The 121896-nt window shown below is 43.4% G+C and overlaps 2 protein-coding genes, 1 long non-coding RNA gene and 1 pseudogene across 4 annotated transcripts; 1 reads left to right on the forward strand and 3 right to left on the reverse strand.

Moving 5' to 3' along the window:
• Positions 1-34663: 34663 nt before the first annotated feature.
• On the reverse strand, positions 34664-87603 carry DHX35 (DEAH-box helicase 35). Of its 2 annotated transcripts, none has more exons than XM_074969699.1 (22): positions 87525-87603; positions 85259-85392; positions 84755-84847; positions 81066-81143; positions 69980-70084; positions 68195-68256; positions 66299-66368; positions 65656-65715; positions 64196-64308; positions 62380-62476; positions 60375-60533; positions 58784-58994; positions 55120-55244; positions 53591-53645; positions 49448-49543; positions 47797-47891; positions 47069-47146; positions 45616-45745; positions 44807-44888; positions 43958-44029; positions 42079-42190; positions 34664-36442 (listed from the first exon to the last, which is right to left on the reverse strand). In XM_074969699.1, the coding sequence occupies exons 1-22, from the start codon at positions 87562-87564 to the stop codon at positions 36398-36400; spliced, it is 2112 nt and encodes a 703-aa protein (XP_074825800.1). In that variant the 5' UTR covers positions 87565-87603; the 3' UTR covers positions 34664-36397. The 2 variants fall into 2 exon arrangements, with proteins under 2 accessions (XP_074825800.1, XP_074825799.1); XM_074969698.1 differs by having other exon boundaries at positions 42052-42190.
• Positions 87604-92006: 4403 nt separating this feature from the next.
• Positions 92007-101149, reverse strand: LOC141997792 (protein FAM83D-like; annotated as a pseudogene).
• Positions 100648-106762, forward strand: LOC141997793 (uncharacterized). The gene is made up of 3 exons (XR_012641766.1): positions 100648-100865; positions 101920-102054; positions 105599-106762. It is a non-coding gene; the product is annotated as an uncharacterized LOC141997793 (long non-coding RNA).
• Positions 105117-121129, reverse strand: LOC141997791 (protein FAM83D-like). The gene is made up of 4 exons (XM_074970218.1): positions 120617-121129; positions 109274-109441; positions 107793-107917; positions 105117-106480 (listed from the first exon to the last, which is right to left on the reverse strand). The coding sequence occupies exons 1-4, from the start codon at positions 121076-121078 to the stop codon at positions 105526-105528; spliced, it is 1710 nt and encodes a 569-aa protein (XP_074826319.1). The 5' UTR covers positions 121079-121129; the 3' UTR covers positions 105117-105525.
• Positions 121130-121896: the final 767 nt, after the last annotated feature.

The following is a 121896-nucleotide window of genomic DNA, read 5'->3' on the forward strand; positions in this document are numbered from 1 at the left end:
GAACAGTTTTGTGATTGATCAGATAAGTAACATAGTGTTTGTCTGGTTAAGCCCAGACATTTTTTGTATGAAAACTTGCACATGACAACTATTAATTTGGTACATGCAATTTTCCTGAATGTGACTTTGAACTCTGCTTTCTGTAAACTTTTATGCCAGCAAAATGTTGTAGTCCAAATGTTCATGGAAAGTGCTTGACAAAAAGACTTGCACATAGCTGAAGCAAATTCATTTAAAATACTAAGCCTTCTCAACCAAGCACTTAAGCATGTCCTTGAAGTTACACCTGTGCTTAAATACTCTGAACTGGAGCCCCAATGAATATTCACGGGAATTGTTGTATTATTCACTCAACGCTTGTTTTAACAATTTTATTCCATACCCACACAGGAACAATGTTACAGTATGGCTCTGCCATAGCTGAGTTAACAACCCTTGTTAAGACATTAGAGTTTATCGACACAGCCAAAACCAAAGTCCTGCGCTTTTAAACTAGTACCTCAGTAAGAATGTCTTGATACTTAGTCTTCCAACATCAGCTTCCAGATTAAACTTGGGAATCAGGCAAGGGCTTTTCTTATTGTCTGGGCTGTATACTCACAATGGCTTCCAGAAATCAAGTTCTGTTTTTTCTATTCTGCTAATCTCTAGAGCTGGGAGAATAACTCACGTGAACCATTCATTAGATACATGTAGCCTTTTTCCTGGTTTGTGAATTGTCTAAAAACTCACTATGAATAGATAAAAATGCAGTAATACACAGCATCCATAAATACCATGTTGTGATCAAACAAAAGCCTGCCTATAGATTGCTTTGTGAATGGTTCACTTCAAAAATTCAAGTATTTAGTATTTGTGGTTCGATATCTGAGCAGTGATTGGTTACCTATATTGCTTGGTTCTGTTCCCTGACTACAGGAGCTAGCCTACTTAAAGAATGTTAAGATTCCCACATTAGCACTGGGGCACATACTTACACAAATACAAATTTGACACACACTTGTGAAAAGCAAATTCAAAGGTTATGGATACCATTGAAGGAAATTTGGAAAAAATATTGGCTGTATTCTGCCAGGTCTAACCTTCAAGAATGGATTCTGAATTTGAGCTAGTTAGCAATTCTGATCCATGGATGTAGCTCACTTCTTAATACTGTAGCTGTATTGGACTAAATTCCAACTGTAGAAGCCCAATAGCCAACTCTGGGTTGTTCTCAAGGTGGAAATAAATTCACCATTTAACGGCAGCTTCCAAGACCCCTGGTGCTGCTACCATAGGAGGTCCTGATTTCAGAGATAGCATAGAAACACAAAGAGGGTGGAAAATGAGGACTTTCTAACACCATTAACAAACAGTTGTACTTCTTGGCCACTTCATTCCTTGGAGCCGAGTTTCCATTATTGCCAACCGCAAATGTTCAAAAAACATGATTCTGGACCCCAAAAACTACAAGTGGGTTAAAAATCATGAGGCTTTTTTGTCACCATTAGGTTTTTATTTGCCATCTGGCTTTTGAGCCTTTAGGGTGGATTTAGATAGCATTTTCAAGTTATTCTCCGCAATCAAAAAGGCTGGAAGCTTTTTAAAACGAAAGCAAAACTTCTCCTGCAATCACTTGCCTTCAGCAGCTGGGATTATAAATACATCACCAAATATTTCAAAGCTCTTCTTAAAAATCACGAGAGCTGGCAACATTGTTGAAAGCTCTGCTCACAAGAGGACATACACTAAATATTAAGGAGTTGTGACTAGGAAACCTATGACACAAATTGATTTGCCCAGCTCTAATTTTACAGTTAAAGCTCTATAGGTAAATATGCCTGGTAAAATACTATTCTCCAACTCGCCTTGGGGAAGTAATCTTTCTGTTGATGGGGAAGAGTGTAGTGGTGTATAGCCTGGCTCTTGTGCATGGGATGAATTTCACTCCCACTAAACGAGTCTCTGTAGCTGTAGAAGCCAAGACAGACTTTTGGTTTGGCTGTAACATCCAGCTCTCTCCAGGTCTGTTTAGGCAGGTCTGTTTCCTTTCCTTCTAGCTGCTGATGTCCTTAATGGAGAGAGAGAGCGGAGAACCTGGGTATCTGGAAAGGGTTTAAAAGCTTCAGTTAAATACAGTGGGAGTTGGTGCACTCAGGTTTTATTGTCAATTTTACATTCACATAAAATTTTACAGTGGCAGGCGACCCTGCGTGTGTGTCTGTGCCGCAGCACTGCTCACACACCAGCCATGTTCGCAGTGACCCGCTGCCCTAGCTTGGCTCACACATCTCCCTGCCTCTCTCCGTAATTGATTATTTATCTAACGCAAGGCTGAAATTAAATCCTCATGTCAGTTTACTGTAAGAGGAGAGAAAGGGGCGGAGAGGACTGGAACACATCTAATAAAGAATGGATTTCACCATTGGATGTATGGTCTTATAGACCTAATCTCTGAACACTGAAATGATGGCTAATGGCCCCTAGCATATTGCTGATCAATTCCAATAGAGCAAGCAGAGCTGCATGCAGGTATCAGTGCTGACTGCCAACCTGCAAGGACCAGCAACACAGCCCAGCCCAGTGCAAGCCAGTTACACAGCATCAAAGGACTGCCTCCTCATTCACTAGACCAGCTGTTCAAAGACCAGTTACTGTAGAACTAAGCAGAAGAATTTGCAGCAGGTGCTGAATGTTATGCATGCAGGCATTGAACGTTATATGACCTACACACTGATTGCAGTCACCAGAACTTCCCACAATTTGGGAGGGGTAAGGACTCCAGATCAGGGGAAGAAAGTGAGGGTGGACGCTGTGGGGCAAGCAAAATGCAGCAGAGGACGGAATGCTAGTGGAATAGTCTTATCCCCATGTACCAGATGTGCCCAGCTGTTAGTTGGCACCACTGCTCTCCCAAGCCTGCAATGTGCCAGGTGGCATATTTGGAGTGAGTTGAGATGAGATTGAAAATAGGGGACTCTGCTGCACAACTACAAAGACTTTTCTTATCTGTCAGTATTCTCCTTTCCTCTAATCTCCTTCTGTATTTAAAGGATTTACCACTTTTATTTGTCTTGTAAAAGCAGAGCAACAAAACAGGCAGTCAAGGAATTGTACAGGAACAGATGCTCTTATCACAGAGGAGTATGGAACAAAAAAAAGTCCTTTGATCTTAACATATCCCAGGTTGGCCCATCTTGGTATCTTGTCTCTGGCCTTTCTCAAAGGAATGCAATCCCCCTTCCTACACCTGGTTTAATAGTTCTTATCCTTACATGTATAAATAGCAATACTACTGTTGCTCTGAATTTTTATATCAATACTAGTGATAATACTGTTAACAAAATTACCCTGTCCTGTTATGAATCCTGCCACAATATTTGACTTTCTGTGGCAGTAAGAACGTGAAAAATGCTTAAACAGACATGCCTCCAGTTCAAAACAGATTGGAGTTGCCTACAAACTTTCTAAACAGTAACTCTGACATTTCTTGGCTCACAAGGACAAAAGGAGGTTGCAGATGAACTAATCCAATTAAAACACCCTTAAACTGAATTAAAGATGGGAAAGATTGGGTCATATTAGCTAACGTACTCTACATATAGGCTCTAATGGGGAGCAGGCAGAAGAGTAATTTATGTGGTGGCTGCGTTAGGCAGGCAGTTTTGTCCTCATAACTAGATTGATGGGCCTGATGATTTGGACCAATCAATTATGGAACAGAGAGAAATGAATGAATGTTTCCAGTATGCCACTATTCTGATTCTGCCTCCAAGTATCAAGAACTGGAGCAGTGAGTGAATCAGCTGTTGAGAAGTCACTATGTCTAATAAAATCTTAATTGGCTTTTCTTCCACTGATATTAGACTCAATAGGACTAATCACTCTCCCATGAATGAATGACTTACAAGCCCCATGAAGGATCACAAAGCACTATGGAAACAATGAATTAAGCCTTATATCTCCATTTTTCAGTTGGTGAATCTGAGGCAGATAGAGGCTAACTCAATGTGTTGCACAATCTCTGCAAGAGAGGGGAAGCGAACACAGGAGTCCTAACTCCCAGACCTGTACAGTCAGTTAGCATTTCTAAAACTCAGCAAGCAGTGTGGAAATAAAAAGCAAACTATCCAGCCTGGGTTATCCCATGTACACGCTCACAGCTCTAAAAATAAATAAGCAGAATAAAAGCTCCCCGCCTGGTGCACCAAAACACAATGGGCATCAAATTGCATTAGAATGTTTATACTGAGGAAAATTGCATCCTGCAAACTTAAATTATCTCTCTCTTCCCTCTCCCCTCCCACCTGCCACGGCCCATTTCCTATTATATTTTTCTAACAAACCAATAGATGCTTGAAATCACGGAAAGCCATAAAGAATTGGAATCAAATTAAGTCTACATTCTAACTGCATTAGGTGCTGTCAAGCATAGTTTACTCACTTTTCACAGTTCTATCTAGAGGCTAAACAATTTTGTACCCTTTCTCTACTAATCAAAACTGATTACTCTGATAATGGACCCCTGACGCTGAACACTTTATGAAGGTAAATTATGCCATATCGAACAGGAAGGGAATGGAGAAATCATCCAGAGATAAATAGGTCTAAAGATGCATATATTGATCTTGCCCTCTTTCTTTTCCTCTCTTTCAATGTCTGCAACAGCCAAAGGTTCAATCAATACTTTCAGTGCTGTAATGCCATCTTTTATAATACCGCCATAATTGGCCGTTATCACAGTTTGCCCTCTGATTGGCTTGTTCTAGGGGTCTTTTTATCTGAGATCTTTTGTTTTTCCCCCTGTTGAGTTTCGCAACCCAAGGGGTAGGCACAGCATGGCCTTTGGAATTCTAAGATGCAGGTCCCCTCTATGCATCAGTGCAAGGGGAGGACAAAAATGATCAGCTATGACTTGTAATTGCTCGCAAATTCAGTCAACAAGCAAGTTCTAATTCATTTACCAAGGAACATACAAGTACAAGCAGATATTATGGTCGAGTGCATTGATTTTTGACTGCAATAGACAATATAGCTTTACAGTCGTGGAGCTTTAAAACTCCTCCTGTCCCTGCAGGAAGGGAGGGTTTCATATTGCAGGAACTCTGTCAGTCAATGCAATTGACCCTACAGCCAAGGAAAACCCCTGTAGGTGCATCCTGAAGGTGAATTTTTAAGACTCCAAGCCAATATATAAAAATTCAGAGCATGCTTTAGGTTCCAGGCAAGCTGCCAATGTGGCCCTCAGTGCTGTGAATTTGGGCACCTGAGTTGCAGTGGAATCTGAGACGTGTTGGAAATACAATGCATAAATTCAGAGCTTGGGGTTTTCACATTTGTAACTTCCTTTAGCATTGTTGTCTCCGTTTTAGCTGATAATACATTGGTTTCCTCTGCTCTAATTGCAGCAGTGGCTTATTTTGATTTTCACTTACAATGGCTGCCAAGTACCCTCCGATGCTTCTGCATGAAATACTGTAAATACAGACAGTACACATTAATCTTCTGGACATGCAAGTCGAGTGTCAGATCAGGTACTGCATTTACTTGCTCTCTGATGTCAAACACTGGAGATCTCCCTTAATCCTTAACATTTTATATTATACACACACACACACCCCCAAGAGAGAGAGACAGAGAGTTGTTTTTCTGCTCTTTATTAACTCCAAGTAAAGATCCTTCTGACATAAAGGAGTTAATTCAGAGTATTGAAAACCCTCACTTCAGTAAAAAAATGTAAACAGATCTTTGCAACCAAGTGAGAGAACTTCAAGGCCCAGCACAATGGGGATGGTGGAGTTCACTGATAATTGAATATCAAGTCAAATGCAAAGCAGATTTTAGATATTGATAAAAGATTGGTGCAGGCCACAAGCAAGAGTAGGGTGGATCCCCAAAAAAGAACACAGACCAGCACCATAGCCCAATTCCAATGCAGCAACAATGTGGGGACAGTATCGTCCCCTTTCAACCAGCATGTCCCTGTGGCTCACGCTGCTTCCCGTAGCTCCCATTGGCCAGGAACGGCGAACTGCGGCTACTGGGATAAGAAAATAATAGCAAGTGCTAAATAGTACTCACCCGTTCCTAATATTTGTTGCTCACAATCGGTGCGATCTTCTGGTATCAGAGACAATGTCCCAGCTGTGCATTGGAGAGAACTGGTTCATCGCTGTGACAACACAGGCCTAACCAGCCAATCAACATGGGGCTTTGGACTATCTGTGTCACCCAGATAGATTCTACTTGTTGCAACAGCTTGCAGTGTTACGTGGTACCATTGATGACTAGTGCATGATCAAACATTGCATGCTCAGTACAGCTGACAGCCTGGTGGCTTCCTTCTGACATGCACAGCATTATGCTTATTTATTCTTTCCCTTTGTGTAATAGGAAATAATGGTTTCCAAAATCTGTCAGGTGTCAAACTACCCTGCAGTCTGTTCCTCATGGCATATAAAGGAAGGCAAAAGTACCATTCATCCATCTATCATTATACCTGCACAGAAGGAGAAAACAGTGAGATACCTTCACACAACTTTAGGAGAAAGGGTGGTAGGTGATTGGTTATGCTGTAGTGGGCATGATGACATACTTGACTTCACCAAGACTGGTAAAAAAACTACTTCTACTGTCCCAATTAACACCAGAGTACTGCCTTGAATAATCTCGAAGTTTTTTTTTATTATTATGAAAAGGTCTCCTAACAAATTAAAAATAAAACACTTGGAAGGAAGAGGCTTGAAACTACAATTTGGTTAAGGATCAGAACATCCCATACAGTTAGCAACTGTTTGGATCTTGATGGAAGGTGGTGGTTTACTTTCCGAACTAAAGCTGTACATATAAACAGATTTTTTAAATGTTTCATTTCAACAAAATCAAGTGTTTTTCACTTAGACCTGGACCATTTTTTAAACATTTTTCAATTTTCTATATAAAATTAAAGGAAGTTTTTAAATGAAAAGTCATTTAAAAAAAAAAGAATCGAATAGCTTTGTCCCAAAAATGTCAAACTGAAATGTTTCCGTTAATTCAGAAGTGGTTTTGATTTGTTTTGCTACCTGAACAATTCAGTGAAACTACAAGAACTCATAAAACTTTTTGATGTTTCCAAATTTTCATTTTTCTGCTGAAAAAATATTTCAGCCAAAAAATGTCATCCCACTCTGTTCAGAACATCTCCTCGGTTCTATGTAAATGAATATGAACTTTAGGAAACAGAATGTGAATGAATATTGTCTGTTGCCTCATGCTATGAAATAATCGTAAATAAAACAGTTCCCCCGCACTGTCACTCACCAGGGGGCTGACGTGTACATATGTACATACACAAACAAACTCACACACACTCACACACACACACACACACACACACTGGTGTTCCCGGACTGTCCTGCCTGTAGCTGAAGCTCAGCAAGATAAATGCTCTCCTCTCAGAGACGAGATACCTATCCCACAAATCACCGCTCTCTTCCCTCTGCACCTTCCCTTCCCTCTAACCCTCCTCCATTACTCATCCACTGGAAGAAAATGCAAAGAGTAATAATAATTAGACAAGTACAAATAGCCAGATGGTGATATGGATGGCGTGTTCCACTAAATAAGGGGCCGTTACCATACCAACAAGCGGGCAGAGTGCTGATCTAACAGAGCTCACAGGCGCTCAGGCAGTGTCACATCATCCGTTATCCAACAACTTGGTCTGGCCTCTCGGAGACACGAGACGCTGCCCAGGGCTGGGTGCCCCATCAGTTTACGTCAAGAGGAACTATTGTTTCTTATTATGGAGAGTCGTGAAAGCCTTTGTAGTAGCAGCAAATTAGGGAGAAGTTCAGCACTGCGCTGGGAGGGAGGGAGAATAAGCATCTTGGGCTGTTCCCAGGCAGTTAGCAAGCAATAATGCCAGTGCCCTGTTAAATTGGAGGGCTGACAAGGCAGGAGTTGGCCAGGGCTCAGGTGGTTAACCACAGGCTCAGCCTGCTGGGTTGGACTGCTGAAGTCTATTGTGCATAATGGAGGGGGAATGCAAATGTAACCCACGCTCATTCAGTGTGGTGCTCTGTCCCCTTCTAGTGGCTGGGCCACGCTAGGCGTTTGAGTATGCTACAGCCTTGGAGCTAACAGATTGAGGTCGCTTAGCTCAGGCAATAGAAGCTCATTCTTCTAGATCCAGAGATCCTGGGACTGATTCTCATGGCCAGTGACACACCCAGGGGCTTTGTGTTAAACAAGCCTTGGCCACCTTGCAGTTGGCACCCCCAGCAGAATTCTGAATGGCTTAGGGGTTTTCTGAACTTGGTTTCTGCACTGGTGAAATCCCTGAGGACGAACTTCCTGCACTACACCAGTGTAGCTTAACCCAGTTGGAACTCCCCGCGAACAACTGCTAAAACCCAATCAAGAGAAGCCCGTGGCCAAAATTCCACCCAAGTTCTAGGGTGTCCAGCTGGAGGGGTAGATCTGCCCCTGCTTTGGAAGGTCCAGCGTAGTCTAAAAATGTGGGGGCGGAAGGAGCCCAGTCTCTGAGTGCCGATGTCTCTGCATTTCAAGGATATTCACTGTGCTGTGGCCTCAGCAATGCTCCCTGGGAACATGATGCAGCTGAAGTAACAGTGCCATGGCAAGTCTTTGGAACCCTTATTACTGGGCTGCCTACCCTCTGCCCAGTGCATAGCCTTGGTCTTCCCAACATGACATTCTCCCGCCTCCCTGCCAGGCTCATGTACATCCCTGGCCTCCCCCACTGCCCCCAGTATTACCACTCAGTCCCCTGCATGCCACTCCATCCCTTCTCACACCCTGACCAGCTCCTCCCCTGACATCAATGCTACTCAGTTACAGCCTTGCTCTCCCCACCACCTGCCTCTCTGCTGCCCAGCCAGTGGCCAGATTTCTATAGATAACCCCGTCAAAAAGAAACGGATATTCCCTTTAGCTATGACAGATGAGTTCCAGTTTCATGTTCTGGATGTTTACTTGTATATTTAAGATAATTAAATATTAAAAAATGTACTCTGCATCTCAGATAACTAAGCTACTAAGTCAATAGCAAATTAAGAGATAGATTAATTACTACACTTGCTGACATGCACTGTTCTGGTGGCAATGCAAAGCAGCTGTAAACTCAGATTCACTGACCAATGTGGCCAGGCAGGTTCGTGCTATTCCTTTAAAGATGGTGCTAGGGGTGATCTGGGAAATAGACCAGCAACTCTTCCTTGTGTATTTAGTTAACTGGTGGAATTGTAAGACCTCTAGATGACGTCATAGGGACAAGCCACCGTTACTTCAGTAAAGTAGAATTGTGTCTCTTGATATGGTTGGTACAGACCCTTTGGGACCCCAAAGGGGTCTGTGTGGTCTTTGTTCCCCCGTACCTTACTTCTCCTAACAAAATGCAATGCTCAAGATTGAAGACTTGTGATTTTTGGGTGCCCAACTTCACACATCGCGGAAAAGGCCTGATTAATAGAATGTGCTGAGCCCCCACCCTCTGAAAATCGGGCCCCTTCAAGATGTTTCAAGTCAGGTAATGAAAAATGGAAACCCCTGAGATCACTTTTGAAAAATCTCACTCCCAATCAGATATTAACCAAGAAGTTTGGACAAACAAGCTTGCTTTGGAAGCATAGGTGGAAGAAGGCAGGACAGCTGCAACTAACCTACAACACAGGCAGCCTGCTACTGATCTGCAATGAACATTGATCCGCTTCTAGGAAGGTTTTTCCAAAAAGGTATTTAACTGATTTGTGGCAAACTTTGATTAAACAGCTCAATGAGCTGGAGATCCTAGAGAAAGATTATGTTGTCTTGGCTGTCTTAAAATAAAGGGTTCTCTCCCCCAATCCCCCTTCCCCACTTTAAAGCATCTGAATCTAAATACTTTGCAGACTTTATACTGAATACAGAAGTGTTCCTTTCCTTGTGGACTTTTCTCTGGCACCCCTCACCATAGTATCTGAATGGTCCACTTTTGCAAATCAGGCCCCAAGCTGTTTCATGCAAGTTCGGCATCCAGAAAATGAGGCGCATAGTGGCCACCTGTGAAAATTTTGGTTTAAGTTGTTTGCCCGGCATCATATAGGAATCCTTTGGGAGATGCAAAGATAGAACCCAGTTCTCTAGGGAGGCATTCAACATCCTTAACCATGGCACCTTCCTTTCTCTTCCTACAGTGCCCTGCTTCATTCATTAGACACCTTCCAACTCCTGCAACAACTGAACAAGGGGTTGTACATAATGTCATTTTCAGTACTCAAGTGCACACACCCCTCTAGTGGGTAAATCCAAAATTGTAGCATCTTGCACAGGGAACTGTACAATCCTATAAGTGCACAGGAGCTGTATGTGTGAATGGAGCATGCTCAGTGCCACTGAAATCTTAGAGAATAATGCTGCTAACCTCTAATGAGCATGTGCTAAGTGCTATTTTTGGAGGCTTGTAATTTGGCCAAATTTAGGCACATTTTCACAGCAACAGCAAGAGACACATCTCTGACTGCAGGACAACCTCCCCCTGCCAAATGTTTAATCCCCACTCCAGGGAATGGAGGCACTAAAGCTTTTAAATTAAACTGTTGTGAGAATTTAACATGCACAAGGTATATTTTTCCAACCTGATTCTAGAAAACAGCTGAGCAGGATTTTTCTGAAAGTTTTTTTTTTTTTTTAAATGTATCAGCCCGATGCAAACCCCCAGCATGGAAAATTTCAGCCTGGAGGGTTAAAGTTTGGCAAACTTGTAGGTAACAGAAAATAGTCTTAAAATGAGAATTGTCAGACAATCCCCTAACTATAGGCATGGTTACCAGTGCTGCCTCTAGTCCTGAGTGTGTCCACATAACATCAGCCGGAAGAAAAGCAGCTGAATAATTGAGACAGGTAGAGAGATTCCCATGTGACGAGACTAGAGTACTCATTTAAAAAAAATCTAAACAAAAGATTTTGTTTGGGGTTGAATGGAACATTTTATTCAACTCAAATCTAAATTTTTTCTTTAATTTTTTGGAACTTCCAGCAAACTGAAACAAGTCAGTTATTCACACAGCTCTAGTAGACATGGCCTTATTTACATGCAATTGTTTCTTGTTACCCCAATTTAATTTGACAATTGGGAGAAAAGCTCTGAGGATTTGGTACCCCTCCCCCTTTAATTAGGAACAGAGACCTCTCAATACATATCTGAGTCAGCCAAGGTGTCCTCCAGAGGGAGATTAGATACTCTTGAATTTTCTAAAACCAAGAAAGCAGGAGGAAAACCCATCCAGGTCTCTTTATATGCATCAGAAAATGGACCCTGGGATGGGTTCCCCCCAGGGTGCCACTTGGAACTGGGGTACAACTGAGCCCACCTGACTTACCAGCCTGGGCTCCCTTTCACACTGTGGTGCAGTGATAAGTTGCCAAGCTCTCCAAACTTGCTCTTTCACCAGCATACACACAGATAGAGACACACCCAGCTGCAGCAATACACACAGATGCTGAGATCAGCTCTGCATGGGAAGGCTCAGCCAAGGATTGCCCAGTATTCAAATGCATACACCCCAGTATAGGGTAAACCCAAAATTGTAGCATCTTGCACTGCAAAGGGAACTGTACAGTGTAAGCTCATAAAATTTGCCCCCTCCCTCAATGTGGAGAGAGATATGCAACAGTTTCTGCCCCATGTTATAATTTCCACACACCGGTTTCAGACAAAACAAAAACAAGGTTATTAATTACAAAAGATAGATTTTAAGTGATTATAAGTGATAGCAAACAGATCAAAGCAGATTATCTTTGTAAATAAACAAAACCGTAAACTAGATAGATATGAATTAGCAAACTCTCACCCTGAGTGATAAATACACTGGCAGATTCTTAAGGCACAAGTTGCCTTGGCTTTCCCAGGTTTTCATACACAGGATAAAAATCCCTGTAGCCTGGGGCCATTACTTCCCACAGTTCAGTCCTTGGCCCTCAGTGTGTTGTTGTAGGGAGACTGAGGTCCCATCATGATGTGGTTTTCCCCCTTTTATACCTTCTTCCCACTTGCTGGAAAGCTCTTTTGCTGTGACCTGGGTGAGACAGTTCCATTGTGTAGTGCTATCTCTGAGAGGTTTCAATTGCACACAGTTCCTGGGGTAATCGTTGTGCTTGTGTGTGTTTCCTCAATAAGCCATTAACATTGTTTGGCCTTTTTACTGTTGTACCCGAAAGGCTGCTTGTGGATGTTTTCAACCTCACAACATGTTTCAGTAACACATACATAGCCGAACTTCACAACGTCACATACGACAGTAGCACATACAATCCAATCAGATATTAACGTCTAGCAGATCAAGACTTTTAGAATGATACCTCACAAGGCATACTTTGTACAAAACATATCCTAATTACATGACAGTGGTGAATATTGGGGTGCCAGGGTGTCACAGACCCGTCCCCGTTTCATTTTGCACCTTTCACTACAGAGCCATTTTCCATACCTGATTCTACCTTCCCCTCGCTGGCTCCCAGCACATCCCTACTCCCTCTTCAGCCTACCTCTTTTCTCTACCTGTTCCTCCTTAAGAAAAATCAATGTCAGAGCAAAATGGATGCTAGTTCAGATGGACACATGGGGCTTTGCAGGGAAAAAAAAAAAGATTGCTCTGTGGCCGCTACATAAATTGCGAGTAGCATTCAGATGCCAGACCCAGGCTTCAAAGATCCAAAGGAGCATTCTCCCAGCACAGAGCTGCCAAAAGTACCCTATGCGGGCTCCCTGGCAAGCCCCAGAACTGGGGATGGTAAGGGACATGTTGAAAAGGAGTAATTTCACATGAATTTATGGGATATTCCGGGCTGCTCTAGACAGTCCAGCATCCAATATGCAGCCATCAGGACATTGTCATAAATTAGAGCAGCCCCAAGGCTTCTCTAACTTATACTGGGGGCTATTCAAGTCCCTAGAAAGCCTAGAAACCCAAAGATGCTAAGGTGGCTTACAGCCACTTCTGTCCCATCCATCCCCTTCTGTGCTGCAGCTTCTATAGGTACTCCTAATTGCTGCTTAATTAGTCTCTTCAAAGGCAGCCCTATCAAAAAGATAATGGAAGGAATGAATTGGGTCACTTGCTAGAATCATCTGAGCAGAGCTCACTAAATCAATTCCCCGCCATTTCAGGGATCTCAGGCCCTGGTGCACCTCGGTCCTTCCTGTTTTCTGCCTGTGGCACATAGCAGTTTTGTCTTCAATTTAATTCTGGTTGTTGCACTTGTGGCTGTGATACACAGGAAGCATACACCATAAGATCATACAGTCCTTTCTGGCCTTAAATGCTATGACTCTAGATCCAGTCATCCAAGGACACTTACAAGAGATTTGTACCTACGTTAGCTGATTCATTGGCCCCATTGGAAGTTGTACCCATTTTCTATGGCAGACCTATCATTACACACATGATCACTGTCACAAGTGGAGCTGGATAGTCTTAAGAAGACTGTAAGAAGAAATGGTTTGAGAAATTTAAATAAATCTTTCAATCACCATAAGATTAGTTACTCTTAGGAAACTAAAAATACTGGCATATGCCCAACTACTTACATGACAGCTCGTAACTGAATGACAAGCCCACTAACCAAGGGCCTGATTCAAAGCCCATTGATCCCCAACCTTTAAGGTAGTCATCACCTGATGCTCTCCAAAGTTAGCCCTGTGTGGGTCATGCTCCCATTCTTAGAGAGGGGCAAAAATGGGAGGAAGGGTTTTAGCTTTACAAAGTCAAGTGTGGACTGGAACTTCCAAAAGGAGTTGCAGGCACTCACAAAGGTGCTTCACTCTCCCTGTTCCTCGGGTTGGGAAAGTGAGAGAGAGGTGTAGTGACAAATCCAAAATCCAAGGGCATGGCCTTCAGGAAAAGAACCCTGAGCGCAAGACAGGAAGTCCCCAAACTAGTCCCATTAGACAACATAGAATGGCTCTGTCCAGGACACTTGTCTAAAGTTATCCACACTGGGCTGGTACAAGTGAGCTGCGACTGTTAGTCTACCCTGAGTTTCCATGACAATCATAGGGCTCCTGTCTGTGGGTATGTCCCCAGCTGTGTATGGGACACCAGCCTAACCATTTCCATGTGAAAGCCCCAATGTCCATGCCACAACTTTGACCAACACCGGTTTTAAATGGGCAAGAGTAATTAGGATGGGGGGACTTCAGTCTGAAAGGCTCCGTAAACAAAATTGGACAAAATGGCTTAGCTCTGCTCAGACAGGTGCTTTGCAGGAGAAGCTGGCACAGTGCCTGACTCTAGACATTGCTATTAGCTCCTCTGTTTCACAAACATTAGATCCACCCAATTTGCAGAGGGTTTTATTAATATATTGAAATCTGGGGGAGGAGGATTAAACCCACTGACTGAGCCTCTCCACCAGGCTCTGTTTCTTCCCTTTGCACTTAACAAGACGAACAAGGTGGTTAACAAGAACTTTCACAAGCTAAGCTTTTTCTATGGTTTTATTTTTTTATTTTATTTTTATGATCTTCACAAGCCAACTCATCTGCTCTGATGGGCTCCTTGCTGATACGTCTCACTTTATTAGTGAGTTTGGCCTTGAGCGTCTCAGCTCTTTGATCAATACTGCGGGGGTCAGTGATATTTTCTCACTTTTAGTGTCTGGCTGCCTTTAACTTTGTCACCTGATGAACAGCACTACCCCTGGAACGCTTATCTTGTATCGATTTTCTCTGGGCTCCTACTGCGTTTCCAGCTGTCCCACCATTTCCTCCCTTGTCACTGGATGCCCATTTAATGTTAACTTATCCCCTTTCTCCCAGGTGCCTCGTTCTTACAGGGATTTCCCCCCCCCCCCCACTCACACAATAGCAGATTGTCAGAAAAACAATTTCCTTTTTTCGCCTGACTCATTGTTATCCTTCAGCCGTTTATTCTTTGTCATCTGGGCTCCTGCTTTCTCCCCGACCCCACCCCCGCACACTTGAAATGGGGAGACTGGTAGGCTGGAACCTTTGTTAGAAATTCATCCAGGCATTCCCCCACATAACTCTAATCCTCAGTTCTCCGTGCTGGGGTGCAAAACCTTCTGCCACCACAGAACCCTACTCTGGAGGACTCTGTTCTTCACATTCGTCCCTTAGATCTCTCTGCCACACTTTCAGACTTCCCCCCACCAGCAGCTCCTTCAGACTCTACAGTAATGGCTCACAATGCAGCAGTTAGCATAAGAGTCACTGTTCAGGACTCTTCCTTCAAAAAATGGCAGTGTTTACCATAGCCACATTTTTTGCTCTCAGCACCCACACAAACACTGCCTCACTGACACTGGGAGTAAACCAGGGGTGGTGAACTCTTCTGCCGTGTTAGGCTATGGGCTCGCCATAATACCATGAACTACCCACTTACAACAGAGTCCAAAAGTCACTCAGCCTGCTGGCGCCTGCTCATTCCTAAAGAGTGAATACAAAAGTGTTTCTGTAACACTATCAGTGAAGAACTACCTCCGGGGGGGGCCGGGAGAGATTAGCATGGGCAGGATTTGCCCTGTTATATGCTCTATTGTGAGAAAAAATACATGATTCAGATGCTTCTGGGTCCCTCGTTACCTAGAATTAATATGCTAAGATTTGCTATTAATTTCGGTGTAATGGTAACAGCTGGGTCAGGCCAAGTAGTGACTATAGAACCCATCACCCCCAGTTGGATGCCAGCCCAGCTTTGTAGCAAGCACAAGCTGTTAGGTGTAAGCTCTTTGCGGCAGGGACTGCCTCTTGCCATACATTACACCACTGCCATGTAAATGTGAAATGTAAATGATAGAAATCCCTCTTGGGGGAATCTGTGTCAAATGGACTGATAGTTTCAATCTTGGAAATATCCTGTCTCAAGCAGACACCTTTGTTAGCAGTCTCAGTAGAGAGGCTAAACACCAAACGGGCCTGCAAACTGAACTGCCATCTCATGCCTAGAGATTGTGCCTTTTTATGATGATGATGAATTATTATTATTATTTGTATTGTAGTAGCGCCTAAGAGACTCACTCGTGGACCAGCACCCCACTGTGCCAGGTGCTGTACAAACCCAGAACAAAAGACGTCCCTGCAGCCAAAGAGTTTACAATTCCTTATAAGACAAGAGACAACAGTTGGGGAAAACAACGAGACAGAACTGGTCAGCCTGGCAGACAGTGGTCTCCGCACACCAGCAGCCTAACCCTTGTTTTGTTTTTTGTAGGCATCGCAGCAAAGGAGAGTTTTGAAGGAGGAGGATGAAGGAGATTTGTGGATGTTTATGAGAGGGGAGAAAGCGTGAAGGTGCTTGTTTGAAAATTTAATAATGGAGGCAGGCATCAAGGGCCCGTCGGAGGTGGGAGTCAATCTTTTGATACTGAATGTGAGAAGGTAGGATGGGGATAGGCCACAAATGTCCTTGAAAGCAAAGACAAGCAGCTTATCTTTAACGCGATAGAGAAGGGGGAGCCAGTGGAGGGATGCAAAGAGAGGGGCAAGGTGGTCAGAGTGATGGAATAGGAGAATGATCTTTGCAGCAGCACTCCGTACAGATCTGAGCAGGACAAGGTTGCATTTGTCAAGGCCAGAGAGAGAGATGTTGCAATAATTGAGACTTGAGAGGATGAGAGTTGACTCTCTTGGTCAGGGTTCACTCTGCACCACGTTGCTGTGGTAGGGCGTGGGAGAAGCTTGCACTTCCATTGCTAGTGTTGTACCACAAAATGACTTGATTCACAAGGACTGTAATTTACACTAGCTCTAAAACCACATACTCAAATCAAAAAAATAAAAGATCCACTAATGTCATTTGACACATTGATCTGTCTAGTACTGGCAGAGGTGGCCAGTTGCAGATACTGCATAGGATTAAACACCATCTAGCTAATTAATCAAAGATGAACAGTGGGGGAATTACCTTCCTAGCCCAGAGGGGAATTCTTACATTCACCTTTCTCCTGCAACATTATTTGCAACATTATATGCAAAATAAAGTGCACTTCATGTTCCATGAAAAACATTGAACCTCCTGGCAAATTGTTCCCAAGCTTCTCTCTCTACTTTAAAGTAATCTAAGCTTAAACCAACTATGAAGGATCTCCTGGGAAACTCACAAAGCACAGATCTTCCCACAGGACTTTCCGAGCCCCAATCTGTTTAAATCGCACTGTATATTGTCCTGAGACAGTTGGAGCATGGCAGAACTTTTACCTATCACGCTACATCATCAATTTTAAATAGTTGGTTCTAAAACTAATAAGGTGCTGGCCCATGGAAAATCAAATCAGTATTTCTCATGAAATATGTCTGGTTGAGAAATATCCCAGGGCAGAAATGTCACCGCCCACAAATGCTCCTGCTTCCCAGAACTTTGGGATCTTTAATTGCAGATTCCCCTCCCCGCATTTGGCACCTGCAGAAAGAGTCTCACACATCCTTCATTTAGAAGAGTTTGTTATTAGAAAAAACAACACCCACATTAAATGCACCTCTATTCATGTGAATTTCCAAAGCAGTGGTGGGCAATATGTGGCCCGTCAGGGTAATCTGCTGGCGGGCCACAATACAGTGTTTACTTTAACTGTCTGCAGGCACGGCTGCCCACAGGAAGTGGCACTGGCTGCAGGGACATGCTGGCCACCGCATCCCGCAGCTCCCATTGGCCGGGAATGGCAAACCGAGGCCACTGGGAGCTGTGGGCGGCCAGGCCTGCGGACGGTCAATGTAAACACTGTCTCGTGGCCCACCAGTGGATTACACTGACGGGCCACATGCAGCCCGCTGGCCACAGGTTGCCCACCATTGCCATATAGGATGGATTACCTATCTAGCATGCTAGTGGTAGTAGCAAGCATTACAATCACTAGCAAACATTTCCTGGATCAGTCCCTGTATTTGTGAGCAAAGACTTGATACACAGCACTGTAGGAAAATCCCATTAAACTTACAAATCACAACCTATTTCTTTTAACAGGCCTGTTCCTTTAGGTAAGGCAGGTCTGAGATGCTGCTTGGAAATACCTTGTGTCTTGGGGCTCAGAGAAGATCAGTTACCTTAGGTCAACTTTCTATTGTATTTCACTGATTGGTGCCCTGAGAGTTTACTCCTGTATGAGAGTACCCATTTGCACTAACCTTATCGTGTTTCAGCATATAGCGATTTGTTTATGCTACTAAAAACTAGATAAACAGATAGTTGTTTAATGGGGAAGGGGTATGTGGAGCACTTTCTTGGGACCGGGACCAGATCATCTCATCTCCCATGGGAACACCTGAAGGAGAGCTTCAGGGGATGAACTTTATAGGTCATCTAGCTGAGTCTTCACCAGGCAGGCTGGAGGAAGGGGGCAGAGAAGGGACAATTAGGGGATAGTGTTTTCCACTGTAGAATGACTCATTCTCTGTGCCCTCTTTTACCCTTCTCTAAAGCATTCCTAGAACCAGACCTACCACACAGAGATCCTCTGGGGCTAGAAAAGCGCTAAGTGCTCACCCTCAAACAGGCCTCTGCAGAGAGTTCTCCGTTCACTATGGGCATGGCACCGGGGCGAGGGGGCTGCCAGCTACCCCGGCTTGGAGAGGAAGATTTCCATCCCATGTAGCACATCCACAGGAAACACTTGGTGTTTCCCTTGAACGGCTTCACTGGGTTTAATATTTCTTGGCCAGGGGTGGCACTCATGTTGCAGAGCCTGCACCTTGTGGCCCTGTATCTTTGGCATGGCATTGCACTCTCTGATTTAATGTAGATGTGCCCTTTTATTCCCCGAACAAGTTTATTCCTTTGTCAGGGGCAGCCTCCTCTTAAAGGGCTTTGGTGAGACGGGTGTGCAGAGAATTTATTGCTCCAACAAGTTTATTCGTACACCAGCTATTCATTTATGCAGACTCCCCTTCATTGGGCATCTTTGTGCACAAATGGGCTAAGGCAGGGCTCTTGTCTCTACAGAAGTGCACAAAGTGAACCTTCACCGCCCCCTAGTGGTCAGCTCATGCACCTGGCGTCCTGAACATTAATCATAGCAGCAGGAGTGTAAAATTCAATTTTACCTCTCCATTCATTCTGAGATGAGTTGAAGGCCGGCCTTGTACATATGAACCACACTTTACTTCATCAGAGCCATGGTAACAAATGGAGTGTCTTCTTCGGGGAGTTTAACCATCAGAAAACACTGCGCCAGTTAATTCCACTTGTGCCTAGGGTCAAAGGAGGAGCTCTTGGCATCAGCAAATGCCTCAGCCCTCAACTGCGCAGTAAACTACATTTTAGAGATTGTTCCTCAATATGAAATGATCAGTCCATTTATCTACTAAAGAAGCCTGTCTCTTTGTTCAGCCTCCCAATATATTTTCTGCTGACCTGATCTGGACAATAAACCAGAGTCGTCTTAAGATATTCAATTTGTTCAATTTGTTACTTGAGTGCCTCCGAGCCTGGCTGTCTCTGCTGTCAGCATCCCAGACTCTCTGTAGCTTTCACTTTTGCCCAGAGTGCCTGGGTTTAACTCCCCAAGTCTAAGGGGATCAGAGCCAGCACAAAAAGTGGTGAGAGCCAGTGATTCCAGGAAAGCGTCCTAGCACCCAGTAAGACTGGATCACACAAAGGGAGGCAAATTATCTATCTTAGGTACTTCTGTGGCCCCATCACCATAGTATCACAATATCCCTAATGAACTAGAGAGGTGCTATTAGCCCCCTATTCAAAATAGGAACTGAGCACAGAGAAGCTCAGTGACTTGCCCAAGTTCACACAGTCTGTGGTGGTGGAGGAAGGGCTTGAATCTAGGTCCACCAAGTCCCTGGTGCACTAACCCCTGGACCACTCTTCCTCTCATAGCCAAGGGACTGAGCTTCACAAACAAGCTGGCCCTTTAACAAAAACTCCTACGGCCATTACTGTAATCCTGATACACTGGCCACTTTCATTAGTTATATTTTCCATAGTATGGCAGTATTCCTCCTTTAGGAACATAGGGAATGCATCATGATAAAGATGTACACCAGGGGATGATAAACATCAAGGTTTTATAGAAGCTAGTTAATAAAAAGGAGTTTCTCAGCACCTCCTGCCTAGGCCCCTTCACAGGACAAATTTGGACCAATCCAGCCAAACCAATGCAGAATCAGTGAATGAGAAATTCCCACAGCCTAGAATCTCATTTCCTTCTAAATAGCTGGAGGGCTGTCGCACCATGTGTGGGTGTGAAGAATGTTGCTGTGGAGAGCTGAAGCCGGAAGGGCTGTAGCCAGTAGGACTGTGGAGCGGGTGACTGTGGAGAGTTGGTTATGTGGGGCTGCAGAGAAAACCTGCAGAGCTGAAGCCTGTGGCCCTTGATCAGAATAGGTGATTAGATGCCTGGCTAGTATTTCTAACTGCTAGTACCCTGATTTTCTGTAGATAATCAGCAGAGCAATTCAACAGGTCATACGTGGATCTGCTCGTATTGCTTCACTGTAATAGTACAGCTGCTTACAATCTCAGCAATCTGAATGCCTTATACAATGCCTTCAGTCACTAGAACTAGAGCTGGCTCATGAAAGCTTTTCATTCAAAATGGTGAGGTCTTAAGCAGGAAAATTTTATGCTGTGCCTAATTAAAATGGTCATTGTTCTCCCTGTTTCTATCACTTTTTTCCAGTGGGAAGAGGAAGGGGTGAGCAGTAGAGAAACCTCACAGTCTCTCACTGTAACTCTTTCCATACTTTTCCAATGGAAAAAAAATCTTTGCACCCATTTTTCTATCACTTGAGCAAAATGACGGTGGAGGGGCACAAGGGAGTGTTTTTTTTTCTCTTTCCCTCCCTTTCTATAATGGGAAAGGGGGGGAGTAAAAACAAATTCAACCTCCCCACAAAAAAATAAAAAAATCTCAAACAACAAACAAACAAAAACTTTTTAAAAACAAACAAAAAGTGCAACTCAAAACAAAACCATTCATTCCATTTTTCTGTCAAAATCAAAACATTTCATCCCATGACACTTTCCCACAAAATTTAGTTTTCAACAAAACCCCATTTTCAGCTGGAAAAATCTTCACTTGAACGATATCAACTAGCTCTAAATAGAACCATAGTTAATTCAGGCCAACTTGTCAAAAAACCTTTGCTCTTCCGTAAGGCATCTTATCCACAGATCTCAAAGTACTTTACAAACATTAAAGTCCCCCAGTCCCTTAGGAGATAAATATTGCACCCATTTTTACAGCTGAGTAACATAAGGTACAGCAGGCAAATGAATGGCCCACTAAGTAACAGACCCAGGGTGAGAACCCAGAATTTCTAATGAGGTCCCAGCCTCTATGATAAAGGAGGTGGAAGAAGGACCCCATGTAATCAAAGCTTCCACATGGCTGTGTATATATGAAACGGCAAGAAGCGAGGCATGCTCTATAGAAATCAATACCTCACAGCTCTCTAAGGCTGTAGCACTGCCTGCCAGTTCAGGGCCAGCCTTGGGGATGGCAGACCAGTGGGGCATCCATAGTTGTTTTTATGGAAGCTGTCCTGGAGTTCTCTATGTAACTATCTCCAGTTGCAGTATTTGCCTGGAAATGGACAAATTTTGTCCTGTCCAGGACACTGTGACTCACAATGCACCTGAGGCAGGGACTCTAGTTCAGCCTGAAACACCTGCCTTGGCAGGAATTATTGCTCACTTTAGGTACAAGGTCTCCTGGAAGAATTCCAAGCCTTAATGGAAACTTCATTCAAATGACCAAGAACTGAGTAGTAGTTTCCCATATATTTCAGTCTACTGTATTTCCCAGTCTACTGGCTCTCCTCCTGGCCCATACAATACATCTTTCCCCTCTAGAGCACTCTTCGTGCAAACGGTAACCTCTGTTAAATGGAGTTAAGAGCAAACTGTGGCAGCGGGACAGGTACTAAAAGGTAACAGACTTTCAGAGGGAGAATGTGTGAAGAGGAAAAACAGGGGGCAGGAGCTACAGAGAAGGGTTTCACTAACTGTAGTATTCCCAGCACCAATTTGGACCACTTGGGGTCTTTCCCAGCAGTCTGGGTAACATGTTGAAACATGAAAGGTTTACAATATAACCTTCTACAGCTGGCCTTCAGAATTCAAGTGTGCGTGGACGACCGTCCCCAGACTTGTTACAGAAGCACTGACATTAAGGCAGCTGGGAAACAACCCCAACTCAAAACTGAGAATAGAATCTGGGTACAAACCTACCTTTATCCCTGCTCTTTGCTCTTCGGTGTAAGAACGGATGAAGACTCCACCAGAAGAAGACTCACTGCACAGGGTCAGCAGCATTTTCCAAGCAGGGGGCTCCAAAGCACCAATTGTCTTGACAAGCCATGATGCAGGGCCCGCCCAAGAGATCTTCTCCAAAGGGCCTGTCAACTGAAAAGCACAACTAAGGTCAGTGATAGAGCCATAGCTGCTCCCTAGTGGCAGTGTCTCCATGATAATCTGTGTGGTGTGTAAAATGCAAATAACCTCGTGTTACTAGATCTAACCCAGGGCAGCCAATGAGAACTGTAAGTACAATTAATGGTAAATAGACTTATCCAGAAAGCATCCTGCTGCTGGAAACCACACTTGTCTGTAAGAACTAATCAACCCCCTGATTTTCCAGGGTGTGTGTTGGCAGGATACCTCTAGGATAGGAGTCTGAATCCAACCCAAGTCAGAAGAGCCTGAAAACTGTCCTGGTCTAGTCGCCTTGATTGACTTCCTAGTATACAGGTCCCCATACTGCTCAGACTAGCTGTGCCAACTGCAAAGGTAGATTTTGTGAAGAGGCCAAGGACACCATGCTCTGTAAATAATGGGCTGGATTCATTGTTGCACTACAGCCCTTTTGACAACCATAAAACAGGTGGGACTGGGGAGGTAGAAAGGGAGGGTGAGAGAAAATCTTACTGATTAGAATGAGGAAAACAAGGGAGTGAATCACATGGAGTCAACAATATCTTAGCACTAGAAATAAATTAGAAATGTGGTGTCAGTATCTCTGCCATGTGTAACCTGGAGCTATTTGTGCTTTATGGAAAGGCAAGGTGGGAGGAAGACAGAGCCAGGAGGTGGAAACGCTATAAGGGGTGGGGTAAGACCGGCATTTCTAACTTTCATAATTTTAGGAGTCTGACGATATTTGTGTTTCTCAAAAGGTCCAGCTCCTGGGATCCTGGGAAAATAAGCTTCTAGCCTTCATGGGTATGGAGAAAAGCTTGAAAATATGACATGATTGTACCCTAAAGGCTCAGAAACCAGAACACAAAGAAACCAAATATTATTATTTTAAGCCAATCTCACGATTTTGTGGGGACTGATTCACAACTTCAGAAAGCCTGGGGTTGGCAATACTGGTAAATACCCCAGAGAATACCCCGGGGTGCAGAGAGCTAGTGTGCCAGATGCCAAGCCAGCTCTGAGTTCTCCATAAGGCATGGAGAGCTTGTAGTTAACAGCTACATCTTTTGTATTTAAACATTACAGAACCCAGCGATGGGAAGAGGAGGTTACTCACTTTGTGCTGTAACTGCAATTCTTTCAGATATGTCTCTCCATGGGTGCCCCACGCCAGATGCACATGCGCTGCTCAAGCACTTGATTGGAGATTTTCAGCTAGCAGTGCCCATTCATCCCATACATGCACCCTATGCCTGCTTGTGCCAGATACCAAGTCAATATGGGGTGTGCAGGTGAACCGTCCTCAGTTCCTTCTCCACCCAAACATCCCCGAAGGAACAGTCCGAAGCAGAAGGTGCATAGTGGAGTACCCATAGGGACACACATCTCAAAGAACTACTGTTACTGCACAAAGTGAGTAACATCTTCTTCTTCTTTAAGTGGCGTCCCTATGGCTGTATCCCCAGCTGGAGGAGGGAGCTTCGGAATAGAGTCCAGAACTGAAGATAGTACTGCAGAACCAAGTGCCTCATCAGATCTGACAGCATGGATCAGGGCATAATGTTTTGAAAATGTATGTATTGAAACCCATGTAGTGGCCCTACATATTTCAGATACTGGTACATTCTTCAGTAATGCCGCAGATGTTGCCTATGATCTGGATGAATGTGCTATTACTCTTTTGGGTGGTGGACACATATCTGCAGCATCATAACAAATGATAATACATCCAGATATCCATCTTGAAAGAGATCGGGGACCCCATGGATATATCCTCAAAGGAAATGAAGAGCCTAGGTGACTTCCTAACTTGGTTGGTAGAAGACCAATGCCCTTCTAACATCCAGGGTATGTAAAGAAGTTTCCTGTAGAGAACTGTGTGGCTTTGGGGGAAAACACTGGTAGGTGAATGGATTGATTAAGGTGGAACTCTGATAGAACATAAGGTAGGAATTTAGGGTATGGCTGTAAAGAGACCTTGTCCTTAAAGAACACCATAAAAGGGGAATCTGTCATCAAGGCTCCAATCTCTACAACCCTATGGGCCAATGTGATGGCTACTGATGGCTTCATAGATAAATGAAACAGAGAACAGGCTGGCATTTGTTCAAATGGAGGTCTCATAAGGTAAATGAGTACAAGGCTGGGGCCTCAGGTCGGGGTAGGGTTTCTAATCTGTGGATAGAGATTCCGCAACCCTTAATAAGCATAGACAATACTGGACGAGCAAATATGGAGAATCCTTCTACCAGAGAATGAAAGGCCAGTATTGCGGCCAAATGGACCTTAACTGAACTAACTGATAACCCTGATTTCTTTATATCCAGCAGATAATCCAGGATGACTGAAAGTGGAACTGAATCAGGCAGGAGGCAGTGACACCACCACCAGTGAATCTCTTCCAACTCGGCAGGTAAGTAGTGCGGGTTGCCCTCTTTACTATTTACACCCATTGTATTTCTATAGTGCAGGAGGATTCTAACACCATGAACCATTGAGGAGCCATGCCCTGAGGCAGAGAACTGCTAGGTTGGGATGAAGCACACTACTCGCATCCTGTGACAGGAGATGAGGAATGGTTGGAGGTTTGAACAATGGTTGGACACATAGGTGAAACAGGTAAGGGTACCAAGCTTGTCTTGGCCCGGTCAGGACTGTAAGGATAAGTCTGGCTCTGTCCTGTCTGATTTTGTTTGTCACGCTTACTATAAGCAGTGTTGGAGGAAATGCATAGAAAAGACCCTCTTCCAAGACAGAAGAAAGGCACCTCCCAGGGAATGATGGCCCAGACCCCCTAGAGTAGAGCCAGAGCCCTCAGATCCCAGTCCTAAATGTCTCTGCTTGCCTTCCTTGCTGGTAGAAGGTACCAAGGCCCTATCAGAGCCATGTTTCTCCTTCATGCTCTGGGACTTTACAGACCTGCTGGTACCAGAGGAGGAGTCCTTCAACTCAAAAGCACTGAGTCAAGAGGTCGCAGCTCCAGAGACTGTAGATCTTGGCAGGGACCTGGACTTTTTCAGAGCTGGCTCCTTAAGGTGAAAGTCCATGTTTCTCTTTTTGAAAGCCTTCCCTGAAGTCTCCAGAGTCTTCCCTTTCTTAGGGGAAGCCAGTGCCAAGGTAGGAGGGGCACTGGATCTGTCTGGAGACAGACGTACAAGGGAGGGACGTGTCTCCTGACCTGACTCAGAAGCTGGCCAAAGGGACTGTTCCATCATTAGCAGTCTGTGTTTAATCTCACTGTTTCTCCTTGCCCTGGACATGAGGGCCAGGCAGAAGTCACGCTTCTGGGTGATGTGGGATTCCCCCACTCAACGGACACACTTAGAGTGGCCGTTGCTCACAGGTATAGCATCTCAGCAGAAGATGCAATGTTTGAAACCTCGCAAGCGAGGCATGCCCTGACAGGAAAACAATATGTCTCCCCAAGGGGAAAGAAGAGAACAACAATCATCCCACTACTTATCTGACTAACTATAAGTACACGAACAACTAACTATTAACGATAAAAACAATCATAACCACAACAGAAATATTAGAAAAGCTGAGGCACACTCAAGATGGACACTCTAGGGCTCTGTCTCAGGACGAGGCAGTTGAGAAGGAACTGAGGACGGTTTGACTGCGCACCCCTATATAGCTTCAGTATCCAGCACGAGGATGCGTAGCGTGCATACATGGGCCAAACAGGCACTGCTAACTGAAAATCTCTGATCAAGGGCTCGAGAGGCACATGCACACCTAAAGTGGAGCACCCATCGGGACAAAACTCAAAGAAGAACCTGCTGTGAGCCGCAGCCAGTCACATTCAGTTCTCTCCTCTGCAGCCCAAATCCCCGCCTTCCAAACTGGAGGGTGATCTTTGGCCTTGTCAGTCACGCCCTAGGTTCCCTGTAAGCTGAGTCCTCTCTCCCCGCTGTAGCCCCAGGGGTGGCCCCACCCTAGAGCCCACACCCCACAGCCAGAGGCCTCAGCCCCCTGCATCCCAAACCTCTGTCCCAGCCCTGAGCCACTTCCCACACCCCAAACCCCTCATCCCCAGCCCCACCCCAGAGCCTGCACCCCTCACACTCCAACCCTCTGCCCCAGCCCTGAGCCCCCTCACACACCCCAATCCCCTCATCCCCGCCCCCACCCCAAAGCCCACACCCCCAGCCAGAGCCCCCCCACACCCGTACCCCAACCCTCTGCCCCAGCCCTGATCCCCTCATCTGTAGCCCCACCCCAGATCCCACACTCTCAGCCAGAGCCCTCACCCCCGCACACACCCCAACACTCTGCCCCAGCCCTGAGCCCCCTCTCACACTCCAAATCCCTTGGTCCCACCCCGCCACGTTGATGTTGTTATGTGCACCAATGTGGAGGTGATGTGTCACACATCACTTCTATATTGGTGCACATTATAAAATTCATTCCACACGTGGGTGGGAAAAATTAGAAGGAACACTGGTCACACCCACCTTCTTATATGACAGCCGTAGTTGCTCTATTTCTCACCTCGCAGCATCCAGGTATTAGGTGTGGGGGCAGAGATGGGGGGACTGGGGCCAGGGAAATGTGGCTCGACTGAATCGGTGATTCTGCTACACATAGGGGCTGGTGAAGTAGCCCCCAGCTGTCCCTCCTCCTGAACTGCCCCTAAATCCTCCCCTCTGTACACGCAAAAAGAAAAGGAGTACTTGTGGCACCTTAGAGACTAACCAATTTATTTGAGCATAAGCTTTCGTGAGCTACTCTCCTTACAGTGTGCATGATAAACACCCATTTTTTCATGTTCTGTGTGTATATAAATCTCCTCACTGTATTTTCCACTGAATGCATCCGATGAAGTGAGCTGTAGCTCACGAAAGCTTATGCTCAAATAAATTGGTTAGTCTCTAAGGTGCCACAAGTCCTCCTTTTCTTTTTGCGAATACAGACTAACACGGCTGTTACTCTGAAACCCTCTGTATACGTGGTCCCTGCAGCTTGGATCCAAGCTGTAGGTGCAGGGTGCTATGCAAAGCTGGCACTAGCACTGCATACAGTGAACCTGTTCTGGGGAAACCCAGACGGCTTCACTCTGCAGAGCTGGTAACCCAGCCTTTCCACCAGCACTAATGTCTTTAAGAACTTAAAGAGCACAAAGGCCTATGCACACCACCCCCAAAGGCAGCTGAAGTTAAGCACACCCCAAGGGTGCCTATAGAGGTGCTAGAATGAGCTTTTGGTGGAGCTGGAAAGGGAGATCTACAGGACTGGGGATGCTGTTCTTATCCTACGTGTAGCTGGAAATTAACAGCTCTGCCAAGACTTACACTCAAGCAGAATAGGGCACTTTTCCCGACCAGCCCCCTCACATCTAACCAGAAGTCTCTCTAAAACCAGAGGACTTTGCAGCCACTCTGATCAACCCCCCTCTCTGGCACCTGATCATAGAAAGTCCCTTTCTTCCTGCCATGCAAAGGGTTAAGTGATCAATAGCTGCAATTTCCAAGAAACGGAAACAGTTTCTAGTAAGACAAATTCATCCCGTCTGCTCTCCACACATGTAATTTAGCTCTGAAATACGTCCCTGGGTTCTCCTCCCCAACCAGCTCCTTCCCAAGAGAGCAGTGAAGAGCCCCTCTTGGTGTTCAGACCAACTGGATGGTTACCAGTGGCTACCAGCAACACTACTTTATATTGTCTGAGCCTGTATTTTCATTTCAGGCCTGCCGCTGTGATCAGTGCTTTGCAGAAACACTAACCCTAATCTATGGCAAGTTCATAACGTCAGAGGCCTGTTGTCTCCGGCTCAGGGTTTGGCTCACCGCCTAACAGTCAGTCCCTAAAATGCCAAAGAGCTTCTAGGCTGTGTGAGATGGAGATGCTGACATCACATTTCTGATTTCTTTCATTTAGTACTAAGCAACTTCTTGGCACTTTTACTCATTTTCTTTTTATCCTTGAAGATAGGAGTTTCCTCAGTGGCTCTGTGCACACCTCCTATTCCCTATACTTATTTGCATTACGCCGACATCTAGAGACCTCAACTCAGATCCCAGCCCTTTGGCACGAGATGTGTAAACACACAGTGCAAAGATCCCTGCCCCAGGAAGCTTGCTGTCTAAATAACCAAGACAAAGGGTGAGGGAGAGGAGGGATTACCCCCATTTTACAGATCGGGGGAGGGGACTAAGGCACAGAGATTAAGTCACACTTGCCAAGGTCACATTTAGTCTGCAGTAGAGGTGGCAATTAAGCTTAGATCTCCTGAGCTCCAGGCCAATGCCCTAACCCCGACTATCCTTGCTCTGTCCAGCAGGCTCCAGATAAGCAGGGATACTAGCCACTTAAGTCTCTGGGTCATTTAAAAACTCCTGATAGCCTGTTATGTCCTGGGGAAGGGAAGGAGAGCAATATCTGATTCTTAAGCATTATCCATCCCAGCTGGTTCTATGAAGCTTGCTCCAGTCTAGCTGGTGGGATCAATCCGTTGGCCACCAGGCGTGCAGGAAAAGTCTCATGCTACCTGGAAAAGCTTAGAAAATCTGAGAGACCTTTGCAACTCCTTGCCTTACATTTGAGCTCTTTAAAGATCTACTTGTATTTGTTTTAATAATAACTTTTCACCTCTAGGTACCCAGTCAAGTTACTAGGGATTGAAAAACGTTGGCATTTGCTGGCTGTTAGATGACCTAACCCACATGGAATGAGTTCCGTGGGTCTCAGTATAGCTCCCAATGGTCAAGGATCCACAGCTCCAAAATAACCACAGCTGGTAGTAATTGAGCCCTTTGCTGGCAGTCCAGAGGGAGAGGCCATGCAGCAAATGGTGCATGGAGATTGAACTCCCCACTCAGCCTCCACAGGTACCCTCTCTATGTTGGGATTGAGGGCTGCTGGTAAGGAGTAACAGAGGAGCTTATGCTGCCACTAAACTTGCTGAGGGTAGAAATGAGCTTTTCAGAGCTGTTAGCCTGGTTCCTCATACAAGCCCTGAATTTGCACATGCAGGAAGAATGGCCTGGGAGAAAGGTTCTTGTGGGTAGGAGGGTTCAAAGCTCAACATTTGGGTCACTGAAGAGCAATAGTGAAAGGACTTTAGTGTCAAGTTTAGTGTTTATTCATGCATCCTTCAGTTAATGTACTGTACAGGAAGCCTCTATTGTGCTAACACGCTAAACTCCTCTGTATGAAATAGATCCAAGAGGGGGCAGTCCTGCAGGGAAATAGGAACTTGAGGCTGTGTAGGATTGGATATGCATGTGTACAAATAAGTATAAGTGGACTTTTGCCCTCATACAGGTTATTGGCTTTTTAGGGAAGTGTCCTACAAAAGTTTGTTCAGTAGGGCAGGGCACCTTACTGCTAAAGAGACAAAGGTTGTGCACTGGAAAAATTTGTTTACAAAAATTACCCTCCTACGTTCGGGGTGCTCAGCTGCACAGTTCAGCATCCAATACACTGGACACTTGAAAATCCAGCCACTCTGGAAACACGTACAGGGTAGTACATGGTAGTACTACAGCGATGTATTTGGTAGTACTTGGCTGTACTTGTACACGTACACGTACACTACCAACAACATTCGCAGCAGTAGCCAGTAATGCCTTTTCTCTACAAGATTGCACCCCTTCTGCTCATGCCTAGACCTAGCCGTAGCAACTTATGCTGTCATCTCTAGGCTGGACTAATACAAAACATTTTCCACCTGGCTTTGACAGTGGAGGTTATATATAAACTAATAGTCCAGCTCGCAGCAACCTGCCTACCTAGCAACAAAGGGAAAAGGGCATGTGGCACCAATGCTTTGCCTTCTAGATTACCTGCCCATCCACTTTTGGACCTGATTCTGTCTCCTAAGGATGACCAACTGTGTGGTCTACCACAACAGATGCAACTGGGTGGGGCTGCTGTTGCTGAGTCCAGGCTGATCCACACCTCAGTTAAGGTTTGCAACCACTGAGATTCTCAGAAGAAAGACACTAGATACCACAGGGCTTTGCAGAGGTTAGCTATAGATAAGGGGAGTCCTATGGGGATCAGCTGGATTGCCTCTTTTTTGCTATAGCAAGGCAAGTAGGATTCAGAAGCAATAAGCTAACTACACTGCTCTACAGGACAAAGTTAATCCAGCCTCATGGGTGAATCAAGGGGGTTAATGCTCAGCTCTCAGCAAAATAGCTTCACCATTCTAACATTACAAGCGTATTGCTGTATTTTGTAACTAAGCTAAGGGCTGTGAGAGACAAGAAACCAATTATCTCAACACAGACAAAGAGGACTGGCCTAGTTAAACATATGGGAGCCTGAGACTGGTACTACATCAGTATACTAGTAAATACCTAGCCCATGAGTTATTTTTGCTTCTGGTTTTCCCTCATGCACATCCAGCTCTTGCAATGAGTTCCACACAGGGGGACTCCTGCAGCTCCACAAAACTAATTTGAGGAATTGGGCACTTGAGGAAGTCAGTTTACCTCTCTGTGGATCAGTTTCCCTATCTGTAAAATGAGAATAATACCTCTTCTGGCCAGGAAGGCTGCAAAGCTTAATGCATTGTAAACTCTGAGATCTGGGGTTAGAAGCCACCATAGAAGTCCAACGTATTAAAACAAAAGAATAATGTGTTTTTTTTTTTTTTTTTAATTCTGTGGAGGCTAAACATTCTGGGTATTTAACAAGTCAAACAAGCCGACAACTATAAACGAGCAATACTAAAAGCTTTCACTCCTCTACCAGCATATTCTTCCCTACACAGCCTATGACAGCTGCCGTTTTAATGACCTGATGGATAGTTGGGAGAGTCCACCTAGATAACAAATTGTGTTTTATGGGCTTTTCCCCCAACCCTGTCTGATGCCAGAGGTATTACCTAGCTATCTGGGTCATCTTTTCCACTGGTTTCCTACTCCTTAGTACTACCTGCACCCATGAAATTGTTTCAGTTTCCCCTCCCTCTATTTTTCACTCAACTGTTTTGAACCTGTCAGTTTTTCTAAAGTTCAACAAATTGGGGGGGCCGCAGAAGTAGAGAGTAAAAAATTGGCCAAATACCTTTTCAGTGAGAAACTAGCTCTGGAAGTTGTGATCTGCTGCCACCTACTGTTAGATTTCTCAAACTGCAGCCAGCGTTCATTTCTCCGAAAAGGGACCGTACAAATGGACAGTGTGGCCGTTTCTCTGACTTCCACGTCAAATGTGCTCAGCTTGCAAGTGATTTTTTTTTCATAAGTGCCAGTCCTGTAAACTCATCCTTAGATCTGAGAGTCAAGCTGGCTTCTTTCCTTCTCACGGATTGCTACCAAAATCAGCCCTCAGGTAAAACCAATGCAACCTAAACTCCTCCAATTAAGCTCCTAATGACACCTATCCTAACCTACTGCCTTCACTGGGTTTGCTCAAGAATGACTATCTGGCCTGGTAACTGATACTTAGTAATAACAATATTGAGAAGGAACAGCTGCAAGCTCACTCGCACAGCTGAGTTGGATCTGAAGAGTTAATAGCAATAAAGTGGCATAAAAAAACCTTGATTTTAGTCACTAAAGAAAGCAGCTCAGACACTGATACACAAAGCAGCAGATATGCAATGTAAGGAGATTAGAATATGCAATTTTCATAGCAGAACCACACTTTCAGATCAGAATGGATTTTTGTGGATGTGTCCCACAGGCTGCAAACCTGCTTCATTTTTAGAGTGCGGGAATTCCCCACAAGCCAGGCACTGTGTTGATTGATGACAAAACAGCCTCTAATAAATGAGATGAAGAGCCTCCTCAATTAAATATTATAGTACACTGTAGTAATGTCCCCTCCCCCAAACAATATACTGTAGTAATCATTAGCACTTCTTTAGTGCTAGATCTTTAAAATACTGTTTAGAAACATCTGATCCTCACTGTATGGGGAATGACTGATCTCACTTAACAGAGGGGAATCAGAGAGCTTTGTTTCTGGTAAACAGGTTCCTCAAAGCATAGCACTGAAATGATGGCAACTTCATTTCTTCTACACCTTTGTAAGTGTCCAGAATGATACTGCTCTGCTACCCACTCTCTGCCAGCTGACTAATAGTGGAATGCCTCTGCTGTTACAAAATGCCAGGTTTAAACAATCAGGACCTATGTAGTGTGAGGGTAGAGCCACTGAGTCATGATCCAGTTTAGGGAGTCTAAAACACTTTCATAACAAAGGTGCAATCAGCTGGACAGCCTTTATGTCCAGGTTCAATAGGGTATCTGCCACCTTCCTCCTCTATGTACACAATTAATTATTAGTTATTTGACTGGTGTGAAGAAATGTATGCACCCTTAAGCTAATCTTGTTCCCCTCAGGTGCATCTCCTGATTCACTGCTTCCTTTCTCCTGACTCTCCCATTCTCCTCACTGAACTCAATACAAGATGGCTTCTTAGCTTTCTCTCAGGGTTCAGAAATACTCCCCCTTTCAAAAAGGGTCAGGTTGGTGTTATTTTAAAATTCTTTATCTACCACCTCAGCTTCCTGCAGGCCTGTCTCCCTTCAGGCAGAAGTGCTTGGAGGGGGTCCCCATGCTGCCAGTCCTTCCCTTCCTGGTCTTGTCTCTCCAGTTGCTGGCACAGGATAAACATGCACTGCCTGCACTGACCCATTAGATAGAGGAGTAGAGAAGATCCTGGCGTTTCATTAGTCAGGTGGCATATAGAACTAACAGAGCAGAGTTCACCTGCTTTGATTCTAGCAATGCACAAAAAACCCTTTTTTTGGTTTAAGAATACATGCAAACTAATCTGCAATGAACAGATTATGTAAAGTTCCCATAAGGATAGTGAATGCCGCGGCCAGGAACAAGGGCACTAAATGGAGTTAAGGTACAGCACTGTATCCTGAAATTAAAGGAATATTCTAGTGGGTTGGGGTTTTTTTAAATAAAATAAGCCAATTAGAATTTGCAGGCAATCTGGTTAATATACTGGGCACTTATGTAACAGGGCATGGCTACAGAACTAATGGAAACTGCATCACTTTAAATCCGTCTGCCTGAGCTTTTCATTTTCATCTTAGCCCATGCCTCTTCCTACAACTGGTTGAAGAATGGGCCACAGCTGTGACTGCTTCCCTATCAATTTGTCACAGGCACCATTAATCTCTGGGAAGTGATTTGCATTTCAATTACTATTGCTTTGACTGAATTTCTACTCCAATTAGCTTCATATTATTTCTACCATTGGCAATCCTTTTTATAGTACGCCATCAGTACAGTGACGGTCTTATGCAGAAATACTAACAGCAGCTTCTGTTGCTTTTGGGTGATTTAACATCTAACGTCAGTAGGTAGTGAGTGAGCTATAACTTGCTTTATTTTTACAGGAAACATCTCTTCAAATAAAGCTTTCGTGATGCAAGAGCATAATACTCTAACATCATCCCACTGGAGAACTGGTGTCAAATCTTTGCATTTTTCAGTAAATCCCTTTATGAACACATGGCAGCACCCTGGAATCACCCTCCCTTCAGCACCAATGATGTTTCTGCTAAGACTCTCTGTGTTGCAGAGCCTGCTTCAAGCCAGCATTATCAGTCTCTGTAACCAAACTTACTTAAAACACAGCGCTATGAATCAAGCAGGCAAAGCCTTCGGCTTGAATTTCACAAATCAATTAGTGATTTTAGTAGCCTCACGCTGTGGGTGAAAGCCCTTTAAAAGGGCCTGATTTTCAGACAGGTGGGGTGTTGTACTCTGTTCTTTTCTGTTAAGCTGTCTCAGTTTGGATACCAAGATATTAAGGCAGCCAGTATCATTAGTCACTCTTGGCCCAAATCTTCAGAATCAAGTGTGTCTGTTCTGACAGGGTGCTGCCTCTCGCACTGTCAGTAGAGGAAACGTAAGTAATTTTTCTACTGGGGAGACTGGGATTTCTTACACACACCTATTCTACTTGTTTAACTGAAGATGCAACTGGTTACATGTTGTAACACCACTTTCAAATCTCTATGCCCCTAACTTTGCATGAGTCACAGAAGCCTTGCCGGGTACAAGGACTCAAATGATCAAGAATCAAATTATTTTGCAACAGGAAGAAACACTGGCCACGTAGCAGGGTCAGTCTCTGAATCACAGAGTTCAAGTGCACCTGGTATTCCCAGAAATGCCAAATTAATTGGATGCTCATTGCATGGCCACATCACAATGCAGATCAGCATGCTACAATCACGGCAGAGTGGCAATAATCACTAGCTAGTTGGATGTGTGGGAAGGGATACGTTCTCAAGCCTTCTTGATTCAATGATTTTATTTTTCTAGAGACTGTTTCTGGAGGACAGAGCAACATGGAAAGTTTACAAGTCTTTGCATTCAGCTCTCTCTCTCTGCCCCTTTTAGAGGAAAAAAACTACACTGGATCTTTTTATTTAGTGCTTCTTGTGTTCTTCCCACTGTATAGTACACAGAGACAGTCCCTGCCCACAAAGAGCTTACAATCTAAGAGAAAGATACAGAGAAGATGGGTTGCACTGGGAAATCCAGGAGGGTGGGGATGACAGTTTGTCATACTCCCAGTGCCATACATTGAGGCTAACATATCCATTTTTTGTGTTGGTGAGGAGGACCTAGACACTGCACAGACCACACATTTCCCACGACAGAACAAGCTTTGTGGGAGGCAGCAATGTAAATGAAGTTTTCAGAAATTATGTGCAAGGTAGCCCTATGGCAAGAAGACATTTATTCTATGTAGAAAGTTTCACTTATTTACACACTTCTTAGAAATGGAAATAAAATTATAGTTAACATGTTCCAAAGAAGCACATCAACCAAACCAATGTCCTTACAAAAATAAAACTTTCAAACCACATTTCTAAAATAAATATCATCAAAAGGGTAAGAAAAATAAATACACATGTACCCAAGCGACTGTGTTTAAACACAAGGGGGTAACGTTCTTTATGAAAAAGACAGCCATAGGGTCCCAGTTAAACCACTAGCTGCTGACAATACCCGTCCCACTGGCATAAGAGGAGGAGAGTCCTCAACAGCAAAGAGCAGATTGTTTTAATAAAAATATATAAAGGACCATGTTCCTGATCGAGGGAAGTACAGAGCATTTTAATCTTTGCTGAATCTTGCTAAAAGCAGCATTCCTATGAGGTTTCCCTTCTGAAATCTCATGAGGCTTCTAAGTGTTAAGAGAGGCTGGCACATTTATTCTTACTCAGAAAAGAAAGCTAAGCCCCATCTGTGAGTCTGCATAAATCCTGTTCCACAACAGAACGTGTGCAAACATCCCACAAGATTGATCAAAATGTACCCCTTCCTAAACGGTTGAGCAGCAGCAAACCCAAAGAGATTTCCCCACTGCTGAATAGTGTTTCTGAATAGTGGCCCTGCTTTGAGCAGGGGGTTGGACTAGATGACCTCCTGAGGTCCCTTCCAACCCTGATATTCTATGATTCTATGAAGTATGGAAACCATTAATTTCAAATACAGCACTATCTACAGAACAATTGTTACAGGATGGGGAAAGCTTGACTCACAGAGAGGAGGATTCTGCTGCTTCAGGACAACATCATACCAATTAGGCACAGTTAAACACAGTATCAAGGTTTCCATGGCAGCCCCTTACATTTTAAGGGCCAACTCATTGCCCTCCATCTACCCACTTTCAGCAGGCAGTGTCAGGATGGCCAGTAATATTCACAGTGCTCCAAGGAATGGGAAGCAGGGCATCCTGAACCCTGGTCCTCTCTCTCAAAGGGTGCTGTACCACGCTAAGCATTTGGCTTTTTTCCTGGAAGTTCTGATTCGTTGTGGTCCTGTGTCCCCCCCTTTATATTCTGATCATTTGTCTACCTATTAAAAAGAGCAACATATCCAGGTTACAGAGAGTGGTCAATTAGGCCAAGGAATAATATGTCCACAACGCAAGCTCTACTTAGGTTTACAATGTATTGGTCATGCATAAACCCCTACAGGATCCTGGCAGGCATTTAAACATTTAATTGACGTGGGGTCAGGTTGCTAATGAACTGACTGCTGAATGGACTGTAGGCAGCTTTGAATTAGCAGTAGGTTTTGCATCTGATGTCACAAGGCTCAACAGGCACACCAAATCAGTGGTCATCTACTTTAACCCTCTTTGCTTTCAAGGAAAGATGCTGCAAGAGAAAGAAAGAAAAAAGTGCTTAGTACATATGGCACACTCTCATAAAAATTGAAGTAAAGTGTATTGAACTTTTAATCCCTAGTTAAATCAGTCTCCATATCTATCTCAAAATACTTTATAGACTCAACAAAAAGTAAATCCTGTTGTTTTTGTGGTTGTGGGGGGGTTGTTTTTTTGTTGGTTTTGGTAAAATGCATCAAATCTTAATGCTCCTCTGGAAATAAATGCAGAAACTCCAAAACCAAATTTTCCCAAAGGTATTTAATTGGTCCTAGTGCACACATTAGTACTTAAACAATTTGCAAGAGGAAGCAACTCGTCAGTGTCTACTAATGTAAATTTTGTATGCCCAAAATAGTATTTACCTGCCCGAAGGTACAATTACCAGATGTGTGCATGCAAAGCGATATATTTACTAATGCTGCAGCTGCAGTTCTGTTGGCCCTTTGAATATTTCACCCTTAAAATCTAATAAGAAGGAAAAGAGCGCCATGGAGAAAGTGCATACCGAAGAGGACCCAAGAAAGAGTACAATCCCTCAAAAGTACATTAACTTTAAGGAGTGAAGCATGGGTGATTACTGCCCATGCTTGTACCCAAACCACAGGAAACGAAAAAATAAAAATAAGAACATAAATTAGCTTTTTGATCAGGGATAATTTGTTTTAGATCTAGTGATTGAAGGTATTAAGGTTCCAGTGTTTCTGGAACTTCTTAGTGAGCCGCAGAGATTTCTCTGCTAAGCACTTTCAGTTGATGATATCATGACCTAAGTGCTTTCAACGTGAGACAACTTTACAGATGTTTGGGCGATTTATTTTTGTTTGCCTGCAGTACTCAAATACCACTGCCTCTGCAAGCATCCATTCATATGTTTTTATGGTGCACCAAGGGTAGAACAGAGGTTCTGGTACCTTTAGTCCATGCAAGAGAAAGCAGCAGAGCTATTTATAAATTAACATCTGTCCTTTGTGTGTCTTAAAAAGTACCTAAGACACTTCAGCAAGATAGTGCACTAGTGAGCTTTCCCAATGCCTCTTTGAAAGACGTTCTTTCCTATACCCTTGTGGACTCTTCTATCACCACCAGTGGGGGGAAATTTTGATATTCCTTAAAAATGAGGAAAGTTTAACTTATTCTTCAAACATCCATAGCTAACTGTATGTTAATATATGCAGCCAACAAAAACTCTTTCATATGAGAGTGTCACAGTTCCTAATCACTTGTCTTTGTGTGGGATCAAATAGCTTGTACAATCACACTTATGTGAGAATAGAAACAACGCAGAGATCACCTAAGTGGGTTTATATTCGTGTCATGTGAACATGTTTCATGATTAACAGAAGAGAAGACCTCAAAGGGGACTTAGGAGCACTTAATTTTTTTTTTAAACCCTCCATGGATTTGCCCAATCTTACCTCACAAACCTCCTCTCTCTACTCCTCCCTGCTCAGCTAGTGTTGTCCACCACCCTGTGATTTCATTCGGTCTCTCCCCTGCAGCTCCTGTTTGTCTTACAGAACACACGCAGGGTCATAGCAAGTCTTTCCTTCCCCCCCAAATAACTAATGTATTTTATTCCTTGCCTATTGCTTGTAATTTCTCACTTCCTCTGCTACTAACTCTGTATGAACTGCACACTGGGTTTGAGATTAGGCTTATGATTAAACTGTCCCACGGTGGGTGTGAGCAGTGTGCACCAACATGCCGTGCTGTAATTTCCCCGTGTGGATACTGCGGGTGCCTGTTAAAAGGTTCCTAGTTTACAATAACATAATCCTCTTCACACAGGTTTACATTCATGTGAACTAGGAACCCCTTTTAGTTGGCGCTCACAGTGTCCACACGGAGAAGTTACAGGGCAGCACTTTGGTGCGCACGCTATTCACACTCCCATAGCCCAAACTTAAGGGCAGTGTAGACACGTCCTTAGTGAAATATGCTGTAACAAAATAAAGTACTTCATTTATTCTGATTTTTACCAAAAAAAGCTACGTGAAACTAAACCATGGCTCTAGGCACCACAGATCAAATATAAAACAATATTTTATACACTCAGCAAATTCACCTTGTCTTTGGGGGCAAGGGGGGAAAGGCAAGCTGAACAACAACAAAACCTTCCCCTTCTGAGGATGAAAATGACTCTTAGGGCATGTGGCAAAGCTGAACAGATTTGATCTCTTTAAGACCAAACAAGAGGGTGGTGGTGGAGTGAAGTCCTAAAGTCATCACTGAGAACACTCTACTAGCAGTTCCCTCTCTATTAAACCAAAGGAGCTTTTAGATCAAGCATTTTCAATCATCATAATGGTGGCAGTATCATACAGGGAGAGAGACGGTCACTCCAGATAGGCAGGTCCTCAGCCATCGGTATAGTGTAAAACACCAACTCTTCCAAATTAGCTTAATTTACAAAAATAATTTAACCTTTTAAAATGGAACAGTCCTTTGCATGAGCCATTGAAAATTACACCAGATTTCCAACCAACTCCCACTTAAAAAGAAATCTTGTCCCAAAGCTTTGTCCCATGGAGATGTTAGATTACAGGGTGTTAAAACACCATGTACATAATCCATGTAAAGATCTGAATCACAAGGATTCCACAGGCAGATTTGGTACAGTGTGTTGGCTCATTTCCTTCTAATGCCATGCTTGAGGCACGTGTGTTGAACAGCAGCAACAGAAGCACAAGGCCTACATTGCAGTGTCATTACCACCTCAGCCAAGTGCATTATGGAATACCAAGTAGAAAGCCTTCAATCTAGGAATCATTCTGGGGAAGTTCTCTGGTCTGTGTTACACAGGGTCACACTAGTTGATCACAATGGTTCCTTCTGGCCTGGAAATCTACGAATTACCTGAGAAGTCCACTGCTACTCTGATGCACGGTAAGCATCCTATATAACAGATGAATTATCCAAGTTTCACATTTTAAAAAAATTTCTGAAATCAATTACATGGACATAATGCCAATGCTCTGCTGTAATCACATCGCTATGTCTTGCTAACAAATGAACTCACAAGGTCATTTAATAATAAGAGGCTCTCATAGGCATATCAAATCTTTAAGAGGATAAACTTCCCTAAAACTCCTTCAGTGTTGCCAAGGAAGAGATCTGGACAATAGGGATCAGATTTTCAAGAGGTCATGAGCACAAATATGCATGCAAAACTATGTGCACTAAAAAAAAAAAAAAACCCACAAACCAAACACACATGGCTATTTAGCTACATTTCCACATCCAATTCTCTTATTTGCCTGTGCAATTGTGGAATTTGCTCAGCTAAATTAGGCACATAATTTTCACCTGATCTTTTGAAAAATCATGCCTGAAGCTTTTATTACAGTATTGTCCTGCATTTGAGCATCACAATACCAGATCTCATTCCAATACAGACTAACACAGAAGGTTTCCATTCTGGATCCCTCCACATCAGAAGAGGCTTGTTCCACAAGGGGAGCTGCATATTCCTATTCCATGCAGATTACTCCTGCACAGATGGTAGTGGCTAGCCTGAATTCAGCCTCACAATAATACCGCTCTTTGTGTGCCTATTTTATGGCCACCCTGAGAAGTACCAGAATGTGGCTCTTTGCCACTGATACTCCCACATCACTGTTTTCCTGGAATGTTGCCCACAGAAGAGCTTTATGAAGATTCCCACAGAATCTCATGACACATGTGGAATGAGGCTGTTTGGCATTGCTTTATAGTTAGTACCTCTCAAATTCCACTAAGGTTAGGACTGAGTAATTAGTCTTCCTCCCTGCATGATCACACACGTGACATCCATTTGGTCATCCCTACTGTTCAGTGTTTATGTACAGTCTGCTATTGCAGAGATTAGCTTCAGTGTCACAAGCACAGGGATAATATTCCACTCTCCATCGAGCCTGCTCTGATAGTGCCTAATGAAGGTGGGTAGATGAATGAGAGCAAAGTCTAAACAAGACGAGGTGATGAAGGTTGGCAGGAACAAGTGGCAGCTCCTGAAGATGTACATGTATGCTCTTTGTGGATATGACTCATGACTGTTAGGGGCCACACTCAATCTGTCACTGCTTCTGTGTTCCCAGATAGCAAGAACTTGAAGGACCTTTATTCACGCAGTGTCAATCAAGAGACTGCAGCATCTCCTCTCTCTAAAAGAGACCTTGCCACAGTGATTGATACATACCCATCATTCCCAAGCTACATTACAGCAACAAGCTTTGCTTAGGGCTACTCTTGAAGAGGATTCAGAAGTTTTAGCTGTAACACAATGTAGCAACTTGCCTCTGAGATGCTACAAGGCTACTGTGCCAATGCCTCATGTTCTGAATTAGCTACCTGTTCGCTTTTGGATACTATTCAAGGATGTGCCATTGGTCTAGACCCTGTTACCTAAAAAGTCACCTCTTCCCCTGTTCCCCATTGAAGCAGTTATCTGCTGGATGCTCTTGCTGTTCAGAACTGGTGACAGGGCTCTCTCTGTGGCACTTACTCCTTTCAGGGGGCTAGGGCTAAGGCCAGAGTTTGGTTACTTTCAGGCCCAGAGCAAAGCTTTTGTTTTTTTTTAAATAGGCTTTTTTAAACTGGCTCGTTCTTTCGCTGTGACCTTTTAAATAGTACATCCCTTTTTTTTTTGGAAGGGTTATCGTTTTGCTTCCCTGTACACAAACTGGCTCAAATGCACAAAGTGAAATAACTGAAAAATGAGCCAGGTTGGCATCAACTGGAAAAAATAAGAAACATCTGTCTGAAAATGTGATGCCTGCTATCTTTATGGTTACCTGCAAACCTGGCTCATTTTTCAATTATTTCACTTTGTGCATTTGAGCCAGTTTGTGTACAGGGAAGCAAAGCAATAACCCTTCAAAAAAAAAAAAAAAAAAAAAAAAAAAAAAGGATGTGCTATTTAAAAGGTCACAGCAAAAGAACAAGCCAGTACTCCTCATTCAAGTCCTGTGGCTCTAATCCACTTCCAATTTAACTGCTTGAAGCCTAATTTTTGCTATTTAATTGTTATGGTGCCTTGGGGCCTCAGGAATACATGTTATATAACGATACATCCAGCAACCTCAGGTCTTGAACCAATCTCCTTAATGTAAAGGTGCTAAGTACAAAAATGAACTTGTATTAAGTTTATCTATAGAAGGATGCTCCTCTCCATAACTCCAAATTTTAACCTCTAATTTATTTTCCTAAGTAAGAGCAATTATCATTTATTTGTTTGAAATAATAAAGTGTTGGGTACTGCCTAGAAAGATGTTGCAAGGCACATGAAGACTCGGGCCATCTCAAGTTTACACTTCCTACAGCAAGTCAACAGAACCGCTGAGAGAAGTGCTACTGAACACGTATCTGAGGATAGACTAGCTCTGTGCTGAATTTCCAAATGGATTTCAAATGGAGAAATGCAACTCTGAGTTAACGTCTAGACAGGCTGTACTCCTGTATGGCAAACACGGTTGTTTCAAGGGTACCGCAAAGCAGAGTTTTATATATTAAATCCCCTTCAGTGACTTACACCCCAATTCATTTCTATTCCCATCAAACAAAAGAAAAATACTGAAAAAAAAGCTTTAAGTACAAGAGCTGTCAATACAGCAATGATACCCTTTGGTGTCTATGTCGAGTCCGTACCGTTCCTTCTTGGTAAAAGTGAGGTGCCAGTTCTAATAGCCAAGTGGATTCAATAGCAGTCACATCTCTCATGTAGTACCTGGAGGTCTGTATGACTTCATTGTAGATGACCCTGAAAACACAGAGGAAAAAAATGAGACCATGTTATATAGCAGAGAGGGACTTGGCTCTGATTGTCCGAACATTCCACATTATAGAGATTACAGAGTTATTTGATATATAAGATGTCATTGGGTAGTCTCTGCTGTGTGGGAGGAGAGTCAATTATAAAATGCCCTCCGACCCACTCCCACCAAGGTGCTCAGAGTATTGTATAGCAGAGCAATAAAAAGATTTTTAAAACTCCAGTAAAAAACATCTCCACAAAACCATCTGGAAGAACAGACCGAGGGGAGGGTGTAACAAGAAGAAAAGGGAAGGGACACTTGTAAATATGGGGCCAAGAGCTTTCATACTAAACACCTCTGAAGGGGAGATTTTAGGTGTTGTGGGCAGAGCATGACTGAGAAGGATGTCGAGGGGTGAGTGCAAAATCCTAGGCCTATCAGTGCTTAGTAACGATCCACAACCTAATGTGACGGTGGGATCCCTGGCTGCAGATACTAGTCAGGACAAGGCTCACGGGAGGAAGAGTATGTTTTGAGTAAGGCCAGGACACACTCCATTTTGAGCTTTAGACAGCAAGCACACCAGTTTAGAAATAATCTGGCAGCCATAGCCAAGAATGCAGGAAAGTTCTCTCTAAGGCTTGTTACAATGACCCTCCACAGGGACTAAAGCATCTCCAGACCCACACCCTGCTCTCTCACTCATCCAGTTCATAACCCCACCACGCAGAGCCATCTTCCATACACAACAAAAAAGACAAAGCAATTGCCACGCTGCTTAGGGGTGAGGGGGAACTCTTTTGAGAACAGAGGGTTAGTGAATGGAAGCAAGAGGAAAGTTCTCACTCTTCCCGTCTTCCCCAAGACAACCACTGACCATTTGAATGCATCTAAAATTTGAGGAAAACCAAATTAAAACAAGAAGTGAGAAGTCACTATACTCACAGTTGATAGACAAAACACGGAGCAAGAGACTACGCTCTTTCCTTACTAACAAAGAGTAAAACCAAATCAACACAGTGAATACTGTGCATAGCCAGTATATTGATTCACACATGAATGTGCCCTAAAACCACAACTAAACAAGTGGAGGTGGAAGGAAGATGGATGAGGTAAGTTCTAATAGAACCAGCACAGTTAAAACTGAGTGATCTGAATTCTATCTCCATCCTGAACGTCAACAGAATTGATTGCTCAGTTCCAATCAGCTACACCTGTACAAATGTAAACTTCCTGGAGGAGGAACAGGGTCCCAGCGTGCCATGTACATTTACTGCACTATATAAGTGTGTAATAAAAGTAACTACCACCTTGTATTGTTCAAATGTGTCTTTCAGTGGGATGGCATAGTTAGCCTCCACATTAACCTCAGCATCACTGAACTAAGATAGTCTTCCCAGTGGGTCGAGGGACCCTCCTCAGAGAGCAATTCCTGTGAGTGATTTTACCTGCAGCACAAGGCTCTTCATTCTGGTATATTTTAGGAAGGGGCCACCTGGCTCCCCTCTCTCGCCTTCACAGCTCTTAACACTTTTTTAGTATGATGTTAATGCCACTTTTCCAAATGCTCCCCACCTAGCAGTTTTATTTGGGTGTTACCTAAAGACTGTTGCAGAGGAAGCCTCCTTTGAACTTACAATCTGGGAATCAGGATCTTCCAGGTGTGTTGCTACACTGATGCAGAACAGAGTTATTAATGGGAATCTCCTAACAATGCCTGGTATGGAGTGCCTCCTGGTCTAGGCAGACAAGCGAAAGCAGCTCTAGCTTACCAGCGAGGAGGTTTCTCTGCATACAGCACTGAGGTGGGATGGATGTGCAGTTCCTGGTCATCACGGATAGTCCTTAAAGAGAGGGTATTATTTCAGACTTAGCAATTGTAAATTTATTCTTAAAATTTATTTATTGGTGACCTTTCAGCTCCAGTCAAAATGCTAATAAATTTGAGTACTGAAAGAGCTGGAGCAAGTTAAAGAGGTGCAAAGTTAATGCACTGGCCTTTCAGTTGCAGAGTTCAGGCCCAAATTCTGGCCAAGACACCAGTGAAAAAGTTTGGAGTTATCATTCTTTGGGTTTGTCTACAGAAGGAGTTATTCCTGATTGAGTAACTCCATTTATAGACATTCTTATTCCAAAATAAGAATATCAACAAATGGAGTTCATCAGAAATAATTAATTCACTTTATATTCATATCCTACATCATTCCAAAATACTTTTCACGTATTTTAGACAAGCCCTAACACTGAATGTTTTTCTGCCCACATCACAAGAACAGGGTCCTGCAGGCTTATATTAAGGTGCACTGGAGGTGATATGGAATTGAAGCATTTATAGTTCCTGCTCCCATTAGTTAGTAACTATTAACAATTCCGCACTATCAACCTTACTAATGGTCATCATTTAACCAACAAGAGAGGCGATAAACAAACAAAGAGCATTTGGAAACTGTTACATGTGACACTGCAAGACCTTGTTAATTTAATGAGCTGACAAAACTTTTCTTGCTAGTCTATCTAGAGAAACATCTGTTTGTTGACTATCCAAATCTGTCAATTCATAGAAGCATGCTAAATAAAAGGACAGTTCTAAGGAATTTTATAGATCTACATCCATATTTTACCTGTAAGCTCCAGTGGAGTGGCATTTAGCTGCATTAGCAAAGAATCCAGAAACTATACACCTCAGAACAGGATCTGGGTCACCTAAAGAAGGGAACTGACATGTTACTCTGCAAAGTGTATTTGATAAACTAAGAGCTGATGCAGTGACAAAAAATCCCCTAAATACTGCTCTGTCATCAAAAGCAATTTTGGGGCTTTCAGAGGAAAAGCTTAAGACAAGAGACTCAGGATTCTTTATTTTCCTCTCTCCGGTTTCACAATAAATCTCAATTACTATGTAAAAAACAAAGGTGCCAGATTACCTACCCTGGAGATAGTACCAACCACAGCTATCTCACAAGGATTAAGTGGCTGCAGCCTGATTTTTAGAGGTGCTGAGCACTTGCAACTCCAACTGAAATCAACAGGAGCTAGGGGTCTTCAGCCCAACTGAAAGTCAGCTCCAGAATGTCTATACAGTGCCTTGATCGTAATGAGAGATTTTCAAAGGTATAAATGAGGGGTGGGTGAAAATCTCCCATTAGGTTATATCTATGAAGTTGTTATTAACTATCACTACACAACACTGCTGCTATCAATTAAGCCACCCAGGTTTGAAGAAATTCTAATTGTAAAAATGAGCTCAGAGGCTGCTCTTGAAAAGTGTATTTTGAAATCCCAGTTTTATTTAACATACATTATTTTTAGGCTGACAAGACACAGTATTTCTTGAATATAGTAAGAAAATAAACTGACAGTTGGGCGACTCAATATTCAGATAAACTCCAACAGGTATGACACACAAAAATCCTCATTCCGTGGCTCCTACCTTCACTGGATTTCTTTGGTACTTTAAATTTGACAAGAAGCTTTTTCAGCTGCTCCCTCACAGTTGTTGCTCTGACAAGCCCTTTGTAGTTTAGAAAGTGTTCCTGACACCACTGAGAATTCTTGCTGTGCTGTATAGCAACAACAATACAAGAACAGTTACAAATGCCACACTAAATCTCCCTACTGCAAAGGGTAGTCTAGTTCTGTTCCCCAACTACTGTGTTTTGTTCTGGTATTTGCCTGTTTACAGTGGGAAGTTAACTGCAGCCAGTATGCATATGAACTGCCACTGCCTGCACAGTGTATTTCAAATAGAAATAATGGCTTCCAATTCATAAACATTTCCAGCACTTATTTCCTACTGATATATTTGAGTCATTTCCTGGGATGTGGCAGGGGAGAATAGTGTCAGCTATTTCATACTATCACATAAAAGTGTTTCATCTCAATATAAATTAAATCCGAGTCCACACTTTTCTTTTGGGCCCAAGACATAAGTAGACATCTCTACTCCGTTTTCCAACATGCACAAAGGCAATCAGTTCAAAATACATTTAAGGACTGGTCTACACAGTTTTTGTACCAGTGTAACAAACTTCGGTTAGGGCAGAGCTTCTAGTGCAGACATGGCTATTTATGTGCTTTACATTAGTATAGCTTATTACCTTTCCCTACACATATACTATCCTGGTATAGTTAAAGATGTACAACCTGAGTATTTAGACAAGCACTAAGATTTCAATTAAACCTCACTGATCACCAAGCACTCTAAGCCATTGACAAGACTTTATATAATGATTAGGGATGGGATTTTCAAAAGGAGCCTTCAGGAGTTAGGTACCCAACTCTCACTGAAATTCAAAACTATCAACAGAAAATAAATGAGAACATGAATTTCTCATGTTCCTTTGAATGTCCCAGGATAACTGAAGATATGGAGGTTACAGCTAAGGGCCTGTGCATTACACAGCCACAGACTTTGTGTCTTGCCAACTCAGTGGGATTATGTGAGCATCTGTGACAAATGTAGCCAATTAAACAAACAAAAAGGTATATTAGACACTTGGGTCCATATCTTACATAGGCTCAAGCTTCTAGGATTCTTATAGCAGGTCTACTACCGCTTAAGTCGATCGAACTGACATTGCTCAGCAGTGTGAAAGACAACCCCTGGAGCGACGCAAGTTACAGCGACCTAGGCGCTGTCCACACTGGCACTGTGTCGGGGGAAGATGCTCTCCTTCTGACATAGCTTCCACCTTTCGCAGAGGTGAAGTAATTATGCCGATAGGTGCGCGCGCCGGTGTCGGATTAGAGAGTCTTCACCAGACACGCTGCAGCTGCACTGAAGAAGGGTTTCTAGTGTAGACCTGCCCTTAGTTTTGAGCATCAGGCATTAAAACCACTGGAACCCACCCTCTCCCCTTCCACATGCACTCTAACCTGCTTACTTTAATAAAAGCTTCATAAACATTAAGCATAGTGAGATGATCTCCCTCTTCCACAGCAAATTTTCTGTGTTTCCTGATCTGGAAACAAGAGTAGAAATGTATTTTTATACAGAAATTAGTTTTTTTCAAAGGTCATTCCTGCTACCCTCAGTTCTTACTGTCTTGAGTATTTAGTGACCTTTAACTCTTATCATATAACAACTCTCCCCTAACTGATATGGATGTTTCACTATCCAACATACTATATTTTCAAGGCAGAGTTCTAAAACTGAAATTAAAACTCATTTGCACAAAGGAAATGGGATTTACTTACTGTATGTAAGGTTAGGCTCAGCAGTATTTCTACCTCTGAGTTAACCATTTCATACTAAATAATTTTATCAGCCTGAAAATAAATTTACCTTTTTCTCTCAAAGAGAAGCTCAAAATGAACAAACTTCCTTTCCACGCACCCCAAAACGAATACCAACTTATGATCCTAACATTTCCAAACACTTTCCTAATCCTCTGCAGTACAAGGCCTCCATCATTAGCAGAGGACTATCTGCAGGTTTCACTACCATACAGCTTCCCCTTTCTCCATTACCAAGCAGTATGGGCAAGGACAGAAACCCTCAGTTCCAATCTAGCACATCAGACTTTGCATGTCCCTAATGGATATCAATAACAGAGTTGGCAGACGCTCAAAGATGTGGAATAAGTGAAGAAAATTATGAGACTGAACTTACAGCCTGAGCCTTTTGGTTTGGAGGGAACATAAAGATGTTCTGAATCTGCATCATGGCAGCAATGCTCAAGATCTCCTGGGAGCAGCCAAAGTTTCCTGTAAAATAAGTGGTGAAAGAAAATAAAGTTTCTTGCTTTCAAGATTATGAAACATAAATAATACCACAAAAAAGGAAGGAGGAATTTACTCTTAGATTTTCCAGAAGAAAGTATTTTACAGCAACGATGGGGAAAAAAAACCCTTATTTCATTACAAAGGAGGACTTTGCTGATAAAAAGCCCCTTATTGTAACATATGATGGGGAGGTGAAGGGGGGACATTTAGGAATTTCTCAGCAGTGGATCACTCAGTCCCTGCAGCAGCAATCAGGTACATGCAATCAGCTCTGCCATCACATCTGCATGTTTTCATACACAGACCTTAGAATCAAGGACTGGCAAATGCCTGTTACTTTTTTGTCTGCACTTATACTAGAGTACAGAAATAAAGAATGTGTATGATTTTTTACATATTTAAGAGAGACCTTTGTTACAAAGTATGCTTGTCTGTACTGGGCATACATTAAAAACAACTTTTCTTAAGAAGGTTTGTTCCTTCTTTTCCTTTAAAAGAGAACTTGGCAAATTATGGAGCTTGTGAAAGATATCAAAAAGCAGCTCTGCCTGCAGTACAGTGTGGGCAGATTAACTCCAATGCACAGCTTTGCTAATATACCCCATTCTCTATATTTCAGTCCTAGGCCACTCTTGAGAAGAACCCATGAACTGTAAAGAAATGTATGTTGGTTCTGTGATGAATGCATATTTTCACTGAAGACTGAATTGAAGATAAACTTATTTCACTGGTGGCCTTAGCAAGCACTTCAAACCAGGTAATCAGAAATAAGAAGTTAAAGCATTAACTCACTGCGCTGCAAAGACTCACACATGTTCTTAAAATTATTGTCATAACTAGTCCCATTAACTTCAATAGGATTACTCTCAGTGCATAAAATTAAGCATGTGCATGAGTCTTTGCAGGATTTGGGGCCTCCTATTATACCACCGAGCCCTGCAGTTGGGAACTATTATTTATTGTTTATTACCCAAGAGGTAGCCTTGTGGAAGCTGAACAACTCTGTAAAAGAAAAGGAGGACTTGTGGCACCTTAGAGACTAACAAATTTATTTGAGCATAAGCTTTCCTGAGCTTCAGCTCACTTCATCGGATGCATTCAGTGGAAAAACAAATTTGTTAGTCTCTAAGGTGCCACAAGTACTCCTTTTCTTTTTGCAAATACAGACTAACAAGGCTGCTACTCTGAAATCTGTAAAAGATGTTGACCTGATCCAAAAATGCAACCAACCCCAAAGCATTTTTCTGCTGGCATGGGGACCAATTACTTTCAAACCCTGTAAGGTACATTGGTGCAATACTGCGTGTCAAGAATATAAATATGCCAAATTATACTAGATAGACTAACTCTGAAGTTAAGATTACAGGTAGGCCAATGGGATGCACTGATGATACCAAATGATTTCTTGACTTCTTAACTATGTATCACACCAAAATTGACTATAGCTTCTTTTAGATACATTGAGTATTATTGTCCCTGGGTAGACAGTATCTTATACTCAGCACAAGACTGTTGATGGCACCTTGCCTTTTACCTACCTGATTCCAACAGCATCTTTGCAAACATAGGATTCAAAGGGAACTCTGCTATTCTCATACCAAGAGGTTCTGTTAGGCGACAATGTTTATCCAGACCTGCAAGAATACTACTAAGTATTTAGAAAGCAGACCAAAATAGCATAGAAAATTATCTTAATCTTTGTGCCAACAGCTAATATGTAGCAGAAACTCACAGAAAAGCTTGTTGAGCTAGCAAGTATCCAACTGGGAAATCAAGAGCTCTTATAAATACCCATTAACTTTCCCATGAGTCCTCAGTACTCTTTAGCAAACACTATATTTACATAAACACTGGCTTCTTGCCAGACACACAAGCCACTCGATCCACGACCAAGTTCTACTGGCACCTCCAGTCATTCAGGAAATATGTAACCACCAAGATCAATGCAGCAATACCATGGTCACAGAGATACATTCTGTAATGCACTTTGTATACACCATTTGGAAACCATTTAACTCTGCAAAGTAAGTTTTGTAGGAAAACTTCCACCTACCCTTTTGGAATTTGCTTCCAAGTTATTAGAAAAAAGGAGCATTGATAAGAGACGAAAAGATTGGGAATGGCTAGCGTGACACTCTATACCTCGTGAGAACACCCTACACCCCCATGTTCATCTTTATAAAATGATTGTGTACTATCCAATGCAAAGTTTGTCATGTTGGGTGTCTTCGGAAGGCTCATAATGCACGGAGCATGGTTGTTATAGCAATATTATAGTAATTGTTACAGTAACGTTATAGTAAGGTTATACGTTATAATTTCATGTATATAGTTATGAGGCTGAAAACGTATCCTCATGGCTTAAAGCAAGCCCATGCAAAAACTCTCTAAGAACAGAGAGAGAGTTCACACCTCGTCAATGGAACAAACCCAGCTCAGATTCACAGGAACAATGGACCCTGACTTAGGCAGCAACAAAAGAATCTGTAAGACCCTCGAGGGAGTCACCCCCTTCCTTTGGGCAGTTTGGGACTACGATGAGGTAATGCTCACCTGAATCTGAAGGGGCGGAGGAGGCAAAGTCAAGAGGAAAGAAAGGTCATGATAAAAGGGAGACACATTTGCCATGCTCTCTCTCTTCCACCTACATCTACAGACACCACCACTACCACCACCAAGTGACTGAAACGCTGATCAAAGGGGAGAGCCTGACTGAAAAGTAACCAGCCAGCCTGTGGTGAGAAGCATCTACGTTTTTAAGGACATTGAAAGTGTTAAGATCAGCTTAGAATGCGTTTTGCTTTTATTTCATTTGACCAAATATGACTGGTTAAGCTTTAACTTATAATCACTTAAAATCTATCTTTATAGTTAATAAATCTGTTTGTTTATTCTACCTGAAGCAGTACATTTGGTTTGAAGTGTGTCAGAGACTCCCTTTGGGATAACGAGCCTGGTACATATCAATTTCTTTGTAAAATTGACCAACTTATATAAGCTTGCAGCATCCAGCGGGCATTACTGAACACTGCAAGACTGAGGTTCCTAGGGTTGCATCTGGGACCGGAGATATTGGCTAGTGTCATTCGCTTGCAAGTAGCTGGGAGCAGCCTACATGCCAGAGGTTGTGCGTGAACAGCCCAGGAGTGGGGGTTCTCACAGCAGAGCAGGGTAAGGCTGGCTCCCAGAGTCAAGGACTGGAGTGGCCTAGCCGATCACTGGTCCAGACAACACCAGAGCGGAATGTCACAGCTAGCAGATACAGAACAACTCTCTGGGGTGATTTTTCTGAGTCATATCTACTTGGCTCATTGACAAAAATAATGTAATACCATCAGCACTACAGCACCTATTCCAGCTACGGGAAAGTTAGCTGCAATCTGTTCTGCCTCATGCATCAGTAGCTAAATAAGCAGCTACATTCTAGCTCAAGAATAGTAGTTGTTGGTGATGATGCACAGAACAGAAGGATGACTGTCTGATTTTCAAATTATTATTATTAAGCACAGAGTTATGTTATTTTACAAAAAGAAATGACTTGCAGCTTACAGTCTAAGTACTCTCTTCCTCAAGGGTGGGCAAACTTTTTGGCCCGAGGGCCACATCGGGGTGTGAAACTATGTGGAGGGCCAGGTAGGGAAGGCTGTTCCACCCCCAACAGCCTGGCTCCCGCCCCTTATCCGCCCTCTCCCACTTCCTGCCCCCTGACTGCCCCCCTCAGAACCCCCCACTCATCCAACACCCCCCACTCCTTGTCCCCTGACTGCCCCCTCCCAGGACCCCCGCCCCTAACCACCCCCCGGGACCCCACCCCCTATCCAATCCCCCCTGTTCCCTGTCCCCCCCCAGAACCTCTGCCCTATCCAACTGCCCCCTGCTCCCTGTCCCTGACTGCCCCCCAGGACCCCCTGCCCCATATCCAACCCCCCAGTCCCAGCCCCCTTACCATGCCGCTCAGAGCAGCCTGTCTGGAGCTGTGCCGCCCGGCTGGAGCCAAACACGCTGCTGCAATGTCCTGTATGAGCACGCAGCCCTGCCACCCAGAGTGCTGCCTGGGTGGCGGCGTGGCTTCGGGGGCGGGGGGACAGCAGGGAAGGGGCCAGGGGCTAGCCCCCCAGGCCAGGAGCTCAGGGGCTGGGCCGGATGTGGCCCACAGGCCATAGTTTGCCCACCTCTGCTCTACCTGAAGAACTAAACTTCATTCTCTACCCTAAGAACCAGTTACTTAGATTGTGACTCTTTGGGGCAGGGACCATTATTTGTTTGATATTTGTACCATGCCTAGCACCATGAGGTCCTGCTCCATGAATGGGCTTCTTGATGCTCCCGCAGTAAAAATAATAATAAAAATGTGGTGCAGATATACATCAGTTTACTCACATAACAAAGGGATTTAATCCCTACTGTAACTGCAGACACCAACATAACTTTAACTTTGTAGTTACTGCCTCCACAATAAAATAAAAAAAAACCTTGGATATCTGAGAGTAACAGTTTCAATCTGAACAAAACACAACCCGCTCCAAGCCAAATGGCAGCGTGAGCAGCATTTCTTGCACTTCTATAAAACATATGGGAAACCAGTGGAGAACATCTCTGCACCTTTCTGTGATTCTGTCTAAGGGTGCAGGATTTTTGGCAGAACATCAAAGAGCGAATAAGGTATCTTATCTACCTCTCCCTCTCAGTCTCAGTCCTCCCTAAGGTGGTTTTGCTGTGTATCTACCCTTGCATTACACTTCTGAGCCAATGGTTCCCAGCTCAAAAGGGTTGCCAACAATCACAAAAGTACTTACAGCTCTAATGCTGTATGTTACAGCATGGCATCCATGAGTCCAAGGAAAAAAACAAACACAAGCCTCTTGGAACCGCAAAAGCCTGCACAATGTATTTCAAATTTACTGCCCGCTTCCCAGTGTTTCAATTGGGAAGCACATAGTCTTTGTTTCGGATACTTCTGAAATAAGCACAGGTCTGTTTTTGTTTTGGTTTGTTTTAGTCCCTAGGTTTCTTGTCAAAAGTTCTTAATGCTAGTGTGAAGGTGGCATCGTTTTATTGGAAAAGGTTTCTGTTACTGCTATAGCATGCAACACAAAATGAAAGACATATCCACTGTACCAATTAAGAACTTCAGTACCAAGCAATTTATCCATGTGAACAAATGTCGATTTAAGTGCCTAACTTTAGGTACTGATCAACTTAGTATCCTCAACCTAGTTCCTAATGAGCACTTCATAATATTGTAAAATCAGGAACACAACTCCCACTGCGAGCCAGACCAGTGGTCTGTCTAGCCCAACCAGATGCTTCAGAGGCAAGTGCAAGAAACTATGCAGTAGACAATAATGGAATAGTATTTCCTTCCTAAATCACAGCAGTTAAAGACTGGCTTACGCTCGGTGCATGAGAGTTTATAGCCTTTCTAAAATTCCAGGGGTATTCTTGTTTGGAAAAGGAATAGAAGATACTTACAAGTCAAGACTGAGGTACATTGACAAAGTCGTGAACTGAGACCACAATAGCATCTGGTACAAACAGTAGTCTCGAAAATAAAGATCTGGTTAACATTCAAGTTAATATCCACGCACACGTTAAAAAAACAACTTTGTAAAAACACACATGGATTTGCATTTGTTCTCTAGTAACATACTATAAATACAATGAAAATATAGCATGCTCACCTCCTAAAGCATACAGCAGCTCTAATGCTTGCACCATAGACTGCGCAGGGGGCGGCTGTGAAGAAAAAACAAACTTTTTTTAAGCTGTCACTCATATGGGACTGTGTGAAGTTTCTTAGTGAGAATTTTTAAGTCTGCCCTTCTTCAAGGAGTATTCCTGCCTCAAAGCAATCAGTTCTAGCCCTCTATATTCCTTCTTTCCTAGATGCAGTATTTCCCCCCAGGCTGCTCCTCCAGAATGGTGGAAGATGTCTCACAGCATCACCTGATGTCCTCAACTGATCAGCTTGGCTCAATAGACCCACAACTCAAAACCTGCTCCAGGTTCCTGCATCCCCACTATGATGCTCTCAAGATCCTGTGACCACATGGAATAAGTCCAAGCTAAAAACACAAACTTGGATTGTCAAACATAATGATACTGTTACAGTGTCAGACCGATTGCTTCCTGAATTCTCTCTATTTAAATACTATTGTATTGGGTTTATCAATGCAGATGTAACTGGAAACATTACAAGGAGAAAAGGAGTACTTGTGGCACCTTAGAGACTAACCAATTTATTTGAGCATAAGCTTTCGTGAGCTACAGCTCACTTCATCGGATGCATACTGTGGAAAGTATAGAAGATCTTTTTATACACACAAAGCATGAAAAAAATGGGTGTTTACCACTACAAAAGGTTCTCTCTCCCCCCACCCCACTCTCCTGCTGGTAATAGCTTATCTAAAGTGATCACTCTCCTTACAATGTGTATGATAATCAAGTTGGGCCATTTCCAGCACAAATCCAGGTTTTCTCCCCCCCCCCCCCCCCCGCAACACACACCCCTACTCTCCTGTTGGTAATAGCTTATCTAAAGTGATCACTCTCCTTACAGTGTGTATGATCATCAAGGTGGGCCATTTCCAGCACAAATCCAGGGTTTAACAAGAACGTCTTGGGGGGGGGCGGGTAAACTGATACTGTTGATTTATCTTTTTCTCCACTTCACGGAAAGGCCTCCACAATTCTACTTTTTAAAAATTGAGGGTTTTCACCTTCTAAGTTGTTCAAAGTCATTCTTGCTCATTCTTTGTTCTCAGATACAAACTGTACAACAGTCTAAAAATAGTGGCATTTCAGTAGTGCTGGCAGAATCATGGAAACCTGATACTCCTCCATAACACAGCATTAGGTCATCAATTGCTTCTTCCAAAGTAACAGAGTATTGGTTAGCAAACAATGACCCCTGGGCCTCAGATGGTCTGTACAGCACTTGCTGATGGTCCCCAGAGAGCAGGTAGGTCACATAATATGGGATCTTTGTCTTGGTTTCCAGGTGCATCTACAGGCATCCAGGATCTTTATTGCAAAGAAGAGCCTGGATATCTGTAGAATCAACAAAAAACAAGGAAGAGACAACCAAGCACATAAGCCACTACTGTAGCTGCCACAGAAATGTTACTTGATTTCTGTTATGTGGTCCACACTATGAAGAAGTTTGACAACCCTTGTAATACAGAATTTCAAACAGGAATCCAGGACTTACAGACAGGAAGGGGAACCTGAGCACATTGTCTATCCCCAAAGCTTTCAGCTGCAAGATAACGGGGGCCAGGTTACTGCGCTGCATCTCAGGAACAGTAGATTGCGGCAACTTCTCAAAGTCTTCCTCTGTGGGGGAAGAAGTCAAAGCTCCTTGTGATGATGTTTCAGATTCAAACACTGATAAGATTGAGCCAATATCCTCTCCAGTTTAGCATTGTTAATGGGAGTGTAGATACTACTGAGGTGCTAACTGCACCAAAAGTGACTGGAAGTCAAACAAACATATACCTCTGACCACACCATTTATGCGATTTGAATCCCGAGTAGGTAAAATGATTATTAAATATAAAAATAAAACTATTTAAATAGGGACTGTCAGGGTTGATAGGCTCCACATTTGACATACTTCTTAATTAACTTTGTAATGACTTTATACACATTTTCAAAACAAATATTTAAACTTTTTTTCTTAACAGATCAGTGTTTCTAAGCAGTCAGACAACAACAAACAAGTGTGCACACATTCTGAAAGCAAACATTTTTATTAAATGGAAAAAAGCTTGCAAAGGCTTTTTACAAAGAGGAAAATATTTGTTCACACTGGGAAGAATAACTCAGGGTCCTGTTATTAATACAAGGGCAATCAGTTTTTTAAAAGCATATACAGCATTACTATTGGGTTTTTGTATTTTAACCCCCACTTGCTATTTTACAGCCCCCTTTTTAAATTATTTTCCTTGTAAGGCCCAAATCAGGAAAAATATTTTGTACAAGGTCAACAAAAGCTGTATTTTACATTAGTCAGTTAACTTGCCATTCTAATGCTGTGACTTCATCAAACCTATAGCCCACACCTGGTATTGACCTCAACTAGCTACAGCAAGGTAAAAATGACTTGTGCCTTGTCTCCATTAGGATTTTACATCAAGTTCACTATTTTGATGTAAAAAACAAACCTTTTTTGCAGTGAAGACTTAGCTAAAACTATCAGAATTAAACGAGCTCTCCCAGCTCACAAAGTGATTCATATGCAATAAGAGCTTTACACATTTGTGCCAGCACTACTCCCTTAAAAAATCACTACAATGGCCATGATGTTTGAGCTATTTATGTAACATCCAAAAGAACTCTGGTAATAACTAGAAAGATTTGTAGTATATTTATGAGTGCAGAGTCCAGATATTGGCGCTTCCATGAAAAATGTTGGAACACTACACTGTATATTGACATGCAAATAAAGATCTTTGCTTCAGAATTCCTACTCAAGACTCCCACAAGTGGCTTTGACAGTAGAATAGTGCTTACTCCAGCCAGGTATGCAGCCATGTGGACATTTGTATCAACTCAGAGTTCCATAGCTACAATAACGTAATTTAGCATGGATATGAGTACAACCAACCCCACTGTACACTCAACCTTCAAAAGTCAAACAATGTGGGACAAATATATAAGAGGCAGAAAGTATTTGTTCAACATAAGAAAAAAGACAAAGCCTTTGCATGTGGCTAGAAAAAACACAAAAGGAGAACAAGTCATTTTGAAAAGTTGCTCTCCCCATTGAGCTTACTAAGTCACAGTATTGATAAAACACACTAAGAACTATGGTTTATTGATCTTGGATCCACAATATTGTTTTGATTGTCTCCCCAGTTAGTGCATTACATGCTGTTTCACATATGGAAGAAGTCATTAGTCAGATCTGGGATCACAGATGAGTAAGAGCTCTCAATATGGCTGTCCCCTGGAATCTGGGAACAGGTATCTGATTTTCAAAGGAATGAGGGCTACATTAGTGAAAAACATTCTACAGTTAACAAGACATACATTATAACAGTAGAGTGTTTTAAATCACAGACCAGCATAACCAGAGACCTAACACAGTGAAGTGTACAGACAACCTACTGGAAAGATGCCTTTTAATATGGTATTACATAAACCTTACTATGATAATTAATCTTAACCGCACACAGAGCATGTGCCCCCTACTCTTACTCCCACACAGTGCTGGAACACTCTCGTTAGAACTAAGGCAATAGTAACCATGGTAGTACTCTGATTGCAAGGAGTGGGCTCATTATAAATACACAGAATAGACCAAGGTTTACATTTGTAGCTGATCGCCTAGAAATTTTAATGAACTTTTAAAGACACACTAGGCCTATTTAAATCTTAAAGCTTCAGGGAAAACAAGAGGGAATCTGAAACATGCAAGCAGCTATTCTGTTTTACTGAAAAGCCTTCCCTCACAAAAGGAAATAGCCAAGAGCTAAGGTATTTAGACTGCAGATTTTTGAAGCTTACCAGTTGACTGACTGAATCATTTATAACAACAACTAATCTCACTACACCAGCCGCACTGAGCCTCACTCAACAAGCTAAGCATTTGTTTATGACAGCTAATGTTGCAAGAAGAATCACACGAGCAGGGAATTTTACCTTTAATTATTTGGACGATTTCCAGACATGCATCTTTGGTAGATACAGTATCTGAAAGAGCCTTTTCAAACATAATACAGAACAAAACATAATAGATAAATAGGTGGAATGAGTTGGAGTAAATTCTCAGCATACAGCAGCCCAGAGATATCAACAAGAATGCATTGCTTAGTGGACTTTGTGGTCCAGACTTCGAGCAGCATCTTAGGTTTGCAATCACTGCTGGTCTCACGGCATGTCTCCCTATCAGCCTACTTTTGCATTTTATTAGAGGGCCTCAATTTCAGAGACTCTGAAAGTGCAGCACAAATGGGGTACTATGTCTATAAATCTGTATGACATGCATGCATGGGTGGGTTTCTTTGCATACAAAGGGGCGTGCCTGCATATATTGTGTGGAAGATTTTCTGAAGCTGTTGGAAAATCTGACTGTAAAGTTTTAATTATTACATATTTGTTCCTTTGTGACTGTTCAACTTAATACAGTGTAACTTGATGAATTTGATTAACACCTACTAGTAGGAGGTCTCTGGTGGATGATTACCATTCTGTCCACATGATGCGAAGACCATCAAGGTTAGTTAAGGAACTTTATACTAACATCACCCTGGTCTAATTGAGAGTGAGATGGAGATAGTGCATTCTCGGTGAGAAGTTAACTACAGAATTTGCTTCCTGCCTCTGTTCAACAAATCTGTTGACCTTCAGGTCATGCTGCAAGGTTTTTGCTGGTGAAGGTCTGGTGGGAAGCGTGAATTGGAAGTGAATTGGTGGGATGTGAAGAGACCTAATTTTGTCAGCTGTTGTAACTAAAATATTTGTACCAGTGTCCAGGATGAAGCACGAGCACATACCACAAGAGTAGAAAAATGTGAAATAAACACCAAGATAACGTTTAATAATGACAATCAGTTCACCTATGTATTTGCCATATGCTACTGCTTTGCTTGATTACTGATTGAATGTGTTACTGACTTATACTTCCTGTTGAGAAATGCTGAATCACTTCCAGACAGGGGTCTGTGGCCCTTGGTCAGAGCCAGTGAAGACTGCATTGTTTAAAAGACCTGGGTTAACAAATCCACGTGAGTAGTGAATGGAAGTCCATAGTTCCTGCTGAAACACAGATTCCAATTCTTTACTTTGTGATCTAAGTTTGTGAATAGAAATTGGTAAGGCTCGCTGCAAGTCCCACAAAAGCAAGATCTCCTGTGCAACATATCACCTACCTGTGTAAAGTCTATAACATTTTCCAGAGCGGTTCCGGCCCGCACGGCCTGCTCTCTGATTAGCTGATGCCTTAGATACCGGGACAACCACAAGGCATTCGATTGCTGTTTTTGGATTATAGGCCCGAAGCTTCACAAAGCCACAGTCGATCACAAATGCAATCCCATTAATTGTGATGGATGTCTCAGCAATGTTGGTGGCCACTATCACCTAAACGTATCAGAGAACAAAGTTATTTATTTTGTGACCTTCCACTCCTATTAGTGTTAAAACCCTCAGTCAGTGCAATAGGACTTTGATAGGAACAATTTGGAAATAACTCAGTTAAAGAAGCTACATGGAATGCACCTGAGAGCAAAAAGAGGTAATACATAGACGAAGCAGTTCACATTACACTAAAGAGACACTGACAACTTGGAATCTGTCAATGTTTATGATTTTAGAAGCATTTTCCTATTTAAACTGCTGTTCTCTCCCAACAAAAAAATGGGGAAACTGCCAATACAAGGAAAATCATGAAACTGACTATATACAAAGTGCTAACAAATAACAAAACAAACTGAAAACTGAGAAAAAATGTTTCTCTCTAATTTCTGTCTGTTATAATCTCAGGTGTCACTTGTGACAACAACAAAAATGGGGATGGTTGATTTAAGCTGACAGTTTCCCTTTAAAGTTACACTCATCACCTTCGATGTAAAGAGCAGCAAGAAAATGCTGTAGCAAAGTACAGAGAAGTTTAATTTTTAGTTCATCTGAAACAGCAAAAATTAAATCCTCCTAGTTACTGACCAGTATCAGATCCATGAGCCACAGGGACAACTTTCCAATTGCTCATCTCCCTCCAACAGCGAGTCAATGATATAGCACTAGTTAAAGCCAAGCAAAGGCAAAAGCTAGGCTAGCTCACCCCAGGCAGTTCTGCCAATATATCTCAGTTCCAGACATAGGCCTCACCGAAACAGAAAAGCCAATTGTTCCCAACTGCAAGGTAGCTCTGTGATGTGGAAAAGTGTCCATTACAGGCTAACAGGAGCCAAACAAGTGCAAAAAAGTTTTAATTAATTTATTCAGATCCAATTCTAGAGCATTATCCCAGTGTGCCACCAAGCCTCCTTTTATTACTGACACAGTGCCTCAGCTGTATAAATTGAAGGAAGAAATCCAACTGGAAAAGTAGGCAAGCACAGAATACTTTAAAAAAAGAGGATGAGAAGCTTCACGTGACTGCCGAAACAGCAGGGGAGCCAGTGCAGAGACTTAAGAATGGAGAAACTGATCAGGTGAATGGATGGGAAAGATTATTATAGCCATCACATTTTGGGAAGATTGAGAACCTGGAAGAAATAGAGGGAAGCCAGAAGAGTTTGCAGTAGCTGAACATGAAATGATTCCCTCTATACTGATAGTCTTCACTTGCCTTCTGAAAACTGACAGACAATGATAGCTGGTGCATAAAGACTGCCTAGAGCAAAATCAGAGATTGCTTCATTCTAATGATGGGTGGGCAGTACCTACACAATCTACAAAGAGCTATGGAATCCTTCTGGATGAGAGGCACTATAGCAGTACTACATATGGCAGCCTTACCTTTCTGACACTCTGTGAAACCCTCTCGAAGACTTTCATCTGCTCTGAGGAAGGCAGCCCTGCATACATGGGAAGAACACGAAGGTGTTTCTTCATCCCAGAGCGAGAAAGGACTCGAGCCTGTTCTATTAGCATAGAAACTATGGTCTCCACCTCCTCCTAGAACCATATCAAACCAGAAGACACCAACAGAGATTTAGCCTTAAGATTGCACAACTCACTCCCAGTTGCATAAGAAAAAGGTACACAGAGAAAGTTTGTCGCGAGTATCTTGTTACTAGATTGTGAAGAACTTCGTATTGCAATCATCCCTCCTCTCTCTTTTGTGCTTTGATCAGGAGTGAAATAGTAACAATACTGACATCCGAACTGCCTGAGCTTCAGACTTTGCACCCAACTGATATTAATGGCATTTGACTCCTTTCAAAACTGTTGTTTCAGGCTGCCAGCAAACTGAGACAAAACACCACTGCATCAATTAGCTCCATTTTTCAAAACTTAATTTAGCAACAATAGGGGCTAGAGAATTTTTATTTTAAAAAAAGCTTGAAATCTGGAGCACAAGATGTCAGTCACCACAAATAGCACCAATTTGCCAGGCTTCCATGAGCCAGCCCAATTCAACCCCTAAAAGAAAAGCACGTAAACAAGCTAAAAAGAAATAAAATGAGATGTAAATATGTTACCCATAATGTTTTGCTTGTGCCCTTTATTTACATGGTCAGGAAAAGAAATTGCATTAAACAAGAAATTTGGCATGCAAGACAGCAACAGGCTTCCTTCACCTGCAACCTTTCCCACTCCTAACACAGGATAGCTAAACCCAGTGGTGGGCAACCTGCGGGCCGCATGCAGCCCATCAGAGAAATCTGATTGTGGGCTGCGAGACATTTTGCTGACGTCAACCGTCCACAGGCACGGCTCCCTGCAGCTCCTAGTGGCCGCAGTTCACCATTCCCAGCCAATCGGAGCTGCGGGAAGCGGCGTGCCACAGAGACGTGCCTGCAGACGGTCAACGTCAGCAAAATGTCTTGCGGCCCGCAATCAGATTACCTTGACGGGCTGCATGCGACCCACAGGCCACAGGTTGCCTACCACTGGCTAAACCACTTTTTTTATTATTGTACATCACAGTACCGCCTAGAAGACCCACCTGAGATCAGGGCCTCCTTGGTGCTAAGCGCTATACAAACACATGAATAGGACTTGACCACACTTGAAAATTAATGTAGATTAAGGTAGGATATTAATTTAAAGTGCAATAGCTATTCCTGAATAATTTCATTTGTGCACACCTATTCTGCTATTCCTGAATAAATTTGTGTGTAGATATGCCCCTAGTGACAGAAAGTCCCTGCCCCAAAGAGCTCGTATCTGAAGCAGGAACCTACACTAACAAGGTAGCAACAGTTACCGTGCAGTTGTTGGCTTTGCAGTCATGTTGCTCCATAGCACCCACACAGAGTAATAAAAAGCTTGTCAGAAGGGGATTAAAATCTATACAACAGCAGGAATTAAAAAGCAAGTTGGAAAATATTTCTTTATCTGAAGTACCAGCTAGGTTGAAATATTACTGGTCAAGTCATTTTAAAGATATTTAACTTAACTGACACAATCTTACAAACTTAAAACCTTAATAGTCATCACAGTTCGAATTTCTACTGATTAATGAGGATTTACTGCCATTTTAAAAACTTGGTGAGTTAGACTAGTACATAAAAGTTTTGCATTGTTTATCTGGATAGTGAGAATGAAAGTGCACAGTAACATCAAAGGACATAACTCACCATAGCACCAAGTGTTTGACTTTGAGAAATCTAATTTACTCTTCAGGTAGGATTTTCAGAAGGGCTCAGCGTTGGCCTAACTCTGCTCCATTCATTTCAGAAATCCCAGTGCCTTTAATGGAAGCAGAGTTACACCAAGGATGAGTGCTTTGAAAACTCCAGCATACATCAAAGTAGAGACTTTAAGCAAAAAAGAACAGCATCCCTTTTGTCTGTACCTGGCCAGTTAGAAATGCCAATATATCTCCGTCACTCTCTGACTGGTGAATTTTCATCACAGTTTCCACTGTTGATTTGACATAATCTGGAACAGGGCTGTGAGGGAGAAAAAAACAACCAAGACTTAAATACATGCATCAATACAATCTTCTCTCTTTAGTAAGAAAAGAGCAAACTGTTAACTTTGCATAGACATTACAAATCAGTCACGCGTTCATTTAATTCATTATGTAACTCCATGAAATTAACCAGTCAACCCTTGGGCCTTCCTGAATCCCATATCCACCAAATCAGAAGCATCCCATTTGTTCCGTTCATACTATCATAAGCTTTTATAAAAATGAATGATGCTTTTTATAGTAAAAGTATACATAAAAATCAATATTTTAAATATTTTGTTTCCTAACAAATGACAAGTGACTCACTCAGGTGAAATTATAGTGCAAATACTATGGGCTAAATTTTCAAACATGGGTGAAACTGTTTACTGCAAATGTACTCACAAAGGCTCCTAATTGCCCAAGCCTTGTATGCAAATTTTTTGAAAATCTGGCCATAAGCATTTCCATTTCCTAATATTCTACAGGCTTTATTTTATAGGACCTTTGTAAAATTTGGATATGCTCCCATTTACATGCAGGAAGAGTGACATTTTCCCATACTAAATGTGATAACATGTCAAGGTGTGTTTGTACAAATGTGAGTTAGCAGGTACTCAAAGATGGAGATGCATAAATTAGAAGGCTCATTTGAACATCTGATCCTAATGGACTGCTGCCTGAGTGACCCTACTGACATCAAGGGGCTGCCTTTTCTGCCCCAGAGGTGTGTAACTCACCTGTAAAATTTAGACATTATTAAGAAAAGACTTCTTTGAAAGAGGCTACACACATTTCTTTCAAAGCAAACCGAGGGAAAACCAAAAATCCAGACCCACCAATTTATCTGTAACCTAGACTGTATGTCTCATCATGGTAGCCAGGCCACATTGTGTCCAGGGTGGGGGATGGCCATTAGTTGAATGGGAGATCTTTAGATAAAACCCAAATGCAGCACAAGTGGTGATGATACTTAGAAGGTGCAGTGGTTCATCCCCATCATGGTGCATGAAAACACTGTTACCTAGATTTGAGTGGCTATTCCTTTACTTCTTAAATGTTCTTCTCCTTGCAGTTCATTATTATTACTGTTTGATTTTAAGCATCCCCCAATAGCATCTGGAGCAAACAGCATCGGGGTGTCACTAATATGTGACAATGTACCGATCACACCCACATTTCTTTGCTCAGCAAGAATGTAAACTGAGCACTGTATACGTGTGGGGTAAAAGAGCAGACTGCTGCCATCAGACCTGTCCATCCCATTCTGTGGAGGAGAGGGAGCATGAAGCTTCTGCCAGGTTTGCCCATATCCCCTCTGTGGTGGGAGGGGAGGTAAATAATGAAATACCACTGGGCTTGCACCCTCAAGGGGAGGAAAAGCATGAAGTTGCTACTGAGTCCCTGCAGCACTTGTCTGAAATCCGCTCCAGCAGATTAGGGAACAGGGGAGGGTTCCTGAAGCTCTTCTCCACTGAAGTCTGCTCCTGATGCTCACAAAATAGGAGAAAGATGCATTCAACTGCCAAACAATTTCAGTTCTACAATCTTAATGTGTTAGCATCAAAACCATGTAGGAATATTTTGAAAGCGTGACTGAAGTCCCCTTAATAACTCAGTTCCCCCCAGAGAACTCCCCAGACATTAACTAGGTAATCTGAAGTCATAGGTACACATTCCTCTAGTCACGACTTACAAGGATTAAACAGGAACAGACCTCTGTATGTAAAAAATGTCCACCGGAAATGTTCTCCCTTCCACGGTAAGGATCATGCTGGTATCCTTACTGGGGTCGTTGGTCTCATTTTGATTGAAGAAATCTCTAAATTTCTTGATAATGCAAATACAAAAAATTCTGTTTGAAGTCAGTTTTTGAAAGAACTGAGGCAGACCCCAGAGATACTGAAGAATGTCAAGTTAATGTCACTTGCATCTTTCCAAATCTGACAATTTGTTATTTTAATAAAGTTGAAATCCTTGTTTTTTAAAAAATTAAGGCTGGGGTTTTGGTGCCCAAATCCTATTTACTCTCAGTGGGAGTTGGGTATTTAAATCTCTTGAGACCCTTTGGAAATCCCTGCCTATAACTCTTTTGTGTAGTTATTAAGTGAACACTTTTGTACACCTACAGCTGAACTAACAATTTACACATTCAGTCACAGTAATCAAGCACATGCAGACCATGGAGCTCTCTTTTTAAAAAACAGAGTTAAAGAGTTTCAGAAAGGAATTGATTTATTAAAACATGTTAATTATTAATGGATTAATTTAATACATTAAATTTCTTATATATGTATTATCAACAAAACATTAAGAACATAAGGGATTCTGTAATTATTGCAGTTAATTACATCTCAACGTTTCAAAATATATCCATGTAGTAACGAATATACTGTATATAAATATAACATATATACTTAGATATAACAAACATATACATAACATTTAGTCACATAAATATATGGCTAATATGTCTCTATCTCAACTACGAAATATTTGAAATTCAACACTTTTTTTGATAGTATACAACTCCTCAAAGATTTAATGGAGTATTGTAATGATACTCCATTAATGTACAATATACATGTAGAATATTACCAAGCATGGCACATTATTGGCACTAACTTAATTTTAAATGCTAAATGAACAATATTTTTTTTTTGATGCATTAGTCTCGCTTTGTGTTTATTTGCTAATTAACTAAATTCTATAATTCTCAATGGACTGTTAGGTCAATAGTGAGAATTAGCAAGGTTCTACTGCAGTAGACCATTTAATAATCTTACATTTTTAATAATCAATTATTGTGTCAATTTGTCATCACCAATATAGGTCTTAAGTCATTTGGTTTTATTAGACAGGAAGCAAAATAGATTAAGCAGAAGGAACATCTTCTTTAAATAAAAACAGCCATTTAGGAAAGAAATAGCCACAAATACATGACAGAAACTGATTCATATTAAAATAACCCTCCAAAAAATGAGCTTATGTAATGAACAAAACTGCAAAGAAACAGAAACACAGCAATTTCACTACTTGTAGGTTCTTTTTGCCCATCACCACCATTCAGACAATTCTCCAAGTAAGCAGACCATGCAGGACAAGATGTCTTTATTGCTAGAAGTGAAACTTCCACTTGAGATCACTTAAATTTTAAACCAAACTCGTAAACTGTACCTCTGCATCCAGCGTGGCTGATGCTACGATCACTCGAAGTTCCCCTCGTTTCTTCTGAATCTAAGACAGACAGTAAGAAGTTAATGGATAAAAGCCACTCACCCAGGAATGATTAACAGACATGAGATGTTCTACAACATCCTGACCATCATTAACTCTTAGTTAAAAATACTTAACAAGCCACGAGACAATTGAATGAGTTAAAGCTCAGCCAGCAAGGACTGTGCAAGACTCTCTTTTCAACCACTAGGATAGGCTAACTAGTGCCTGTTCCAGAATGATCTCGGTAATCCTATTCCTCATGCCAGAGAAATCAGGTGAAAGTATCTCCAAGGATACCAATCACTTCATACCAGATCGCTCATAGGGAAGCACTATCAGCTGCCATAGAAATAGACTTACTTTACGCCCATGTGGGAGAAAAGAAAAGAGGAGTTGTGCTGTGGAGACAACAGGAACCTGAGCGCCAGTGAGGGAAGGCAGAAGGCTGTGTATAAAGAAAGGGTTTAGCCCAATAGATGCATTATAAACCTTTGCTCATGAAACTTTTCCCAATAGGGCCACCACGCCATGCATCAGGATTAAAGGATGAATGGTAAAAATCAAAACAAAAAACTAAGAAGGGAAGCTAGTGAGGAATAACCTTTTTTAATAAACCGATGGCAATGTCTGTATACAGGGTTCTTTCATGGGCTTCATCCAGCATGAGGACACTGTTAATCAAAGCAGAAAGACAAGGTTTCAATAATCAGATCTGATTGACTTTGGAACCAAGACATCCTGTCTCAAAATCCCTACACTTTCAGAGAAGTGCCTGGAATTTTAGGCACATCACTCATTAAAGTCAATGTATATTTGGAACTAAAGTCCTCTCAAAAACAGAGGGAATGCAGCAAATTACCAGTGATAAACGCTTTCATTTGCTAACCATAACACCGGGCATTACAAGTAGGGATAGGCAAGCTTCTTTTGCCTAATTTTAAACCTTCTTGAATATCATGGGTTTGAAAGTTTACTCAGATGTTACTGTTCACATTCTGCTTAAGTGAGACTGTGGAGAGAAGAGGAGCAGAGAGAAAAAACAATCCTGTGAATGTGTGTGGGGAGGGAGAATAAAGATTGAAACATGGAATGAAGTGGGGAGGGAAAAGAAACAGGAGGGGGAAAATAGTACACATGCTGTGTATTAAGCATCGTCAATGCCACCTAGTTTTTTGAAGAGGTACAAGAGGGAATTTCTTCTATCCTTAATACACAATACAGACTTTCCCGGAGCTAGGCATTTTGTTTATTTTTTAGTGATAATCCTGAGGGGAAACGTGGGTTTAAATTAGCAGACTAAATGGTCTGCAAACTAATTTAGCAAATCCAAACAAGAGCGAGAAGTTAACGGAACTGTAAACTCCATGAGATTCATTTATCCCTACTAACAAAGCCATTGCATCCAAAGATGCTTCTCAACATTATCAATATTTATTTTTTCAAAAGGGACGTGGGCTGCTGCTTTTCCTCTTTTGATTTTGTTTTTTGTTTGCACCATCTTCTCATTAGCTCAGTTTATGCAGTGAAAGTGCAGTTCTGCTCTGAAAAGTCACTATATTAAAAACTGCAGCTCTTTAGTTAACCAGCCAAAACAAGTTTTTACTCTTGTTGACCCTGCAGAGCCAGCACAGCTATAAAAGCATGAGATGTATTCTATTCTGGTTTGTGGATAACAAAGATTAATTTAAATTTTGGTTGCAAATTATTGTTACTGATGCACGGGCTGCAACGAACCCAGCCTGACTTTCAGATTGTGTCTGCAGGGATGGCAGTAAGGGGAAAAAAATTATTTGAGCTGAAAGAAACTGAAAAAAACCCAAACCTATACTGAATTCTACCACTGCCTTCCTACCTATCCACAGAAACTTTTTCAAGCACACCCTCATTGTAAGGTAAATGTTTTCCCTTTCTACTATAAACCTCATTTTCCAGGGGGCTTATATCTTGACTCTGCTTAAACGTCTCTGGACTGAAACAAAATGCTCAAAATTGTACTTATGCCAAGTCTTTGTTTCATGCACTCCCCTGAACTTAGTGTTGCATATGTCACAGTACACAAACTTTCTCCCACAGCTGTGCTGCTGGTTCTTGACCTCTTGAAGCAGGCGCTAAGTGGAGCTGCGATGCATAGTGGTTCTGTGAGGCAGAGATTCAGATACGAGCGAGGGTGCATCCGTCCAATGGCTGCTTGTGACAGTAGTCAGAGGAGCGAAATGTTCAACTTTAAATGAACAAAAGCAAATCCTACACTAGGCTAGGAAACGCTATGTTTTTTACTTGGTTACCTTAGAAACCTTCCATTGGTGGGGCACTGTTTGCATATAAATTATTTTCTATAATTCCCTAATAAGGCTGACATTGAAATGCCAAGGTCGGCTTCAGTCTTTGGGATGTTTATTAACTACCTTTTAGTCTGCGAAAATTCAGACATTTGCTATGGGTCTGCCAGTCATCAGCACGCATTAGTGAGGATCTGCTCCATGTAACATGTCTTTACCTGTATCTCGTTAATAGTGGGTCAGCCATCATCTCCCTCACCAGCATACCATCAGTCAGAAACTAAAATCAAACACCAAGAAAAATGAGTCATCTATAACCTACCTCTAGGAACAATCTCAGCTGGATAGGATATTTATATTACCTGTTTGTACGAAACTAACAAGTATTCTGGATTACAAAATTCTATTTATATTGCCTTTGACTCATTTTCTATGTGCCTTTTACTCTACAGCGTCAGCTAGAGACGTGCTTCTAAATGCTAGTACTGAAAAATAATAAGAGTTACAAGTACGGGATTCTAAATCAATCCACGTATAAGCAGATTGAATTTCTTACACAAATTTGTATTTAATTTTTTAATAAGTTAGTTCTTGTGCAAAAACATGGACTGACAGCACTAGAGACAGCAGTTCCTCATTCTGGCCTGCCATCATGCCTCAACCTGCTTTAAAGAAGGCCACCTGTAGAGTGAAAAGGTTCTTCATTCTCTGTGCCCATACAGTCATCGGCACCTCTAAGGAAACTGCTTAACAAGCGTCAGGTAGCTCAGAACAGAAAACGGATGATGTTTTGTGATATGGACATTTTCCTCTTATTTGCTAATGAAACCACCATCTTTTCACAAAAACCTCTGAGCAGCAAGCAGATAACAATGATTTCTAGCTACTCAGGACTTAGAAACAAAACCTTTTCAGTTTACTCATGAGTTGGACATGGCCCTGAGCTAGACATGAACTGATGACTGAGGCGAAAGGCTCCATATTTCTTCCGTTATCAATCCCATAAGCACCCAAGTACTAAAAAATATTTAAGAACTGTTTTGTAAATACACAACTTCCCATTGTTTTATATTGCTTTTTAAAATTACTTTGAATTATTCAAGCTTTTGACAATACTTCTAATAAAGATAAAGTATTAGATAAATCCTATTCACTGTTATTATTCCATAGAAAATAAAGCAAACTCTCTTCTCCACATAGCACAAATAATTTCAATATTTCCCAATGTGATAACAGGACAAAGCTGTGAGGGAGGGATACCAGAAAGCTACAGCTCACATGAAGTCACCTTCAGCTAGTTTGTTCATTCTCTCAATCTAATTTTATCTTTAAGGTGGCTAGGATAGCCTAGCTTCAATTCATTGCAGCCCTTCCTTTCCACTTTACTGTATCTCAGGTTACACTAGCACTGGAGCAACATCTGATCGTAATCACCTTGAAAAGTTCCTTTGGGTTTAGAGTGGGGGCAGCTGGTATTAGCAGAATAGAACCTAATGTTCTATTCATTTTATTAAGATTTAAATAACCGTTTAAACATTTTAAACAGATGCAAATGCACAAATAGCGTAGAATCAAGAACATTAAATAAGCTGACAAAGTCCTTAACAATGAGCAAAAAAATACAAAATTAAGAATGAAAATTCAAGTTATAGCCCTAAAAAAAAAAAAAAATCTCCTTTCAACAAGCTAAACCACCATCCCGGAAATTAGGATTATAATAAAGTGCTACACCACTTCCTTTATTAAAACTTTAAAAATATTGAAGGCAGTGTGACTAATGATTGGGACAGGGACCTGGGAGCCTGTTTCTCATTCTTCTACTGACCCACTGTATCACTCTGTGCGATTCACCATTCTGTGCCTCAGTTTCACCATACGCAAAATGGGTACAGTACTATCTATCCCACTCATTGGGTGTTACAAATCTTAATTAATGCTCACAAATGTGCTTTGAGAGCTTCGGCTAACCATTTCAGGATACCGGCACTCTGCTTAAGTTTCACCTTAATTCTTGTAGCCTGTGGGTCCGTGCAGTCATCAAATCGAATACAATATCCAACTTCGTGACCCAGCACTGCGCCCCTTTCTTCAGCCACTCGGCCTGCAACCTAAGAGAAGAGAGGTCTTTCAATGCAACAGAGACAGTACAATGGAGATGGTTTACAACAGATTTCCTTTTCATATCCTTGTTTGGGAGTCGGGGGCGGTGAAAATAATGTTGTTTGCACTGATTCCACTGGACTCAAATTCTACTCTGTATAGCAATATGTCCTGAACTAACATTGTGTAGTTACTTTAAGAAAACATTAGGATTAATTAAATAAAAAAAACACAAAACAGGACATTTCAGTTTTTCCAAAATAAATTATTAGAACACCAGATGAAAAAACACAGGAAATATGGTCACTTTACTTGTAAAAAGAAAAGGAGTACTTGTGGCACCTTAGAGACTAACCAATTTATTTGAGCGTAAGCTTTCGTGAGCTACAGCTCACTTCATCGGATGCATACTGTGACTTTCCACAGTATGCATCCGATGAAGTGAGCTGTAGCTCACGAAAGCTTACGCTCAAATAAATTGGTTAGTCTCTAAGGTGCCACAAGTACTCCTTTTCTTTTTGCGAATACAGACTAACAGGGCTGTTACTCTGAAACCTGATTTTACTTGTAGATAACAGTGAAACCAACAACAAACAGATCAGTTTCACTCTGCTTTTGCTTGAGAAAGCTATGGAGCTATCTTCTGTGATGGAGAACTCAAACGGAAAACATGGGAAAGAGACTGCCCCTCAAAACAGACAGAAAGCTGAGGGAAGGACAGAGTAACAAACACACACAGCCAGCTGCCAAAGCTTGGAGGCAGAGGCTTCCTGAACCACCTTGCAGCAGAAAGGGCACATAAAAGATTCTATTAGATTATTTTAGTTTGAGTATGTCATAAACATACAACTAAGGGTATTATAAAATCCCTCCTTTACCTGTAAGGGGTTAAGAAGCTCAAATAACCTGGTTGGCACCTGACCAAAAGGACCAATAAGGAAAGAAGATACTTTTAAATCTGGGGGAGGGGGGAGAGGGGGAGGTTTTGTTTGTGCTCTCTTTGCCCTGGTCTACACTAGGACTTTAGGTCGCATTTAGCAGCATTAAATCGATGTAAACCTGCACCCGTCCACACGATGAAGCCCTTTATTTCGACTTAAAGGGCTCTTAAAATCAATTTCCTTACTCCACCCCTGACAAGTGGATTAGCGCTTAAATCGGCCTTGCAGGGTCGAATTTGGGGTACTGTGGACACAATTCGATGGTATTGGCCTCCGGGAGCTATCCCAGAGTGCTCCATTTTGACCGCTCTGGACAGCACTCTCAACTCAGATGCACTGGCCAGGTAGACAGGAAAAGAACCGCAAACTTTTGAATCTCATTTCCTGTTTGGCCAGCGTGGCAAGCTGCAGGTGACCATGCAGAGCTCATCAGCAGAGGTGACCATGATGGAATCCCAGAATCGCAAAAGAGCTCCAGCATGGACCGAACGGGAGGTACGAGATCTGATCGCTGTATGGGGAGAGGAATCCGTGCTATCAGAACTCCGTTCCAGTTTTCGAAATGCCAAAACCTTTGTCAAAATCTCCCAGGGCATGAAGGACAGAGGCCATAACAGGGACCCGAAGCAGTGCCGCGTGAAACTGAAGGAGCTGAGGCAAGCCTACCAGAAAACCAGAGAGGCGAACAGCCGCTCTAGGTCAGAGCCCCAAACATGCCGCTTCTATGATGAGCTGCATGCCATTTTAGGGGGTTCAGCCACCACTACCCCAGCCGTGTTGTTTGACTTCTTCAATGGAGATGGAGGCAATACGGAAGCAGGTTTTGGGGACGAAGAAGAAGAAGATGATGATGATGAGGTTGTAGATAGCTCACAGCAAGCAAGCGGAGAAACCGGTTTTCCCGACAGCCAGGAACTGTTTCTCACCCTGGACCTGGAGCCAGTACCCCCCCGAACCCACCCAAGGCTGCCTCCTGGACCCAGCAGGCGGAGAAGGGACCTCCGGTGAGTGTACCTTTTAAAATACTATACATGGTTTAAAAGCAAGCATGTGAAAGGATTACTTTGCCCTGGCATTCGCGGCTCTCCTGGATATACTCCCAAAGCCTTTGCAAAAGGTTTCTGGGGAGGGCAGACTTATTGCGTCCTTCATGGTAGGACACTTTACCACTCCAGGCCAGTAACACGTACTCGGGAATCATTGTACAACAAAGCATTGCAGTGTATGTTTGCTGGCGTTCAAACAACATCCGTTCTTTATCTCTCTGTGTTATCCTCAGGAGAGTGAGATATAATCCATGGTCACCTGGTTGAAATAGGGTGCTTTTCTTCAGGGGACACTCAGAGGAGCCCATTCCTGCTGGGCTGTTTGCCTGCGGCTGAACAGAAATGTTCCCCGCTGTTAGCCACAGGGAGGGGGGAGGGTTGAGGGGGTAGCCACGCGGTGGGGGGAGGCAAAATGCGACCTTGTAACAAAAGCACATGTGCTATGTATGTAATGTTAACAGCAAGGTTTACCCTGAAAGAGTGTAGCCAGTGTTTTATAAAATGTGTCTTTTTAAATACCGCTGTCCCTTTTTTTTTCTCCACCAGCTGCATGTGTTTCAAAGATCACAGGATCTTCTCCTTCCCATGAGGAGGATCTTCTCCTTCCCATGAGGAGGATCTTCTCCTCCCACACTGACAGAGCACAGACGAATGCGTGGAGGCAAATAATGTCAGAGTGCAGGAAAGCACAAAATGACCGGGAGGAGAGGTGGCGGGCTGAAGAGAGTAAGTGGCGGGCTGAAGACAGGGCTGAAGCTCGAATGTGGCGGCAGCGTGATGAGAGGAGGCAGGATTCAATGCTGAGGCTGCTGGAGTACCAAACCAGTATGCTCCAGTGTATGGTTGAGCTGCAGCAAAGGCAGCTGGAGCACAGACTGCCACTACAGCCCCTGTGTAACCAACCGCCCTCCTCCCCAAGTTCCATAGCCTCCACACCCAGAAGCCCAAGAACGCGGTGGGGGGGCCACCGGCCAACCAGCCACTCCGCCACAGAGGATTGCCCCAAAAAAAGAAGGCTGTCATTCAATAAATTTTAAAGTTGTAAACTTTTAAAGTGCTGTGTGGCATTTTCCTTCCCTCCTCCACCACCCCTCCTGGGCTACCTTGGTAGTCATCCCCCTATTTGTGTGATGAATGAATAAAGAATGCATGAATGTGAAGCAACAATGACTTTATTGCCTCTGCAAGCGGTGATCGAAGGGAGGAGGAGAGGGTGGTTAGCTTACAGGGAAGTAGAGTGAACCAAGGGGCAGGGGGTTTCATCAAGGAGAAACAAACAGAAGTTTCACACCGTAGCCTGGCCAGTCATGAAACTGGTTTTCAAAGCTTCTCTGATGCGTACCGCGCCCTCCTGTGCTCTTCTAACTGCCCTGGTGTCTGGCTGCGCGTAACCAGCAGCCAGGTGATTTGCCTCAACCTCCCACCCCGCCATAAACGTCTCCCCCTTACTCTCACAGATATTGTGGAGCACACAGCAAGCAGTAATAACAGTGGGAATATTGGTTTCGCTGAGGTCTAAGCGAGCCAGTAAACTGCGCCAGCGTGCCTTTAAACGTCCAAATGCACATTCTACCACCATTCTGCACTTGCTCAGCCTGTAGTTGAACAGCTCCTGACTATTGTCCAGGCTGCCTGTGTACGTCTTCATGAGCCATGGCATTAAGGGGTAGGCTGGGTCCCCAAAGATACATATAGGCATTTCAACATCCCCAACAGTTATTTTCTGGTCTGGGAATAAAGTCCCTTCTTGCAGCTTTTGAAACAGACCAGAGTTCCTGAAGATGCGAGCGTCATGTACCTTTCCCGGCCATCCCACGTTGATGTTGGTGAAACGTCCCTTGTGATCCACCAGAGCTTGCAGCACTATTGAAAAGTACCCCTTGCGGTTTATGTACTCGCCGGCTTGGTGCTCCAGTGCCAAGATAGGGATATGGGTTCCGTCTACGGCCCCACCACAGTTAGGGAATCCCATTGCAGCAAAGCCATCCACTATGACCTGCACATTTCCCAGGGTCACTACCCTTGATATCAGCAGATCTTTGATTGCGTGGGCTACTTGCATCACAGCAGCCCCAACAGTAGATTTGCCCACTCCAAATTGATTCCCAACTGACCGGTAGCTGTCTGGCGTTGCAAGCTTCCACAGGGCTATCGCCACTCGCTTCTCAACTGTGAGGGCTGCTCTCATCTTGGTATTCATGTGCTTCAGGGCAGGGGAAAGCAAGTCACAAAGTTCCATGAAAGTGCCCTTATGCATGCGAAAGTTTCGCAGCCACTGGGAATCGTCCCAGACCTGCAACACTATGCAGTCCCACCAGTTTGTGCTTGTTTCCCGAGCCCAGAATCGGCGTTCCACTGCATGAACCTGCCCCATTAGCACCATGATGCCTACATTGGCAGGGCCCATGCTTTCAGAGAAATCTGTGTCCATGTCCTGATCACTCACGTGACCGCGCTGACATCGCCTCCTCGCCCGATATCGCTTTGCCAGGTTCTGGTGCTGCATATACTGCTGGATAATGCGTGTGGTGTTTAATGTGCTCCTAATTGCCAAAGTGAGCTGAGCGGCCTCCATGCTTGCCTTGGTATGGAGTCCGCACAGAAAAAAGGCGCGGAATGATTGTCTGCCGTTGCTCTGACGGAGGGAGGGGCGACTGACGACACGACTTACAGGGTTGGCTTCAGGGAGCTAAAATCAACAAAGGGGGTGGCTTTACATCAAGGACTATTTCAGGTAGGACTTCACGGAGGGTTCCAATAAGAAATGGTGCACTTAAGTTATTGTTCTTATTGGAACAAGGAGGTTAGCCTGGCCTCTGATTGATACATGGCTAGATTTACCTCGCTGCACCTTCTCTGTGAGTGACTGCAGTGTGACCTAGAGGAATGAGTCCCCTAGACAGGGGAGGAGGCAAATGAGTACAAAACAAATCTGGTCTATTTCTTGTTTTGATCCACTCCATCTATCTTTTACATCTTTGGCTGGCAGCAGACGGTGCAGAAGGACTGCATGCCATCCACATCTCATGGCTGCTCGGCAGAAGATGGTACAGTACGACTGCTAGCCATTGTCATCTCTTGCCTGCCCGGCAGAAGATGGTACAATACGACTGCTAGCCATCGTCATCTCTTGCCTGCCCGGCAGAAGATGGTACAGTACGACTGCTAGCAATCCGTATTGCCTGCCTGCTCACCATAAGACGGTTCAATAGGACTGACTGCAGGACTTAAGAGAATGACCTGGTAAAGTCACTCCAAATTTAGTCCCTGCGCCCATGTCTGCCCAGGCGCTCCCAGCCGACGCGGCCAGGAGCACCTCGGACATGACGATGACGGCTACCAGTCATATTGCACCGTCTGCTGCCAGAAGGCAATGGGTTGCTGCTACTGTGTAGCAATGCAGTACCGCGTCTGCCAGCATCCAGGAGACATACGGTGACGGTTACCTGAGCGGGCTCCATGCTTGCGGTGGTATGGTGTCTGCACAGGTAACTCAGGAAAAAAGGCGCGAAATGATTGTCTGCCCTTGCTTTCACGGAGGGAGGGAGGGAAGGGGGGCCTGACAATATGTACCCAGAACCACCCGCGACAATGTTTTAACCCCATCAGGCATTGGGATCTCAACCCAGAATTCCAATGGGCAGCAGAGACTGCGGGAACTGTGGGATAGCTACCCACAGTGCAACGCTCTGGAAGTCGACTCTAGCCTCGGTACTGTGGAAGCACTCCGCCGAGTTAATGCACTTAATGCACTTCTGTGGGGACACACACACACGAATATATAAAACCGATTTCTAAAAAACCGACTTCTATAAATTCGACCTTATTCCGTAGTGTAGACATAACCTTTGTTGTGCTGTCTCGGGACAGAAAGAGGGACCAGGTAGGGAAAAAGCCTCTCCTAAAACCCTACCTGAAATAAGCATCTATTATTATTAATAAGCTGCTCTCAGCTTTTTAAAAAAAAGTGTCCTTTAAAAAAAAAAATTCTCTCTGGTTTTCAAGCCTAAAAGAAAAAAAAAAAAAAAAAAGAAGAAGTCCTTTTAATATCCTGAGGTCTGTGCTTCTGGTTCAAAATGATCCCACCGCACTGCCACCATGTCAGGGTTCCCTCCCCACCCTGAACTCTGGGGTACAGATGTGGGGACCTGCATGAAAGACTCCCTAAGTTTATTTCTACCAGCTTAGGTTAAAACTTCCCCCAGGCACAAATCCTTTCTTTGTCCTTGGATGGTATTGCTGCCACCACCAAGTGATTTAGACAAACATCCAGGGAAAAGGGCCACTTGGAGGTAAAAGAAGCACCTCTGTAAAATCAGGATGGAAGGTAATTTTACAGGGTAATAAAAAGATTTTACAGGGTAATAAAAAGATTTTAAACACAGAGGATTCCCCTCTAGGCTCAACTTCAGAATTCCAAAAACAGGAATAAACCTCCCTCTTCGCATAGGGAAAATTCACAAGCTAAAACAAAAGATAATCTAACGCATTTCCTTGCTTTACTTACAATCTTTGTAATCTTAGATGCTTATTTCAGGTAGGGTTTTAGGAGAGGTTTTTTTCCTGCCTGGTCCCTCTCCCTGTCCCGAAACAGCACAACAAAGAGAGCACAAAAAAACCCTCCCTCCTGCCCCCCCCAGATTTGAAAGTATCTTCTTTCCTTATTGGTCCTTTTGGTCAGGTGCCAACCAGGTTATTTGAGCTTCTTACCCCCTTACAGGTAAAGGAGGGATTTTATGCTATCCTTAGCTATATGTTTATGAAAGAGTAATTTGACACTTCTAGTGGGAAGAACAGGGAAAGGGGAGTCAGAAATCCAGGGTTTGATTACCAGGCCTATGCATTTTGGTAACTGCACTGCTAATCAAAACACAATCTTTCTCTGGTAATTCTGAGATTACAGCTTTCACTATCAAATTCAAAATAAAGACATTAAAGAATGGAAGGAAACAACCTCCATTAACAAAAGAAAACATGCTTGAATATTTGAAACTGAATTTTTAAAAGTTATTTCAATAGACTGTGCATGAATCCAAGTCAGGTGGCCATGAAACAGGAACAAGTTATCGCTTGCAAAATCATATGCACAAGGACAGCCTCTTTACCGACTTTTTTCTGCAAGGACAAATATTTTATGTTTGCAAACATGCTGAGTCAATTTACAGCAACCATGTCCAGTGCAAACATTTATAACCTAGGAAATATCAGCTTTAAGCTGAATTTCCTATTGGGGTAAATGGAAAGATATCTGTAATTTATTGTTTGTGGCAACATTCATGGCTGCTCAACCAGCCTCTCTTTTCTCCACATGATCAACACTGGTAAATATGGACATGAGGTTTGTCAACATTTTTTTCATGTTTTCAGTCAATGTTTTGCAGTAATAATTATTATAAAAGTCTTCACACATTTAATGGGTACTTCCAATTTATACCATATTTATAACATGCCAATTTCAGAAAAATTCATGGCGGTTGCCAGCAATCTTGAGAGAGAGAGAGAGAGAGAGCGCGCGCGCATGTGCACACGAGTGTGTTTATGTACGTAGGGAAGGTGGGAAGGTCCTGCTGTAAAACTACTATTTTAATCAATGGGTGATCTAAACTGGCCCAAAAATCAAGGGAAGGACTGGAGTGCTCATTTTTGATACCTAATCTTCTATTGATGAAGACTGAAGACATTCATGTAAGGTTCAAACTTAAAATGTCCCATCTTTCTTGCAATGTGCAGATATTTAGTAACAAACACGAGATGTGCAGTTTAAAACCTGCATTTTTCAACATTTAAGGCTCAATCTTGAGGGTGTTTCACCCAGTGTAACTAAGAATAAAATTTCTGCCATAGTCTTTAACAAGTTGCTTGGAGAAACCCTAACTGTTATGTTTAATAAAGAAGATGGAAGACAGCTATGATGGCACAAGAAAATTAGCCTGCTACAAGAAGCAAAAATAAAGTTAATAGAAACTATCACAATTGTAAGTTGACTTAAGACCCAAATTATGTCTTTGTGCAGACTTGAACCTTTCCTTTCATCAAGAGGAAAAAGAAAAGTTGACAGAATACCAGAGATTGATTTACACCAAAACAGACAAGAATATTACCCTCCTGCTCTGAGTTCTCTTTCAGGCACAGAAATGTTAACAAAAATCCAATTTACTTATTTATACACTTTTTGCATTTCTCTCAGCTTGGACAATGAAAAAAATCATTTCTACCCAATTCACACTCAGTTTCACCTGCAGGTCCTTAGCGCTGTAATATTTGTGTTTCAAACATTGCAAGGGAATGTTTAATTAAAAACCGCTTGCATTGGAATTTTACATAAACTCTCAATACATTTCTATTGGTCTTATGTTTTATAAAAGCTTTTAAAATAAAATCTTTAAATTAGAACTGAGGCACCTTTGTGCTATGTATTATACACACACCTAGAAACAAACAATCCCTACCCAAGAGAACTTGCAGTCTAAGCTCCCTGTCTGAAAACTGAAAACTCATAGGTCCATACGGGCACAGCAGCCTGCTGCCCATTATCAATTGCAGGATCAGAGGCCAACAATACAAGTGACACAAAACAGAAGGCGAGATCTAAGCAAATATGTTTAGTATTATAATTAAATAAATCATCAATTATTCCTATCTGTCCCTCAACCGACCCAGCACTGACTGCTTTCTTATGACAATGTTGCTTTAAAAAAAATAATAGTCTGAGTATAGAATCTTCTACCCACCGGACAGATAGAGAACAGGCAGAAGTAATTCAAGCTAACCCACTACTGTTTTGCCAATGTGACAACTGGGAGGACCGCTAGCGGAAAGGGTAGCTCTGTCTTCATGGTCTTCTGAGACTGTGTATCAACTAGTTTTGATGGCGGTTCTGTGATAGTGACACACAGTAACTGAACTGACTAAATATTTCTCATGTGTCACTGAATGACTATCAGACGGCAATGACTACGGAACACTGCCAACTTGGGCCAGTTTTGAACCAACAGCCTAGGGATGAAAGCTCAAATCTTGATTAATCAGATCCTATTCTACATTAATGGTTTTCTGAACCCAGAGATCTGTTGTTCAACACCTACTTTTCATGAAAAAAAAAAAACAATGTGCATTTTAATCCTATTAATTTGGTCAAAACTACATTGTTTTTAACAGTCATTTGAATTACACTCTTTATGTTGTTTTGACAGGCTTTAAAAATAATCTCCACATGTACATTTGTCTCTGCCCTGCACATAAAAATGCATTTTTCTCAATTGCCCATTTTCTCTATTATTTTCTCTTCCATGAATTCCTTCATGAACCCATTATTTCTGCTGGGATCTTCTCAGCTCCCTTCCTCTCTCAAACCAAGCATTCAAGCAGATAACCAGGGCTGACAATGCAAAGCTAATTCAAATGGAGTCCTAAAGTTTCTAAATTATTTCCCCTTTATAGTTCTGCAGCTTCCTCTTTTCCCTCTGGCAATGTCTATCCTCTAGTGAAGAGAGCAGATGAACAGTCTTCTTAAAAAAAAATTGGTTTCAATTAGTCAAAGTAATAAATAACACCAGCCCTGCCTCCGAGCCCCCTCAAATGGCCAGGCAATCAGGAGAAATTTCAAGGGTGTTCCCAGGTTGAGACCCCACTGTGGCAATATGCTAAAGTATAATCAAGCAATCTCAGTCTTTGAGGCTTAAGAGGAAAGGTGGTAAAAGCAGAGGTACCATTGAGAACACAGACTATAATTTAACATAAATCTTTACAATATACAAAGTCTGTCAAGTACAGAATTACACAGTCAGTTAGGCATATTAGATGGGGGTTGGGAGAGAAAAGATGAAGGCGAGAATCTCTCTTTTAGAAGCACTAGACTCAGGTCACTGCTGGAGGCAGGATGCTGGACTAGATAGATAAACGATCTAATACAGTATGAAAAGGCAACAGGAATCCATCGAGCATTTATTTTTCTAAGACAGCACATGACCATAGATACAGGTTGACAGGTGGCACATAACAATGTAAGTAAAGAAATTAGGACAGGATATAGACTAGCAAGGAGGTCTGTGTATGAAATGGTCAGAAGCTGCAAAACACAGAAGAAGAAAACAATTGTTGCTGAGGGGAGAATGCTGCAGTGGACAGAAACACAATGTCTGGCAGCAGTTAAGAAAAGAACAAAGGGCACATCAGAAGAAAAGAGCACAACTCAGTGGAAATGATCATGGAAGCATTATTAAAGGCAGGAAGAGCCCATACTGAGTAATGGGGACCTTGCTACAGGAAGGATATTGAATGAAATGACACGGAAAAGAGCAACAAAACAAAATGTCTCATATGTTGAGATTTTGTGAAAATTAGGTTTATAGTCATTAGAAAAGAGGACCTCAAGAAGGGAACATGACTGAGGTACATACAGTTCTATGTGGTACAGAGAAAGGGGATGCTACAAAACTAGCAGTGAGGGCAACCAGTTCATACAAGAGAGAATGAAAGAATCCAAGAAAGACAAGTCACTAAAGGATCAAAAAGGCTAATAATGTTAGGAACCATTAGGAAAGGGACAGATAATAAGACAGAAAATATCATAATGGCACTGTATAAACCCACAGTATGTCCACATCTCGAATACAGTACCCAGTTCTGGTCACCCCATCTCAAAAAGGATATAGTGGAACTGGACAAAGTACAGAGAAGGGCAACAGAAGTTGATCCAATAAAAGATATTACCTCACCCACCTTGTCTCTCTACTAGTTTAGTGATGCAGACAAATGGAAATTAATGTTCAGTGATATAACCTGATACAAACTGACTCAATACATCCATTAAAAGGAAAATCGCTATTAAATTAACCTGAACCAATATGTGGATTAGTAAAAATTTTCTGTGGTAGGGCCAGATCTGACACTGTATTTAGAACTTTTCTAAATTCTGCTTAAGGAGAAATCAATAGAAGAATCATTTAAAACTTGAAGGTGCAACAACGTTAATTTTCATAGCAAAAAAGAAAGGAACTTACTGAAACAGCAGCAACCCTGCGAGGCTGTGTCACTCCAACTACTCTCCCTTCAGCTGTCCAGCCAGCTTCTGCTAGATACTGCAAACAAACATGGAAGACGGAATGAATTTGTCATACATGACACAATGTATCCAGCAGTTAAAGCACGGTACTGGATATCAGGGCTTCTAAGATTTATTCCTGGTTCTGACATCGACCCTCTGTGACACCGCAGGTAAAACACAAAGATTTTGTGCATTAGTTGACCCCTCTATAAAATAGGTACACTACTACTACCCCTACCTCACAGGTACATTAGCATTTAGAAAGCATTTTAAGATATTCAGATGAGAGAAGATTCACAGCTGTAAAGTATTTCTTCTTACTGATTCCTTTCCTGCCCCTCTCATTTAGTAGTCCTGTCTCAGGAAAAATGTCCAAATAGCATTAGTCAAGTATTCATGCTGAAGCAGTTAATATACCTCACTAGTTTTGTAGCTATGTAGTCTGGCAAGAAGAGCTAATTTTATATATTTAGCAAATATCGATTTTTTTTTTTTTAGTAATACTCACCACAAAAAAAAAGCTACTAAGTTTCTGTAACTGTTGTACTTCGGATGTGTTGCACATGTCCATTACAGGTTAGGTGTGTGTGCGCCTCGAGCACAGTTGCTGAAAATTTTTCCCTCAGTGGTACCCATTGGGTCAGCTCTAGCACCCTCTAGTGCCGCATGCTCATGGTGCCAGAATAAAGGGACCGGCCGACCCCGCATCCCCTCAAATGTCCTGTCAAAAGTTTTTAGAGCCCCCCCAAGTATCTGGGTGGGGCGGGTACAGATGCTGAGGTGTATGGGGGCAGCTGCCTGAGCCTAAAACTCCTGCTTTGTTTCTTTTGCAGGTGGTGGAGGGATGGTGGAGCTTACAAACAGGTGCTCTGCTGAGGCCTGAAATGCTTCCTCGAAGGCACTGGGGTATAGAGGCTGAGGGACTTGAGGGTAGCTCTGGAGTCCTTCAGTCCATGGAGCTTTGCATCTGTCTGCCCTGAGAAGAGTGAGGTCCTTTCAAACGGAAGGTCCAGGAGAGACTGCTGGACCTCCATTGGCAGGCCTGAGGACTGCAGCCAAGAACAGCTGCACACAGCCACAATTGAGGCCATGGATCTAGCTACCAAGTCTGCTGTGTCCAGGGCAGCGTGCAGAGAGGCCCTGGCTATCAACTTCCATTCTTCCACCAGTGCAGAGAAGTGCTGCCTGGACTCCTGGGGAAGAAAGTCTCTGAACTTTGACATGGAGTCCCAGACATTAAAATTGTATCTCCCTAATAATGCCTGTTAGTTGGATACGCAGAGCTCCTGTAGAATAAACCTTTCTACCAAATAGGTCTCTGAGTCCTTCGCCTTAGGGCATGCATTCCCTGTCTCTCACAAGGCTTTAGCTGGTCACATGATGGCCTAATTGAGAGGCAGCCACTTTAGACAGCCACAGCGCAGCCAAGAATGTTGACAAGGCTGTGGAAGGAGTCTATGACTACCTCCACATGCAGCCCTAAGTTCAAGGCCACCTCTTCATCAGCTCCTGATGAGCTTTGAAGTTGTCCGAGTTGGGGGTGACATGCCTGCTTCTGACACTGCCTTGTCCAGGGAGGAGGAGGAAGCCTGCACTGGCAAGGGGCCCTCCTCTTCTCCTTCTGCACTGACTGTGTCCCGCAGGTCTAGGTCCTATGGATCGGTACCAGGATCAGAGTCTAGGTCGGGTGCTGTGCGATGGGACGGAGGAGCCCTTCTCTCCGAGGCTACCAAATATAAGCATCTGGAATGTGCCCCTGACATCAGGAGAAAACACCAAGGGTTCCAAAATGGCCATTGCATCGGCACAGGCCAGTGCCCACTGGGCCAAGCACTTGGACATACCCCTGCGCCCAGGTCTGTCACCGCATTGGGCTGACCAGGAGGGTACCGACAGCGACCCATCTGCTGGGTATCTGACCCCACTTCCAACTCAGATGATGAGCCTTCCTCCAGGGACCATAGCGGTGCGGTACTCATCGGTTCCAGAGATCAGTGCTGAGGCGGGAGGCCTGCATCGAGGATAGCAGGGACAGTTTCCCCCTAGATGGTACCAAGGGGTCAGGTACCGAGCGGCAGTTTGAGGTGACATGCTCCATTCTGCCCACCTACACCGGCTCTTGCACTGCCGTCAACGGCAGTACCAATAGCACCAGCAAGTATCTGCCTGCCATGAATGCTTCCAGTGTGGCCAACACCGCGATCACGCCAGAGCCTTGCTGTCCCTCTGGCACCGGCTTATCCGGTACTGGACTCAACAGAGCTGCAAACAGGATAGAATCAATGGTACCACACATGGAGAGGAGGCAAGGCAGTGACCTGACTCAGGTCGCACTCCACTGCGCTCCCCATGTTTGGCCTTTTTCTGAGTCGGGGAATGCCCCCTCTTGGCCAGCTGCTTCTTATGTTTCTTTCTCGGCGCCGGGGACAGGGAACGGTACCGAGAGTCCCTCATGGTGGAAGGAGCACTCTGCACCGACGCTGAAATACTCAGTGCCGAGTCTGACTGGCTTGGCTCTGAAGAGGGTCTGAGTGCCTCTTCCATCAACAGGAATTTCAATCTGGCCTCCCGGTTCTTCTTCGTACAAGGACTGAAATCCCGGCAGTTATAGTAGCCCTGGACATGAGCCTCACCCAAGCACTTTAAGCAACTGGCATGCAGGTCACTCAAAGGCATAGGCTTGGTGCAGGGCTTGAAGCCTGGTGACCGAGGCATGCCTTGGCACCAAGGGCAGATGAAAATCCGCTAACAAGCAAGAAGCTCCAACTAAACTATGTACAAAAGCTATTTACAGTCCAAACAAAAAAATAAATAAGTAGTGAAGAAAGAAACAGGGGAAATAGATGAAAAATGAAGACCACTGCGTACAGCTTGTTGTAACAAGAAGAGCAGTTCCAGCAACCATCACAGGTGGTAAGAAAGAACTGAGGGGGGTGTGGAGTTGGCCGTTCCCTTTATACCTCCGCCATGAGCATGCAGCACGAGAGTGTGCTAGAGCTGACCTGACAGGCACCACTGACAGAAAAATTTCCACATACTGTACTCGAGGCATGCACACACCTAATGTGGAATGGACATGTGCAAGCACTCGAAGACGACCAATATTTTAATGGAATATGAAAAGGTGCCATACAAATATGCAATATGTTTCTCCCATCATGTTACAATTTTCTGGCAACGAAGAACAGGAAATAAAGATGGTCACTGTTTGAACAAAGAATTAGAAAGATCCTGATTGAATTTTTTTCTTTTCTTTTTTAAAAAAAACACTTTACAAATGGTGATGAATTTAAAAGAATTCTGAAGGAGAAATAATTTTAAGAAAAGTTGACCTCCTAGTTGAGCAGGAGCTTTTTGCAGTGGGAATTGTGGACCCAAATTTGATTCTTGAGTATGTTACGTAGGCCAATAAGTTATGTGGCAGAAGGATTTTATGCTGTTGCAATGCCAGAACCTGTTGGCTGATAGCAAGGGAGAGACAAGGTGTAAGGCTTTCTCATACCTCAGTGCATTGCAATAGCAGGACTGGGCCTAAGGTATCACTCTTGCCCCATAAGGTCTCTACATTGCTCCCAAGAGTTGGCTGTCACCCTACGCAAGATCTCCTGGAAGAATACAATTTTGCTATGTCACATGCACACTCACTTGTGGAATCTGAGTAGTTTTTCCACATCCTGTTTCTCCAACAATCACCAGCGTCTGATAGTTCTCCACCAGATAAAGGATGTGGTTTCTAAGCTGGAAGGGTGGAACATATTCAAGTTAGGAGAACAAATCTGTACAACAGAATTTTCAATACATTTCTGCAAAGAGCAATGCACATATACACATACACTCAGTATAAGGTATGAATTATGTTTAGAGCTTGATGTCAGAAAGCTAAACAATTCATTAAAATCCATCAATGCAGTGCACAACATATAATATTTGAACATAAGTCCACATAAAGGTTGTAATAAAAAAGAGCAGATTCTCTTTTGCCAACATCTATTAAACACAAAGATTAAAGTTCATCAAATATTAGAATGGTGACTTCCATTACATCACTTTCATGTTGTAAAGTGATTTTTAAGAGAGAGGATCAAAAACAATTTATAAAAAAAAACACAGCAGGCATGAGATTCAGCATATCAAAAAGTCCTTTCATACCTTAAACACTGGTAACTTTTGTCTCTGCTGTTCAATTGAAAGAGATGCATAGGGATTATAGATGACAGAAACACCAGTACTTTCAGCAGCACTCTGCCTCTCTTCTATGATGCTGACACCAGGACCTTCCGTGCCTACATGACATGAGACAATTTTAATAGGAGGATGACAGAAATTTGCATAGCATATCTCAGTCTAACTCAGACAAATAAGTTCCTTAAGAAAAGGAACTCTGTCTGCCTTCTAACATGTGCTGTTAACCATCTCTAACATAATAATCATAAACATATGTAGTTAATGCTTAATAAACAGGAACTTGTTCCAAATTAAATGTAAATCTCCATTTTTTAAAGTCTCCTAACATGGCACAATGTATCTGTCTCTCTCAAAGAAAATTTTTAAAACTTCATGAGAAATGTACAAAAGCCTTAACTTTTGGCACCTCTCTTTTTCCTTTTCTCCCACTTTAAAGAAAGGTTTTTGACATACTGTATTTCTCACTGTTTTTCCCAGGAATGCCTCTAGTCATTTAAAACCAGCAACAGGCAATAAGAATCAATTTAATCAACACACAATACTAGAATAAGTCTCCCAATGGAACATTTTTGATTGAGATTAATTCTAAGGTGTACTTTTAACCCTACTTGCTTATGAGCCATGCCACTCACTAAATTGAGCTCATAAATCTGTTTATTCCCAGTACATGTAACTGGGAAACTCATGACAGCTGGAAACGCTCAATCATGGGGGGGATTTTCTCATTAAGGTAATGCATCTTCTGCAGTTTTCTCCTCTGCTATTCAGCTGAGATGTCTCTCATTTTGTAGGATCTGTGTTGCACATTATTGGCCATGTCCACAGAAGGATTTAAACGATATTTGCTCAATTCTGCTTTAAAACAGACAGGTCCCATACACATTCAACAAACAAACTGTTTACATTTTGTATTAACATAGACCAGTTTAAAGAAGGGTTAAAAATGGTTCCAATAAGAATTTAATCCCCATTATAGACATAGCTTTAAACATCAGTATCATATAACATTTGGATGCCAACAGAAAGATAGGGAATAATTCCTCTGATCACCCATATGTTGTCTGTTACCATGCTCCTGGACATACCTGACAGATAATTTATTTAAATCAGGTAACCAATTCAACTTGCCAAGGCTCATCCACTTGGAGGGAGACTCCCTCATTTTTTAGATTAATTTTACAGCAATGTATAAATTTTTCATTAATCTTCAGTGTATGGACTGCATATTCCCATGCGTTTGTACAGTGACCATGCTACAGGGGACCTGGGACACACAGGAGACTTCAGTATATCCCAGGAAACTGACTACTTGAATTCAAAATGTTTCTGCCTCTCTCTCTCTACTATCAATCAATATAAATTCTGGCTCTTCCATGAACTGATTGCTGCTTCAGGCAAGTGCATTACTGGAGCCTCTGGGTGATAGTAAATTGTTTTCAGATCCTCACAGAAAACATGGAGCATAAGCACAAGATAGTATAATTCTTTCAGGAACAGTTGTGTGTTTCAGTTAGATTTGCTCTCTGCTTTGCTTTTATTACAGAGGAGCTGCAGCTCTATTATAGTTAAGGTTGGGAGTCCCCTGCTTACAAGATGACTAATTCTATTTTATTTTAGAGGTATACATGAATTTAGTGCTGGTGAAAGATGCCTGTTTGAGATTCCCTGAAAACCCACCACCCTATTTATCCACAGGGGAGTTTCAACCCATGCAGCAGGAGCAGGAGCACAAGCTTCCCGCCCCCTCAATGCAGCCAGGCCGATGTGCCTTTACCCTGCAGCCCAGGGCCCACCCTAAGCTGCACGAGCAGAGCTCAGACTCCGTGACCCATCAGCCCTCAGCATCTCTGCTGAGCAGGGGCCAGGCAGTAGCAGGGAGATCGGCAGCTCCGATGTTGGGGGCGCCCGGACTGTAACCCTGCCAGGTCAAGGGGAACTTAAATGCCCCCCTCACCCTCAGACTCTGCGGGGGGGGGGGGAATTACAGACCATTAAATCACCAGCTCCTAGTCACTGTGGTGGGGAAGGGTAAGAAACGAGCAGCTTTGCCCCAGCCCCGCCCCGGGCAGCGCCAAGAGGGGATGGGACGAGGGGAGGCCCAGGAGGCTCCTGCCCAGCGGCGCGGCACGGCCCCGGCGAAGGGGAGCAGAGGGGACTAGCACCAGCAGTGCCGATCCCCGGCCTTTGCTCCCCAGTAGCCCCCTCCCTCCCGGGCCCGTTCGCCCCTCACCCGGTTTCCAAAACTTCATCGGTCCTACGGGCGCCGCCATCTTGGGGTGAAAGGTCAAAACGGAAGTGACGCCCCCGCCCACCGCAAGGGGAGGGGCTGTGCGTCACGTGATAAGCTGTGTGATTGGCCGGCCGTTGCTATGGCGTCGGTCCCTTCTCAGGCAGCCTCCCCGCCACGTGTCGTAGGGAAGCCAAGGGCCCTATTGTGCCCCAGGCAGCTCCCTCCTCCACCGGAGGAGGCGCCCAGAGCCTAGGGTGATGGGCGCCCAGGGAGGAGCCTAGCCAGAAGGCCCCTCCCCTCAGGGCCGACAGGGCAGCACCCCAGGACCCGCAGGAGCAGAGGGAGGCAAAGACTCCTCAGGGCTTTGTGCCTTTTGATCTTTAATAGCGGGGCGTGGAAGGACTTTTATGGGTAAATGCGGTAAGTGGTGATTTCACCATGGCCCAACCGAGGAGAAAATACTTCAAGCAATCATGATTGCAATCTACAGCTGGGCCAAGTCAGGAAAATGCTGCTTGGGAATATGGTGAGATCAGCGACAGACCTCCTGGTCCAGGAGCCAGATTAGCAATCAGCTGTACCCAAAAGAGCCGTAGTAGTGTGAATTCATTATATATCTATATATAGTCTCACAGCAAAGTGACTGACCAAGTATTCAGATGCAGTTTATACAGGTCTTTTGCCAGTATAACTTAAACCAAAACTAAGCTATGCCAGCAAAAGAACATTTTTGCCAGTACAATTGCATCAACATTAGGGCTTTTGCCAGCATAGCTATGTCGGTTATCAGTGTGATTGTTTTCACACTCCTAACCAACAGTTATGCTAGTAAGACTTTCTTGTATAGACCAGATCCAAGTGTAGATCTGACTGTAGTCTAGACTAGAAAAGGGTTGCATGTGTTTCATACCAGTCTAGCTACACTGGCAAAGCTGTTTAGTGTAGGCATAGTTTATACTTGCAAAAGAGTTTTTTTGCTAGTATAGCTTATACTGATTCCCCCAGCAAAACAAGTTACACTAGGGCTTTTGCAGGTATAAAAATCAGCCCTCCACCCCCCTCCTGGTATTACTATATTGGCAAAAGTTTTATGTATAGCTCTGGCCTGAGCCTTTAGGGTGCACTTCGATAATGTTTCCAAGATTTCCTCTATAACCAGGTGGGCTAGAAACATTCATTAAGAAAAAAAAGAATCTCATATTCACACCTAAGAATTTGCTCCTAGGAGCTGGAGCTTTAAGAACAATACCATGCATCATGACACTCATAACTAGAGGGTTGCACACTTTGTTGTTTCCCTAGGCTGAGCACTTTGCGCACACTCGAGGGTCCTTGCATTTCTCTCTTCCCAGCCACAAGTTCCGTGTGTGCCATCCTCCCCTCCCGCTCTGTTGTAGAGACTCTCTTCAACCCCTTCATCCCTTCCCTCATGCCAGGGTCTCCATGTCCCCCTTCCCTTCTAGCCAGCGTCTCTGTCTGTCCCCCCTATCTTTCTCCCACACCAGCAGCTCTGTATACTCATAGTTCCCCCAGCCCCCAGGCATGGGGCACTGTGTCCACATTCTCCCCATGCTCACCGTTCCCCCTTCCTCACCATGGCAAGGGCTTAGTGTGCCTCCCTATTCCCCATCCCTCCTATCCAGGATCTCTGTGTGCCCTCCATGCCAGGGGCTGTGTGTTCCACATCCCATATCTGGGTTCCTCATTCTTCCTCCTCCTGCTAGTGATTCTGTATCCCTCATTCCCCCTTCCCTTGTGGTTCCATGGGCCCCCAGGCCAGGAGCCCCTGCCCATGCCAAGGACTGTGTATGTACGCCCCAGCCCCCCACCTCCAACCCATTCTTTTTCTTTCTCTCTGGGAGATAAGTAATTCAGGGTGTCAATATATTTAAACTGTACTAGGAACAGCAGCAGAGCTGAGATTGGGGTATTGCTATGCTGGAAGGCTGCCTTCAGCTGGTTGTTTGATCTATAGACACAGTCAGTGGTTGAAGTTGCTTAATCTGCTAATCAGATGATCTGTGCACCCCCCATTTCTCCCTGCTGTTTTTTTTTTTATTTATTTTCATCCAAAGCAATAGGGTTCTGCCCACTGATACCTGCAACAGTCCCTGAAATTTTGGAGTTGATCGAATGCAGCATTCAAAAGTTATCGCATTGCGGACAAGCGTAGAAAATGCCACCGCACTGAGTGCAAGATTTCACTTCACCTGGCCAAGTAGGAAAAGAGATTGAGTTTAGATTCACCTTAGCTACCATATGTTAGCTAAGCCCTACCTAAATTTGATCATTTTTCTAGTCAAGACTAATAGTCAACATTGCTCCTTATGTTTGATCTCATCTGTTAGGTCTTAAAAATGAATTCAGCAGTGCAAGGTAAAAAGGCAGGGAAGCAATAGCAAACTGGCTGCTGCCGTGACCATTTGTGTTATGGACAGCATTGGAAGCTACATCCAGTGACTGGCAAACAGACCGGATGTAACTTTAGGCAGCACCAGCACAGGAGAAACCGAAGCACAACAGGATGGATAGGGCTGCTCAAGGCCCAGTTTAAGGCATATGCCCAAAGCTTGACTTGTGAAAAGTTTCCTTAAATTCACAGAAGAAAAAAACAAACAAAAGTATGATGCAAGCCATAATCCCTTGCATGACTCATTAGTCCTAGCCAAGCCTTAAGAAAACCCTCTATCACAGCGGTTCTCAAACTGTAGGTCAGGACCCCAAAGTGGGTTGTGACTCCATTTTAATGGGGTCGCCAGGGTTGGCTTAGATTTGCTGGGGCCCGGGGCCGAAGCCCGAGTCCCACCGCCCGGGACTGAAGCCCAGGGACTGAAGCTGTGGGCAGCGGGGCTCAGGTTACAGGCTCCCTGCCTGGGGCTGAAGCCCTTGAGCTTCGGCTTTGCCCCCCTCCACCCAGGGTGGTCAGGCTTGGGCTTTGTCAGAGGGGGGCGTGGTGCAATTAAGTTTGAGAACCTCTGCTCTACGATAAGACAAGGCAGCACAGGCTGGATTTGAGGTGGTGGCTCGACCTAAGGAGAGCCACAGGATCTTTGTCCAACAGCTTCAATAAAGAATCCCAATTATATTCATTACAACCAAGTCAAGTTTCTTCCCTACCACAAGGATATATGCACCAAAGTCATTGCACTTTATACCAGGCAGCTGATGGTTTGGGAAAAGAATCACCAGACAATTAAGTTCAATTACCCTGATGCTTTATTAAATCTTTGACAAAGAGGGTGAAAAACCTCACAGAACCGCAAAATCCCCAGCCACATTTCACTTGCTTCTTAATCTCTAGCACTCTTTTTCGTGTACATAAATAATGTGACAGAGCAGCACTATGACTGTTGTAATTAATCGTAAGTGATGTGTTTATACCTTACCTGGTTAATATGGTCTTTCAATTAATTTTTATTATAATCCGATGGTTGTTTGGCAAATTCTTTTAGAGAAAAATTATGTCCTTGATTGTAATAAGAGATGTAATCTTAAAATCCTGGCTGTTTATTTGGATACATTTTGAAATTACAAATAATACAAAAGATCTCCCACTATTATTAAAAACAGTTATTATATAAATATTGCTTTTTTTCAGTCACAGCAACAATAGCCCATACGGGAAACACTGTTACAGTAAACTTAGAATCCTTCGCATAAAAGAGGAGAAAAAGCTCATTCAGGAGAAAAGTCCACCATCAATTTTGAACACACAAATATGCAAGACACTTGCAAATTCTGAAAGAGTAAATTAGCCTGACAGGAACATTCTGCACACATCACAAAAGTGGCATTAAGAGGATTATTGCATTGAAGGGATACATATCATAGCAAAGGACAAACCCATACTTAGGATACTAGCACACAAGGATAAAAAAAACACATCATGGACACTGAATGTTCTTAGATTAGGCAAATTAAGTTTCAGTTACAATAAATGCAGAAGATTAATTATGTTATCTTTATTGCACATAACAGACTTTTTCTTGTTTATAATGTATAACAGGCTATATGAAGTGCAAATTAATGTAAATCTAGAATATTAAATGTTTCCTGATTTAAAACAGCCTTAATGCAACAATTATAGGGTTGCCCCCAGTTTTGTGTCTTTTTTGTTTTTAATTGCTATGCTTAACAACATACATAACTCTTCAGTTAGGTTTAGATATTCACACCTCAGGCCCAGACTCAGTGAAGCACTCACACCCATGCCCGAATGCTCTGCTGAATCAAGGCCTCAATGAATGAAGTGGGTTAAGAGTATGTTCCTACTTTACTGCAGCTGCCATTGTTTGATTGAAGAGAACTTTCTGCAAGGCTGGATTAATGAGACCACAGGGCAAGAATATATGTTGAAATTACTATTTTTGCAACAGAAAAGATTAGATTTGTTTTAAATGAGAGCTTTGAATTTGTATGAAGACCTTAAAATGGCAGGATATTTTTTTTTTTTTTTTTTGCACATATGATTTGCCTGGCCTAGGTTAAGGTGAGCTTTTTTGATTTTTGGGGAAATGTGTGCAGTGAGGGGGGAGGGGGGAATTCTTCCTTGCGTTTCAAAACCTCTCATAAAATTCAGGAGTAGGCTGAAAGCAACAGCTCCTGTGTCTGTCAGGCCAGGTATGGTGAATGTACAATGATATAACGAAATAGGCCTTCATTTGGTTCTGCAAAAGCAAATAGGGAAAGCTTCAGTGTAGAAAAAAAAAAAGTATTCTAGAGAAATGAATATCTAAAAAAGATTATAAAAAAATCTTTTTGCAACCTTATCCATACTTTATTACAAAACAAAAAGGATAGTGTACATTTAAAATAATGTGCAAAACTCAAATAGCAAATTAAGGCACTTTTATGTTTTAATGCTTCAAGTACTTCACTGTGCATTGTGTAATAAGTTGCATAGGAAGAACCACAACAGTGCTCTGTGTAAACGTCTCTCTTTCACCAACAGAAGTTGGTCCAATAAAAGATATTACCTCACCCACCTTGTCTGTCTAATATACTGGGACCAACATGGCCACAACAACACTGCAAACAACAGTGCTTAAAAGCAGCTGATGCACTAACTTGCTCCACCTAGCTGCGGCCATTCATTTGAAGAAAGGGTGTGATGTCTGAGGCCCAGTAGGCTAACATCTATCTTTTTCCATCTGGTTGAGGTTATAGGTTATCGTTTGGCTATCCATGTCATTTTTCAGTCAAATGTCCCTGGCTGGAGAGATTGCCAAACACAAGTTTGAGCTTGGACCTGATTTCAGAGCAGAAGAGTGCCCCCCACCCCATTTATTTTTCAGAAGGAGCTCTTTAAGCAGTGTTCTTTTCGGTAGCAAGAGTCTTTAGAACAACCAGACCCATTGAGTTATGAGAATACTGATCTAGTAGAGGATGTGAAAGTGCAGCAGAATGACTGAAAACTAGAAGAAGTTAACAAGAGTTATCCACATGCTGGTGATAATATCCACATATTATCACCTAGGAGGCAGAGACAACAACACAGTTTTATGTTTGCTGGCCTGAGTTGTAGTAGTCTTCAGTAGAACCACTGTTTGAGTATTGCCTTCTCTCAATTTGAGATTTGTTTTCCAGTGGCTACCATTACAACATTGGTTTGCAAGGAAGCATTGGATATGGGCACAGTGGGCTCTTCTCATCTTTCAAGTTGAGTGGACAGTGCTCACCTCTCTATGCTCCAGCGTGGCCTCATGACTGCAGAGACATTCTTCTCGGTCAACGGTGGAGATGCCTGCATTATGATATTTGACTCACACTTTGCCTCCCTGGAGGTAATCAAGAAGCTCTGTTTCTTTCTCATGTTTTCTACAAATGCTCTAAGGTAGAAAAACTCCATTCTCAAGAAGTTTTCCTTCATCCAGTCACTGGAAGCCTTTGTTCTCCTGAGCAGCTGATCAAACATTCCACTCTTCTTGCAACTGGATGACAGTTTGGGGTTGATGGGCTTTGACCGTGCAAAAAGGATCCGGAATTCCAGGTCAAAGTGTGCGACTGCTGGGCCCGACAGAATCAAGATGTTACTGCTGCTTAGTTTCCCATCAGTCCATGTGAAACTTAATAATGAGAAAATTCACAATGATGTTAATTTATTACAATAAATAATACACCCACACAAAGGTTGAAATAGTGCCAATACGTGTTCTCTTTCAATACAAGAAACTAGATTGTTATTGTACTACGGATAGTTAGCAACATAATTTTTAGTGCAAACATCACATACGATCAACAGCTCACAAGAAAAACAGTTTTGTACTGTTACCCTTCACCCCACAATCCAAGGAAGTCATAGGAGACAAGGACATGAAAAGAAATAGGGTACTTGCCTGTAGGAACCTGTTGTCACTCTTATGCCGTCAACCAAGATAAACTTTTCTTGGACCCTCCCCACAATTTTGACTCCTGACCTTGTGCAATAAGTGTTTCCTGATATAGTTCGAACTCTCATCAGCTGTTTGAAAGAGAGGAGGGGGGGAAAACCATCCTTATTTAAGTTTTGACATATCAAAAGAAAATGATTCTACCTAAGAGGGAAACTTACAAATGTTAACAATAAAAGAGTGTCCGAAGACCACTGCTGATCAGCTAACACAGGATGTTGCTGAGTGGCATAAGATTCACTCTCCTAAGGAGTCAAATGACCATTCTAAGGGGTTCTTGTGGCTTAGGGAGCAAAACATTAAGTCAAAATTTGAACTAGAATTTAGTCTCCCTCTTTGTAAAGCAGTGAGTCTTGATGCCGTTGGGCTAACAAGACCACTCAATGTATTTGTCCTTAAGGGAATAAAAAATGGACTAAACTGAACTGAACCCTCCTTTGTGTCCTTACAAAAGAGTGACTAAAATATAGTGGATTATGTGTTTACACAGTACGAGTCTCCTCCCCCTTTAAATAATTTATGTTTGTGGGAAGAGAGCCTCTCTTTCAACAGATTCCTAGAAGAAGGAAGAGAACTTTAATCATCTGGGCCAGAAACATTAAGACATTCATCAGAAAGATTCCCATTCTAAGGAAAGTCAATTTACTTTATGAGATGGCCAGAAAATTAAGGTTCAAGCTACAGATATTTAAACAAAGAAAAGAGTGTCTGCAGTGCTTTCAGCAATCCCATAACAAGTGTTAAAGACAAAACAATCACTTCAATGTAATACATGGGTGTTAGTGCACCTCTAAAGACATCATCGTTTGTGCAGTTAATGCCTTCTTTTTCAAGATCAGTTAAAACTTACAAAAAAGAGCAAGAGCTACACAAATCATATTTCTTTTGAAAACTCAAATGTTATGGTTGCAACAGGGCCAATAACCAATTGTTTCTTGCCATAAGTATCACAGTGCCTACCTTCTCCTGCTCATGATCAACTCCTAGGTTTCTGCACATTTTCAGAAAGTGGGGAAATGAAGCACGATCTAAAAGGATGTACACGCTAACTTTCCGCTTGCTACAGGCTTCCTGAAGGTCTTTGAAGATATCGATGTCTGTGAAGGTATCCATAACCACAGCAATAACCTGAAAAAAAAAAATACAGAAGAAACCATTAGTTCAAGAAAATCTTGTGACCTATGTCTTATTTTTCTCAGCACCCCAGGGAAGATTTAGAAAGGGCAGAGGGGTGTATGAATCAATTTAGCTTCCAAATTAAGTAGTTCCCTGGTTGATTTCCTTTTATCGATACCATATTCCCTAGACAAGTTTCCATTTTCCTTGCTACTTTTTTTTAAGTGTTATTTCATTGTGGCATAGTCAACATGTTCTGTCATTCTTAGCAGCATTCCATAAGTGTCTCAAGTACTGGATAATTTAGATATGCAATGTTGTAGCCGCATCAGCCCCTGGATATTAGAGAGACAAGGTGGATGGCGTAATATCTTATTGAATCAACTTGTTGATGACAGACAAATCCCTGGCTGAACCAGAGCAGCATGTGCAGGCTCTACAATGGGAAGGCTTTTTATATTGCTCTGTATCAGAGGTGAGAGAGGACACCATGAAAGGGTAAGGGAATGAGTTTAGGTTAAGCTAACAGCACTTCAAAGGGAAAAATACATGGGTATTGCAGGTGTACTATACCTCTATATTAGGTGTCAAATATGTTGCTTCACAGTACACCTAAGGTATATGGATACCCATTGTAATCAATCTTTGCATATCATCGCTTCCACAAAGTCATATACAGTACAATGGAAAAACAGATATTGAACTCGTAGGATGATAGGAGCCTGCTTCTTAGAGTATTTATTCTGTCTTTGACACATACCATTTGATAATACATACAAAGAAATGCATACATCTAAGATTCTTTGCTACTCCATCCACATGGTTTCCTTTTGTACACCTGGAATTACAATAGCAGGAACTAGAGAGTCTGTGAATAGGGGCTACATCTGTTTGGTTCATAGGGTGCAAATGACATAATTAAATAGCTGAAGGCAGGTAAGTGAATTGGGAAAGAGAGACTGTTGGCTGTCAGTCCTTTCTGCCAATGGATAAGTTACTCAGGAAAAGGAATCTTATATACATTCAAAATAAAGTACTGAATCATCGCTTATCAGGGAACACTATCTCCGTTTGTCATTTGCTCAGCAGCATCTGGCTCACTGTTTAATTATATTTGTATTCTATGTTCCCTCTTTTGTATTGAATGACTTCACCCTCAAGGTTAAGCCACACAGGTCTTAAGGTTCCTTCATTTCCCCCACCTCTAAATTGATCCCAAGACCCACCAGGGCAGTCAGAGACCAGACTGCTCTCCAACACCAGATGAGTGGGCTAGTAAGAAGCTTACTTAGAAACTTTTTTTTTTTTAAAAGATAAGTGTTTCACCACCAGCCTTCCGTAATCAAATAGTTGACTTTTGATACCATTCAGCCACTTAATAAACTGGGATATGGGAACGGGGAGTAAATATCCAGTCCAAAACAGAACTTTGGCAAGATGGTTAATTCTTAGCTTGAAGTTTCTTACACTGAAGTACCCCAAGTTGGAGATGCAACACAAATGCAAGCCATTTTGATAGACACATCCTAAATCAGAGATTGTGGGATTGTGTCCTCTTCCTGCAAATGTATTGCTTGAAGAGAAGGATTGCTTCAGTCCCAAAACTTGGAAAGGATCACTGACTTCACCAGTGTTATCTGCAAAGGGTTTGAGTATGCAAGGAAAAGAAACTTCTCATTGCAGCAAATATCTTCACTGATGTGAATTGGTTTCCCCTTTACTATCATTTCTTTAGATTAGAAGAAATGCTGAGGATCCTCACCGTACTGTCATTAGTAGGGCTGTCAAGTGATTAAAAAAATGAATCACAATTAATCGCATGATTAAAAAATTGTGATTAATCACACAATAATAGAATACCATTTATTTACATATTTTTGGATTTTTTCTACATTTTCAAATATATTGATTTCAATTAAAACAGAACAGAGTACAGTGCTCACTTTATTTTTGATTACAAATATTTGTGCTGTAAAAAACAAAATTTTCAATTCACCTCATACAAGTACTGTAGTGCAATCTCTTTTTCGTGAAAGTTGAACTTACAAACATAGAATTATGTACAAAAAATAACTGCATTAAAAATAAAACAATGTAAAACTTTAGAGACTACAAGTCCACGGAATCCTACTTCTTGTTCAGCCAGTCACTCAGACAAACAAGTTTGTTTACATTTGCAGGAGATAATGCTGCCTGCTTCTTGTTCACAATGTCACCTGAAAGTGAGAACAGGCATTTGCATGGCATTGTTGTAGCCGGCATCGCAAGATATTTACGTGTCAGATAAGCTAAAGATTCATATGTCCTTTCATGCTTCAGCCATCATTCCAGAGGACATGCGTCCATGCTGATGATGAGTTCTGCTCGATAACAATCCAAAGCAGTGCAGACCGACACATGTTCACTTTCATCATCTGAGTTAGATGCCACCAGCAGAAGGTTGATTTTCTTTTTTCATGGTTCAAGTTATGTAGTTTCCGCATCGGGGTGTTGCTCTTTTAAGACTTCTGAAAGCATGCTCCACACCTTGTCCCGCTCAGATTTTGGAAGGCACTTCCGATCCTTAAACTTTGGGTTGAGTGCTGTAGCTATCTGTAGAAATCTCATCTTGTACCTTCTTTGCATTTTGTCAAATCTGCAGTGAAAGTGTTCTTAAAATGAACAACATATGCTGGTTCATCATCCGAGACTGCTATGACATGAAATATATTGCAGAATGCAGGTAAAACAGCAGGAGACATACTATTCTCGCCCCAGCGAGCTCAGTCAGAATTTAATTAATGCATTTTTTTTAAACGAGTGTCACCAGCATGGAAGCATCTCCTCTGGAATGGTGAACGAAGCATGAAGGGGCATATGAATGTTTAGTATATCTGACATGTAAATACCTTGCAATGCCGGCTACAAAAGTGTCATGTGAACGCCTGTTCTCTCTTTCAGGTGAGATTATAAATAAGCAGGCAGCATTATCTCCCAAAAATGTAAACAATCTTGTATATCTTAGCGATTGGCTGAACAAGAAGTAGGACTGAGTGGACTTATAGGCTCTAAAGTTTCACATTGTTTTGTTTTTGAGTGCAGTTATGTAACAACCAAACAAAAAATACATTTGTAAATTGCACTTTCACAATAAAGAGATTGCATTATGGTGCTTGTATGAGGTGAATTGAAAAATACTATTCTCTTTTTTTATAATTTTTACAGTGAAAATATTTGTAATCAAAATAATATAAAGTGAGCACTTTACACTGTATTCTGTGTTGTATTTAAAATAAATATATTTGAAAATGTAGAAAAAAATCAAAAATATTTAATCAACTTCAATTGGTATTCTATTGTTTAACAATGTGATTAAAACTGCAATTATTCATGATTAATATTTTTGAGTTAATCGCGTGACTTAACTGTGATTAATTGACAGCCCTAGTCATTAGGGATCCCACGACATTTTGAACAAAGGAAGCATTATTAGTCTAGATGGCCTGGCCAAGATCCAGCTTGGATAATTACACTCTGCCTTCATAGCTGATATCATAGGGATAAAATCTAAGTAGAGATGTTCTTCAGTTCTCTTCTGAAAAACTTAAGTGGGACTAACCTAAGTCAGCCTCACTTCAGTCCCCAGCAAAATCATGGAGCAGGTCCTCAAGGAATCCAGTTTGAAGCACTTGGAGGAGAGGAAGGTGATCAGGAACAGTCAACATGGATTCACCAAGGGCAAGTCATGCCTGACCAACCTGATTGCCTTCTATGATGAGATAACTGGCTCTGTGGATATGGGGAAAGTGGTGGATGTGATATATCTTGACTTTAGCAAAGCTTTTGATACAGTCTCCCACGGTATTCTTGCCAGCAAGTTAAAGAAGTATGGATTGGATGAATGGACTATAAGGTGGATAGAAAGCTGGCTAGATTGTCGGGCTCAACGGGTAGTGATCAACGGCTCGATGTCTAGTTGATAGCCGGCATTAAGCGGAGTGCCCCAGGGGTCTGTCCTGGGGCCGGTTTTGTTCAACATCTTTATTAATGATCTGGATGATGGGATGAACTGCACCCTCAGTAAGTTCGCAGATGACACTAAACTGGGGGGAAAGGTAGATATGCTGGAGGGTAGGGATAGGGTCCAGAGTGACCTAGACAAATTGAAGGTTTGGGCCAAAAGAAATCTGATGAGGTTCAACAAAGACAAGTGCAGAGTCCTGCACTTAGGAAGGAAGAATCCCATGCACTGCTACAGGCTGGGGACTGACTAGCTAAGCAGCAGTTCTATAGAAAAGGACCTGGGGATTACAGTGGACAAGAAGCTGGATATTAGTCAGCACTGTGTCCTTTTTACCAAGAAGGACAACGGCATATTAGGCTGTATTAATAGGAGCATTGCCAGCAGATCGAGGGAAGTGATTATTCCCCTCTATTCGGCACTGGTGAGGCCACACCTGGAGTATTGTGTCTAGTTTTGGTGCCCCCACTACAGAAGGGATGTGGACAAACTGAAGAGAGTCCAGCGGAGGGCAACGAAAATGATTAGGGGGCTGGGGCACATGACTTACGAGGAGAGGCTGAGGGAACTGGGGTTATTTAGTCTGCAGAAGAGAAGAGTGAGGGGGGATTTGATAGCAGCCTTCAACTACCTGAAGGAGGGTTCCGAAAAGGATGGACCTAGGCTGTTTTCAGGGGTGGCAGATGACAGAACAAGAAGTAATGGTCTCAAGTTGCAGTGGGGGAGGTCTAGGTTGACTATTAGGAAACACTATTTCACTAGGAGGGTGATGAAGCACTGGAATGGGTTACCTAGGCAGGTGGTGGAATCTCCATCCTTAGAGGTTTTTAGGGCCTGGCTTGACAAAGCCCTGGCTGGGATGATTTAGTTGATGTTGGTCCTGCTTTGAGCAGGGGTTGGACTAGATGACCTCCTGAGGTCTCTTCCAACCATAATATTCTATGATTCTATGACTACAAGGCAGAAGGCTGCTATATTCCATCCCAGAGGTGGCATGAGTGATCCCCAGGTTTAGTATGTACAGAGCAGCCATTGTGGGTTAGGCACAAGTTATCAGGTTTCATTTAAAAGACACACTGTGTGATGGTGTGATACTAAGGTGCTACAAGCATGTGTTTTGGGATGACCACATTACTCATAATTGCCAAAGTCCCACGTGAACTAACCGAGACCAAGGAGTGTCCATAAGCACACTACACTGTCATTTATTCTGCATATAACACATACATTGCCGAAAGACTAGTTTCTAAAGTAGGAAAGATTTTATCACAACGCAGACAGGATCCCTGCCCTGAGGAGCTTCTCCCTTCCTTCATTCTCCTGCAGGATTGTAGTGATGGCCTATCCAGAGAGGAAAGGTCACCACAACCATGACAGTCACAAGTTTTTGCAAGAGCAAAGTCGTGATTTTAAAAAAAATGCAATAAATAATAATGCAAAGTTGCAGGTTTCAGAATTTAATCCTAGCTGGCTAGAGATTAGGTGACCAAAACCAGGGGGTCTTTAGTGCAACACCAGCTTCCAGGCTCCAAGTTCCCCAGGCACAGAGGAGCGCTGTGCAGCGCAGCATCCCGCGGGTTTCCCAGGGCAAGGGACGCGGGTCCCGGAGCAGGCGGCTCGGGCAGAAAGGGGGCGCAGAGGCCGGGCTGGGGACTCACCTCCCTGGCCGAGCGGATCTGCCTGCGCACCGCCTCCTTGCAGCTGTAGATGGTCTCCCCGAAGCTGGGCTGGAAAAGCGCCTCCACGCGGGTGAGGCCGCGGTACGAGCCGCTGGAGAAGGCCGGCCAGCCCAGCTCCAGCACGGGCGGCTCCACGTCGGACTGCTCGGGGAAGTAGGTGAGCGAGGAGCAGTCCAGCGAGGCGCTGAGCGAGGGCTCGGCCGCCCCGTTCTCTGCCCCGGCCGGCGGCGCGGCCGCCTGCAGGACGGCCTGGATCTCGGGCTCCGAGAGGAAGCCGGGCACCTTCTCCCGGCGCAGGAAAGCGCAGAAAGCGGCGCGGCCGCCCGCCACCAGCTCCTCCAGCGCCAGCCGCTGCGCCTCGCTGTAGAGCTCGGGCGAGCTCGGCTCCCCGCGGGGCCAGCGGCCGGGCGCGTAGTCCAGGCACTGGGACTGGTTCGCCATGGGCAGCCGCGGCCGCTGCTAACCACCAGCCCGCAAAGGGCAGCCCCTAAACCAGGCCCTTTATAGGGAGTTTTAAACCCAGCCAACGCCCCCTCACCTCAATTCTCCTCTACGTGCCAACCAGCGCCGGGTCCTGCCTCCTCCTCTTGCACCTGCCCAGGCTGAAGGGAGCGACGGTCGTTGAGTTCAAGCGGCTGGTAGGCTCCCTAATGCCCCAGCTCACCTTGGTGGAGATGCCCTGACTCAGGCGGGGCAGCTGCTGGAGCGGGCCAGAGAGAAGCAAGGGAGAGTCTCTGACTCTACTGGTGCCTGCTTTCTTCCCACGCTGATGCTCCCCACTTAGCAAGCCCTTGTGTAACCCCATCCGCACTCTTGGAAGGGCTACCCTTCCCCACGGGGCTGGCAGTGAATTATTTCAAACTGTTGTAGAAACAGAGCACACTCAGCACAGGAGGCCTGGTACCAAAGAATTGCACGTATCTTGTTCTTGCATTTACATTCCTGCATGGGGGGGGGGGGGGCGGGAAAGGGAAAGAAGAGAGAGAGAATGGGCTGTAATTTTATTTACTTTGATTTCTCATCCTCTTAATATGAAGGAGCCCTTCCAAAAGGTGGTGAGCCCCTATGGCCCACATAGCAAGGAGTCAAAATAAAAGCAAGGCAGTGCCCCCTCCCCCCGCCTTTTGCCAAGGGCTGTCTGGGTGAAATCTAAAGCGTTAAGAGGCCACAGCTGTAGTTATGTTAACAGTCCTTCTCCCCTTTTTCTTCAGAGTGAACCATATCAGAGGAATGTTTGAAACAGCAAGAATAAACCCGGGTCTCTTCCACAGCACTGTTCTTTCCCCCCAAAAGAAGTCTAGTGTCTAAAGAATACGCTACGTCTTGATAACTTTGACTTCTTCCAGGTACTGTTTGTGGGGGTTAATAGCACTAGAATTAATTCCCATCTCTCCTGGTAGCTGGAAAATATAAGCCAGACAGCAAATGTTTCATTAAGTGAAGAAGAGTCAAAATCCCAAAGAGAAGGAAAGAACCACAGATAAGGAAAAGTTATAATTAAGAAAACCCATGCTGCAAATTCACTGTTTAATTTGTGAAGTAAAATACTTTTTGCTGATGGGAAAATACTGTATAGCAGTCCAGTGTAACACTGTAAAAAGGACATGAAATAAGGAAGGTTTTCAAATAGACTTTAAAAAGGAGACATGCTGCCATAAAGGAAGCATGGAGTAAATCCCTCACCTGGCTGCTAAAGTGTGCATTGACTAGCTCTCTACAACCCCTGCAGTGGCTGATGAGGGGACTTCTTATCACAGGGCCACCCCCCTTTTTTTTTTTTAAACTCCTTTAAACAGTGCTAGTGCAGCCAGGGCTTTCCTCATAGTTGCACGGTATGGGCGTGGTAGCATGAAACAATGAATGGTCAGCTTTCCCCATGTAGGAAGGTTGAAATGTATAAAGTAGCCACTTTTGAGGTGTAGGTACCGCTACCAACAAGAATCATAGAACAGATGCTGACAGAGAAATAATGGTACTGCATTGAGCTATCTTATTTTGTAGAGAAATTAGATTTAGGGCATATCTTTCCACTCACTGGCATATCAGAGAGGATCCAGTTAGAAAGCTGCCTTGTTCCACCTGTTGCACACAAACTCACTGAAAGGGAGAATGCTGTAGTATATTTATGAGACCTGAAGGTACGGTTTTACAAAAGTGGAAATGAGATTGGCCAGTGAAGGTTCTGTCCATGTAGCTATCTGCTATTATAGCTTGCCAAGAATAAACATCCCATAGTAGGTTAGAAGGACTTGGCTTCGTCCTCCTCAGCATATCTCTAGGTGATCATGATAGATCAGAACTAGTAACCGTTCTTCACTTCTGAAAGATTTATGGAATACAGTTAATCTGAAACAAGGGCAGCAGTGTTAGAGGTGTGGTACTTTCAAGGATTATACTTCCCCCACATCCCTCTGCCAATTGTTGTAGGTTTCTCTCTGATTCTTGGTAGGAAAAAGACACACAAACGGGAAACAAACTGTACTAGAGAAAACAATGGAACTGGCTACAGACAAAGTGCTATCAGTTACCACATTTGAAAGAAATGGTTTTTCCTGTATTTTTCCTACTTAATTATTTGTAACAGTAGGTAACATCTTCACACAAGTGTAATTAAGATGATGGCATCCACTTGTTGCAACCTACAAATTTAGATTACATGAATGTAAACGTTATGCAATGTCATTGTGTGAAGTCATTGCTGTGCAGGGTTGTCAGCTAGATTTTAGGACAGATGACAGAGCAGTTACTGCAGTAATTTGTATTGCCCCACTGCCACCCCCTATATCTGCAGTTCTCAACTGGGGGTCTGTGGCCCCCTGGGGGGTCCATGAGCCCATTCCAGGGGGCCACAGGGCCCCAAGGCTGAAGCCCTAATCCCTGGTTCCCTCCATGGGGCTGTAGCTGGGAGGCACAGGGCTGAAGCCCCTATCCCCAGCACTGCCTGCAGGGCTGAATCCCAGAGCCCCGATGCTCCCTGTGGGGCAGAAGCCCTGAGCCCATGGGCAGAGTTGGGGACATGGAGGGCATTCCCCCTCCACCCCCTAAACTGCAGCACAAGAGCACAGCAGTCCCGGGGCAGATCCACACCTCTCCCTGCTCCCTGGCAGGTTGGAGGCAGGAAGCCGGAACCAGGCAGTGTGGGACAGCTGCTGCTCTGGCTGGTGCTCCAGGTTGAAGCTGCTCCTCAGCTCCCAGCCTCCTTTGCTCCCGCAGAAGCAGTCAGTAAGAGCCGCCCAGGTGAGGATACCTGGCTCTGTGGCTGGCAGACCCCTCTGGGAACAGGGACTGCAGGGGAGCCCTCCAAGCACAAAGTTCCCAATACCCCCTCTCCCTACACCTTGAGGCTATGCCCTCCCTGCACCCTGCCCACACAACCCCTAGTCCCTCTCTCTGCACCCTGAGCTAACCCCTGCCCTCACCCGGCCCCAGTCCTATATACCTTATAGAGAAGAAAGTTATTAGATTGGCCGTTTACATGCACATTGAAATACGGCCTGCACCAGCAACGCTCCCTTAGTGGGGAAGTAGCTTATACTGACCAGTTCTTTTGCCCTTATAAAACTTATACCAGTTACCTGAACAAAATGAACTAGACTGCCAAGAGGACTGTTTTGCTGGTACAACTGCATCTACAGTAAGGATTTTTGCTTGTGTAAAAACATTGTAAATAATCATACCCCTGACATTACTGCACTAGAAACTTGTGTCAGTACCAGCCAGGGCTGCCATTGCTCAGAGATTCCATTGATTTAATAGAATCAGGTGCCTAGTCATCAGGAATAATTTTCTACTGAAGGGCAACTACAGAGAGTGTGCAGTAATAAGGACACATTTTCCTTCCTAACAGGAGTAACTGTTTTTCAGCAGAATATCCCACAAAGAAAACATTCAAGGTAATACATACCTATTGGTTTTGCTGCCCCATAGGATCACTTTTTGTAGCATAGACCCTGAAAAGGCCTTAAGCTTTGTCACACTTATGAGAGTTCTCCCAAAAGATGGGAGTTATACTCTGTAGTGTAGAGTGGTCGATCAGGGTTGTTTACTATGTTATTAAAGAAGCTTGGTTTTATATAAAAGAAAATGTGCATAAGAATGATGTAGCTGGAAGATTGGCTAGTTAGGTACCACTCAGTGAGTTTCATTAGTTTGGAGTTAAACAGAAGGGATATAATCAAAACACAAAAACAACCTTAAGCTCCTTATGACTATCATGCAAGAGTGATAAACCCATAATATATCTAAATTCATCATTGTATTCAGATTACGAACAAAGTTAGCCTTGTTTAGTGCAGAAATGTGAAGCTATTTCCCCACTTTGGTTTTTTAAAGTTGTTTTATTTTCAAAATAAAGTTATAATAAAACCCAGCATTAACATAATTCATGTTAGCGAGTGGAAGTCAGAATAAGATCTCAGAATCCAGTTTGAACAGAATCATTCTGACTCAGTAACAACTTTTCTAAATATAAATAAGTTAAAAAACCATAATGTTGACAGCACTACGAAGCACTAACTAGTATATTTTGCCGGTGACGGTCTAACAAGGAATTGAGGGGTAAACATCGATAGATAGAATGAATTTTAGTGTTATTACATATAAAAACAAAAAGCACGTGGAGGCACGTATGGCATTAAAAATATCTAAACATATTTCAGTGCATTGTTTAACAAGTTGCATAGAATGAGACTACAGTGCCGGTAAGTTACCGGCCCCTACACACACGGTACCGGGATGGACTATAAAAATCAGTAGCTGTTAAAAGGACTGTGCAGTGAGCCTGGAGCTCTTGGACTTACAGCCAACTCAGCAGTCACTTATTTGAACAGAGAAACGTCTCTGAGGCTGAGTAGGCTGGTGCTGATCTCATGCCTCTGTTTTACATTGCAGCTTACAGTGTGGCAGCTCGTATAGTTTTCAGGCACACGTCCCCTTCGGGAGAGGATAGCAACCATATGGTTAAGTTTGGATCGGATAACGGAGTAGTGGAACTGCCTCTCTTTATGCAGTTTTTGGAAGTACTCTGCCCTGTGGTTGCCAGAGTACTCAATGGACCTCAGAGAGGACAGCGAGCTGGTAGAGCTTGCCACAGAGCACTGGGAAGATGATGAAGAAAGTGACCGTAGACTAGAAGAAGTTGATGTGGACTTTCCAGATGAAGGAGATCCTTCTTTCGATTGTTGTCGATGAAGTAGATGCTCTTCCACACTCTCCTCCTTGTCTGTCTGGGTCATAGCTGTCTTCCGTGGCACTACTGTTTGAGTGCCAGCCATTCTAGCAGCAACAGAGGTTTGGGTTCCAGATGCTACCATTACAACACTGGTTTGCGTGACAGCATTAGATAGAGTCACTGTGGGCTTCTCTTCCCATGGTTCAGTTTGAGTAGACATGCTATTCACCTCCTTTGGTTCCACTATGGCCTCCAGACTTCCAAACCACTCCTCTGTGCCAATGTAGGAAGGACCCAGGTTATAGGATTTGCTTCCTTCAGTGTTGTTAGCCAAATCTGTTTTCAGTGGTTTCTTGGGGGTGCTTGACAGTCTGGCCAACTCTGCTCTCAAGAGGTTTCCCACCGTGTGGTCTTTTGGTGATTTTGTTCCACTGACCAGGTGATCAAATATTCCACTGCTCCGGCAGCTGGATGGCAGCTTAGGGCTGATCGGTTTTGACTGTGCATAAAGGATCCTGAACTCCAGGTCAAAGTGTTCAGCCACTTGGCCTGACAGCAGCAACAAGTTACTGCTATTCAATTTCCCATCAGTCCATGTGAAGCTATTGAAAACAAACCAAGATTCACAGTTAAACTCACTTTAATAGGTACATTAGAATGAATAGTACAACTATATACACCAAGCGACAAGTACACATTAGGAGGGTTGTGTGTTTAGGTGAGGTATAACTTTCCACTAGGGCTATCCATATCCAGTCCTTATGCAATCGGTGACACTTTATGCCATAGTCATCTAATCTTGCAATTAAATATACAGAAGCCTGGTGAGCTAATGCAGTGGCTCTCAACCTTTCCAGACTACTCTACCCTGATTTGTCTTTTGTACCCCCAAGTTACACCTCACTTAAAAACTATTTGCTTACAAAATCAGACATAAAATGTAAAAGTGTCATAGCACACTATTGTTGAAAAATTGCTGACTTTCTCATTTATACCATATAATTATAAAATAAATCAACTGGAATATAAATATTGTACTTACATTTCAATGTATGGTATCTAGAGCAGTATAAACAAGTCATTGTCTGTATGAAATTTTAGTTTGTACTGACTTAGCTTACATAAAAAGCACTAGCGATTATAAAACTAGGCAAATATCTAGATAAGTTGACATACCCCCTGGAAGACCTCTGTGTACCTCTAGGAGTATGCATACCCCTGGTTGAGAACCACTGAGCTAATGTACGGTAATGTGGTTGTGCACTGGTTTTCAGGAACCCATCATGCAACTAGGTTTCATCTCTGATGCAGCAACAAAAACTGAGGGAGAAATATGCTTGCCATTGCACAACTGGCTGTAGGTGTTTGAATAATACAAATGATAGAAAGTTCCCCAAAATGGTGGGCATTACAGGAAATAGCGTACTAAGGACCACAGCCTGCCAGAAACAGAAGCAATGAGACCAATGTTTTCCTCCCCATGACCCTCCTCCATGGATCTGAGTACTCAATTGAAATGCAGCCACTCTGAGAAACCAACCTACTATCCCCAAGACATGGAGAGGGGACAAGCCCACCAAGGATATAGCAGAAACACCATGAGACTTGTCCCAAATGAACAAACTACATTGTTAGCAGCAGCCCAGATTCATATGGACATTCCACAAAGGTTTGGAGGAAATTTCTAGAGACAGTTTGCCAACAGACAAGCTTTTAACTAATGCCAATTTCTGGATCAATTCCCCAACATTATTCAAGGCTGATACAGATTCAAAAAGTTCATACAGCATTAAACAGATGAACCACCAATATTGCTTTTGAGTCAATCTTATACCTTTCAAGTTAGTTTTCACTTCTTGCAGAAATCTCCTCCCCACAAAGACCTAAAGAAATGCAAAGGACCCCAGAACTTGCCTGTAGGAGCCTGTAGTCACTCTAATGCCATCAATTAACATGAACTTCTCATGGACTTTCCCAACAATTTTAGCTCCTGACCTCGTGTAGTAAGTGTTCCCAGTTATAGTTCGAACTCTCATCAGCTGTTTAAAAGAAAACAAAAAACAAAAACCTGATTTTCATAACATATAAACCATGCAGTGTAGGAGAGAGGAATGAAACTGACTTATTTAATACCACTTACTGTCCAGCAAGCATTAATACTAAGTGATACTATTAACAACCGTTTATACCAGCAAATTTGTGCTAAACACTATAGAGATAAATGTGATTGAAGTCCTGGTCTCCACACAGCTTACATTCCAGATCAGAGATGTCAAACTCAGTCTGCAGAGATGGCCCAATTCCATTTTAATTATGGGTCATTAGTAAGGGCATAGGTTAGGACTACAAAGAAACTCACACTGATGACAACTGGAGGTTTGCACAAAGATCGAAGGTAGAAATGGCCTTGTCTGTAATAACTGAACTTTTAATCATTAGTGATTTAGTACCAGATTTTCACATTCAGCAACACTTATTGGGAAAATAGCCTCATCTTTAGGAATACCATTATTTCTTCCCTACCTTTGTCCCCACTACCCTTTTTGTCCCTCTGCATTTCCTGCCCTGCAGGAACTTCCAGATCCTACCCCCTCCCTTGTTCTGTCCCCTGAATGTCATCATTGGGCTTTAGCATCAACCTCTCAGTGAGAGTAAATCAGGGACAGGGGAGCTCATACGTCAAGATATCTGAAAACTTAAGGCAACACTGCATAGCTTTACACTTGGAAGATTCATCAACCACGAGAGCTAAAATTTTTATTATTATTATTCATAATTAAAGCTTTAATTCTGAAGAACTGGAATACGTCACATGACCTACGTGACTACAACACATGGGTCTGACATTAACACTTTTGTTGACACTTCATTTAAAAAGAAATGCATGTTATGCGGAGAGGGTAAAACAGACACTATAAAAGCCATGCGTGTATAGCGTGTCTTATTGTTTCCTGGGGGGGAGGAGGGCTGGCTTGTTCTATTTAGCAAACTCTCACTTGAGCAGAAGACACCGTTTGCAAGTAGTGATTTAGAATGCATGCTCTTCAGGACAAGGACAGTCTCTTACATGTATGTATGGCACTCAGCACAATGGGGCTGCTCACTACAACTGTGGCCTCTGCACAATATTGCAATACAATACATATAAGTTGGGATAAGGGCCAATATGCTTCTTCTACATGGCTCTTGCTGGTTTTAGGAGCGTATCACATTGGGTTAATGCAGAGCCCATATTCAAAGCCTGCAGTATAAATCCCCAACCTTTGGGATACACAGAGGCTTCCAAGCAAACAGAGAGTACCTAAAATGTTCAACTCTAGGCAGCATGTGAAATACTGGTGTGTCTTTCAAAGGCAGTGCTATAATTTACCATAGAAAACTTCTCTAATACTTACACCTTCCTGCTCAGGACAGACTCCCAGACTCCTGCACATTTCCATGAAGTGGGGTAGAAAATCTTGGTCCAGAAGGATGTAGACTGGAATCTTCCGCTTTCTATAGGCTTCCTGAAGGTCACTGAAGATCTCAATATCTGTGAAGGAATCCATAACTAGAGCAATCACCTGCAGAAACAGAAGAAGCCGTTAGGCCCAGAGCCTGACTCTCTCATTACACAAATAAGCATGACTTTGCCTGTCTAGATCAGTAGCTCCCCCAGTCAGTTCTCATTCAGTGGTATTGTACAGCCAGACACGTTTCTTTCATGCTGTTTTTTTTTTTTTTTGAGGGGGGGGGCGCGGGGGGAGGCAAAATGATAATCTTATGTTCCCACAATTTAGTCAGACTCACTATGCCCTGGAGTATACAGGATGATCCCAGATGGATTATTCCCGCACCTGTTAATGCTCTCACATTATGGTTTGCTTTTCTGCACAACCTTGCATAATGGCATCTTATTTCAGCACCTGGGGAGCTGGCATGGCACAGTCAGCAGTCTTGCAGAGTTGGCTCCACTCCCTTGCTCCCAGATACGCTGGGCTGAACGCCTCCTGCTGCAGGGGGTTGTCTTAGCCCTACAGTTGCCGATTAGTTCACCGCGGCTCGAGAGAGTTTTAGACATAAAAGCTTCTGTCTATACTGGACAATCTAACGTGTCTTCCATCCCTGTAATATCCGAGCATCTCTCAAGCTTCAGTGATTGGATCCTCACAATACCCCTGCATGATAGGGATACATCATCATCCCCATGCACACAGAGATGAAGCTGCTTACCCACAGTCACAAAGGGAGTCTGGGATAGACCTGGGAACTGAACCCCGATAGAGCCAGGTATTATTAGTCTGAATCCCAGTCCAGTGCCTTCACCAAAAGATCATCCTTCCACCAGCATTAGCACCACTGCACACTTTCTGCTATTAATTTCTCTAGTGTAATCAGGGCCCAAGACAGGAAGATTCTTCTCTTCCAGGCCACTAAGAACTAGTACCACAGCCATGTGTGTTCTAGAAACCCCTCTAGCTAACTCCAAATGTCATCACAGACCTAGATATCTAGCCCATCATCATTCAGAGGAAGTGCATCTGGCTTGGGGATGATGGAGATGAGAAAAAAAAATTCAGTTTGATGGCTTGTTTCGCCATATTCCACATCATTCTAAATTCCATATTGGCACATCAAAGGAAAGTGGCTGTACAAGTAATGTAGGTGTATGGGAGCGGCACTTATCAGGTGTAACCCAGCCCCAAAGTGTGTATAGGCATGCTGCATAACCACTACTTGTGTGGTATTGCTCACACACAAAGTTACTTCCCACAAGTACAGAGATTTACTTTTTTGTTCACCATTGTACTCTGTTCCAAAGCACTGGTAATTAGAGTCTGCAGAAATACTCAGGTGTTTTTAAAACAGATTTGCTTATTGCATGTGTCCTAACAAGAGTTTACTGTAGAAAGCATTTGCAGAAACCACAACTTAAGTGGATATTAGAAAACATCCACTGAAAGTAGATTTTGAGTTGAAAAACTCCACATTTTCACAAGAATCCCAATTCTAAAAGTCATGCATATCAAATCAAGGAAGATAAGCAGTACGTGTGATTTAGGCGTCCAGTGAAAGTTAAACAGCTTGAATTTTAGCTCTTGAGCACTTGCAACAAGCTACACTCCAAGAATTATTCACAGAAGTTTGGCGAATAATTTGAGGAAACAATAAGGTGTTGTGACAATGCACAGCCAGAAGAGGGAAGCTAAAGGTATTTAGCAAAAGCATTCAGTTTTGGTCTACTTCTGCTCCCACAAAGTCAATGCTAGAAAACTCCTGTTTAATTCAAGGGGAGCAGTTAGATCAACAATGGCCGCTTTTGAAAAGCCCATTCTAAAATCGGTCAAACAAGTTATTGGCTGCACTTTATTCACCCAGCTGTAATCTCACCAACACTTGCAATTTGAAAGGCATCATTAGTGAAGGTGCTTCTAAGGCAGAGGTGGGCAAATTACGGCCCGTGGGACCATCCTGCCCAGCCCCTGAGCTCCTGGCCCGGGAGGCTAGCCCCCAGCCCCTCCCCCGCTGTCCCCCCTCCCCCGCAGCCTCAGCTCACCACGACGCCAGTGCTCTGGCCCACCACTCCTGCCAGGCGGCGGGGCTGCGAGCTCCTGCTGCTCTGAGTGGCATGGGAAGAGGGCGGGGAGTGGCTGGATTGGTGTAGGAGTCCTGGGGGGGCCTGTTGGGGGAGGAGGGGTGGATAGGGGTCAGGGCAGTCAGGGAACAGGGAGGATTGGATAGGGCGTGGGATCCCAGGGGGTGGTCAGGGGACAAGGAGTGCGGGGGGGGGCATGGTTTGGATGGGTTGGAAGTTTGAGGGGGGCAGCAAGTGGGAGGGGGTGGGTAGGGGCAGGAGCCAAGCTGTTTGGGGAGGCACAGCCTTCCCTACCTGGCCCTCCATACAGTTGCACAACCCCGATGTGGCCCTCAGGCCAAAAAGTTTGCCCACCCTTGTTCTAAGAGTATGTCTACATTGCAATTAAAAACTCATGTCTGACCCATGCCAGCTGGCTCAGGCTTGCAGGGCTCAGACTAAGGTGTAGTGTAGACATTAGGGCTTGGGCTGCGCCATGGGGCCAACAATCCTGCGGGCTGCATCCAGCCCGTGGGCCATAGTTTGCCCACCCCTGGTGTAGACAAAGACTCCTGATGCACTGTCCTCACCTTTTGCTTTGTATGCCTGGAACTACAGTGGCAGAAACTAAAATACCAGTGACTGAAACTACCTTTCTGGTTCACAGCGTACAAGTGACTTACTTTGGAAAGCTAGGTTTCAGAGTAACAGCCGTGTTAGTCTGTATTCGCAAAAAGAAAAGGAGTACTTGTGGCACCTTAGAAACTAACGAATTTATTTGAGCATAAGCTTTCGTGAGCTACAGCTCACTTCATCGGATGCATACTGTGGAAAGACAGAAGATGTTTGTTTTTATACACACAAATCATGAAAAAAATGGGTGTTTATCACTACAAAAAGGTTCTCTCTCGGGGTGGGGGGAGAGAAAACCTTTTGTAGTGATAAACACCCATTTTTTTCATGATTTGTGTGTATAAAAACAAACCATCTTCTGTCTTTCCACAGTATGCATCCGATGAAGTGAGCTGTAGCTCACGAAAGCTTATGCTCAAATAAATTCGTTAGTCTCTAAAGGTGCCACAAGTCCTCCTTTTCTTTTTGGAAAGCTAGATGCTAGTGTGATCACAATGCATTCACACGTTCTGGCTTCAGGGCGTTCCTACCAGTCCATCAGTCACTAGCTTCCCCAAGGTTCAATCAAAATCAAATACTGACTCACCAGTCATTAGGCAATAACAATCTGTTGCTGTCATCTCTCTCATTGTTTAATTCATTTTGTTTAATACATTTACACCCTTCCCTCATTTGGGATTGTGCATGACCTCAAGCTAAAAGTTTATCCATCCACTCCCCAACCCCATACACAAAAGTGTCACTAGTCCTTTTGCCATATGTCAAAGCTGCCTAGTTACATAGCCTTATAACTAGGAAGATGACAGGGCTACTCCTTGAACTGACCATCAGAAGAGTATTATGAAGTGTTTGGCTAGCATTTATTCCTCCAGGTGGTCACCTCTACTGCAAATGAGCTCCCCAATTCAGCAAACAGTAGAGCTCACCTAGAAGTGAAGTGGCATTGGAACCATGATCTCATCCACCAGTGTTAGAGAACCACTTACCCACCACCTCAACTTTCTTTTTAGCTTGGAGGGGAACACATGCCTCCAGAGATATTTAAGCCTCATTATAAGGCTATGGAAAGGAGGGGAAAGAAAAAATGAAGTCTATGAAGAGACAGACCACATGTACAGTTTGGGCAAAGTTCATTCTGAACCTGGGGTTTTACAGGGAATTATGGCATGTTACAGATGCACACCATACCAGGCTATTAACATGCAGATATAGGTACATACTAGATCAGAAAAGTTGCTTGGAAATTGGGAGGGGGTGGGTTTGTCTTTCTTTTTAAAAATAATGCACACTCCATCCAAATTTATGGACAGATTAGAAAGGCCAGTATCACCCAAGTCTTTAAACCAAGTGCTGAATTCATCAGACCTTCAAACATTTCTGAACTGCAGTTTTAAATAGAGAACTTCTCTAAGCTCTGCAAGGGGAGAGAAACCCAGTGAAAGCAATTTCTCCTTTTTACCACACTTGGTCTTCAAGAGGAAGCTTGGAACCGAGGATCTTAACTGCTCAGAGAGACCAAGGGACTGTTCACCCAAATAAGGGTAGAATACCCCCTTGTGTAGTTGCATTCCGTCACCTGTTCTTACTCATGAAATTTCATTCTTCACTGCTTCAGGAGGGATGCGTGTGCACATGCAGGATGGGCATATAGTAGACCCTCTCCATATTTTGATCCCTGCAGGACGATCCAGGCCTCAGCTTTAGTGTGTGTTTTAGGCCACAGGAGTATGTTTTAGTCTCAGGTGAGCAGTGTGACTAGTTTCTGCCACTGAAGGGTGCATATACAGGCACAGGAGGGTATAAATTATTCATTCTCTTGTCGTTTCCCTTCATTGCACCAGCTATGCACGTTACAACAATACAGTTTAATAGCTATACCTCCCTTGATATTTCCAGTACCTGAATCACTTGTTTACTTCTCTTCTGGGGTTTTAATCCCTCCCCATATAGAATAGAGAGAATGCTACACTAACAACCTTTACTGAACCACACCAGCTGGAATTGATTAGCCCCCTGAAGGCACTGCGAGACCTGGCCTGAATCAGCAACTTTCCTTTGTGATAAAAACCCAAGATAAAGAAATGCATAATACCTCGCAACATTTGGAAGTTTCTATGCAGACCCAGGGCATTATGTGACAGAGGTAATCCCTGAAGAAGAGGCCAGTCTCATGTAGTAAGTTTGAGTTGTATGCAAGTTACAGCAGGCAATTTGATTTCAAGTAGCTCTGGCACCTGTAGAAGAAGTGGGTTTATCCCTAGCAGATAGGATTATCCAGTAACCATGCCCCTACTGAATCTGAGATTTCCAGAATTTGGGTATCAGTGCTATAGTAACATGCTAGGAGTTAAGCCCATTGCTTGAGTACCGTGATGTATTTCTAGCCACCACCACCACATCTGGACTTTCCCTTCCTCGGTGAGCTACATGTATGCTTCAACTGGACTAGTCACAAGGTCAAGTTTCTTGTTGTAGGTCCACATCTACCTCTAAGCCACACAACTCCAGTCCTCCCACTTTCCATATTCTTATAGTTGACAGTAATGGGAAGAGGTGCTGTTTTCCTACTGCATTGGACAGACCAGCACTCCAAGCCAAACACAAGTAGAGCAATGTTTCCATTCACGTATTTTAGATTTTCACAGCCACCCCTAGCACTTCCTTCCTGCTAGTCTTTAACCACCAAGAAAAACCTGAATCAGGAGCCTGCTATTATTATTGAAGTAGTGTCAGACCACTGGTCCATCTTCTAATCCAATATCCTGCCTTTGGCTGTAGTTAATACCCATAGCTTCAGAGGAAACCCACCCCCATCCTCTATACAGAGCACATAGTACTGAGCCAGGTACACAGTGTTGTACGCTGGGGTGGGAAAGGAAGAAAATAACTTTCTTCCTAACTCAGTTTATGCCCTGAAGTGTGAGATTTAGTGACTGCTTTTAGTGTCTCTACACGTTATTGGTCCTAATTTTATCTAGGCTATTTTTATTAACTTCAGCTATAGTAATTGACTGACCTCTTGGGGCTGCAAATTCCTTAGGTGGATTACACACCATTTCAAGTCGTTCTCTTTTATTCATTATAAATTCTCTTGTCCCTTTTTCCCTCAAGTGATCCCTTTTCCCTCATATTGTAGGGCACCATAAAAAAAATCTTACCTGTTACTCTCTCTTTCATAACTTAACAGACTGACTGACATGGAATTCTGGACCTCAAGACTACACGTCTTTAAAAATTCTGCTCCATAGCACTTGGCCTTTCCTGTTCTATTGTGTTTTTGGGGCGGGGGGGGGGGGGAAATCTTTGTGGGTTGTCATGCACATACAGATCAACAGCTGACCTGACAAATTGCTTTTTTTAAACTCCAAGTTGTATTTTTAAAGTTATTGTTTGTTAGCAACCAAAAGAAGCGTATTCAGAACATGATCCTCCCAGATTAAGAAGCCTGACCTCGCTCACTCCAGAGATGCATTGTCCAAGTGCTCATTGTATTCCCTCCCATAATACACATACCTTCAAATGGCAACCAGAAACCAATTCAAGCTGGCAAAGGGTAGGGTGGAAGGCGGTGTTAGTTTGAGTGTAAGTTACCGGTAAGCAAGAAAAAAATCCTCCAGGTGCCTGTAAAATACTGTTCAATTATAGAAAGGTCTTGGGCGGGGGGAGGGAAGAGGAGATACTGCCTTTGTCTTCTCAGGTATTGGCCACTGTCAAACCTTGGAGTACAAGGGAGAAAATGAGCAAGACATTCTCTTTCGGTTGTTTGATGCCTGCTTGGGTCTTAGTAGCATTGTAGGACATCTTGGGCTATGTCTACACTGCAGTAACACAACTACAGTGATGCAGCTATGCTGTGTAGTGCCACAGTAGATGCGTCCTACATTGACGGATGGGTGTCTCTCATTGAGATAGTTAATCCACCTCTCCAAGCAGTCGTAGCTAGGTTGATGGAAGAATTCTATCAACCCAGATGCACCTATACCAGGAGTTAAATTGATGTAGCTATAGCATGCAAGGTGTGAAAAATTTCACAGCCCTGAGTGACGTAGCTAGATCAATCTAATTTTAAGTGTAGACCAGGCCTAAGATACAAGTTATAGGAGCTATGGGGCCCAAAGATCTGGGCACTACTTCAGTAGAGATAAACAGCTATTCTGGAGGTTACGTTACTGTGACAAGACAGGATCTAGCCCATTGCCTCTAGCAATTGTTTTTGATGGAAGTGCATGTTTGTGTGGTGTTTATCAACTAGATTAGGTCTAGGGCATGGTTTAAATGTCTAACTTTAACCAACAAAACCAATACTTTCCCACTGGCTCAGCCTCTAGTGCAAAGCCCAGCTACTGTGCCATGTTCAGCTGCCGAGAAGCCTGCTAGCCCTAGACTCTGCACAGGGGCTCAGTCTTGCTTAGCAGCCTCACTACTAGACATTGGAGGCAAAGATGACAAGATGAGGGATGTCCCCTTACCTCAGATACTAGCTGCTGAAAAAAAGATGGAGCTTGCTTTCTTCTCCCATAGCAGAGCCTTCTGGCTGCGGTGGGGAGGGAGCACACCCCCCCCCAAATGCAGCAGGACAGAACAAGGAGGACTTCTAGGCCATCCTTTTGCCAGCTTCCCAGTTTGGGCATCTTCAGACCCACCCACCAAGCAGCCAAATGCTTGCCTCTTTTGCTCCCCACAAACATCAGTGTAAAATGGACATTTGACAGTTTCATAGCTGCCCGGGGGGTCCCACTAGCAGTAGTGAAACTGGCTAGCATCAGGTGAAGTTTAACGCCGCTGCTGCTGAGCAAAACTATGAACATCAGCTGTTTACAGACTAGGGAGTTGAGGGGGAAAAACAATCACAGCATTATGGCCAGAGGGTTGTCTTTGCAGATAAAATCCTATTGCATAAGAGAGGGAAGCTACATGTGCAAGAACTTGGAAAGGCAACATGGCATTTATTAGGGAACTGCAGCTACACAAGACAAAATTGGTTAGGAACTTGATATGGGAGCAATTAAGGGTCCATTTGGTTTGGCCAAGACAAACTTCAGCTCATGAGCAGTGGAACGGTTGGGTGAAAAGATTTGGAACGTCTTGGCAAGCAGCATAAAGGGAGGATGGAGTTTAATATTTATGGAACTGTGTAACATTGCTAGAAGGGAAAGAATTAATGGGTGTGGCCCAGATCCAAACAGATCCCTAAAAAAATTTCTAAGCTGTTTAAGACTGGACAAGTTTGTGCATGATGTTTTTGATAGGAGATGGTAAGGCAGATAGAGACCAGTACATTCATAATATGTTGTGTAATAGGTTTAGTGTTTTTTAAATTACTTTACCGTTTCCGCAATACAGAAACTATTGCAAATCAAGAAGTGGTTAAATCATTATGACCCTAAAGCTAAAAATATGTTCTTATTTCTCCTAATCTTTTGACTTTATAATTTGACATTTGTTTTGAAGAGATTAAAGCTCACATTGTGTCATATCAGTGCAGACACACATCCCAATATTCTGGCTAGCATAGCATGTTAGATGCGTAGTCTGTTTTATACAGTAGTACAGCTTGTATGCACGGTTATGTAAAAGCTTCCAGTTTCTATAGAAAGTGTGATATTTGACAAGTTACAAATTGAAAGTGACAGACACTACATGCAAAGTAAGGCATATGCACAAGGGGCCATTCAACCTTCACTCTACAATTTCTGACTTAAGTGCATTGTTTCCTCAACCTTTACATCACGTTAGTGCCAGTTTTAAACAGGTATAATTAACCATATTGCTGGTACAGCATTGCAAGAATAAGTGCAGCAATGACAAGGGCTGGGCATACATTAGATACACAGTCTCATGTGAAGTTTCCTTCTCCTCATAGCAGAAAAGCTGTTCCATTTTGCATAGCGAAGGCCATTACAGTGCTAAAGATGTTTTCCTGCTGTAATCCGCATCAGCTGGAGAAGTCAACATCAACAGGTCCATATCCATGCAGCTTATCAGACAGTCCAAGGTTTTAGCCCAGTCACTGGGGCAGTATTGGTCCCAGCTACACAACATGTTATAACCAGCTCAGAGGACATCTTGGTGATGATCAAGTCCCTGACTCAGACACCTCAATCCAGCCTTGCTCCTTACAAGCAGCACAGGCTGGAAGCATAGTATGAAAGTTGCAGGGAATCCCTTGCCTGCATTCGGAGGCTTATGAGGGTTTGTTTTGCTTTCTTGTACATCAGAGCGTCCTACAGTCATGGTTTGTTTCAGTGCTGCCTTGCTTCCCCTCCCCCTGCCCCAAATTCCCCCTTCTTACAGACACCCTGAAATACACTAAGGGATGCTTTTCAAACCATGATGTTGGAGAGCATTAGTTAGAACTGGCAAGGACGACGCAGCCCAAGAGTCTGACTAGCCCCAGGTGTGACATACAAGGGTACAGTCCAGGCCAATGAGTAGCTGTGTTATCCCTGCCCTGTAAAGGGCACCTCAGGTTACAATGCCTTGCTGCTGTAGTCTCCAACCTGGACTGCTCTCAAACAGCCTCCAGAATGTAAATCGCTCCCAGCTATGTCTGTATGCACTGCAGCCAGCCAGCCACACCTTGACTCTTGCCAGCTTTAAAGATTACTCCAGGGTGATCCCAACACACACCCACATTTCTCCTCAGGAATATATGTCCTGTACTGCCAAGCCCTCTCCTGGACAGCACAAATAGGTTAAGTCCATTATTCCTTTAAGAGAATAATAGGCAAGGCTCAGATTTTGTCAGGAATATTTTAGTAAAATCAGACAGGTCAAAGGCTTCCATGGATTTTTGTATATTGCCGTGACCTGTAATTTTTACTAAAAATATCTCTGAGGAAGTGGGGAGGAAGGAGGGTCCAACACCCACAGGCACTGGGAGCTCTGGGGGGCCCCCGCCACCGCTGGACAACAGCAGGGGACCCCTGGCCACCCACAGGGAGTGGCAGCTGTGAAGTTCCCTTGCTGCCTGGAGTTGTGGGGGAGGTTCCCCCACCATCCTCAGCAGGTGGGAGCTGCAGGGTCCCACCGCACCATCTGCGGGGGCTGGGAGCTGCAGGGTCCCCCTGCTGCTCAGGGGCTCCGCCACCAGCAGCAGCTGAGAGCTACGCGGCCTGCCAGCTGACAGCTCCAGCCCCGAGGAAGAAAATGTCACAGAGGTCTCTGGAAGTCACGGATTCCGTGACACAATCATAGCCTTAATAATAGGCACACAATTTACTACCCCAAAAGGAAGTTATCCAGACACTTCAACTTGAACATACTGGATTAGATAAAACAAAACGAGTTTATTATTAACTACAAAAGTACAAGTAATAAGGCATAAAAGAGTCAGAAATGGTTACAAGATAAAACACTGCCTAACAAACTATATTAGATTCAAAGCAAAGTTCTCACCACATGCTTTCTGCAGTCATAAGGACCAATCCACAGGTCAGGACTCCTCCCACAGAGTTTAACAGCTGCTTCCTTTGTCTCTTTAGGGGCAGTCAATGTGATGGGCAAGGTCTGTGTATGGGGTGGGGTGTCTTGGGGCCTTTATCTCCCTTTTTTATAGTTTCAGTCCCACTCTTGAAAAACATTTCTAGCAGAGACCCAAAGAGACAGTCTATGTGAAAGGATATACCCTGCTTGTTTTTTTTCCACATATGTAAGCGTCCTTTGGTTTTCTTCTCTGCTTGATTATTCAGTTTTCGGCTTAAATGCAAATTAAAGCATGCACACATTCCCTCTTTTGTTTAGGACAGACCTGCTTTCTGCCTGTACAGGGCAGTGGGGTTTCAAACCTGTGTTAATAACCCCACACAGAGGAATGTTATAACTTCACATAGAATGTGTGGACACATTGTACCAGGAATAACACTGACCACCAGAAAAGTATAGGTTTTCAAAGGATACCTCTGGCAAGGCATACTTTGTACAAAGGTATTGCAATAATGTGTACAGTATGAATACAGGGATTTATTCATTCCGTACCAACAACTCGCCCTCACTAACTTCCCAGATTAAACAGTCTGTATTCGCAAAAAGAAAAGGACAACTTGTAACACCTTAGAGACTAACAAATTTATTTGAGCACAAGCTTTCGTGAGCTACAGCATCCGATTAAGTGAGCTGTAGCTCACGAAAATTTATGCTCAGATAAATTTGTTAGTCTCTAAGGTGCCACAAGTCCTCCTTTTCTTTTTCCAGATTAAACACTCACCCAGTCATTAGAGCCAGGGGCTAGAGGTCGCTCACACTGAAGGACACAACAGCAGGGCGGGTTATATTCTAGCCTTCAGCCCAGCTTCCATGGGGTGCTGCTGGAACAGTTTGTATAGTGAGGGTACGGACCGAGCACCATTAAACCAAACTCTACACCCCTGTACGTGATGGAAACCGCTTCCAGCCAGGTGGTGATGCTACACCCGCAGCACCCCCAGTTCCCCAGGTACAGAGGAGCGCTGCGCGGCGCAGCATCCCGCGGGTTTCCCAGGGCAAAGGACGCGGGTCCCGGAGCAGGCGGCTCGGGCAGGAAGGGGGCGCAGAGGCCGGGCTGGGGACTCACCTCCCTGGCCGAGCGGATCTGCCTGCGCACCGCCTCCTTGCAGCTGTAGATGGTCTCCCCGAAGCTGGGCTGGAAAAGCGCCTCCACGCGGGTGAGGCCGCGGTACGAGCCGCTGGAGAAGGCCGGCCAGCCCAGCTCCAGCACGGGCGGCTCCACGTCGGACTGCTCGGGGAAGTAGGTGAGCGAGGAGCAGTCCAGCGAGGCGCTGAGCGAGGGCTCGGCCGCCCCGTTCTCTGCCCCGGCCGGCGGCGCGGCCGCCTGCAGGACGGCCTGGATCTCGGGCTCCGAGAGGAAGCCGGGCACCTTCTCCCGGCGCAGGAAAGCGCAGAAAGCGGCGCGGCCGCCCGCCACCAGCTCCTCCAGCGCCAGCCGCTGCGCCTCGCTGTAGAGCTCGGGCGAGCTCGGCTCCCCGCGGGGCCAGCGGCCGGGCGCGTCCTCCAGGCACTGGGACTGGTTCGCCATGGGGAGCCGCGGCCGCTGCTAACCACCAGCCCGGGGAGAGGGGAGCTGATCCGAGAGAGGGCAGAGCTGAGGCCGCACGGGGGCCTTTTATAGAGAGTTTGAACCCAAACGAGCTGCTGCGCCGCCGCCACGGATTGGGGAGGCCGCTGCCTCTCCTTCCCCCGCTGTGGTTGGCTGGCTCCGTTTGAATGTGTTTGGCCAAGCCCGCCCCTTCTGCGCTAGGGAGGGCTCGGTCCGCCGCCAGCTCCGGCCGGCTTCTGTACCCGGCAGGCTGGGCGAGCCAGCCCCGCTGCCGCGCCTGCCTCCGCACGCTCCCTGCTCCTCCGAGGGCAGCAGGGACTGCTCAGAGTCGGAGGTGCACTGGGGCCCAGCCAGGGGGCTGAGAGGAGCAAGTGGTGGGCGAGGGGAGCCAAGGGGGTCTCAGGGCCCGGCTCCGTGGAGCCATTATAAACCCGGCACTGGCCCGGTCACCCCGCGGCTGCTGCTGGGAGGCACGCTGAGCCGGACTGCCCTGAGTTTGGGCAGCAGCACGGGGCAGCCAGGTTTTGGCCTCGACCCCCTGAGCAGTGCCAGGGGCTGGGCTGTGTGGGGAGTCTGAAACATTTTCCCCCTCCCAGGCTGGCTGCAGGCTTTACTTTGCAGCTCTCTCGTCACTGGATCATTTCCAGTTCTCTGTGCTTTTTACTAGGGTTGTTAGAAAAGGGCTAAGAGAAAAGTGAATCTGGAAATGTGGACTTATTACTCTTTGCAGACCTGTTCTCATGATGAGCTCCTTATTTAGTGGGCTGTGTTTAACAAGTGACAGAGCACGTCTTTAT

Source organism: Natator depressus, chromosome 13, assembly GCF_965152275.1.
Source record: "Natator depressus isolate rNatDep1 chromosome 13, rNatDep2.hap1, whole genome shotgun sequence".
Taxonomy (NCBI): Eukaryota; Metazoa; Chordata; order Testudines; family Cheloniidae; genus Natator; species Natator depressus.

Bases quoted from the DNA above. Each gene is read 5' to 3' on its own strand.
- LOC141997791 (XM_074970218.1), bottom strand. From the start codon at position 121,078: ATGGCGAACCAGTCCCAGTGCCTGGAGGACGCGCCCGGCCGCTGGCCC. The intron at 109,442-120,616 runs GTGAGTCCCCAG...CTGTTTCTGCAG, and splicing joins AGATCCGCTCGGCCAGGGAG to GTGATTGCTCTAGTTATGGA. The intron at 106,481-107,792 runs GCAAGTTCTGGG...TGTTTTCAATAG, and splicing joins GTGACTACAGGCTCCTACAG to CTTCACATGGACTGATGGGA.
- DHX35 (XM_074969698.1), bottom strand. From the start codon at position 87,564: ATGGCGGCGCCCGTAGGACCGATGAAGTTTTGGAAACCGG. The intron at 58,995-60,374 runs GTAAGGCTGCCA...TGATACGTTTAG, and splicing joins TTTCACAGAGTGTCAGAAAG to GTGATAGTGGCCACCAACAT. The intron at 49,544-53,590 runs GTGAGCATGCTA...GTATTCTTGCAG, and splicing joins GCTGCTGTATGCTTTAGGAG to GTCTGGATAAACATTGTCGC.